This window comes from Myxocyprinus asiaticus, chromosome 2 (assembly GCF_019703515.2).
Source record: "Myxocyprinus asiaticus isolate MX2 ecotype Aquarium Trade chromosome 2, UBuf_Myxa_2, whole genome shotgun sequence".
NCBI lineage: Eukaryota > Metazoa > Chordata > Actinopteri > Cypriniformes > Catostomidae > Myxocyprinus > Myxocyprinus asiaticus.
In genome coordinates, this window is record NC_059345.1 from 13,148,192 (window position 1) to 13,292,370 (window position 144,179).

Sequence of the window (144,179 nt, forward strand, 5' to 3'; positions counted from 1 at the left end):
CACTAGACAGCTATGTCAGCGATGCATGACACACCGCTGCTGTTTTTTTATTTTATTTTTTTATGTGAAATATGTGTTAGTGTTGCAGTTTTCATCTAATGTGCAAGGGGAAGTCCCCTGGAGGTAAAAGGCACTTGATTTTATTTTCTCACAAAACACTTAATATCATCCATGAGGTATAATCACAATGCAGTGTGTAAAAGTTGAGTTCAAGGTAATTGTATCTTATATTTAGTAACTTTTAAAATGTTGCAAATTTATGTACAGAAGATAATGAGAATCCCTGAAATTATCACATTTATTTTCAGACAAAGGGCCCTATTTTAAGGGCAGCACTATGCGATAAGTCAAACGCGCAAAGTCAGTGGGCATGGCCATGAAGTTTTGGTAATTTTGTGCAAGTATGCGCTAAATCTAGGTGCAAGTGGGTTTGATGAAATTGTGCACGCAAAGCACTAATAACCTGGGTCAAGTGCAATTAAATTCTGAGGTTCTTCTCCAGCACCGTCTGTCCATCCCTGTCAAGCACCAGCGATGGAAACAAAGACAGCGCATTCCTAAGAAGTTGGTAAATTTGTAAACTAACTTTATGCAATGAATTAGAAGAATAGAGATATGGACTTACATTCCTTTGTACATTAACTGCTTCCTTATTGAATGTCAGGCATATTTGTATGAAAGTGACACGCTCCCTTTTATATGCATGGAAAATGAGGTGGCTCATCAGGATTTGGATTTATGCTCCGTTAAATTATAGAGAATGTAAGTATTATTAATAATTTTCATCTACTGACACACAAATCATGGCTAGAAGCAGTGGTTGTATCGGAACGCACTTCACTTCTACCAGTCGATTTTGAAAAATTACATTTATTGAAACACAAAAAAATTAATCAAAAATATGTATACATTCAAATTCCACTTCAAACAAAATGAAAATATAATCAAAAAAGTGGTCAAAAAATCCAAACATTTTAGTCTCTCCAACTTCTTCCACCGGCTCTTTTTGCTGTGACTTAAAAATCACTCTATGACTACAGGTGGAAAAATACCAATACAAATTAGATAATTAATACAATTGTAAATATAAACATAAAAATTATAATAATAATTGTAAAATAAGCCATGATCTAAAGATATTTTAACACAAATTATTTGTTTCATAAAATAAGAATAAGGAATAAGGAGTAAAACGGCCAGTGGCGTAACTTAGATCTTGTTGGCTCCAGTGCAAAGAACCTGTCAGGCCCCCTCCTTGGGGGGCCTTGGTCATTTTTCATCACCCTCAAGGCCCACGGTTGTTTTTATGGTTCCTTTTGGATGACCGTCACGTGACCCCTCTCACCCCAGGCCCTAGGGCGCTGCCCAACCTGCCCTCCCTGTAGTTATGTCCCTGAAAATGGCTACAACAGTGATCAACATGAACATAATTTGATGTTCCACTTTATTTTAAGAGTTTGGACATTAACTTTATTACCACCAGCTGGTGGAATCTCCAAACTGCAAATGTAGGAACTGAGTTTGGACCTTGCACTTTTGAAATGGTTTAGCATAATGACCTATTTCTCCGTAAAAAAATCAAATCGCGCTTTGCACCAATTCATTTACATACAAAACACTCACAGTTTGCATGCATACATCCACAAATAGTGCAAACACTCCCTCCCATGGCCACTTGCACTTAGAATCAGAGTTCTCACAAAAATCGGATAAGACGTAGCGCAAGGTCGTAGCACTGCACATTCACAAAAATAGAGCCCAAAATACTCGTTTATCATTTGTAGTTTTTCAAGGTGATTATATAAAACGTTTTTTTCACTAACTGTCCAATAAGTGGGATAGTTTGTGATGTAAAAAGCCCCCATGTGCTGTAAATCAACAGGAAATTGTGCACTCTTATCTGAAATGGTAATTTTGCATAAGTATTATCTTCATTTGATATTTAAAAAAGCATCTTGCTCTCTCAAAATTATTTGCAAGATTTGACAAATTTTGCCCTATAACTATTACGCCTGTGTTTACACTATTTCTCTAGAATGCTGCTTTTTTCCCTACTGTAAAAATATATGGTGACTGAGGCAGACAGTCTCTAGCATTCTGCCTTTTTTGTTTGATGGAAAAAAGAAACTAATACAGGTTTAGAAATGACATGAGAGTGAGCAAGTTACCGAATTTTCATTTTTGCATGAACTATCCTTTTAAGTTCAGCCTTCATCATTCCCCGCTACCTTTCTGTCAATCTCACGTTCCCACCCCCCATCCACCCCCATATTCTCCCTCAACCCATCTATCCTCCACCAACCCCCAAGGTAAAACACTGACAAAAAGAACATCCCATCCACCTCTCACTGTCCTAACAGACTCTGTCAGCGGCAGTCCCCTTGGTCACCTCAGTCACCATGGCCACATGGCTTTCTACTGACATCCCCAGCGCACACTGAGACTTGCCAGCTGCAGCATTCTGAAAGGCCTGTGCTGGCCTCGGGGCATGATGGGTCCCTCCCACCAGAAGACTCACCAAATCCCCACACAGTCTACAGCATTTCCCCTCCACCCATATACCCACAGCCGCCAACTCGTTTGATGCTCATGCTTTTGAACCATCCCTAAAATCGTTTTAATTTTCCGTTTTAATTAATAAAGGCATCTTCAGCACACTCAAGGCAATTAGTGATGTGTTGCATTGGCACTGCGGACCAGATGGTGATTGACAATAAAGGCAAGTTGCTCAATCAGCCGCCATTTGTCTCATGCCATTAATTATCAAGAGGAGTTTATGTTTGGTCCCCAAAGTTGATACTTTGGGGAAGAAGAAAAACATCCCTTCTGTTGCTCATTACTCTTTAAAGCTGAAAATGGCAGCATGAGGATGGAGATGGAGAATGTTCTATTGTTGCGCCTCAATCACAAACAGCTGCCAGAAGGTGCGAGAAAACTCGCACTCTGCTTTTGGTTTGCTCATTATTTGACTTATAGTTTGTTTTTAAACATTCCTTTATTGACTTATTTATACTGACTAACCCAGTGGTACACCGATATTATACTGACTAACCCAGTGGTGCACTGAAATTACACACTTCACCTTTAACTTTAAGGCTAGTAAATAACTATTATGATTCCTGGCCACCCTAAATCAGATTATTATAAACCCCTTGATACTAATGTGGTCCCTTGTCTACCTTTCCCATCATAATGTCTAAACATAATGAAATTGTGAAGTTTTGTGAATATTGAGTTGCTGTTCTCCAACAAGTTTCTCATTACAGCGTGCTAATTTCCAAAGGTGGTGATTGGCTGAATGTCTGGGGACTTGCAGCTCTTGTCCTTCATGAGAAGGTAAATGTGATAGACTTTACCCAGAGACAATGGAATAGTGTGGTGCTTATAAAGCACTCTAAAAATAAACAGAGTGAAGGAGATGGAGCACAAGGCTGGGGATCAGTGTTGATGACGCCTCAGAATAACACACTGGCTACCTCACTGCAATCATAAAATAAAAAATATTCGTTTTACTGATTATCCAAAAAGCACAAGGATAAAGCAACATTTTAAATAAATATATCCAAAATTACAATGAATTTATGAATCTGTGCAGCCAATATTTCTAAAGTGTAAACCTTATGAATGAAAATGCGTACATTGTGATTTCAGATCGGATGGGCACGGTCTCGACTCCGTTTGTGGTCTCTTTAAATTGTGCACGTCTGGATCTAATCATGTGTAACATTAACTTACATATGACATCATATACACTTTCCACTTCTTGAACTGTCTATGTTAATGTATCACACGATTCACATGTGATTCTCATGTATTTATTATAGCCTAAACCTGAGCGCGATGTTAAATTCCTGACCTGAAGTGATGATTTCACGTCGGAGCTCGTCTTTCCATTTCTTAAAGTTTGCCACATTTACAGTTGAATTCAGAAGTTTACATACACCAGTGGCCAAAAGTTTGGAATAATGTACAGATTTTGCACTTATGGAAAGAAAGTGGTACTTTTATTCACCAAAGTGGCATTCAATTGATCACAATGTATAGTCAGGACATTAATAACATGAAAAATTACTATTACAATTTGAAAAAAATGTTCAGAACTTAAACTACTTCAGAGTTCTCATCAAAAAATCATCCACGTGTAGCAATGACAGCTTTGCAGATCCTTGGCATTCTAACTGTCAGTGTGTCCAGATAGTCAGGTGACATTTCACCCCACACTTCCTGTAGCACTTGCCATAGATGTGGCTGTCTTGTCGGGCACTTCTCACCTTACAGTCTAGCTGATCCCACAAAAGCTCAATGGGGTTAAGATCCATAACACTCTTTTCCAATGAAACTGGTGTTGAGCGGGTAGAATTCAATGAATGTACTTATCCTCTTGTTTATATCTGGCCTTCCACGCCTCTTTCTGTCCTTGTTAGAGCCAGTTGTCCTTTGTCTTTGAAGACTGTAGTGTACACCTCTGTATGAAATCTTCAGTTTTTTGGGGGAAATTTCAAGCATTTTATAGCCTTCATTCCTCAAAACAAATATTGACTGATGAGTTTCTAAAGAAAGCTGTTTCTTTTTTTGTTTCTTTTTCTATTTCTGACCTAATATTGACCTTAAGACATGCCAGTCTATTGCATATTGTTGCAACCCAAAAACAAACACAAAGTTAAGCTTCATTTAATGAACCAAATAGCTTTCAGCATTGTTTGATATAATGGCAGGTGATTTTCTAGTACCAAATTAGCAATTTAGCATGATTACTCAAGGATAAGGTGTGAGAGTGATGGCTGCTGGAAATGAGGCCTGTCTAGATTTGATCAAAAATGACTTTTCAAATAGTGATGCTGCTGTTTTTTTACATCAGTAATGTCCTGACTATACTTTGTGATCAGTTGAATACCACTTGGTGAATAACAGTACCAATTTCTTTCCATAAGAGCAAAATCTTTACATTATTCCGAACTTTTGGCCGCTAGTGTACACTTCGGTTTAAGTCATTAAAACTAATTTTTAACCACTCCACAGATTTCATATTAGCAAACTATAGTTTTGGCAAGTCGTTTAGGACATCTACTTTGTGCATGACATGAGTAATTTTTTCAACAATTGTTTACAGACAGATTGTTTCACATTTAATTGACTATATCACAATTCCAGTGGGTCAGAAGTTTTCATACACTAAGTTAACTGTGCCTTTAAGCAGCTTGTAAAATTCCAGAAAATGATGTCAAAACTTTAGACAATTAGCCAATTAGATTCTGACAGGAGGTGTACTGAATTGGAGGTGTACCTGTGGATGTATTTTAAGGCCTACCTTCAAACTCAGTGCCTCTTTGCTTGGCATCATGGGAAAATCAAAAGAAATCAGCCAAGACCTCAGAAAATCAATTGTGGACCTCCACAAGTCTGGTTCATCCTTGGGAGCAATTTACAAATGCCTGAAGGTACCAAGTTCATATGTACAAACAATAGTATGCAAGTATAAACACCATGGGACCATGCAGCCATCATACCCCTCAGGAAGGGACGCATTCTGTCTCCTAGAGATGAATGTAGTTTGGTTGAAAAGTGCAAAGGACCTTGTGAAGATGCTGGAGGAAACAGGTAGAGAAGTATCTATATCCACAGTAAAGCAAGTCCTATATCGACACAACCTGAAAGGCTGCTCTGCAAGGAAGAAGCCACTGCTCCAAAGCTGCCATAAAAAAGCCAGACTATGGTTTGCAGACTACAAGTGCACATGGGGACAAATATCTTACTTTTTGGAGAAATTTGCTCTGGTCTGATGAAACAAAAATGTAACTTTTTGTCGATAATAACCATCGTTATGTTTGGAAGAAAAAGGGTGAGGCTTGCAAGCCTAAGAACACCATCCCAACCATGAAGCATGGGGGTGGCAGCAGCATGTTGTGGGGGTGCTTTGCTGCAGGAGGGACTGGTGCACTTCACAAAATAGATGGCATCATGAGGAAGGAAAATTATGTGGATATATTGAAGCAACATCTCAAGACATCAGCCATGAAGTTAAAGCTTGGTCACAAATGGGTCTTCCAAATGGACAATGACCCCAAACATACTTCCAAAGTTGTGGAAAAATGGCTTAAGGACAACATATTCAAGGTATTGGAGTGGCCATCACAAAGCCCTGACCTCAATCAAAATGTGTGGGCAGAACTGAAAAAGCACGTGCGAGCAAGAAGGCCTACAAACCTGACTCAGTTTTATATATATATATACACATTTATTGATGTATTATATATACACTCCAAAACAAATTCAAACCTAGAAATAAATACGTTTTAGGATTTAAATTTTTTTTTAACAAATTTACATTATGACACATTATAATGAGAGAAATATTTAAGATTTTGCACTATTCATAAATAAAATAAGCACATTTGTAACACTGGCCATGTTAAGTCCTTTTTTGAAATCATCCTTACAAATTTAAATAGGCACCTTTCACTAAGATTACAGCTCTGCACATTCTGGGCATTCTTCCAACAAAATCCATGATGTATCCACCTTGATTTAAAGTTTTTGCCTTGTAACGCAACTCATATGTAAGCACAAGCACATTTTGATATTTGATATTCTAATAATCTAATTTCAATCATTTAAGCATAAGACTTTAGATCTAAAGGTTTGTATGATGAATGCAGTCCAGTGTGATCAAACTTTTCACACACATACACTACCGGTCAGAAGTTTAGGGTCACATACTCATTCTTTATTATTATCATTATTATTATTATTAAGGCACAAACACTGAAAGGTTGGAGGTGTGAAAGTGTGCTCTGGAATATGAAATACTCCTCCTAGGGGGTTCATGTTACAGGTACCAAATGTGGGCGACATCATGCCAAGACATTGACAATGCTAAATTGCGAACTGATTTTTGATATATCGAACGGTGTTGCCATGGTGAAGCAATAAAGTAATGTCAAAAAATGGGACACAGGAAGTGTCTCATATCTTCTGTGTGCATTGTGTGATTTATTAGGGCCCAAGCACTGAAAGTGTGGAGACCCTATTGTTCTTCTAAGAATTCTTCTTGTTTTCAAGGTTTTCGGAACTTTTGGGGTACTTAACGTGTGAAAACTCTTGAAAGTTTGCACACACATCAGAGTCGTCGACCATTAGGGCTGGGCTAACTGCATATTCTGTTATTATGCACTAAAATATTTGCATGTAACTGCTTTTACAATGTAATTAACACAATTACAGAGGTATATAATGATGATTTGTGAGTTTTCACTGCAAAACAACCCCACAAAATGCAAAAATTGTTTTTAGAAAAGACACAGAAAATTCAGTTATTTTGCAATCCCAGCTAGCCAAATTATGTGACTATTTCCTAACTGCATCGTAATTTGATGACCAAACTTTCGTCATGGCAATGTAACTGATTACGTTGTGACAACCGGAAAAGTGAGATTCCTGGATTCGTTGCCACAACGTAACTTTGGAACAGTTCCAGTCCATCATGACGACATTGACAATCAATAGTTGTTTGTTGGTAACCAGTTGGTAATTTTTGCTTTTAATAATTATTATATGGGCGGACATGCAGTATTCTAACCTAATTTATGTCCTCATTTGCCCAACATTAATTTAGAGGCTATTTAAACAGTTGTGCATATGAATAACAAATGCAGACTCAAAGTTAATGTACTTCATTTATTTTGACAGTGAACAGAGAAAAAATGCAACAATAAAAGAAATGTAAACCTATTGCCACAGAATTGCAACGAAATTACAAGCCTAAATGACTTCTGTGTTCATATTAAAATCTACTTAGACTATCTTGACACCTAATGCCTTGAATTACATTTGTTAATTTAATTTAAAGCCATTTTAAGGATAAATAAAAATGGTAAATGACTTCATTACAATATAATTGTTAGATCTATATTTTTTATATAATTTTTGATAGACAGACAGACAGACAGACAGACAGATCCTCTGAATTCTCAACTTTTAAATACTCCTCCTAGGTGATTCATGAGACCGTCACCACATTTAGACAACATTATGCCAAGACATCGAAGATGCTAAATTGCGAAAAGATTTTTAAATATCGAACGGTGTTGCCATGGTGATGCACTAAATTAATGGCAAAAATAGGGAAACAGGAAGTGTCTCATCTTCTGCGTGCATTGTGTGATTTAGATCAAAGTTGAGGTGTATCATTTTTATTGGGGGCTAATCACATGGATGTGGCTATTGTGGGTCACGGTCATAGTGCCACCAACTGGCAGCAGGAAGTGTGGCACTTACAACAGACTTTGAAATATTCCTCTAACATTTACCCAAATCGCTTTAAAATTGTTTGGACACTGCTGATGGAAAATTTTGAAGGGATTCTTGATAGCTTTAATAGTGTTGTCATGGCAACGGATTAAATTACATGAAATTGTAGTCAAACTGGAATGGTGGCATATAACTATTACACATTGTATGATTAGGGTCAAAGTTTGCATTAATGTTGAGTTGTTGCTGTGTCCATCATGAATTGTTTTCCAAAAGCCACCAAGTGTAAATGGACCCATGGTGCCCAGGTTTTTGAGCTACAGTCACCAAACGTTGTACATATATAGATCTCATTAAGCCAGACAACTTTCGTGTTAACAGTCATAAGCTCTGCCCAACAGGAAGTCGGCCATTTTGAATTGTTGAAAAATTGAATTGTTGAAAAATTGATGCTCTGGATTTTGAAATACTGCTCCTAGGGAATTCATGTTACAGGTACCAAATGTGGCCAACATCATGCCAAGACACTGACAATGCTAAATTGCAAATTGATTTTTTATTTATCGAACGGTGTTGCCATGGTGACACGATAACTTAATGTCAAAAAATGGGAAACAGGAAGTGTATATATCTTCTGAGTGCTTTGCATCAAAATTGAGCAGTTTGTTTGGCCTTGTGGGCTGATCACATTGATGTGGATATTGTGTATTGTATTGTCATAGCGCCACCAACTGGCGGAAGGAAGTGTGGCACTTTTAAAAGACTTATAATCCCTTACTATCGCTCTTATGTGTACCTGAATTGCTTTAAAAAAAAAAAAGAATAATGTCAATATAGTGAAGATTTAAAATTCTGAAGGGATTCTTGATATCTTAAATAGTGTTGCCATGGCAACACATTAAATGTCATTATTCCTTTTTATGTACATTCACATGTATTTGAGGTACTTGGCATGCTTGAATTTTCTTGATAATTTGCACACACATGAACATATGGGTGTGGCTGGGGAGCTCTGAAGTGCCACCTTTTGACAAAAGTGGTGGGGTCAGCTTCTTCTATGGTCACCAAACTTGCTACATATATTGTTCTCATCAAGCCGGACAACTTTCAAAATGACAGTCATTAGCTCCACCCAACAGGAAGTTGGCCATTTTGGATTGTTGAAAAATGCATGCTCTGGAAATTGAAATACAAATTTGGAATAAAAATTTTGGAATTTTGGAATACAAATGTGGCCGACATCATGCCAAGACATTGACAATGCTAACTTGTGAACAGATTTTTTATATATCGAACAGTGTTGCCATGGTGGCGCGATAAATTAAAATAAAAAAATGGGAAACAGGAAATGTACATATCTTCTGTGTAGATCATGTGATTTACATCAAAATTGAGCATTATGTGGCTATTGTGGGTCACAGTCGTAGTGCCACCAACTGGCGGAAGGAAGTGTGGCACTTTTAACAGACTTTGAAATATCCCTCTTATGTTTACCTGAATTGCTTCACTTTTTTTATAATGTCAAGACAGTGCAGATTTAAAATTCTGAAGGGATTCTAGGTATCTTAAATAATGTTGCCATGGCAATGCATTCAATGTCATTATTCCTTTTTATGTATACTGGCATGCTTGAATTTCATGATATTTTGCACACACATCAGAGTTGTCGGCCATTAGGCCTGGGAAAAGGTCCATACATGGGCATGTAGAGGGGGCCCTGTAGCATCACCTAGAAGATGGGCATGTTCAGGGGGCACTGTAGCACATCCCTGTTAAGCTACAGTCACCAAGCCTTGTACATATATAGATCTCATCAAGCCGGACTACTTTCGCGTTGACAGTCATAAGCTCCACCCAACAGGATGTAGGATTATCCATGAACAAAGCCATCAAATGAACACAACACCACATTACACAGATCAGAGAGATCCCCCACAAGCCATTAGAGAGTCATAAAAACGAAGCCATGGCGCCTAAATTGCTGAAGGAGATTGTCTCTCCCATGCCTGCTTAATCTCAAACTAGGTTTTGTAATGACAGAGCTGACCAATAAAGAAAACCCTTCTTTGTTCCACAAACCAAGTAACACCTTGTGACCTTAATGCATAAATCCACGGCCATATCAGGAAACGGAGACTCGTGAAGACAGTCCCAAGGCCCGAAATCAACATAGACCTAAACAGTGACATTTCGTTTCTCCCCCGGGACACCTCCTCTCCCCATCTGCACATTCCAAAGACATTCTCTCTTAGCTCAGCAGGGACCGCATGGACCCACAATGTATACAAAACCTAGCCTTGCTAGATTATCCTGAAAATGACTTTATGACCTGAGATCACTTTTATAACTGACAAATTAATGATTATAGCCTAATGTACCTTTTAAAATATGTGTAGTGATTTGTAATCACTTATAACTGACAAATCGATGATTATAATCTTTAATCTTGTATGATTCATCTCATTCTACTAAGGATGGTAACTATTCAAGACTTAACTTGATAATATACCCCAACAATCAGGTTTCTCATAACGTGTAATGTATTATCCATGTTGTAAAACCAATAAATTAACCAGTATGATTTGTAACCAGGGATTTTAATGTTTTGTTACTTACACGAGTAATATTCATGAAAGCATGTCACATTTAGTATGCAAATGCTTGATTGTTTACGTAGAGAATGTTGATGACAACGAATGTCATGTCTCTTTCACTGTTTTCAAGATATAAATGTTCATAAGTAAACATGCACTATTTTTGAGCGGGAGTAGAAAGGATCCTTCACTCAAATTGTAAATCAACTTTGAAAAGGACAGACCAGTCGACCATGTGACTCTGAAAAGTCACTTCTAATTGGCAAAGGACACCTTTGGGGTGCGGCCAATTTCAGTTCAAACTTCCCTACCACGGAAAAACTTTTCTTCTCTCCTAGAACTCTCTCTTGGAACTCCCTCTTGGTCCTGTTTCTTGGTCTCCTCTCCTCTTTGGCTCTCTTGCTTCTTCCAGATACTCCTTGCCATGTAGAGTCCAAGGAAAACTTGGGACTCGAAGTCCCGAGGAAGCCTCTCACTCTCTGCTCTACGGTTCACACACCCAATGGGAGTCATGAGTCCTCCTTGCAGAAGGCCTCGCTTCAAAGCCCATCCATCCAGACAATAACTATCCGCGATCATAACAGAGTCTAAGACATCGACAAAACGAACTTTCTTCAAATGCCAAAGAACCAAGCAACACAAGGAAACGCAATGCAAGGAAACGCAACGACACGCAAGTACATCTCCAGACTTTTGCTCAAAGTGCTGGTGTATTAGTTGAATACTTTGGGTAGTCCGATTGCAAATCAATTTAGACTCAAAGAAGGATAAATGTTTCTTAAGGCATTGTCAACAGACTCTGTAAAGTTCATTTTCTCTGTATTGATCATTTATTTCACATTCTGTCACTTTACTCACCAACCTATTTCATGTTGTATGTATTAGATTAGTTTTATGTTTAGAAAAGCAATAAAGTTTGTCTGTATTCTAAGATAATTTGACTGTGGTATATTTTGATAAATAATCTCATCCCTGTTTTTAAAAGATTCCGCTTCAAATCTATACCTAAAATATGTGTGATATTATTTTCAATAAGCCATGAGAATAATCAGAATCAGAATCAGCTTTATTGCCAAGTATGCTTACACATACAAAGAATTTGTCTTGGTGACAGGAGCTTCCAGTAATATTACTCCAATAAGTGAGTTAATCATAATTCCCTTATTAAAGCTAATTCCTTACAATATAAATTGTGAGCGGATACAACGAGACGTTGTATTACGATTTTAATGGTGGAGAATTTTATTCAGACAAATAATCTAGTCCAGGGACATCGAAGCACTTACCTGGCTCCTGCTGCCTACCATGCAATTCAGGTACACATAAGAGCGATAGTAAGGGATTATAAGTCTGTTAAAAGTGCCACACTTCCTTCCGCCATTTTTGGGTACCACAGTCTCTTGGACTTGCGGCAAAATTAAATGAAAATGAAACAAAAGATTCTCCTCCCGGCCCTCCATCGGGGGCTGGAGTGGCCTGCTCACCAGCTCCAGAGAAGCGGGTCTTCTTGCCCCTGGGTCGCCCATCTCAGGGGCTCTTCGAAGCCTTCCTCGGGTTCTTTGCGGCCGGCCGTGAGACAGGTAGCATCTGCTTCCTGCACTGGGCTCAACGCCGGGGCCGGGCCATGGGGGCGGGCTGCGGCGGAGCCGGTGTTGAAGTTGCAGGAGGACACCCTTGGTGACACGCAGACGGGGTGCGGGGTCTTGAGCCGTGCTGGGGCAGGATGTGCTGTATGCCCTCCGTCTGCTGCTTCACCGCCGAGAACTGCTGGGCAAAGTCCTCGACGGTGTTGCCGAATAGGCCAACTTGGGAGATGGGGGCGTCAAGGAACTGTGCCTTGTCAGCCTCTCGCATCTCAACCAAGTTGAGCCAAAGGTTGCGCTCCTGGACCACCAGGGTGGACATCGCCTGCCCGAGAGAGACCTTCATCGCCCGGAGAGCGAGGTCGGTCGCCAAGCACAGTTCCTGCATCAATCCCGGGTTAGAACTACCCTCGTGCAGTTCTTTTAGTGCCTTGGCTTGGTGTACTTGCAGGAGAGCCATGGCGTGCAGGGCAGAGGTGGCTTGTCCAGCGGCACCGTAGACCTTAGCCGTCAGGGACGACGTAAACCTACAGGCCCTGGACAGGAGTTTCAGGCGCCCACGCCAGGTGGCGGCGCTCTGCAGACACAAGTGCACCACGAGCGCCTAATCCACCTTGGGGATCACCGAATACCCCCTGGCCGCTCCGCCATCGAGGGTAGCGAGAGCGGGGGAGCTGAAAGTCTGTGACCGGGCAGTAAAAGGTGCTTCCCACGATCTTGCCAGCTTCTCATGCACATTTCGGGAAGAAAGGAACGGGGGCCCAGGAACCAATCGTCGAGCCGTGAGGGTTCAGGGGAGAGTGGAGGGTTCCACTCTAGCCCGACGCTCGCGGCCACCCAGGAAAGCATGTCCGTCATTTCCTTGTCAGCCTGGGACTGGGCGACCATTCCCAAAGGAGGAAGCCCAGTCGAAGCCTCTGTGTCCGACTGGATGAGCCCACTCTCCGATGCTGCGCTCGATAACTCGTCTTCTTCCCGGGCTCCGAACTAGAGGTCGAACTCGCCCTGAGACGAGCCGGCGATCTCGTCCAAGCGCCTGACCGGGGCAAGCGAGCTTGCTGGGGAATGGGAGGTCCGTGGGAGAATACCCAGCGGAGGTGGTCCCATTGAGGTCCCCAAATCGCCCACAGTGCTAACCGGCATGGCCTCAAACCCATAGATAGAAGGACCGAGGCGGGGAGCCGCTGGGGTGGCTTGCTTTATTACGAATGCAAGCCGTGACCACAACGTTGCCATGGTCATGTTCTCGCAATGAGGAAAAGACCCATCCACGAAAGATGTCTCCACGTGGGCAGCGCCCAGACACGTAAGACAGCGATCGTGGCCATCAGAAGCAGAGAGATAACGACCGCAACCAGGAATAACACACAAACGGAAAGGCATCTTTAAAAAGATGTTCCGTGTGTGCCGCTCTTTTAGAAAGAAAATATACTCTTTTTAGAATATACTCTTTTAGTTGTTTCTGCCGAAGCACCCAGACATGTAAGACAGCGATCGTGGCCATCAGAAGCAGAGAGATAACGACCGCAACCAGGAATAACACACAAACGGAAAGGCATCTTTAAAAAGATGTTCCGTGTGTGCCGCTCTTTTAGAAAGAAAATATACTCTTTTTAGAATATACTCTTTTAGTTGTTTCTGCCGAAGCGCCCAGGGGCGTTCTCTGCACTCCACGGGTGCAGAGGGGGAGAAGCTGCTGAAATGTGCCATAGAATCCAGCAGATGAGGTGAATGAACTTCGCGGATGAATTCAGCTTCAATGAATAGAACCGCTCGGCTCCGAAGAGAAAATCTGAATGAGTGGTTGCATACCAGCTCCTTTTATACCCGTATGTCCGGGGAGTGACATGCAAATTCCATTCGCCAATTCTCACTACGTCGAGTGAGTGACAGATAGGGAAAGCCACTTTTGAAACAGAAAACAAAAAGAAAAGGTTAGAGTGGGCAAAGAAATAGATTTTGGACAACAGATAATTGGAAAAGAGTGTTATGGATCTTAACCCCATTGAGCTTTTGTGGGATCAGCTAGACTGTAAGGTGCGTGAGAAGTGCCCGATAAGACACATCTATGGCAAGTGTTACAGAAGCGTGTGGTGAAATGTCACCTGAGTATCTGGACAAACTGACAGAGAGAATGCCAAGGATCTGCAAAGCTGTCATTGTTGCATGTGGATGATTTTTTGATGAGAACTCTTTGAAGTAGTTTAAGAAGTTCTGAACATTTTTTTTCAAATTGTAATAGTAATTTTTCTATTTTCTATACACATTGGCTAGCTAACTGCAATCATGGAGTGTCAGCTCACCACTGTTCCTTTTAATGTTGTGGCTGATCGGTGTGTATATATATATATATATATATATATATATATATATATATATATATATATATATATATATATATATATATATATATATATATATATATATATATACAGTATACAGTATATACAAAAATGACCAATCTCTTGTGAAGCATGTATCAGACTGTGGGACATTGTTATTAGACAAATTAGAATGTGAAAAAATGGTTTTAATTAGACTTTACATTCTAGAAGTTCAAAGTGCTTAAAGTGGCCAAATATATGTATGTGTTTGTATTTTGAACTAAGTATAGTCTTGTTTTTATGTTTTTTTTAAAGATGTAATTATGGTTGGGGAACACCAAAAGGGGAGCCATGTTTTCACCAATGTCTTTGTGAAATGAAAGATATGGATTGCCAGAGTAAGTAAGTGTCACACACACACACACACACACACACACACACACACACACACATACACACACACAAACAGAGGTAGAGTGAAGCTCTCCAGCTTCATTGTTTGGAAAAGGGCACATTCTAAGAGACCTCCTGCCTGCATGATTGTGAAGGTGAAATAAAAGAAGTTTCTCTTTTCTCTGTGGCTAAACTGCAGCATTAATGAAAAATATAAATACATGAATAAATAAATCCACAATTGGATCCTCTTCTTTTAAAATTTAATGTCCACTCCTGCCACATCTTTCAAAGAAGAGAAGAGGTTATTCACCTCCTCTATGTTCTTCTCACACGAGCTGAATAGTAATGATACAGTATTACATTTCAGCTGGACAGATGTGCCATCAAATGCAGTACACTTTGGCTAGAATATTCTCAGTTCTTTTAAAAGGCACAGTTTTGCTGTAATGCGTATGCAAAAGCTGTCAAAAAGAGTTTATGGGCATTAAGAAACAAGCTCCACAGGATTATCATCAGTCATTTTCTAAGTTCGTGCAGAGCTGCCGAAAACATGAGCATCCAGCAAAAATTACTGACTCCGCAAGTGAGTCATCCAAAACAATGTGCTCTCTCTACAGCTTACTGTGATTATATGCAGAATACAACATCACCCGGCAGGGTTTAATATGCCTGGTTTAGCCTAGTGATCCTCGGTTTTGCTTGAGGACCCAGATTTTAAATTGGACATCAAGTGGCGACCTAACACAGTACCACAGTTGAATATCGTATGTCCTTAACCCTTAAAAGGGCAAGAACATAAAAATAGCTCAGAAAATTATTTTATTAGGGCCCAAATAATTCACACTGGTTTATTTATTTGTTTTTCAAAATATTGTGGTAACACATTAGGTTGTATTTGTTCATATGAGTTAATTACATTAGTTAGCATGAACTAGCAAGGAACAATTATTTCACAGTGGTTATTAATCTTGGTTAATATTCATTTCAACCTATACTAACACATTTTTAAAATTAAAAGGTGTATTGACCTGTTTCATGTGGCATCACTGCATGACCGTGCTTCCATATTTGTGACCAAAACCCTGTACCTTCAGTGTGCTGTGCTGCAGGATGCGGCAAGAGTCTGCAAAATGTGTGTTTCTATTTATAAATCTTGAAAAAGTGATATTGCTGTTAACTTAACAAAGACAAAGTGTTATTTTTCTTTCAGAAATGTTGTATATTTAAAGTGACTTGGCTTCATTTCACCAAAGTCAAGCACTGCATGATGAAGGGGGAAAGTAGGGATAAAACACTTGTTGGTTTTTGCTCATTTATTCATGCATGCCAGTTATCTGTACAGGTGTCAATTATGTTTATAATCAAGTGGGATACAATTAAACTGGAAATGCACTTTCTGTAGGATGATGTTAAATTCATAACACACAGACTGTACAAACAGAGGTGGAAAGTAATGAATTACAACTACTCCCGTTACAGTATTTAAGTACATGTTTCACATTGTTCTACTTTTATGAGTATAAACAAATCATAGTACTTTAACTTGAGTTGATTAAAAATGAAGTATTTAACTTTGCTACATTTATTTTTCACCACAATTTCAAAGTACAAAAAGGGCACAGCAGCATGATCCAGAGTTAGGATAGCGCAAATCTCTTGCTTGAGTCCTCCAGGCTTCACTCACACAGCACAGAACACAAAACTTATGCGATACATTTGAGTTCTACAGAGAATGCTGTGCTCTAAAGTGCTTTGGAAGAAGTCAAACATCTGAAACAACTAGACAACCTCAATATTATGAACAGCGCTGATGAAGAAAAGAAGAGACAACAAGAACTGTACTTTGCATCAACATAAAATACAAGGCTTTTCAAACTACACATCTTCACCCTTACTAAAATGCATCACGTTATTTCTGTATTAATCTGTTCTCAAAGTGGGCCAGTACTCACCGGAATGCCAGATCGACAATTACATGCAATGCTTTTCACATTATTGGGAATTATTCTTGCACAGGCTACCAACAGCTCTCCTAAACTGATGTTGGTACTCAATCTTCTCTCCCTTCACAAGCCCTGTCAACTAGACAAAACTGTAATACTGTAATATTCTGCATTTTTGATCACTCTTTACTTATTTTAAAAGTATGTTTTAACTGTATTAACCATGTTAACATAGTTTGACAAACATGCAGGGGTATTATGTTTACACCGATGATCCAAAACATTATGACCAGGTGAAGCAAATAACACTGATCATCTCCTAACAAGACCACATGTCAAGGCCTGGGTAGATTAGATGGTAAGCGAACAATCAGGTCTCGTAGTCAATGTGTTGTATGCAGGAGAAATGGGCAGGAGTAAAGACCTGAGCGACTTTGACAAGGACCAAATTGTTATGGCCAGATGACTGGGTCAGAGCATCTCTGAAACAATAAGACTTGTGGGGTCAGCAGTGGTGAGTACCTACCGACAAACCACAAACCGGCGACAGGGTGTTGGGTGCCCAATACTCATCAATGCATGAGGGCAATGAAGGCTATCCCGTCTGGTCCGAACCAACAGTAGGTCTACTGATGCACAAGTCACAGAAATTTGTAATGATGGTTATGGGAGGAATGTGTCACAACACATCGTACCCTGCTGCGTATGGGGCTGCATAGCCACAGACCGGTCAGAGTGCCCATGATGATCCCTGTCCTCCGCCGAAAACGCATGTGAGTGTCGAACTGGACCTTGGAGCAGTGGAAGAAGGTTGCCTGGTCCGATGAGTCATGTTTTCTTTTACATCATGTGGACGGCCATGTACATGTGCACCGTTTACCTGGGGAAGTGGTAGCACCCTGATGCACTGAGGGAAGACAACAAGCCGGTGGAGGGAGTGTGATACTCTGGGCAATGTTCTGCTGGGAAACCCTAGGTCTGACCATTCATGTGGATGCCAATCTGACCTACAGTACCTTAACATCGTTGCAGACCAGGTACACCCCTTCATTGCAATGGTATTCCCTGATGGCAGTTGCCTCTCAGCAGGATAATGTGCTCTGCCACACCGTACACATTGTTCGGAAATGGTTTGAGGAACATGATGAAGAGTTCAAGGTGTTGCCCTGGTCTCCAAATTGGTATCTTGGTACCAGATACCACAGGACATCAAAGATGAATTTGTTTGATAGTTTGATTGGACACTCTGCCTTTTACATCCCCAACAAAAGCTAAGGGAAGCATTTATTCCTTCCTTTTGATAAGCCTATTTATTTTGCCATCCTAACTATACACAATTATATAGTTAGTTGCAATATATTATTTCCACTCAACATTATATTTTCCCTGCTGTCCGCAACCCTATGAGAACAGATCTACGACCCATTTGTTGGGTCATGACACACCAGTTAAGAACCATTGGTTTAGTCAATATGGACTACACAAATCTTAAGAGTTACTACAGTACTTTTAATTGTTTTCAGGTTTAAATGTGCACAATTCACAAAAAGGAGGAAAGATAGAAATTAGATACATTTCCCTTTATTGGCATGGTGAGGCTGATGAAAACTACACATAAAAAAAAAAAAAAAAAAAACATTCACAACAAAGATTGTACATTAACGTACAACTACAAAGGCATTGTTTAGGACTCAGCAGAAGGCAACAGATATAGGAGACAACTAGAAGATAACAGCCGAACACAGTCCCCTTGACCCAAAATACACACACATTCTATCAAATTCACACACAAAACCACACACAGCCTTAATATATCCTGTTCTTCATGAACAAAAAAAATAAAATAAAAAATAATAATAATAATAATAATAATAATAAAAATAAAAAAAAAATGTCCAAAAGCAGTGATAAATACTTCAGTAATTTTCACTGTGGTAAAAAGTCTGCCACTCCAAAAGATACACCCAGTCAGGTGTTGTAACATATTGCTACTCCAGCAATTTACAAAGCAGATTTGCAACATATATGTTGCAATGATTAAAGCCTCATACTGTAATTCAAACGGGACATGACTTCATACCCAAGCTCTGTGCAGAGAGAAAAAAAGTAGAAAAAGTTTCTGACCCCCTTTGTATTGCTTAAATTAGACAGTCTCATATACCGTAACTGCTTTTGAAAGTTGCTCTGACTTTTTTAGTTTAATATAAACTAAAATACATCAGGGTCTTTAAAGGTAAGCTCTTTCATTCAAAAACAATTTAGCACAACAACAAAAACTGATATTACTTGACAAGAACTGCAAGGTTACCTTAAGTGTCAGTGACTAGGTACTGTTGTGTTTTGGCTATTTTAATTATTAATAGTTACACTAAGGTATCTTCAAATTACACTACAGATAAGACAAAGGTACGTTAAACTAAGACAAAGGTAGCTCTTGCTTTATAAACAGACTTTATTTTGTGGTTTTGATTAACTAGAAATCATAGGCTATGTTCACACAGGTAGAAAAAAATCGGATTTTTTTGACGCAGTCACTCAAATCCATTTAGGTTTTTGTAGTCTGAACAGGACAAAAACACATTAAATTCGATTTTTACAAGCCTCATCCAAACCACATTCGTAGGTGGTTTGGAATCCGATTAAAATCGTATTTTTCTTAATGCATCTCAGTCTGAATGGTCAGAACGGATTTCATGTGTTTTTTTTGTCAGTTGTTGTGCGCGACAGTCGTTATAGGTTTTGCGACGAGAAAACATTCTGTGCTTCGAACGGCATAATTAATGCCTTTACAGGGCACTTTGAATTTAATACAATAATGATGGCCATGCAGTAGGATCGTTACAAACAGAATTTTCAATAAAAATGACTTCAAATGTGAGTTCAGCCTGTTTTTTTGTTTTTGTTTTTTTTTTACATTTCAGCCCTACAAATCTCTCACAGTGGAAGGTAAACAGGGCATAGAGATCATCACTTCTGAATGAAACACACCCATATGCCATTTATATGTTACAGGGCATACAAAGCACTGCAAACCTCTTATAATAACACAGACATTGGCTTAATTTACCCAAAGATATGCACTAAGGTGCAGTAATCCATACCGGTTGTGAGAAACAACAACGCGATAAAGTATTGAATGTCATGCGAATATGGGGCACTTGAGCATTTTATCATAGGACGCGGGTCCTCGTCTCACCGTCCAAACTTTTTATGATTTAATACGAGACACAAAGCCTGCAATACGGGATGTTTCACTCTCCGCTAAAATATAGGACCTCAAGATAAAAAGGCGTCCCTAATGAGATGTTGTAATTTCGGCCAAAATACAGGACGGACGGAAGCTAAAACGGGCAGCAACAACACTAGCAGCAACAAACATTGCATATGCCACCTCTCACCTTTTTAATCCGTTGTCTGTGAAGAATGTTCACATTTGTATACTGCCCTCATGAAAAGCATAATCAATGGTAAAACAACCAGTGTTAAAATCTCATGCAAGTTTTCTGTGTTACCATGACAACTAATGTGGACGTGATAGAAAAATTGACAGTAGTCTGAACAGAAAAAATATTTTGCAGTGTGAACAAAGCCATAGAGAGCTGTTTTTGCAGAAGCAAATGGTCTTACTTTTAGCAAACCTTTGTTGATATGCAGTTTTTGGAGTTTTAACCCTACAACTCATTGTTTATATTGCATTTCTTTAATGCAGACCCCCTCACACACACACACACACACACACACACACACACACACACACACACACACACACACTCAGACACATGTATGCATTCATAGCTGGCACACAGAGGGGAAGATGATTTCTCTTTCCATGTTCTGATCCCCTATTTTTGAACAGAGTCTGGGTAATTTGACATGTCTAAAACCATACAACAACATAAGCTAACATACAGCTTTGAAAAATAATAATTATTTTTTTATTCACATTTTCATATTCCATTATAACGCTTCATTATTTTGAATTATTTTGAGTAATGAATGACAAGATTAGTATAATCATATATATTATTTTTACATCAAATACATATTTTTCTTTTTGAAAAATTCAGGAAAAAAATGTAAACTTCAGTTTGGCATTCACATAATCAGAAGTGTGGAGCAAAGACAGATTATCTGTGGTACAACAAAATACCTGCAAAATTATTTTATTGCTTCATGTAATAAAAAAAGAGATGAAAAAGGGGGATGGAAGTGTTTTAGAGCTGGAAAACAAGTGGACAAATAAATCACTTGAGTTTGGAGCAGCAAAGTTCATAATAAGCCTAGAATAGTAATCATACAATGTTTTTTTTTTTTTTTTCTATCTCTGAAGGTATATAAAAACAATATTTTCTTAGAACATTTAATTTACATAATTTCCAGTGATTGCTGAATTACAAATTATATAAATAGCAAAAATTTGTAAGGCGCATCACGTGAGATGGCAGCCATAAATATTTAGATTAGAATACTGAGATAAATACATAAGCATGAGTTATTTTGTGTTAATCAACTCTTTGTGTATTATCAAACAGGAACAATAACAATGATTTGAGTGCACAGAGAAATTAAATATAAGCTATTGATTCCCTCATACATAAAAGATAGAAAAATATCTTGGGGCTTATCTTTTTTTTTTTTTTTTTTTTTTTACAATTGTGAACATAAACCCATGACAATCTATCTTACACTGCATGTATAAGCAAAACACTCATTAACTTCATTTATATTGGATGAAACTGCACATGGAGTTTTTTAATAAAATAAATCTTAAAAAACAAAATAAAATAAAAGGAAAATAGAGACTAAAATCTGTTTCATGCTCCCCTAAAAAGAGCAATAAATCTCCATACATGTTTTTACAATCAAATCATGTCATCTAAACGCCATGTATGTTATACATCATTGTAATGACTGCAGATCAACATTCTCAATTAAGAAAATTTCATATTAAAAAAGGCTGCATTTTACAGTGCATAGCTGTAACAAACAAAGAACGTTGATATGCACGTGAAATAAAAATATAAATTTTAATTATATTTGTAAATAGGTGACTACCTTTTTTCCCTCAATAAATGTAAAGAACGTTACCTTGAACATCCAAGATATTTTCCCAAACCCATATCGATAATTTAACACCACATCCAAACACCAGATTAAAAAAAAAAAAAAAAAACAGAAAAATAAACTCCAAACAATAAAAACAGACTGAACAAGCTGCACATTTTTCCCCCTCTCAAAAGCGCTGAGGGTGATGTGGTGTGTGGAGAAACTCTGATGAAGAAGTGTCTCTCTTTCAGAGCCTCACATAGCAGTACAGCACACACACACATACACACACACACACACACACACACACACACACAGATCGGTGTAGTCCACAAAAGTGTCCACTGCACTACTTCACTGGCTATTCCCAAAGGTAATGTCTCTCCTCAGCTTTGCAGCAGCTAGGTTCATGTAAACTTTGCTTGCAGGTATACATATTTACTGTACGTATATTTTTTTCTTTATTCTTTCCATTTTCATAAAGTGTAAAACTTCTGGTAGTCTTGTATTCAAAGAACAGAAACAACAGTGAGGTATTGAAAATTCCTCTCTTTGTAGCCAGCCGGTGCAGTGGTGCTCATTACCTTCTCAGGCTGTACTGGGCCTCTCGCAGCAAGCTGTCAAAATCCATGGAGTCATACTTGCTTTTAGTTGAGGCTGGATCAAAGTCATCAGAATGGGAATCTGAAAGAGGTAGGAGACATTTACAGATTTTAACATCTATGTTAATCAGGGATATTGGCCTCCAATTTCAATATGTCATTTTCAAAAGTTGTAATTTAATCTCAGTGTTACTCAATTTTTAACAACTGTTTACAGTTTGGGATGTCTTGATAATATCAAAATACCATGACAGCCAAGGGTTAAATTGGGATTTAGGAAGTACATATCAGCAAGTACATATTTCCAAACCTGCTCCAAACCACCATTCACTTTTATTGTATTGATCTCCTTTTTTTGTGCCACAGATAAAAGGAAGTCAAACTGGTTTGGAACAAACAGTACAGTAAGGGTGGGTTAATGATGACAGAATGTTTGGGTGAACTATCCATATCACATGCATTTGAATCATCTTTGAAATGCCATACTTGACATTATATGCTAAAACACTATCTAAAATGCAAGCATGTTCTGGACAGTTTCAGCCTCAGACAGCATGCCACAGTTCATGCTCTATGTCTGATGCACATAGCACACAAAACTGGAAAAGACTTTCTCAAACCACTCTGCACAAATCTGATTGGCTGGTTGGATGGAACTTTTGCAAGTAGAAGCAAACAGGACTTTTTATCAGTCTGCCTGGAAGCCAAGTTGTGTTCACAAGGTTCCACACTGATACTATGAGCATTTTTGAGGATGAAATAATCACAGAATTTGCTCAAGTTTGCCAGGTTAGTGACATCAAATATTTTAAAGATATTCAGAGTTTCGGTCGAGGGATGTAGCAGAAAGTAAAGCGGATATCCATAAGCAGAGCTGCATTTTTCGCTTAGTTTACTTGGTCATGTCAGGAAAATTTGCTGTAATGAGGTTTTCAGTGCACTGCTTAGACTCTCTACACATTTTCCCAGCGTGTTTCTGTGCAATCCCTCGCAAAGATTTGTGCACCATTATATAAATGATTTCCTTGCCCATGACGGTCTTTTATTATGGTATGATACAGTACATCTCTAATTACCCTGCCCCTAAACACAACGTAACGTCAAAACCGACTGCGATTTGTCACTTAAAATGTCAGTTAGATGGCTTTTCCTGTCTAAATGGGTGGTTCTTGGCCAACTGAAGCTGTAGATCCCAGACATTTGCTGTAGTCATAGGTCTGGCAACGTGAGACTAGGGTCTGGAGTACTTGTCTAAGACACAACAAATCATCCTTCTATGCCTCAGACTTTGTTGCTATCTAACCAATCGCTCATTTAATATGCTTTTCAACTGGCTTAAATAGCCTACTTGAATAATTAAACAAAGTCAGGAGCCCAAGATGAAAACCGGACTGCCATTAGACATACAGTTTGATTCGTGGCCAGGCTATCAAACATGGCTCATCTCTGGTGGCAGACAGCTTCACAAATGGTGCCCTCACTTGCACAGCGGCACAGTCAGAGAGCATGAGAAATGGGAATGACCATGGCAGGCAGGAGATGCCAGTTGTGATCTAATACTATGGCTAAGGGGAGGATTGTGTCATGACGCACACCTTGAAAGATGAAAAATGCCCCTGCACTCTACTTAGAACTAATGGACAGTGTCTCGGAAAACAAGGGGCAAAACAGAAGAGAAAGGCAGAAGATTGAGGGGAAGGTTTTGAGGCTGCCGTGGTGTGGCATTATTCTAGTCACTTGCCTCTGTCCCCTTATTTCCTCTTTATCTAAAACTGTCTGCTTCAGTACAGCCTACACTCACCATAAAACCCTCACTCTGGTGAAAGGCCCAGCGAAATGAAGGTCACCCCATCCATTTGTCCTGAGGTGGGGGTAGATTCCTAAATACAATGGCTCTGTTATATGGCCCTTAACAAACGCTCACCTTTGGAGGACGTATTATGTCCACAATCTGAATACCTTTGGCCTTACCCTGAGCCTTCAAAATACACAGTAATGTCCTCATTATTCGAAGGAAAGTGCTCTTGTTCCCTTCCATTGACCTGCAGCACCATCAATGGTACTGAGACGAATTGTCCCATTGTCCCAAGCATTGCACTTCCCTGACCTCACATTTTGTGGAAAATAAATGTGGAGTGGAGCATCAACTAAATATTGAAGTGCACATCACCATCGTCCCATTCCTCTTATTATAATCAGGGTTGTGCACCATTCAGAATTTAATTGAGGATGCCTTTTGAATTCCAATTCAAATCCAGAATTTGAGTTGAGGTATCAAACCGTAAAATTAAAATGGAATTCAATTTAAAGAAATTCAAATTGGTATTATTATCAAAGTCTCTTTAAGGCAAGTCAGGTCACCTGGCAGTTATGTTTGTAATACCTCCAGGCAGCCTGCAGGATGCTATTTTCTATAGATACAAGTACAGGTACTACTTGAATAGGGAAAGACCACTATCTCCAACACGGTTGGTCAAGATTATGAGCAAATAACATATTTCAAATCAGCAATAACATCTTAAAACAATGGTATCATAAATTGTGCATCTTTAGCTCAGATCAAGCAAAAAAAAAAAAAAAAACGCTGTCTCTATCAAAACAATTATTGGTTCTTTAACTGAAAGGCAGGACTTCCATTCCTAGAGCCTCTATAGTCAGCATTATAAGTATACCTGTGACCCATCTCATTCTATACAGTTTTTGATAATACATTTCATTTTTCAGCATGAACTACCCATAAACATCCTACACATAACATAAAGGGTATTTAAAAAAACATTAGATAATATTAATAATCAATGTTTGAAATGCTACTTGTAGAAATTTGCATTATATTAAAGGGATAGTTCATCCACTATACTTTTATTCAGCCTCCAAACTGGAGCCAAAAAACATGAAGCAAAAGATACTAACCTTACACAGAACACCTAATAAGTTAAAAGTTGTGTTGGAATAACAAAATTCCTGAATTGCAATGAAGTAAATTCCACTTTAAATTCCAATTCAACATCCTATGGGTTGTGATCAATTTAATTCAACTTATGAATTGAAAGGGGTCCAATTCTTAAATTCTAAATTTTGCTCAACCCTGATTATGCACGGAGCAACATTCCCTCTTTTACCAACATGGAAAGAATCTGCCATAGGAATCAATTCCTTTGCTTGCTATTTCTTCCCTGCCCCCTCAAAAGACACTTTTCCCCTTCGGGGGGGGGGGGGGATCATGATTGCTATTACCACCACAACCCCATCATAGGCATCGTGAGTAGAAAAAAAGCCCCATAACATTTTACAGAGGAATTTGTCTCTCATAGATCCATCAATGTGATACTGTCTAGATCAGGGGTGTCAAGCTGATTTTAGGTCGAGGGCCAGATTGGATCACTGGATAAGGGCTGCACTATTAATATATATATATATATATATATATATATATATATATATATATATATATATATATATATATATATATATATATATCATGTATTAAAACTATATAACTATTTAACTAATAACTTGTGAGTTGGCTATTTGTTTGGAGAAATTCATTGAAAGTACCAGCTCATAAGATTCATTCATTGGTTTTGAATGCAGCAAATAGAAAGGCATGCTGTTTAGCACAGCCTTATTCGAACTGCAAAATCAAAACTTGGGTAAAATATAATTTCTTTAGTTGTGATGCTGGAGATGCAGCGGCGGGGAAAATCGGATCAGCGGATCAGGAAACACCGTAAATCCAGTAGAAACTATATGCTGCTGTAATTACTATTGGGGTATTATATAAGGGAGAACATGGAATTTATTCATTTCATTAACCCGAGGTTACATCAATTAGCAGTAGATAATCAAGCAACATTACTGACAAAAAAAAAGAGAACCGCTCACTGCTCTGGACTGGATAGCTTTAGTAAATAGTCCAAAATCGAACATTAATGCAAAGAAACTGTTTGCACTTTAAATTACAAACCCACTTAGTAAAAACTATAATTCTGGAAATAACAGAAATGTTATTACCTCTAATATTTATACTAAACGGGTCCATGTTGTCATTATTGCCACGAGAGACTTGCAAAAACGTCACAGTGGTATGGGTTACCATGGCACTGTTGTGAAGACATGCGGAGCATTCACTGATAGGCGTGAATCCGCGAGCGCTGAATGTCGTGTGTGATTAAAGGAAATTCCAGCAAAGATGCAAGTTATACCATCCATGTAACACCGTAAATTAACATGTTTTTCTGCCTTGCTGTAGCTGAAAACAAATCATCATATTGATGTAATAGGCTAAATCAACGTGAATGTTTTTAAGTATTTTGTCCCCCCTCAAATCATTCCATGGGCCACATTGGAGTCCTTTGCGGTCCCCATGTGGCCTGTGGGCTGCACGTTTGACACCCATGGTCTACATCATCTCCTTGGTAATCCTGGACAGAGGGCATAGTGCATATGAAAAGAAGGGATGCTCTTGTGACAATGGTGCAAAATATGGGTCGGCACAAAAAAAACTGCACGGGTGTCTAAAAGCCTTTGGGTATGTGTGAGAAAGATGGTGATGGGGTAAGATTGAAAGGAAATAAATGCATGGGGATGAATGCATTCTGTTTATGAATCAGTCACTCCCTGACAGAGCTCTTAATTTCTGTTGTTTCTCCCATATTCTCTTGCTCTTTATGTAGTCGGCTCACTCAGTGTCATGGTGAGGTCTTGCTGCTATTCAACAGCCCAACAGAAGGCAGATGGAAGCCCACTTAGGAAGAGGAAGTTGATGGGACCTGACATTGCTCGCCTACCCTTCCTTACTGTTTCACTTCTCACCCTTTTCCAAACATTCAGGAGGCCAAGTGTAGAGCCGAGGAGGGCGGGGCCGGGTTGGAATGACGCACGCCCGGTCCCCAATCAGCCTGATGGGGCGCGCAAGGGATAAAGGAGGCCGGGGACAACAGTTTGAGAGAGAGAGAGAATTACAGACAGCTGTACTGTGTGTTTATAGTTGTGTGTTTTGTTTAAGTTGTTTATTAAATTATTATTTATATTCTTAAGCCGGTTCTCGCCTCCTCCTTTCCACCGAACCCCCTTACACCAATATATAAAACATGCAGTATACATGGGTAGAGCAGGATATTCTGCACAGAATGTCTACTATATGGATAAAGAGGCAAAAAGGTGCATGCATTGTAAATCTTTTGCAATTTTGAAACAGAAAATGTCTTGCATGATGTCTTTTGATATTTTCTTTCTGTATTAAGAAGGCTTTTGTGTCATGTTGTAACTGTAGTCACTTGTGTATGGATGCAGCCAAGCTGTTCCACTTACCTAAGTCTGTGTAGTTCGATTTACTGAACTGCTTTTGTCCACCAAGGCAGAGCTCAAAGTGAGGCTCATTCAACTTGCGCAAGGTGTGTCCATTCTCAAGGGCAGCGAGAGCATCACAAGTGTAGCGGTAGGTGATGAAGCCAAAATTGTCCCTGGGTTGAGAAATAGAAAATGAAGTGTCAGGCGGCCGGGGGTACAGGAACTAGGTCTGCCTCTTTCATTCCCCATTCATACCATATAAATGCAAAATTGGAATCAATAAATTGGTGACTTCTCACTTTTCTGCTGACAATGTTACAGCATAATTCTATTTGTAATCAAACACGCCTGTCCTGTGCTGAGGTGAAAGCCAACCTTGCTGAAAGAAACTGACATAGCTGGTCTCTCAGCCTGGTAAGGTGGGTCTGTTTGCTGGTTTGAGAAGGGTTTTGGGCACTTGTCAGCTGGTCAGGCTGGGATACCAGCTGGCCAACCAGCTAATCTAGCTGAGCACTAACTTGGCAAGGCTGGGAAACCAGCTAGAACAGCTGAAGATCCGATAAGACCAGCAAACTAGCTTAAGCTAAGCCTGCTCTCCTAATTACTTTCCACTAGGCTAATGTACATAATTAAGTAGATTTTGAAGATTCCTCTAATTCTCAAGAAAGATATTGACTCCTTTTACCATCTTACAGATACAATCCTGAAACAAACACAGACTGACAAAAGCCCACGGTCTTACCCATCATGTCTCAAGTTGACTGTGCACTCCTCAATCTCACCAAAGACTTCAAAGCGGCGCTTGAACTCGGTGCGTGTGATGTCGGCATGAAGACGTCCCACATACACCACTCGCCTCTCCTCCTGATCATAAAGGGAACGAGAGAGGAGAGATTAGTCTAATATAGAGCATTTGCCTTCCTCTTTCCTCTCTCCTCGACTTCTCTCAACCTCACCCCATGACTGTAATTAACATCCAGTACTGTGGGAAAGCCAAGAACAGTCTGGAGAAAATGGCTGGAGGACTCTCTTTTGTCTTTTTCACTCTGTTTAATATATGTGTGTGTGTGTGTTCAAACAAGCAGTACAGTACAGTGACACTCTCTCTGGCTATGTTCGGAATGGAATACTGACACAGTTTAAAATAGTAAATGAAAAAGTAGGCATTATTCCAAGTTTCTTTCCACACATTTTAATCCAATTATTTGTAAATATGTCTTTAAGGGATAATTCACCCAAAAATGAAAATTTTGTCACCACATATGTATGACTTACTTTCTTATTTGGAACATAAAAGGAGATATTTGGCAGAACGACAACCTCAGTCACCATTAACTTTCATAGAAAATAAAAATTAATAAAAAAAAAAAAAAGATGAAAAAAGATGAAAAAATACAAGAATGGTGATTGAGGCTGTCATTCTGCCTTACACCTCCTTTAAAGAAAGTCATACATTTTTGGAACAACATGAGGATGAGTAAATTATGACAGAATTTTTTTTTTATTATTTATTTTTTTTGGGTGAAATTTGCCTTTAACTTCTGGCAGTCTGATCAAAGAAAGAGTCAAGAAAAAACTAAAGTTAAACATGGCTGATATTACTTCCATTTCATTCATCAAACTGGAAATGGAAGGTCAAGTCAATATTTTGTGGGATACAGTATCCCACAAGATCTGAATACTGTACATTTTGGCAAATGTAGTAGGTCATCCAGATACTTTATGTATACAGAAATTTTACATAATTTGTAATAGTATTCATACTATATACTGCAGCAATTGTAAGAGTAGGATGTTAGTATGCTTTTCTGAGCATAGCCTTTCTCTCTCTTAACTGATGTGTGGGTTAGGCGGTGGAACAGCTTTGAGCGCCTCTCCCGTACTGAATGTTCCATCTTATTACTGCTATGGACTATCCACAGGATTATGAAAACAAGATAAGGGCATCATATTATACAGCTATTTCCCCTTTAAACTAATAATGGAACAGCTATAGTGTCTGGTGATTTTTATAGTGGATTTTTATAAACTACTAAATGCTGGTTTTGTTTAGAGCTTTATAGATGCTGGAAACGTGATTTAGGTTAAGAAGGTACACTGTGTGCATCTGGCAAAATCTCTTAGACTTGCAGGTTGAAGACTTTTATCAGTCCTTTACTGTCTACAGTACACAGAAAAGGGCTGGGTGATATAGCTAAAAAAAAGAATAACTTGATACCTTTAATATATAATATTAAAATGTATGTATTGTCATCTCAATATTTATGTATTTGCTCTGAAAAGCAATTTTTTTTTTTTTTTAGAGAAACCACAATTTCTATTCTATTTGCAAAAAATATGTTTAAGAGTCTAAAATGTATATTTCCTATTGACACACTAAAGTTGAAGATGTAAATAACCATCTTAAGACAAATGTTTTTTTTAAAACATCTTAAAGGGGTTATGAAATTGAGAATCAAATTTTCCTTGATAATTAGACATATAAGAGTTAACTGTACTATAAAAACATACCATAAATTTCAGAACTCAAAACCTCCTCCCCAGTCTAAAAAGAGCATTTATAGTTGCCACCCTGCTGAAACGTCTCATTTTGAAATATTTCTGTTCATGACGTCACAACACATTGCTCATTTGTATTTGCACATCACACAACATGCATCATCGCACCCATGGCCCCGCCCACTGGCGCGCAGTTCAAGTCAAGAGAGCAGGCCTTCTGTGGCTAACTATTCCTAACATAACACCTAAGGGGACCCATCTGGACTATTTTGAATTAATTTTTATATAAACATGAACTACACAGACTCTTTGACTGCTGCCATGTATCTCGCCACTTTTAAAAGATGAGGTGTCAAGTTACAACTCTGAAAGGAAGAAGCAATTATCTTTCATTCAGCTGCTGCCTCTTGTTGTTTTGAGCTCAAACACGTCATGGACGCGTTCTTTTGCCCATCTGTGCTATTTTTCATTGTTGGTGTATGTAAACATAGGACATCTTTGACGATGGACGTCTTTGACCATTTCGGTGTGTTTCCGGCGAAGTGCACCTCAGTGCACCTGCAGTATTTGTGTGCATCATTTCACCATTCTTTGGACTATGATGTGTTATTATTTATTTATTTTTTCGGCTCATGTCAGCATTAATTGCTTGTGAGCAGTCATACTACAATTTAATGTATGCAAAGGAACTGTTATTGAAGGATGGGGCAGTTAAAAACACTTCAAAAACTTAAGTAAACCATTTCATTCATGAATATTTCAAATGTCATGACTGTTTGATAGTTTATGGTGCTGAGTGTTAACAGTTGTGCTTGAGATGAACAGTTTAATATATTCAGATGCAATGTGTTGTATGTACTAGCAGCCATATCACCCTGTAGCTCTAAACTGGTTGCCCACTGAAGCTAAGCAGGGTTGAGCCTTGTCAGTACCTGGATGGGAGACCTCCTGGGGAAAACTAAGTTTGCTGCTGGAAGAGGAGTTAGTGAGGCCAGGAGAGGGTGTTCACCCTGTGGTCTGTGTGGGTCCTAATGCCCCAGTATAGTGACAGGGAAACTATACTGTAAAAAGGCACTGTCCTTTGGATGAGATGTTAAACTGTCCTGACTCTCTATGGTCATTAAAAATCCCAGGACACTTCTCATAAAGAGTAGGGGTGTAACCCTGGTGTCCTGTTATTAGGTGAAGGTGTTATTAGGAGCCCATGGGCCCTTATCAATCATGGCCTCCTAATAATCCCCTTCCATGAATTAGCTCTATCACTCTACCTATCCTCTCCACCAATAGCTGGTGAGTGTACTGGTGCACTATGGCTGCTGTTGCATCATCCAGGTGGATGCTGCACACTGGTGGTGGTTGAGGATAGTCCCCCATACTACATAAAGCACTTTGAATGTCTAGAAAAGTGCTATATAAATGTAATGTTCATTGTTATGTGTAAGCCCTGAAATTTTGTTTTATAATGTCAAGGTTCATTCTCTTCTGATTCTCGCTCTCGGTGGGGCACGTGGTGAGCTGCACGGATTGACGGTCTCAGATGCGGAAGCAACTGAAATTCGTCCTCCGCCACCCGGGTTGAGGCGAGACACTATGCCACCATGAGGACCTAGAGAGCATTGGGAATTGGGCATTCCAAATTGGGGAGAAAAAACAAAAACAAAAAAACAACATTTTAATACATGAAAAATTCCTCATAGAGACTTCCGTGAACATTTCTGTATGATGACACCAATTAAAGGCTGAACTGGAGTTTCGAAATGATTGACTGGAAAGAACAGTTTCTGATTCACATAAATCAATCGAACTCAACATTTTCATCAAAGATGCTATTAAAACATCTATCTTAATGCTCTCAAACTTGTTATTCACAGGACAAGGGAGGGTCGCAAAAATATTCTAATGACATAAACTAACTTAATATCCAAATATAAAGTGCGTTATGAGATAATACTGATATGAGACTATCATTTAGCCACAGTCACCACTGTGAGGTACAAACCAATCCACATACACAATACAACTATACTAGTCCATTGTTCTATGAACCAAAAAAAACAAGGTCACCACATAGACTGGGAAAACTTAAAGACCCCACCAGGCAGAAAATATAAAAAGGAGTCATTTAATTATTTTTGCTAATCTTGAGACAAAGCACAAGACTCAGGCCTTTTTGCTTGGCATCATTTATATATATATTTTCATGTACCTGTCATTTTGTCTGACATAAAATGATGATACATATCTATTACCCCACAATAGAGTTATAACTCACTTCTGAACATGATGTCACCGTGTCACAACAAGAACAGTGACAACAAAAATATAGAAATAAAAAAATAAAAAAATACAAATTAACCAGAACACCTGGGAAGGGTTTCTTTTTTGCATTTTCTCTGCCGTTACCCTCATGCTCCTATCACGTACAATAGGAGACAAAAGTGTTTGCTGAATTGCTGGTTTTGTTGCTGACAGCTGATAAATGTGGTGAGGTTTTAAAGATGACACCCTGAGACTTGCGCTTCATATGAAGCCTTCACATCCTTTGCCCCCCTCCCAAAACTGCTTCTGACAGCTCTGCCGCTGCAGCTAGTAATTGTCTCGCTGCCGCGGCACACGAAGAAAAGACAGAAAAAAACGAAAAAAAAAACCCCAAAAAAACGCCAGGGCTGAGTCATGCATGCATCATTTGACATGTGCATTTATCAGTGAACTGAGTTGGAAACCCGTCTCATTTCACAGTCTGGTCAGGCACAGCGAGAGAGAACAAAACTGATATTTCATCTCACAGAACTGCATTTCAAATATGTAACTGTTCGAATTAAAATGCTAGTTTTGGAATGACATGTTAACATAGCTTTGATTTGAGGTATTTTAAAGGGATATAAATTATGTCATCATTTACACACCTTTATGTTGTTCCAAACTCCTTTCACTTTAAATCTTCTGTTGAATAAATGGAGATGTTAGGCAAAATGTAAACCTCAGTAACCATGCACTTCCATTTTATCTTTTTTTCCATACAATGAAAGTGATTAGTGACTGAGGCTAAATCTGCCAAACATCTCTTTTGTGTTCCATGAAAGAAAGTCAACTGGTTTGGCACAAAACATGGGCAAGTAAATAATTTTTGGGGTAATTTGGGATCATTTGGTTGAACCATCCTTTAAACTTTTTACTTTGGTTGTCTGGTTGGTAGCATTTAGCCCATGGTGTGATAAATACAATCCGGCAGTGTTCTGAAATGCTGCGGAGATGTTAAAAATACACAAGTGGGAGATAAAGAGGAAATGCGTGTAGCCTGAATGATTCAGAATTCTGGCTTTGCATTAGATCACTTTCTGAGAGAAATGAGAGAGCACGATGGGATAGCTTTGTGCTTCGAGCTTTCTGTAGGCATACACAGTGATGGGAGGGAGAGAAAGCCTGAGAGACGAATAACGTCTGTGCTAATGTATGATTCCTGCCAGTAAGACAGACACCAGAACAGGAAAACACCTCCAAACATAATAACTGAATAAAATAAAATGGTGTGTTTACTCACTATTGCTTTTTGCCGTTGTCTCTCCCTCTGTTCAGTCCTCTCGCACTCACGCTTTTCATAGTCGCGTCGATACTCTTCCCGCTTCAGGCGCTCATGCTGATATTCCTCATAGCTACCATACCTACATTTGAAAAGGAGGAGAAAGCATTCTGGGAAAACATGTCATATGCCTTATTTGAACATTTAACCACTGGGGGAAAAAAACGCAAATGAGATCTCTTTAGCATCTTAATTGCTTCTTCAAAACAGCAATGAGATTAAATGAAGAGCAAACTGAGATGTTTTTTAAGTCTCCTGATTTGATTTTTCTCTTGGGAAAAACAACCTAGTAATCTAACATGTACCTTGAGTTACAAAAGAGATCTAAACAATGTAACAAACTGTGCTTAGATCAGCCAAAATACCATAGTCTGCCATTAAAATTCAGATGTAATGTAAACTCAACATTTCTCATTAAAGGTGAAGGTGTAATTTCTGCACCACAAGTGTTAACAAACGGAATTGCAACAATAATGTTTTCAAACAGTTGTCCCAAACACTCTTCTGATCTGCTATTGGTCAGAAAAAAACAAATCGTCATTGCCATTGGTTGCCCTAAAGGATGCTCAAACAACAATTTTTAAAAAATTGCTTACACATTTTGGGAAATCAACCTAAGAATATATTGATGTAGAAATGTATATAAACATGGTATAGGAGAAAGTATTTTAACATCAAAACAATCTTACATCTTTAAAAGCCGAAAAGACCCTAACCCTAACCTAACCATAATCCTTACTCCTAAGAAATTTTAGGAGAAACTCCAGAGACAACACTGATATTTGAATGACACATAACTGAAAACTCCATTAAATCTCCGGAACTATGAAAGAGCAACCTTTTTGCAAATAAACATTTGCTCTGAGTAAATAGATTTATTGTTGTTTTGATCAAGTGGCCTTGGGAATCAGCTAGCTCTGAGCAGAGCACTTTCCATTCTTCTTAGCATGGAAGACAAACAAACACATTAATAAGATGTCTCATTACATCGCAAAAGGTTACAGCTCCCAATGGCAGGACTCTTAAGGGAATATGGCAGAAATCTGGCAGCTGTGTCTGTCAGCACAACTTCACATGCCATTACTTTTTGCTTAGTTTGAACTTTGCGTACAAAAAGTGCAAGTTTTTCTTCAACCATTTGCAACATTGGCAACATCATGGTGAACAAGCACAATAAGAGCAGACTAAAGCACCATCAGGGTGAAGGTATATCAGAGAGGTAGTGGGTCCCTAATGCAAGCTGCTCTTGCCAACGAAAGCTTTATTATAAAAGTTTGAAAAGTTCAAGCCTTAATATGATGTATCATCATAACTCATCATCAATTAGACAGAGTCAGCAAGCTACTTGATTCCTTTGCATAAGGACAGACTTTGAAATGATTGCAGACACAGTAGATTATCTATCACCTTATAAACAGGTCTATAATATCCACATTTATATTCTCTAGCATAATATTAGGTGTCATAATACATTGTATATACAGTATATTGAAGAGTGATAAACACAAGAATATTTCACAAGTGTAGACACTCACCTGGGCCTCCGACCAAAAATGGAATGGGACTGGGATTGAGGGCTTCTATAAATTCTGGGAATAAAAGTGCTATTGTCCATATTGTCAGGAGACCTGAGTGATAAGCAGAAAGAAAACACAATTCTTAGTAAATCCAACTCAAAGTATACCTTTAAAGTCTTACAGTGTATGCCTTCTTTACTCCAAAGGATCACGGCAAAGAAATTATGTATATATAACTTATATAAACAGCTAAATAAACAGCAGACACATGCACACATACAGCACTTGAGTGGCATGGAACGTTGACTTGAACATCAGCAGGTGAAATTTTATAAGCCTCGATAACATTATTGAGACAAAATTCTGATGTATACATTCTAATTTCCTATTGTTCAGTATAGCCCATAAGATGTTTTGATAGCAAAGAAAACTGTATTTTAAAGTGTATTCTATCACAAATGTTCAAGAATGGTCAACTGATTCATCAATTTCCAGTATCTTTTAGAAACATGGTTTGGATGCTTCTTTGTTTAAACATGGTAACATGGAGTTGATATTGCCTTTTAATGTTAAAATACATCAAATGAAAACTGCCATGCCATGGACACATAAAATATCACTAAGTAGCTAGGTATTAAGAGTAGTATAAAATCAGAATCTGCTTAAATAGCACTGTCTCTTTATCTTTAAAAAAAAAAAAAAAAAAAAAAAATCAAAGTAGGCACTGTAAACATTGTCTTGCTGGCATGCTATCTGGATGTATCCCACATTAAAGTGTCCAGGGCTTCGCTGATTGGGCCTTTCTTTCATCTCACAGGAAAGGAGTGGGCAATGCTGTAGAGCAAAACAACAGCTGCAACTAAAAACAACAGTGTGCCATCAAAGAGTACTGGAGATAAATTCATCTAAAATGCAAGCTAAGGGGACGAAGGTCCATTGAGGAAATCATATGAGACTATTCCATAAGTCTCTCGAGCTCCTCAAGTGACACAAGCTTGTTTGCTCAAGAAATGACTTTTCATCGCCATTGTTTGTGTATAATAGAGAAGGAAAAAGTTATATGCTAAAGGCTTATGCAATTTATAAAAATTCAGTACATTTCTATAATGGGGAGACAATGTATGAACTCAGGTTTTGAAAGGCTCATTTGGTGTAACAGCGAGAATGCTGCAAGTGTGGAGATTAACTATTTATCCTATGTACACCCATTGAGTATATCCTCTAAGACATTTATAAGCTCATTTTATCTTATGTCTCTCAAAGGCAAGGCTTATTGTCTACTGTATGTAATCTTTCTCTGGTTGTGCAAAATCAGCTGCAACAACTCTAGTGGCCAGCTGCGAGACTTAGATTTGCATTCTATCACAATGACAGCCACAGCCACTTCCTTTAATCCCATCCCCCCTGCTGAGACATGTTAATTTGTGTCAAAAAAGATTGCTAGGTAAATGTGATTCAAAAACAGAAGGTAGACTCCACAGTTACCTAGTGGGAGAACGGCTGTCGGGAGACTCAGAGTGGGAGTATGGAGACCTGGAGAGGGATCTGCTTCTGTGGTGAGATGAAGAACGGGAGCGGGTGCGTGGCCAGCATGGGGACAACTTAGTGGATGGAGGTGAGACAGAGCTCCATGACAAGGAACTGCAGGAAGGGGAGCTACAGGGTGACCCTTCGAGGAGCAGTTCAAGTGGAAAACCTTCCCCCAAGCGGAGCAGGCGCTCCCGGCCTACCTCCAGATCCTCTAAGTATGGCACACCTTGGTGAATGTAGTGTCCGAGAAGGCCAGAGTACTCATCCCCAGTGTCGCTGTCCTCTAGCAGCTGGGTGCCTCTCTGCTCTCCCTCTTCCACGCTAATGAAGGCTTGCTGAGGGTTTCCAAAGTGCTTGTTGAGCTCCTCTCGGATCTCCTGGTCTCTAAGCAGTTTCCTGCCAGCAGAAGTGCAATCTACTGAACTTTTGGAGCCAGAAGTGGAGTTGGGGTCCTGTCCGAGACAAGCCTCCTGAGCTGGGGGTGAAAGGCCCTGAAGCTGCCTGGCCAGAGAGGAAGACGAAGGGGAGGCGGAAGACAAAGATGATGTAGTAATAGAGGAGGTTAGCATTTTTGAGTCTTTACATTCTACATGCCATTCCTCCATTGGCTCAGAAACCGCTGCAGCCGTGGTATTAGTGCTGTATCGTTTTGTGCTTGTAGACTGGCAATAGTCATGATCGCCAAAGACACGGGGCATGGGCTGCTTGCCCCGATGCTCCTCTGAGCCCCCTAGGGGCATTGTGGAGGATGCTTTGCTCAGCTGCGCATAGAGCTCAGTCTGCTCTGGGCCCTTCCGAATAGAGCTGCTGGTTGGCTGTGGGCAAGAGCCCCCGTTGCTCAGCCTGGGCCTTTTGCTTGACAGGGCCGAGGAAGAGCATGAAGACAGCTTGTTTTTGAGTGATACTTTGAAAAGGTTCTCTTGACTGGCTTTGTGAGGAGGTGTGGTAGGTGGTGTCAAACCTGGAGGGAAGAAAAGAGAGAAAAATGACCAAACAGGATCACTCTCTTTTCTTAAAAGAATAGTTCACTCCAAAATGAAAAATGATCTCATCATTTATTCACCCTAATGCCATCCCAGATGTGTATGACTTTCTTTCTTCTGCAGAATACAAACAAAGATTTTACAGTGCAAGTGAATGGTTCAAAGAATTGGTCACCATTTACTTGCATTGAATGGACCCACAGAGCTGAGATATTCTTTGTGTTCGGTAAAAAACACAAAGAAAGTCATAAATTATCTAGGATGGCATGAGAGCGAGTAAAAGATGAGAGAATTTTTCATTTTTGGGTGAACTATTCCTTTAACAGTACTTGGTATATACTTGGCTTGATTAAAATATTCCCTTTCACTTAGCCCTAAATTTGATCCGCGCTTTAATGCAACCTTGACAGATCAATGTAACCTCAGATTGCCTTGATACGGACAGAGTTAATCAGTTTAACTTCCCACAGACTGTAAACAATCCTAATTCATTAGAAATTAAATATTCAGACCATATAATAACACTGGTCTTTTTGGCAATATGTGAAAAATTAAAACTTATTAAAAATTGTAAATTGTATTTATACATCATAGTAGTACTGCCTTTCATATTTGCTGATTTACATTTCAAAATTATTGTACAACAGCATCTTTTTTTACTGAAATATACTGTGTTATGGTAATGAGAATCTTCATTGAAAACAATAGCAATAGTAAACATAAAACATCCTGAGGCATTACGTTAATGTGAATCGGGGGCAAAATGTGCTTGTGTCCTGAAAATAATGGCATAATGCAAAAAAAAAAAAAAAAAAAAATCTTAATGGTCCTAGGCTTCATTTTCTTTATGCAAAATATAATTTAAAAAAATATATTTTTGTATTGATTTGAGGTTAATAGGAACAGGACATTTTCTTCACAGGTTTCGTCAGAATCACCTATATGGTCATCCATATAATCAGGAATACTGATCCTGCATTTCTGCTGGCATACAAGGATGCAGATGTAAGTATGCCATGCTTTTGTGTCCCCAGTGAAAGCACAATGACTGGGAGAATCATTATCATTCTCCTCATCTTTGCCACCTTCTCTCCTCATGAGCCCCAGCGATCCTGACAGAATTATGTGGCAACAGATGGCAGTTATATGGGAAGTCCTGAGATGCACTGCTTTACGGAATGGTTAATGCACTTGCACAAACAACCGAAGATAGTTCCTCTTTCTCTTTGTTTAAAAATCTCTCTGATTTCTATTATTGTGATTCATTTGCACATTAAGTCTGTTCATTTTCAATAAACTGTTTTATTTAATTTTTTTTATATTTATTTTATTTTTTTATTAAAAACAGCTTTCAGTGTATTGCATCAACCAAGACCCACTAGCTAGCTGATTTTCAAAACATTTTCAGGGACTGTTGCATACTTTTAAGACTATATCCTCAAACTGTTATTTCAAAGGATAGTTCCAAAATAAATTCTGCATTCTAACGTTCTGCCTAACATCTCCTTTTTTGTTCCATGGAGGAAATAAACTCATACGGTTTTGGAACAACATGAGGGTGAGTGATGACATAATTTTCATTTTTTGGTGAACTGTCCCTTTCAGACATAAAGGATCTATTATTAAAAGGAATGTCTTCCAAACTCTTCCCTGCCTCCAGCATACGCCATCTCTCTTTTTGTCAATCTCTCTATAAATTAGATAGATACACTACTGCAGCCTGATGTGGTATATAAAAAAACAGTGGCTTTGACTAAATTTATCATTATGCCAATGCAATGATCTATGAAAAGCAAGTAGGCACTGCCAAGGGAACTTCTGCTGCACCAATCAAACACCATCTGGGCAAAACAATGCACACAGGGTCATAAACCAAGGACCATTATCGCCTTTACATTACATTACATAAATTACATAGCATTACATAAATATGTGCTGTTCAGTAAGGCAGCCATGATAAATGCACACAGACACAAACACTAATCATTCACTGGTGGGTTTTTCTCATCTGTTTCTAGCTGGGTGTGAATTACGGAGCAAATTACTCTGAACAAATTATTACTTTAAGCTTACAGAACTGATCCCCATGGAAATCTGAAAATGCTATGCAAGGAGCGGAGCACAGAGTGACCTGGGTGTCGTATGATAGCATAATTAAAGGAACCCCTGCTCAAGTTAATATATTAGAGGGGTGGGGATTAGGGAATGGTATTAAATCTGGTGCTCATAGCATTGGCTATTTCACAGGCATTGAGGTGTTTTTCTGTGCAGTGCAAACACCCGGGCATTTCCAAATTCTAAAATTCCGTAAAAATGACTTCTCATTTGTACTGTAATATATTCTAATATATAAAGGTCTCATCTGGATTTGCACTCATTTGTAATCAGTTAATCTGATATTATCTGCAGTACAGACATTGACTGAGTATGAAGGGCTTAAGGTTGTCTATGGACAGCAGCTACAATATACAGTAGAAAGACAGTAAACTAATCCTTATAAGGAAAGTTCAGTATCAAAAACTTCCCATGCACAGCCATGCACTGTTTTAAACTAATGTTTAATCCCCAATCTGAACTGGCTAAAAATGTGTGTAGCCTTCAACAGTTTTGCAAATAAATTGCAGTAGATTTTGCCACTGGTTCATTTACATAACCTCACACATTAAATACAGGGAAAAATTAACCCTTTAAGTCATGCACACTGCGCATGTCTCTTTTGATCACTTGTGTTTGGATTTCGAGGGGAAAGTCTCTGATTTCATGACGCAGAAGGCATACATCAATCATTACGTCAGTGTATTACTGCTAAAAACAAACAAACAAAAAAACACTGTAAACCAGATTCAAGTTTCTCTTAATTATACTTGCATTTAATATATGCACAAAACGATGTTTAGAGCAGAATTCTTATTTTAGAGTTATTTTAGTGGAATACCTTTGTTAACTGTCAGATGTGTGTTCTTCTCATCTGTGTCAATCCATGTTGATATCAGGCATACTGAAGAAGATTGGTGAAGTTGTACATGTTTATATGTATTCCCTTTTTTTAAATTTTTCGATCAGATGGTTATTTATTTTTAAATATGCATATAACCGGCAACAGATCAAACCAAATGGCCCATTCATTGTGACACAGGGAAAGGGCAGCCATTTTGTTTTTATTGACCTGCAATTATTAATCTCTGCACAGGAAATAATTATCTGCTTGATTTATGCTGAGAGAAAGAAAGTGAGAATGAATAGAACTGCTGAAGATTTGTGTTTTAACCCCAGCTAACATACACTTAGTCTGGGATTCATTCTCTGTAGCTTTCACCAAAATAAATAAATAAATAAATAAAAGTGTATACTACTACTACTACTACTACTAAAACTAATAATAATAATAATAACAATAATAATAATATATATATATATATATATATATATATATATATATATATATATATATATATATATATATATATATATATATTATACAGTACTGTGCAAAAGTTTTGGGCACTTGTGAAAAATGTTGCATAGTGAGGATGTCTTCAAAAATAATACCATAAATAGTTTTCATTTATCAATTAACATCATACAAATCCAGTAAACATAAAAAAAAGCTAAATCAATATTTGGTGTGGCCACCTTTGCCTTTAACACAGACCCAATTCTCCTATGTACACCTGGACACAGTTTTTTCTTTGTTGTTGGCAGAAAGGATGTTTCAAGCTTCTTGGAGAATTCACCACAGTCCTTCTATCTATTTAGGTCTCAACTGCTTCTGTCTCTTCATGTAATCCCAGACTGACTCGATGTTCAGTGGGGGGCTCTGGGGGGGCAATGCCATCTCTTGCAGAGCGCCCTGTTCTTCTATTCTAATCTTTTCTATTTGCAAAAGTAATGTTTGGGAGTCTAAAATGTATTTTTCCTATTGACACACTAAAGCTGAAGATATAAATAACCATCTTAAGACAAATGTTTTTCTTAAGTGCCTAAAACTTTTGCACAGTACTGTATATATATATATATATATATATATATATATATATATATATATATATATATATATATATACTATATTGCCAAAAGTATTCGCTCACTCATCCAAATAATTGAATTCAGGTGTTCCAATCACTTCCATGGCCACAGGTGTATAAAATGAAGCACCTAGGCATGCAGACTGCTTCTACAAACATTTGTGAAAGAATGGGCCACTCTCAGGAGCTCAGTGAATTCCAGCGTGGTACTGTGATAGGATGCCACCTGTGCAACAAGTCCAGTCGTGAAATTTCCTCGCTACTAAATATTCCACAGTCAACTGTCAGTGGTATTATAACAAAGTGGAAGCGATTGGGAATGACAGCAACTCAGCCACGAAGTGGTAGGCCACGTAAAATGACAGAGCGGGGTCAGCGGATGCTGAGGCGCATAGTGCGCAGAGGTCGCCAACTTTCTGCAGAGTCAATCGCTACAGACCTCCAAAGTTCATGTGGCCTTCAGATTAGCTCAAGAACAGTGCGTAGAGAGCTTCATGGAATGGGTTTCCATGGCCGAGCAGCTGCATCCAAGCCATACATCACCAAGTGCAATGCAAAGCGTTGGATGCAGTGGTGTAAAGCACACCGCCACTGGACTCTAGAGCAGTGGAGACGCGTTCTCTGGAGTGACGAATCACGCTTCTCCATTTGGCAATCTGATGGACGAGTCTGCGTTTGGCGGTTGCAAAGAGAACGGTACTTGTCTGACTGCATTGTGCCAACTGTGAAGTTTGGTGGAGGGGAGATTATGGTGTGGGGTTGTTTTTCAGGAGCTGGGCTTGGCCCCTTAGTTCCAGTGAAAGGAACTCTGAATGCTTCAGCATACCAAGAGATTTTGGACAATTCCATGCTTCCAACTTTGTGGGAACAGTTTGGAGATGGCCCCTTCCTGTTCCAACATGACTGCACACCAGTGCACAAAGCAAGGTCCATAAAGACATGGATGAGCGAGTTTGGTGTGGAAGAACTTGACTGGCCTGCACAGAGTCCTGACCTCAACCCGATAGAGCACCTTTGGGATGAATTAGAGCGAAGACTGCGAGCCAGGCCTTCTCGTCCAACATCAGTGTCTGACCTCACAAATGTGCTTCTGGAAGAATGGTCAAAAATTCCCATAAACACACTCCTAAACCTTGTGGAAAGCCTTCCCAGAAGAGTTGAAGCTGTTATAGCTGCAAAGGGTGGGCCGACGTCATATTAAACCCTATGGATTAAGAATGGGATGTCACTTAAGTTCATATGCGTCTAAAGGCAGATGAGCGAATACTTTTGGCAATACAGTGTATATATATACACACACAGTTGTGCTCAAAAGTTTGCATACACTGGCAGAAATTGTGAAATTTTGGCATTGATTTTGAAAATATGACTGATCATGCATCCTTTATTTAAGGATAGTGATCACATGAAGCCATTTATTATCACATAGTTGTTTGGCTCCTTTTTAAATCATAATGGTAACAGAAATCACCCAAATGGCCCTGATCAAAAGTTTACATACCCTTGAATGTTTGGCCTTGTTACGGACCCACAAGGTGACACACACATGTTTAAATGGCAATTAAAGGTTAATTTCCCACACCTGTGGCTTTTTAAATTGAAATTAGTGTCTGTGTATAAATAGTCAATGAGTTTGTTAGCTCTCACGTGGATGCACTGAGCAGGTTAGATACTGAGCCATGGGGAGCAGAAAAGAACTGTCAAAAGACCTACATAACAAGGTAATGGAACTTTATAAAGATGGAAAAGGATATAAAAAGATATCCAAAGCCTTGAAAATGCCAGTCAGTACTGTTCAATCACTCATTAAGAAGTGGAACATTTGGGGATCTCTTGATACCAAGCCAAGGTCAGGTAGACCAAGAAAGATTTCAGCCACAACTGCCAGAAAAATTGTTCAGGATACAAAGAAATACCCACAGGTAACCTCAGGAGAAATACAGGCTGCTCTGGAAAAAGATGGTGTGGTTGTTTCAAGGAGCACAATACGACGATACTTGAACAAAAATGAGCTGCATGGTCGAGTTGCCAGAAAGAAGCCAATGCCACAAAAAAGCCCGGTTACAATATGCCCGACAACACCTTGACACGCCTCACAGCTTCTGGCACACTGTAATTTGGAGTGACAAGACCAAAATAGAGCTTTATGTTCACAACCATAAGCACTATGTTTGGAGAGGGGTCAACAAGTAATGTATATATATATATATATATATATATATATATATATATATATATATATATATATATATATATTTTAAATGGCATATGGGTCCTTCTTATAAATATTGGAATTAACATAGTAAATTACCTTAATGACCCTAATTAAATTGCCAGACAGTCTACAGAAAGATACAGATAATACTGACAAAACCAAATTGCATGGCAAAACCAATTAAAACAATAATAATGCCATATCGTTTTGTCTGTGATGCATTGAAGAAGCGAGCTGCCCAGTCAAAGAGCATTAGTGTCTACATCAAAGAGAGAGAAAATGAACTCTTCAAAAGGCAAGACTAAAACTTTCCAATAAATCACCTTAAGAATGGAAACAGTAATCAATGGAGGACTGTGTAAAATTCTGACCATGTCCCATGAGTTCACCTTCAACCTGAGGCTTTAATTAAACTATTAAACTAGGCTTGTGGGAGAACTTGCCCTTTTCATGAAATCCAAGACAAGAAAGCTTATCTTTACTCTAGAATGATAAAAATGGTAAGATTCAGATCAGGTAAGTATTTCAGATCAACAAAAATTTCAAAGGAAGTAAGAGGGTGCTTGCTATTTGATTCATCTGTCTGTTTAAAGCAGCTTGGATTTTGTACAATTTTCATTTTCGTTGCTTGGTTATTAGTAAAGATTAATGTTTGTTTACCTGGGGTACCAGAGATCTCCACACTCAATGTGTGTTCAATGGTTTTGTTCTCAAACGGAGATCCCTTGTGGTCACTGCAAACACACAGTAAAACAAGGTATGAGAACATAGACAGACCTGACTGCTGAAAGTGTTTGTGTGAGCTAACAAATGGAAATGAAATTAACAAAATGCCTCATCTTTTTCAGATTTTAGTTTGAGATTTTTTTCTGCTCTACAAAAGTTGTGTAAAAACTCTCTCACTTACTTTGGAGACTCTGGGGTCAAAGGAAGTGGCAAGATGGTTGGTTTGGCTGCAGAACACAAAGGAGCATGGGTAATTAATTTACTAATTCACATCTACAACTAAATTTTAGACTCAATCAGTGACAGCAATGATGTTGCAAAACCAACCCTATACTGAAAGGCTAGATTACTCTCCAGCCATATATTTTGGGCAAAACCTATAGTTGGACTAACTTGACCCCATTGTTGGTTTGTATTTTTGTTTTATCTGACTGCATACTTTGTGAGGCAGGATGGAGTGATGGCATGTGTAAAGATTCCCAGCCCATCATAAAAATCTTCCCCACATTTGAACAGTCAGAAAACATTAAAAAAAAAAAAAAAAAAAAAAAAAATTGTATGAAAATGAAAAAGAATGACAAAAATGTTACGTACGGCTAAAACTTCAACAAGATGATATTTTGCATGCAAATTGAAACCAAAGCAGAGGAAGAAAGAAGAGTCAAGTAAGCATGTGCAGTTGCCTGAGGCAGCGACCGTCTTCAACTGCAGCTAGGGAGTATCTCTCTGTTAAACATCTATATTATGGCAGCCTGAGAAAGAAGCTTTTCAGCACATATCTGAGTTTGAAATTGAATGACTCCATGGTGCAAAGTTGTGCAGGCTTTCCCCCACTCCAATTTATAATGAATCTACAGACAAATGTTTGTGCCAATTCAGAGGTTTACTCTTCAATGTGAATGGTGTGGCCGGCTGCGTTTGTTTATTCTCCCAAGTAAATGTTAGGTATGTATTAGCGCTGAGGTTAGTGTGTGGTCAAACTGGGAAAGTGGTTAAAGGAGGAGAGGCAAAGGAGAGAGGGCAGGGATGCAGCAATGATTACCTAACATTGGTGAGACTTGGTCATCGAGGTGCCTGCAGAGTGCCTGTTTATGTGGGCGCTGCCCTTGTGAGTCGGAGGGGGTGTGCTCTGGAACTAAAGAGTCTGGGAACAATGGGCTTGGCAGGCCCTGTGAGAATGACATGGGGCTGCCTATGACATCATTCAAAACATCTTCCCCCCCAGCTTGGCTCACAAGATCACACAAACTTTCTCTTTCTGTTTTGCTTAAACAGCTCTCTAAGTCTAGATTAAGCTCTGTTGAACACTCTAGATCACTCTGGTCAGCCAGGCTAAATGTTTGATCGTGTGAAATGGGTGTCTTGCTATCATGCTCATGAATAGCTTGCTCTGAGTGTCCATCACTCTCTTGGACTCTATGAGCCTCGTCAGGTAGGTATTGCCTTATATTATGGGGGACATTGGGCAACTGGAGGTGGGCCCGGTAACGGGCTGGCCTGGGTCTGGAGGTGAGCAGCTGACTGAGCATGGGGTGCTTTAGCTCTTGCCTCTGTTTCCTAATGGTCACCGTGAAATGCCTACTAGCACGGCCAGCATAAGCCCTGCCGCCCACCTCAAGGCAATGACCACAGCTGCCTGCATGACCCATCTCTCTAGGCTGGAGAGAGTAAGAGTGCATGTACCTAATAAAGCGGGCGGCGGCCAAGCTGCCTGGGTCAGCACCCTCTTCACCGGAGCAAGCATGGCCACATGGCGCAACGGGGGCCGATTGCTCCCTGTGAGTACACCGCCGCCACTTCCCTGCCCCCTCACCAGCCACACTATACGCGCCGTCTGCCTGGCTCTCACCTCGCTGGGCCTGCACTGCCAGCTGCTGCTGTTGCTGCTGCTGTGATGACAGGGAGGCAGAGGATGTCTTCTTTTTGGAGGCAGTGGAGGAGGAGCAGGATGACAGAGAGGAGAAAGAGGAGGACGATGAGGATGATGGAGAGGAGGACGATGAGCAGGAGGAGGTGCAAGCCCCTCTCCTATCCTTGCTGCAGCCAGCCCAGGTGCTCTTGGCTTCACTGGCTTTGGTCTGGAAGGCCTCTTCGCTAGAGGTGAGGTACTTGAGCAGCTCAGTACAAGGGCGTCTTATGGAGCGGTTGGGACAGGACCCTTGAGGTTTGCTGTTCCAGGGGTTTTCTGTCTAAAGATTAGAAGACACAGAGAGAGGGGGAAAAAAAGTTCAGAAACATACTTTAAGGAAGTAAGCACACATAGATGCGAGTGCTTGGCCACCACATTGCCAAAGTGAGATTGCCAGTTGAACACGCTTAATGTGCATTCTTACACTACTGTGTCGGTAGCAAACCTCAGTACTCAGCGTGGTGATAGAGTTGCCTTCAAAAGTCTGTGCCATTAAACTGGAAGTGTTTTTGTTCAGGTAAGTTTCTCTAAATGTATTGACTTTAACTTACTTGACTTGTGGCAATGTTGATAATGCAGCATGCACTTGCGTTGTGTTATGAATTGCTGTCTGACAAAATATGGAACGCAACAACGCATGAAATTGATCTTGCATATTTAGAAGCGTCTGCATTCATATAGCATAGGGTATGTTCTAGCCTGAATCATGGGATGAAAAAGGGACAGTGGTAACAGAGGGAGATTAGAACAGGGGGTTAGCACAGAGGTGGTTTTGTCTCCCAAAAGGCAACGTGATTGTGCTTTGCCCATCATCTTAATTACGAGGTCTTGGGATTGTTCCAGGAAGATCTGCATGAAGGCAGCCAGAGGAGGCAGCTGTGTTCTATGGGACTCTGCCATGTGCAGAGCTCCAGAAACAGAGTTAAGTCATTATAGAAAATTAACTCCTAAAAAAGAATTGCGTGCATGTGTACGAAAGTGTTTTTGTGAGAGAGAGAATTATGCATGATGTTCACCTTAAATAAATACTAATTTTGCTGCTTGTACACAACAAGATGGGGCCTGTGGTAATAAATCATAATTTTTATGTCAACATTGCTAATTCTATCAAGACGACTTAACGTTTTCTATTTTTCACGGAAATGAGATGGTGCAACTCAGAGGTCCTAAACATTGTTAAGGGCAATGCAATTTTAGATGAAATAGCCACAACACCTCCATCTCAGACACAATTTAATCAAGCTTAAGTGAGTGAGTGAATGAACTGAGTGAAATTATTTGTATAATTTATCAGAAAGGAAAAATTACATGGAACCAGCAAATGAGCTAACACACACCAGGCCTTTGATTTCGAGAAGAGCAGCGAGCAGCTACCTTGGCAACAGCAGGTACTGGTCTGATACGTTTGTTGCTGGCTGCATGGTTCTGAGCCTTGCCACCTGGGTATTGATTATAGCTGAGTTGGGAGTTAGCAGGCGCCAGAAGGAGCTTCTTCAGCTACAAACAGAGCAGAGAAACAGATCATGGGGATTAGAACTATTAATTTAAAACACAATGCAACAATCTCCAAATTAACTAAAATAATTTAGAGAAGAAAGAAGAAAGAAAATATTAGTTTGACTGACTTGTGAATCTTCAGTCAGTTGCAAAAAACACTTAAGTTGAGAAAACCCTTAGTGACAATAGCCGTACAATTATAACTAAGGGTTTTCTATAACTAAGGGGTTTCCTGCAACTGGGCTCTGGTCTTATGCAAGAAGTCCCGGGTTAAAATCCCGGATGAGCCCCTGCCATGACAAATCAGTTGCCAGGTGGATTTATTCCGAAACTTTTGCAAGTTGCTACAGGGAGTTACTACAAACAATAAAGATGATAGATAACTTAATTTAATTATTTTATCTTGTATATTGGTCCAGCTGACAATGTTGTGTGTGTTCCTTTTGCAGTAATAAACAATGCAATTAACACTTTAGGAACACTGATCTACTTTGATTTGCTCTTTTAACAGAGCAGTGTGGCTGTGTTTTGTGCACACACATCAACAGAAGGCTGCCAGAGCTACTGCCATTTTTGGTCACAGGCCTGCAGCATCTCCTTATCTGGTGCAAGTGAGGACCAGACAGAGAGAGTCGGGGAAGTGAAACACTGTGGGACTGAGAAAGAGTAAGGCAAAGACAGAACGAGAGGGCTATGCTTCATGGTGAAATAGGACTGGGCACAGGGGAAGCAAGGGAGAGAGCTTCTCTTACCAAGGAAGGCTCCTCTGGCTCTGGGGTGCGTGGCGAGCAGTCAGGGGTGGAAGGACAGCTCTGATCACTGGCATTGGTCACGTCCCCATCTGCCAGAGCCTCGAATGAAGGCAGCCCGTCCTCGTCCACTGGGATACTATCCAGGGTCTCTGTGAGCACTGCCAACAAGTTGGCCTCATTTTCCTCATCTATCTTCTTAGGGGGCAAAAAGAAACAGGGAAAGAAAAAGAACAGTGAGAGAAAATAGGACAGTTTAGTTTGGAGAAGTCGATTCTGTCTGTCTTTATGCTTTGGAGGATGGTGGGTACTACGTAATTGTTAATAGAGGATGGAGGGTTTCCTTTTTTTGCAGCATAAATTTACAAAAATCTCTTTCAACAACAAACTGCCTAAGCCACATAAGTCAGCACTGTCATTCATATATTAAACATGCAGCTTACTGAACCAAAACAATATCTCCCCTACCTGAGCTGACACACAGCAACTACCCAAGGAAGTACAGAGAAAGAGGGAAGAAACAATAGGAGAAAAGTTAAGTTCCTACAATCCCCAATTCAGCTGTCATAAATTGGGAAATGGGTGTCGCATCAACCAAACTTTGCTCATAATCCATAGATACAGAAGTCTTATGGTAAACTAGGGCTGGGCAATATATTATAATGATTTTGCTGGTGATATAAAATTAATTGTAAAAAATGCGATGATTTGAATGTGCTTTTTATTTGGCAAATCATTTGAAATGATTACCATGAATTGATTCAAAACTCTGATTCAACGATTTGTTGACATCATCACTTAATTTTGTGGAAGTCTCAGCATGGCATTTCTTATATATTAAAATGTTTTAGTACAAATATATGTAGGTAAATATTGCTGCTGCTATGTATTTATGCATTAATTTACTACAAAATAATGTGATCTTTGCTTTTCTTATTTTGATTTTTGATTTTTACAGAGCAATACATAAATATTGACATACTGAATATCATTAAAAGGCTGAAAAATATTTCAGGGCTATATTGCCTAGCCCTATTGTCAACTAGTGCTAAATATGCACTTACTTAGCACTTTATTAGGAACATCTGTACACCTACTTATTCATGCGATTATATAATCAGCCAATCACGTGGCAGCAGTGCAATGCATAAAAGTATTCAGATGCCGGTCAGGAGCTTCAGTTAATTTTCACATCAACCATCAATCAGAATGTGGAAAAAATTTGATCTCAGTGATTTTGACCATGGAATAATTGTTGGTGCCAGACGGGCTGGTTTGAGTATTTCTGTAACTCCTGATCTCCTGGAATTTTCACACACAACAGTCTCTAGAGTTTACTCAAAATGGTGCCAAAAAACAACTTCCACTGAGCAGCACTTATACGGATGGAAACGTCTTGTTGATGAGAGAGGTCACAGAGAATGGCCAGACTGGTTCGAACTGACAGAAAGGCTACGGTAACTCAGATAACCACTCTGTACAATGGTAGTGAGCAGAATAGCATCTCAGAATGCACAACACGTTGAACCTTGAGGCAGATGGGCTACAACAGCAGAAGACCACGTCAGGCACTTAAGTGACTATATGTGATATATTTATATTTAAGATTCTATGGTGTAGGATAACACAACCACAAGCTAATGTCAAAAACCAAATGCTGCATCTAGTCTTTGATGTGGTAAATCTCTGTTTCTGGGGCTGTTTCTTTTTTAGATGGTAAAGCAGGAGGGGCAGCAGTATCTGTGGAGTGATGGCTGTGGAAAAGTAGAAGGCACTGAAGTTCCAGCACCAAAACCCACAGGACTTAGCAATTGCAGAAGATAAACAAAAATTGATGAGGGATGTGGCGTAAGCAGGCCATCAAGAACAAATCATTTTATGTACACCACAGAATTAGTATCGCTGGCTGCAGGCAGACTGTTCTCTTTAGATAGAAGTGTTGCACTGCTTAACCTCCAGTCCCATGTGCAATGATCACCCTGTTTGATCCTTTTTTTCTATTAATATTTTCCCACGATTACACCCAGGCATGTCCCTATACCCATGGAAACTGATTTTGATACATCAAAACAAGGCCATTTTCTCCCTCTATTTAAAAGATTTCCACACTGATAGTTATAGCGTTCGATTAGCCACTGACAGGGAAAATGCTAAGCCCAGTTTCATAAAGCCCTCCTTGGGACATGTTTCCTAATTCTTTATTGGAACTGATAACAGCACATATTTCAAAAGATAACCAAACATTCACTGGGGCACACCTGAGTGTTGACATTAAAATAGCAAGAAAGAAATCACAGCCTGTGACATAGCCTGCTGTTTAATGGTTGGCTAATGATGTCCTTTTAATGTGCTGTGCTTTCGATGGCTCCGTGCTATTTGTCTTTCGAAACTTTATAAATTACCAGTCAGCCACTGACAAATAGGGCAATAACAATCAATAGACTCAAAAGCCTTTGCCTAACATTTTAAAGCATTTCCTCCAAGCTAACTAAATCATCGTTATTTAGGGTCACTTCACATGTCGCTTTAAAGGCTGCTTATCTTTTGAATTACGCAAGTTCAAGACAGGTTTTTATCGGGTTGAGTCAGAAAAATAGGTGTAGTTTTCACCATGGCATGCACTCAAATACACTGCAAAAAATCATTCTAAATCAGAATTTGTGTCTTGTTTCCCAGTAAAAATAACAAAACATCCTTCAAATAAGATACATTTACTTGAGAAGCCAAAATTAAATAAGATACTCAGTCTGGTAATAATAAAATAGTGGTTGATAATTTTTCATGTTTTATGTGTAAACCTCACAAAATCTTGTTAGATTTCTCTGAAAACAAGACTTAATATCATATGCCATTTTGTTTCTTAAGTAAATGTATCTTGTTTTAAGGATGTTTAGATATTTTTACTGGAAAACAACACAAAAATACTGTCATGTGTATTTTGTTGATTCATGTCTTTTATTTTGAAATGTTTAGTTCAAATCGGGAATCGTCCCCTGGAGGAGTACATGGAGGACTTTTGCGCTCTGGCCAGCCAGGTGGATTTTAATGTGGTCACCCTCAAGGACATTTTTAGGGTGGGGTTAAGTGAGCCGATCTCCTCCTTGATGCCTGGTGGTCGCAGTTCCCTCAGCCTGGCTCAATATATCGACCTTGCCCTACAGATCATTGGTTCCATGTTCATTGTGGGGGAGGCAGATGCCGAGCCAGAGTTCCACGACATGGCCGCCGCCGAGCCATAGTTCCACGTCATGGTCGCTGAGCTAGCGCCATCTTTTGTTCCATGCCACGTCACAGCAACGCCTCCGCCTGCTCCATGCCATGTCACAGCCACACCTGAGCAGTTGGACCTGGAGATGGTACCCACCCTTAGTTCTCCTGAGCAGGTAAGGGGAACTTTCGGCCCTCCGACCCCGCCTGGACCCTCCGAGCCCTGGACTTCGCCTTGGCCTGTCGGTCCCTCGACATTGCCTCAGCTCTGCGTTCCCTCGGCTCCACTGTGGTCCTTCAGCCTGTCGGCTTTGCCGAGGTCCCTCGTCCCTCTGGCTCCTCCTTGGTCTGTCGGTCACCTGGCTCTGCTTTGGCTCTCCGATCCTCTGGCTGCACCTCGTCCCTCCGATCTGTCAGCTCCACCGTGGACCTCCTTCCCTACGGCTCCACCTTGGTCCTCAGTCCCACCGGCTCCACCTCAGTCTTCCGATCCCCCAGCTCCGCCTTGCTCCTCCGAGCCTCCAGCACCGCCTTGGTCCTCCCTGCCATCAGCTCCACCCTGGCCCTTCGAGTCTTCGTTTACTCTCTGGGCACCAAGTTCCATGGCTCCGCCCCTCGAGCCTCTCACGGCTCCGCCTTCCATGGCTCTGCCCCTCAAGCCTCTCATGGCTCCACCCCACACGGACTCTGCCCTGGTCCCTTGCCCCTCGTCCTTTCTCGCCACGCCCCATGCCTCAAGACCCCCCCACCCCCCCAGCTCCCTACAGAACTTTGAATTTATGTCATGTTTAAATGTTTTGTTTATGTGTTGGGGCGTCAGGAGCCGCCCATTAGTGACGGGGATATGTCATGTGTATTTTGTTGATTCATGTCTTTTATTTTGAAATGTTTAGTTCCTGTTTCCATTATCATGTGATTCCTGTTTTCCCTCCATGTTCATGTGTCAAGTTTTCATTGGTTGGTTGATTGTTTAATTAGCTTATCAGTTCTGTTTGTTCATTGGTTTATGTTCCCCCATGTCCATGTATTTAAGCCTATGTTTGTCAAGTTCATAGTCAAGTTTATGTTTCACATTTGTAGTTAGGTTTATTGGTTATCACATTTGTAAATTAACTGCACTTGGGTTCTTCATCTTCATGTCTTCGTCATTGCCAGTGCCAGCATCGTTACAAATACTAAGTAAAAAAATTATTTTGCAGTGTATGGGCTAGTACCTAGTGGTTTTCTAAAACTACTACTAAAGTGTCAAATCTCAGTCAGACAGTATCTAAGATGACAGCGGGTGCTCAAGGATTTACTCCACAATCAAAAGTATGAAGTTCTGCCAAAATCTCCGGCACTCTTGTTACAAAATCTGTTATCTCTCTGTATTCTATGAAACGCACTCTATAACCTTTGCCTGCCATCCAGACACATAATTCAAAGTGCAACCAGCACTTGAAAAAGTACATCCAGCCCTGTGTCAGAGTTATCAGATTTGCCAGTATCGTCTGGCAACCTTTTGGTGGCAATGTCTGCAGCCATTGACTGACTGTAGAAGCCTTAAAGAGGACTGGCCTGAAGAAGGAGGGAAGAAAAATAGATAGGGCTTTTTCCCATTCCACTTAATGGACCCCACTGAATTAAATAGATCTTAACAATCGTAGGCTAATTATGGGATCACAATATATTAACCTGATTTAATTCTAAAGGGTGCCATTCATGGCTGTTTTACTCCAAACGCTTCAATTAGCCATAAAACACACTGGCAAGCACTCGGTAGTCACACTCCATCTACCTCCCCTCCCTTTCCCAATGCTTTAGAGGCACACCAGTGCTCACCAGTCATTCATTATCAGGTGAACCCTTTTGTTATCAGACAGGCTGTCTTTGAAATTGTCCTTGCTTTAACTCTTTTATTGAGTTCCACCCAAGCCATTGTATTCCTGAGATATACCTTATGCACTGATAACAAGTAGCTTGGTCCCTTTCTTTTAACCCCTAATTTCATTTCTAAAGCAAGCAATACAAAATTTTTCTGATATCATTTGATGGTTTGGGTGAATATCCTTCACTGCCAAGTAATGACAAAACATAAAAAGAAAGTCAAGATTCTGAGTGTCTGCGGCCTCGCATCTCAACAGTGACAGAGAAAGAAAACTTTGCAGGTCATAAAACCTGGAAAGTCAATTACTCAGAGTGAGTTTTACAACCGAAACCTTGCACCATCAAAAGGAAGTGATTAAATGACATAAAATGTGTAGAAACTGTTTAAAAAGAAGATCTATGTATTTCAAATGTGGTTTCTTTTTTTTCTTCTTTGCTGACACAGATACACCAAATAAAAATACTCATAAAAATAATAATAATATATTAATGGAACTAACATAAACTAGCAATTAACAATGATAATTTCATAAATTAACATGAACCGAGATTCATAATACTGTATTAATAATGACATATTTTATTATTGTACATAATTTAATAACAATAATAATAATAATAACTATTCTTATTATTATATTACAATTATGATAATATAAATGTCATGATACTGAATGCATTAAGTAATGTTAACAAACAGAACCTTATTGTAAAGTGTTACCAAACAATGAATTTATCACAGCTCTGAAAATTGTTTTGGTCTGTTTGTTTTTTGTCTATACAAGGCCTTTTGCTACGATATGACCCAATCTGCAATTACAACTTGTGGGCAAACTTCCAAATGATAGATAAGAGAGATTGCCCACAAGTATGTAATGGCATTCCATTGCTTAGAGCCCATTAAGTCGTCAGTTTTATTTGTATAGCGCTTTTCACAACACACATCCTTTCAAAGCAGCTTTACAGGAAATCATGCATTTAAAAAATAAAAAAAAATTTAACTGTAATATCTATAATGTCTAACAGTGATCATTGTGTATTTTGATTAAATATGATTGTAAAATGTGTATATAAATTAAATAATTAAATAATAATTGTATTTAGAACACCATGTGAGCAAGCTGAAGGTGACTTTGGCAAGGAACACAAAATTCCATACGATGTTGTTTAATAGCGAAAAATAACCTTGGGAGAAACCAGGCTCACTGTGGGGGCCAGTTCCCCTCTGGCTAAACAACTTGAATATAATGCCAATATTAGTTATTTGTGTGCAGTTCAAGTCATGGTTTTAAATTTGTAAATTAAGTAAGCGTTAAGGTCCAGTGTTTTAAAAATAAAAATAAAATATTTTTTTATTAACTTTAAGATTAATGGCTAATGTCTTTGAAGTCCATCCTGGATTAACTGCAGAAGTTCACACAGTCCTTCGCATTGTCCTTTGTTAGTTGGCTGATGAAGGCTTTTGTTGGCAATTAAATGGAATTCTATGTATTCCATTTCAGGAGTGTAGTCCATCAATATACAAATGTAATGCAGGCAGAGATAAATGATGAGGTGCATCGCAGTTCAACCTGCAGATCATTTCGGTGAGGTTCGTGGGGTCCATCCTAAATCCAAGGTTCAGGCAGTGGCATATGAATTATCCGATGTGTTACAGTTGGAGTTGGCATCAGTTCATCCTCTGAAGTCCAAAAAATGAAGTGATGTCTGGCTAGCACCGGCTGTAGTTTGTCGTCATCTCTTAGCGACACGTAGCAGTGGAGTCCGACACCAAGCAGGAATGGAGCTGGATCTGTCAGGCTCTGGTAACTTCGGGATATGAATCCCGAGGTTGAGACATGGAAACAAATAGAATAATATTAGCGTAGATGCCATTCAATTTTATGCAGAATTTTAGATCATGATGGATGTTTCTGGTTCCGGCAGACCTAACTAAATCAGCCTAATTGTGAGTTGATGGATAAATTAGGTTCATGCCTGAGTCTTTAGTCTAGACTTAAACTGTGTGTGTCTGGATCTCGAACAGTGTTAGGGAGACTATTCCATAGTTTAATAGCCAAATATGAAATGTATCTACCTCCTTTTGTGGATTTTGATATTATTGGAATTATTAACAAGCCACAGTTTTGTGATCATAATGAACGTGATGGAATATAGCATGTCAGAAGGGATAATATGATCATATTTCTTGGTTCTAGTCAGCTAGTTAATTTTTCGGCATCAGTAACAAAGAGCATGTGTTGTAATTTAGCAATATTTCTCAGGTGGAAGAATGCTGTTCTAGAAAAATTGTTTTTTGCAGAAGACGACGACGTAACAGTACATCCATCGAGAGTCAAATTATATTTTAGCAGCTTATTTTTAGAAGTTTTTGGTCCAATCATTAGTACCTCTGTTTTGTCGGAATTGAGTAGAACGATATTTCTGGCCATCCTATCTTTGATTTCATTGATACACACTGCTAATTTGGAGAATTGTGAATTTTTGATGGGATTAGAAGAAATATAAAATATAAAGGGTATCGTCAGTATAACAATAGAAACTTATTCCATGATTCCTGATAATATCTCCCAGAGGAAACATAAGGAGAAAAGCAGAGGTCCTAAAAATTATCCATGTGGCAATCCATACTTAACTTTTGTTTGATTTGACAATTCCTCATTTACACATACAAAGTGGTAGCGGTCTGATAAATAGGACCTAAACCATGCTAATGCAAGTCCACTAATGCCAACATAATTCTCCAGCCTATTCAAGAGAATGTCGTGACCTATTGTGTCGAAGGCAGCACTAAGATCTAAAAGCACTAGAAGAGAAATGCAGCCATGATCAGATGAAAAGACCAAGTCATTTGTAACTGATAAGTGCAGTCTCTGTACTGTGATGGGGCCTAAATCCTGACTGAAATTGTTCATATATACTATTTCTCTGTAGAAATTAACATAGTTGGGAGGACACTACACTTTCTAGTATTTTCGACATAAATTGTAGATTTGAAATCAGTCTGTAATTAGCCAAATTTCTAGGATCAAGCTGTGGCTTCTAAATAAGCGCTTTGATAACTGCCATTTTAAAGTTTCTTGGGACATGTCCTAAGGATAGCGAGGAGTTAATAATATTAGAAGAGGTTCTGAGATTACTGGGAATACCTCACTTAAGAGCTTGGTATTGGATCTAAAATACATGTTGTGGCTTTTGATTTTTTGATAAGTTTTGTTAGCTCTTTATGAACTATGACAGCGAAAGATTGAAGTTGCTCATGAGCAAAATTATGAGACACTGTTTTCTGAGGTGCTGTGAGAGTTGATTGCTTAGTTCCAATTTTATTTCTGATTATTTCAATTCTATCACTAAAGAAAGTCATTACTATTGTGCTGTGACAGAATATCTGGTTCAGTCGATGCTTTATTCCTAACCAATTTAGCCACGGTACTGAATAAAAACCTAGGACTGTTGTGGTTATTTTCTATGAGTTTGCTAAAATATGCTGACATCTTTTAGTGCCTGTCTGTTGTTACAGACACTATCCTTCCATGCACTGCAAAATACCTCTAATTTTGTATTCTTCCACTTGTGCTCCATTTTCCAAGCTGCTCTCTTGAGAGCATGAGTGTGATCACTGTACCATGGTGCGAGGCTTTTTTCTTTAATTTTCTTTAATCGAAGGGGGGCGACACTATCAAGAGTGCTAGAGAAGACTGTATTCATAGTTTCTGTTATTACATCAAGTTCTTCTAGACCTTTTGGCTTACTGAGTATGTGAGACAATTCTGGAAGATTATTAGTGAAGCTATCTCTAGTGGTTGAAAGGATAGTTCTACCTGAACGATAGCGTGGTGTAGATTGAGTGACATTAGCTGATCACAACAAACAAGAGACAAGGTAATGATCTGAGATGTCATCACTCTGCGGTAGAATTTCTATAGTATCAACATCACCTCCATATGACAGAATTAAATCTAATGTATGATTATGGCAATGAGTTGGTCCTGTCACATTTTGTCTGACTCCAAGAGAGTTGAGAATATCAATAAATGCTAATCCCAATGTGTCATTTTCATTATCTATGTGAATGTTGAAGTCACCAACAATTAAAGCTCTATCTACATTAACCACAAGATCAGATAGAAAATTAGCAAATTCACCAAGGAAACCAGAGTAAGGCCGGGTGATCTATACACTGTAGTAAGGGCAAAAGATGACAGAGATTTTTTATTCATATCTGACAGTCATATTAAGCATTATTAGTTCAAAAGACTTAAACTTATATCCTGTCCAATGAGTAACACCAAAAACTTCACTGTAAATTGTAGCAACACCTCCTCGACCCTTCAGACGAGGCTCATATTTATAACAATAACATGAGGGATTCATTTAAACCAATATATTCATCTGGTTTAAGCCAGGTTTCAGTCAAACAGAGCGTATCCAAACTATGATCTATATGATCTATGATCAGTTCATTTACAATTAGTGCTTTGGTAAAAAGAGATCTTATGTTTATGTGTTGTAGTTTATGTGATCTGTGTGATATCTCAAGGCAGCTAGGAGATGTTTGGATTAACCAGTTTGTCTGCTTCCTGACCTGGGCCCCAGTTAGTCAAATACTATCATTATTAAGACTATGAGCCAAATTACTAGAGAGGAGATTGGCACCTTCCCTGGAGGGATGGAGTTCATCTCTCTTTAGCAGGTCAGGTCTACCCCAAAAACTCTTCCAATTGTCTATAAATCCTATGCTATTCTCTGGACACCACTCAGACATCCAGCCATTCAGTGACACTAATCTACTATAAACTTCGTCACCACGATGAGCAGGGAGGGGGCTAGAGCATATTACAGTGTCTGACATTGTTTTTGCAAGTTCACACACCTCTTTAACATTATCTCAATTGATCTCCGACTGGTGAAGCCAGACATCGTTAGTGCCGACATGAATAACAATTTTAGAAAATCTACGTTTAGCATTAGCCAGCACTTGTACATTTGATCTGATGTCAGATGCTCTGGCACCCGAAATGCATTTAACAATAATGGCAGGAGTCTCTATTTCCACGTTCCTTACAATAGAATCACCAATTATTATGGCTCTTTCAACATGATTCTCAGTGGGTGCATCACTGAGTGGGGAGAATTGATTTGAAACCCAAACAGGAATGGGAGAGTGGTGTTGCTTTGCTGAGCGAGTATGCCACTGAGACGTCACCCAAATGCCCTGCTGCAGGGGCTCTAGAGTTGGAACCAAAGTGCGTGTGTTGCTCGCTGTACTACCCGCATCCAAAACAGTATCTACCAGCTTCTCTTTCTCACTGACCTCTACTAGTGTTTGGATGCGTGCCTCTAGCTCATTAATCTTTTCCCATCAGCCTGACTAATTCCTTACATTTATCACATGTGAATCCCTCACTGCTGACAGAAGAAGCTATAGTAAACATGTGGCATGTAATGCAGGAAGCAATAACATGAGCAGATGCCATGATTTACCACAATTGTTTGTTGTTGTTGTTATGGTTGTTCTTGAGCAGTGAGGGTTTGAGATCGATGTGGTTCCTAATCAGCAGATGTTTGAGATTCCGTGTAAAACACAGTGGAGAAAACGAATGCACGCAGTCGAGACGCGAGATGTAGACAATTGGAAAAAAGCGGAAAAAAGAAAAAGAAAAAAAACAGAGAGAAACGGTTGCGCAAGGTAAAATACACACAGATGAAACAGTAGAAAAGCGGAAAAACCCAAAGCATGCAGTAAAATGGCAAAGGATAAAACAATGAATGTATAAGAATAAGAATAAGCAATGATAAGCAGGCTAGAAAACTACAAATACTCATGCAGTGTGCCGTCAGCCACAGGAACAGGAAGTGACATCACATTATATTAGATAAACAAAGAATGTCATTGAGTATTACTAGTCTACCTCTGATATTAAAGCTAATAAATTGGAGTAACATGCTGTTACTGTATATGTGAGGTGTGCATGTTCATAGCACTATGGGTAGGAAAAGAGAGAAAATCGTGTGAAAAGGCTAAAGAAAACTGATTATAGATGTGTAAATTAAAATTTAATTGTTTAGTTTTTTATCCAAATACAGAGATTCAATACAAAAATGCCTATGGATATATACATATATAAACACCATCTCATACCAATTGCAAGTCTCAACTCATGTCACTGTATACATAAATGGCATGGCAGTCATATGTCATACTCAAAAATAGGAATCTGCCAGTGGAATCACCAGCATTATTTCAAACCTTATTTCCCCTGCAAATGATCCTGCAAGCTGGGCAGCACTCAGTAGTGCCATGCCTGCTCCAGAGGCAATGATCACAGAGAAACAGGGTCCGGTAAAGATGAACTTTTCATAACCATCAAAAACATTACCAACCCTCTGGCTCTGTCTGTACACCATGACCAAACTCGTTTGATGGAGAGAACTGACTCGGGTTGTGCAGATACTAATAAAACTCAACAATAAGCATGAATGGTTTTTCTGCTGACCCCCCCCCCCCCCCATAAACCAGCCTAAACTGGTTTGCTGGTTTAGACTTCCACTCTGGTCTCTTGGTTGGTTTTTAAATGAGTTTAGGGCACTTTTCAGCTGGTCAGTCTCAGATGAGCCAGGCTGGGAGATGAGCTAGACCAGCTGAAGACCTGCTTAGTCATGCTGGGAGACCAATTTAAGCCAGCTAAGATCAGTTTATACCAGCTAAGACAGGCTTAAACCAGCTAAGACCAGAAACCAGTTTATTGAAAATGTAAATAATCAGAATAATGCATATTGAACAGTCTTCAGTGTCAGGTTAATGTGTATTATGGCTAATGTGTGCATTTGCATGCACTTACTGTATATGTGTTTGCATGTTCCTGTAGCTTCAAGAATTGATCACCAAAACAACTTCTCTTAAAAGATAATCACTCTTAAAGATGGAATGAAACAGAGTAAAAGAGCTGAAACTGAAAAAAGAAAGGGTTGTAACAAACTGACATAATCTAAATAGATGGAGAGAAAAAAAGAAGGGGTTTACAAACTGTTTCTTAGCCGTGGTGCAACAGATGGTCCAGAGCCCTGCTTCTAATGTGATTAGAATAAACTTAGTTTTTGGTACTCAGACATATTGATGCTCTATTTATTTTAGAACCTCGCCCAATAATACTTACACTTTCAGTGCGGGTGCTCAGACTCCTAAAGAGCTGGAACCAAAACATTTTAATGCAGCAAGAACAGAAAAACACATCTTTATTCCTTTTCAAAACTGCATGCACAGACCTTCACTTCAGTCAGAGGTATGCAATCTTTTGTGAGAATAAACATATACAGATTGGCAATCATGTTAGATCTGATAGATAGCAGAAGAAAAAGACAAGCAAGGAGGAAGGGGAGGATGAAAGGATAAATAATAAGAGTCCTGTACACTTCATCCATTTAAAAAGTCAATGTTGCATTTCACGGCAATGCAGCAAGGGAGAGGAACTGCTATAGTCAGCCTTGCATGTGGAAATGGACATATAGAGGAAAGCTTGTGTTTACTCCAGTGTGTGCTTATTGAGATGACTGGAGAAATGTGCATGTACCAGAATGAGACACAGGCACACACTGCAAAGTTGTGGGAGTGACAACCGCATTTAAATGCAGGAGTGAACATTCAGTACATGTTAGCTCAATTGACAGCATTTGTGGCATTATTTTGATTACCACAAAAGTTATTTCTCCTTTTCTTTTAAAAAAGCGATGGAAGTGAACGAGGACAATCTGTAAATGTTAAAATACTTGCTGTTTTAAAAGTGTAGCCACATGAAGTAAACAGTATGCTTTTACAATTGTACCCTAGCACTTTTTTGTGTAAAGTTATATCCAATATATACTTCATTGCCATGACGTCGTAACACTATAAACTCGTAAACGACCATAAAAACGACGATTTAAACAACTTCACAACTCAAATAATTCACTAGTTCCCTATCTGTCACTCACTCGACGTTGGTGTCGATGTGAAAATTGGCGAGTGGTATTTGCATGCCACTCCCCCGGACATACGGGTATAAAAGGAGCTGGTATGCAACCACTCATTCAGATTTTCTCTTCGGAGCCGAACGGTCATGCTCATTGAGCTGAATATCACTGTTCATTCACCTCTGCTGGATCTGACGGCGCATTTCAGCGGCTTCTCCCTCCTCTGCACTGGTGCACTGCAGAGAACGCCCCTGGGCGCTTCGGCAGAAAAACTAGAGAGTATATTTTCTGAAAGAGCATTTTTCCCCTCTAAAAGAGTATATTTCTCTAAAAGAGCGCACACACGGAACGTCTTTTTAAAGACGCGTCTTTCTAAAGATGCCTTTCCGATTGTGTGTTATTCCTGGTTGCGGTCGTTATCTCTCAACTTCGGATGGTCACGCTGTCTATCATGTCTGGGCGCGACCCAAACGGAAGCAGCATTTGTGAATGGTTCATGTTCTCACTGCGAGAACATGACCATGGCAACGTTGCGGTCGCGGCTTGCTTTCGTAAGCTTGCTCCCCGCCTCGGTCCTTCTACCTACGGGTATGAGGCCAGCGCGGCTAGCACTGGGGGCGATTTGGGGACCCCAATGGGATCGTCTCCGCTGGGTATCCCCCCGCGGACCTCCCATTCCCCAGCACACTCGTCTGCCCCAATCGGCCTTCCGGATGAGTTCGCCGGCTCGTCGCACGGCGAGTCTGGCTTCTTGTTCGGAGCTCGCGAAGATGATGAGCTCTCGAGCGCAGCATCGGAGAGCGGGCTTGTTCAGTCGGACGCAGAAGCCTCAGCTGGGCTTCCCCCTTCGGGGACGATCGCCCAGTCACAGGCCGATGCCGAAATGACAGACATGCTTTCCCGGGTGGCCGCGAGCGTCGGGCTAGAGTGGAACCCTCCACTCTCCGCTGAACCCTCACGGCTTGATGATTGGTTTCTGGGCTCGCGGCGCCGCTCAAAGCAGCCGCGCCCCGCTCCAGTGCCATTCTTCCCGGAAGTGCATGAGGAGCTGACGAAGTCGTGGGAGGCACCTTTCACTGCCCGGCCCCGACTCCGCAGTTCCCCCGCTCTCACTACCCTTGATGGCGGGGCGGCCAAGGGCTATATGGCGATTCCCCCGGTGGATAAGGTGCTCACAGTGCACTTATGCCCACAGAGCGCCGCCACCTGCCGTGGACGCCCTAAGCTCCCGTCCAAGCCCTGTTGGCTCATGACGTCCCTGACGGCTAAAGCCTACAGTGCTGCTGGACAAGCCGCCTCTGCCCTGCATGCCATGGCTCTCCTGCAGGTCCACCAAGCCAAGGCACTGAAAGAACTGCACGAGGGTAGTTCCGCCCCAGATTTGATGCAGGAACTGCGCTTGGCGACTGACCTCGCCCTCTGGGCGACAAAGGTCACGCCGCAGTCTCTCGGGCGGACGATGGCCACACTAGTGGTCCAGGAGTGCCACCTTTGGGTCAACCAGGTCGAGATGGACGAGGCCAACAAGACCTGGTTCCTTGCTGCCCCCATTTCCCAGGCGGGCCTATTCGGCGACACCGTTGAGAACTTTGCCCAGCAGTTCTTGACGGTGAAGCAGCAGACGGAGGCAATCCGGCACGTCCTGCCCCAGCGCGGCTCAAGATCCTGCACCCTGTCTGCTCGCCGCCAAGGGCGTCCCCCTGCAGTGACTGCACCGGCTCCGCCGCAGCCCGCCCCTTCGGCCCGGCCCCGACGTGGAGCCCACCGCAGGAAGCCGACGCCACTTGTCTCACAGCCGGCACTGAAGAACCCACGGAGGTCCTCGAAGCGCCCCTGAGACGGGCAACCCAGGGACGAGGGAACCCACTCACGTGGAGCAGGTAGGAAGACCACTCCATCCCCTGGTGGAGGGCTGGGTGGAAAATCTTTTGTTGCCTTTTTGTTTGATTTCACCGCACACCCAAGTGGCTGTGGTACCCAACAGTTCAGCAAAAGAGCGGCTTCCTTCCTCCCTGGGTCACATACCCGGTGTGTACGGTTGTCACCACGACTACGTGTCCACGGGCTTTTTCTTGCAGGATTGGCGCTCCAGCGGTGCCCTTTCCGCCCCTGAGCGCCCAGCTGTGGCACACAGCCGCCCCCGATGTGGCAGCCTCCACGGTTATGAGGATAGGCCTCCTCCTCCCCCGTCCCAGGCTGTTCCGGGGGTGGTCATAAGGAGCCAGGTAAGTGCTTTGATGTCCCTAGACTCAGCACAGCCACGACGTGCTGTGGCACCTCACGCTCCGCACCGCCGCGAGGCCCCACCTGCCGGTACGTCTGACGACGTTGTCCCCTTGGTCCCCCTCGTGCGGAATTTGGACGCGTGGCTTGCGCTTTCCAATCCGTCGCGGTGGCTGATCCGGACCGTCCGACTTGGCTACGCGATTCAGTTCGCCAGGGGCCTGCCCAGGTTAAGCGGTATTCACTTCACCTTGGTCAAGGGCGAAAACGCTGCCACACTGCGCGCGGAGATCGCTACCCTCCTACGGAAGGACGTGATAGAACCTGTCCCTCCAGCCGAGATGAAGAAAGGATTTTACAGCCCCTACTTCATCTTACCAAAAAAAGGCGGTGGGTTGCGGCCAATCTTGGACCTGTGAGTACTGAACCGGGCTTTACACACACTCCCGTTCAAGATGCTGACGCAAAGACGCATTCTGGTGAGCGTCCGGCATCAAGATTTGTTTGCGGCGGTAGACCTGAAGGATGCGTACTTACACGTCTCGATCCTTCCTCGACACAGACCCTTCCTGCAGTTCGCGTTTGAGGGTCAGGCGTATCAGTACAAAGTCCTCCCTTTCGGCCTGTCCCTGTCTCCTTGCGTCTTTACGAAGATCGCAGAGGCTGCCCTTGCCCTGTTAAGGGAGGTGGGCATTCGCATACTGGCTAATCCTAGCTCACTCTCGAGACGTGTTATGCGCACACAGGGACCTGGTGCTCTCACACCTCAGCCGACTAGGGCTTCAGGTCAACTGGGAAAAGAGCAAGCTCCTCTCGGTTCAAAGCATCTCTTTTCTCGGTTTGGAGTTGGACTCAGTCTCCTTGATGGTGCACCTTACGAACGAGCGTGCCCAGTTGGTGCTGGCCTGTTTGAAGGCGTTCAATCAGGGAACAGCGGTTCCACTGAAACTTTTTCAGAGGCTCCTGGGGCCTCCTTGACGGTGGCCACCCCGCTCGGGTTGATGCATATGAGGCCGCTTCAGCACTGGCTCCAGACTCGAGTCCCGAGACGGGCATGGCACCACGGGACACACCGCGTGGCCATTACGTCGGTCTGTCACCGTCTTTTCAGCCCTTGGACCGACCTCTCATTTCTACGAGCAGGTGTTCCTCTTGAACTGGTCTCCAGGCACGTCGTGGTCACGACAGACGCCTCCAAGATGGGCTGGGGTGCTGTTTGCAACGGGCACGCAGCCGCCGGCTTCTGGACAGGTCCGCGACTGCATTGGCACATCAACTGCCTCGAGTTACTGGCAATTCTGCTCGCCCTGCAGAGGTTCCGGCCGTTGATCAAGGGCAAGTAGCATATGTCAACCGCCAAGGCGGTCTGCGCTCTCGCTGTATGTCACAACTCACCTGCCGTCTCCTCCTCCGGAGTCAGCAGCACTTCAAGTCGCTGCGAGCCACTCACATCCCGGGCAACCTCAACACTACAGTGGACGCGCTGTCACGGCAGGTTTCCCTTAAGGGAGAGTGGAGACTCCACCCTCAGGTGGTCCAGCTGATTTGGAGTCGATTCGGACGGGCACAGGTGGACCTGTTCGCCTCCCAAGAATCCTCCCACTGCCCGCTCTGGTACACCCTCACCGAGGCTCCCCTCGGCATAGACTCGCTGGCACACAGCTGGCACCCTGGCCTACGCAAATATGCATTTCCCCCAGTGAGCCCACTTACACAGACCCTGTGCAAGGTCAGGGAGGACGAGGAGCAGGTCATCCAGGTAGCACCCTACTGGCCCACCCAGATGTGGTTCTCGGACCTCACGCTCCTCATGACAGCTCCCCCCTGGCGAATTCCCCTGAAGAAGGATCTTCTTTCTCAGGGACGGGGCACCCTCTGGCACCCCCACCCAGACCTCTGGAATCTCCATGTCTGGTCCCTGGACGGGACGCGGAAGACCTAAGCGGTCTACCACCCGCGGTGGTAGACACGATCACTCAGGCTAGGGCCCCCTCTACGAGGCGCCTGTATGCCTTTAAGAACACCACTATTCGCTAAGTGGTGTTCTTCCTGACGCAAAGGCCCCCAGAGATGCGCAGTTGGATCAGTGCTTTCCTTCCTGCAGGAGAGGCTGGAAGGGAGGCTGTCCCCCTCCACCTTGAAGGTGTACATTGCCGCCATAGCAGCACACCACGACGCAGTTGACGGTAAGTCCTTAGGGAAGCACGACCTGATCATCAGGTTCCTAAGAGGCGCCAGGAGGCTGAATCCCTCCAGACCGCACCTCGTTCCCTCATGGGATCTCTCCGTAGTTCTTCAGGGTCTACAGAGAGCCCCCTTTGAGCCTTTACAGTCAGCCGAGCTTAAGGCACTCTCCTTGAAGACTGCCCTCCTGACTGCGCTCACTTCCATCAAGAGGGTAGGTGACCTGCAAGCGTTCTCTGTCAGCGAAACATGCCTGGATTTCGGTCCAGGTTACTCACGTGATACTGAGACCCTGACCGGGCTATGTGCTCAAGGTTCCCCTCCACCCCTTTTAGGGACCAGGTGGTGAACCTGCAAGCGCTGCCCCAGGAGGAGGCAGACCCAGCCCTGTCGTTGCTGTGTCTGGTGCGCGCTTTACGCATCTATTTGGATTGCACGCAGAGCTTTAGAGTCTCTGAGCAGCTCTTTGTCTGCTTTAGTGCACAGCGGAAAGGAAGCGCTGTCTCCAAGCAGAGGATCGCCCACTGGCTCGTTGACGCCATAACTATGGCATGTCTCGCCCAAAACATGCCGCCCCCGGTAGGGCTACGAGCCCATTCTACCCATGGTGTAGCAGCTTCTTGGGCCCTGGCCAGAGGTGCCTCTCTAACAGACATTTGCAGAGCAGCAGGCTGGGCAACACCCAACACCTTTGCAAGGTTCTACAACCTCCGAGTGGAACCGGTTTGAGCTGAAGACATGCGCCGTTAATTCCCAGTAGTGTTCACAAACTTTGTTCCCTGGTTGACTTCCTCCGAGCCCTGTGGCAGTCAAGTTTTCGGAGAGACTCACTGCCGGCCCAGTACACGCGCTAACTAAGAGCCCTGTTCTGGGGTAGGTGCTCCGCATGTGGTGGTTCCCTGTAAGGCTAACCCCATGCGATCTATATCCTCCGCTAGTTCGTTTACCTGCTGGCAAACTGCATCTTCCTTGGGCAGAGCCCCTCTGCCCCAGTCTCCATGTTTGTAGTAACTCCGCTACCTTGAAGGCTCTCCACATGGTTGGAAAGACCTTGTGACATATTCTTCCACTTAAATATCCCCCCCTCTCTTTGGGCGAGGTGTGGTCTCCGCGGTGTCTTCCCCTTGGGAGGGACACCCCCCGACTAGACCTGGCGGCCAGTCAGATAATCCCCCTTCTTTTTTAGGGAGTGGAAAAAGAGAAGGGGAAAAGAGGCCACGACAGGGTTAAGCCTGTTTCTATCTTTGGGTAGTCGACTTGTCCCCAAAAAGGGCCGTTCGACACTCATAACTGTGTTGGGGGAGGTTACGTGTCGACCTGATGTGCTGGCTATGAGGCACACAGCAAGTCTGCCCACCACACACCGCCAGTTCACGTAACACAGTTCAGCCTTGTGGCGTTTTGAATAGGGACCCCTAGTGTCACTACATCGACACCAACGTCGAGTGAGTGACAGATAGGGAACGTCATGGTTACTGGTGTAACCTCCATTCCCTGATGGAGGGAACGAGACATTGTGTCCCTCCTGCCACAACGCTAAACTACCTGCTGAAATGGCCGGACCTTATATCGGCTCCTCAGCATAAAACCTGAATGAGTGATTGCATACCAGCTCCTTTTATACCCGTATGTCCGGGGGAGTGGCATGCAAATACCACTCGCCAATTTTCATTGGCCTTTTATCAAAGACCAGAGGTGTCTCAGGCTCCCAAGAGTGACCCCTAGTGTCACTACATCGACATTCCCTCCAACAGGGAATGGAGGTTACACCAGTAACCATGACGTTTTTACAGAAGAATTAAAGCAAGTGCTTTTATAAAATTAGAAGCTTCACATTTCTGCCTTCCAACCCTCCAAAATTTGTCCCCATTCAATTCCATTGTAAGTGTCTTCCTGTAACCTCGATTTTCACTTTTTTTTTTTCTTTTTTTTAAGAAAAGGAGGGACGAGTTGAAATCATAATTTTTTTTTTTTTTTTGGTAATTAACATTATGTCAAAACATGATGTGAATTGTGTTTAAGTTGTTTTGAACCCAGAATATTCCTTTAAATTATCATCAGAATGCTTGTGTGTAGAGGCTTTCCAAAGCCAAGGAGGGCTTGTTTAAAGTGCTATGTTTCCCCCTCTGACCTTTTGGCTGTTGGTAGGCTCGTGAGCAGCACCATGGCTGTACGGCCCATAATTTGTCACCCTGATATCAGCAGTGGGGCACATCATCACCAACACTGCACCAGGCATGCAAAGGTGCATTCAACATTCACAAAACTCAACAAAGGAGAAGGATCCTCTATAGTAGTCTTTTCTATAACAAAGCACATTTGTTAAAAAGGATTAAGGGTTGATTGATGAATGAATCTGTGTGAAACTAGGGCAAAAAAAGCACTTAGAGATTGCATGAATGCATGTGTGCGTGTTTTATCATGAACACCTGCTCTTGTGCAACTATGAAGAAGGAGTGGGTTTGCAGACTCCAATATCAAAAAATATATGGTAATTGAAACCACCAAATCTGTGTGGGAATGTAGTAAATTTGATTCAGCAGCAAAAGGTCACGCTATTCAATTTACACTCAATGCTGAGTACAGTAGCCAGCAAAACACCTGAAAGCAAATGATCATAACAGAACCCACTGCAGTGCTCTCATCCCAGTGGATAAAAGCTATTTGCTGATTACTAAATAAATGCATTATCTTTTACCTTGATTTCCATTTCGTGCCCTCTCTTTCTCTCCTGGTCAGGCCTGAGGTGTTGGTGAGGGAAGCTCTACGAGACCTTGACTTTGCGAGAGGATTATTCTCATTATCTTTCAAACATGTTTTTTCTTTTTTTTTTCTTTGTGTTTCTTTATTCATCATTCTAAACCTTTAAAGGGCCTGGTTTCCAGCTGGTGACCAGCATATAGATGCTAACTAGGTTAGCAAATAATACCAAAGTCCCTTCAAGGCAAGTCACGTCATTTGGCAGCCATATTCAAAAGGCTTCCAGGCAGCTATTTTCTATGGATACAAGTACAGCTAAACTTGAATGGGGAAAGACAGAAATCTCCAAAACAGCTGGTCAAGATTACAATAAAATAACATATTTCAAATGAGATGTAAAAATTGACAACAACTTTTACATAAATTGTGCTTCTTTAGCTCAAACCACTTTAAAAGAAACACTATTATTCTGGCTGCTCCAGCTAATTGGCATGCGCATTCTCAAGTAAACTGACATGTGATTTCTCTATCAAAAAGGTGATTGGTTATTTTAACTGTAAGGTTAGACTTCCATTCCTAGAGCCGCTATTTTCAGCGTTCCTTAGTCTGTTCTTCCTTAGTCAGCCAGCATCACAAGAAAAAACATGTTTTGCTGGTCCACCAGCTAGACCAGGGGACTAGACTAGGCAGGGCTTCTAAACTGGTCTTTTCTGCAGAGTTGGCCTGGTGCACAAATTACAGGCACCAAACTATAATAGAATCGATAGTCACAGAATATATTCATAAGATATCTTTGCAATGCATGTCTTCACTTATAAGCAGAGTATAACAACTAAAAAAGAGAAAGAGTTATAAAAAATATATTTTGTAGACATGCACGACCATCTCTTTTAAGCACCAATGGATATCAAATAGAGACAAGGATACATTACTGAACCACTCACAACAGGTATGTTCACATGAGGGCACAATCTATTATTGATGAGAAACAAGGGCAAGCTTTGGATCTATAAGGTTTTAACAGGTCACCACTATCTGGATGTGGGAAATTAATACTTGATCAAAACTTGTGGAATGTTGGTTATTACAGTCATTCTCATTTCTGTTCATTTTACCTGGCTGATAAAGCTATTAAAAGTGCTGGTGCAAGCTTGATCATCCATTGAATTTATCTTTTGCAATAAACCCAATCAGCTTCCTTGTTGCAGAATTATTGCATTTTGTTTTGCTTCTAATTTTCCCCTTTCATAAAACTGTTTGGAGTGATGCCATTAAGCCATGTCCAGACACTCTGTCCCCTGCACTGCATAAAAGGACCTAAAAGGACCAGCTTTCCTGGAATCCAGAGATTCAGACTGCCCCTCCCTGTGATGCTGGAGTATTAAATAATCCAGGAAATGCCTGTACCGGGGCTCACTTTCTCTCCCAGCTGAAAGTCGAGCCTGACGCCTGGGGCTTTTTGGCTTAGCGTTTCCGGCCAGGTTAGAAAGAGACAGGCCCTGAAAGACTCTTAGAAGAGATTACCGTACTGGACTAAAAATAGCCCACAATGGCTATCCCACACATACAACTGTTGACACATTACATGCTTACTCTAAAATGTGAATATTACTGTACGGGGGCAACCGATACCCTTGAGACATTGTGTATATTGGTTTGTTTGGACATATGCATGTGTAGACACTGCATATCAATTCTGTAAACAATGTACTGTATACCGTGCATCTAGTACGAACATGAAATGTGATTAAATAATTATCAAGATAATGGAAGCCAAAGTTAAACCCTTGGCTTGTACTTGCTGTACTGTTGATGTAGTATACTCAGCACAACCAAGATGAAATTTGGCAGCAGATCAGTGTGAAATAGCAACTTCCACCAAGAGCTGTCTAAGCCAGACTCATAAAATGGGATTTAAAGGGCTGACCACTATGTCCAAGGGAAAACCCCATTTGTAACTTGCCTACAGACATGGAAAAATGGTCTCATGTGTGACACCACCTGTGGTGCTTCAGTTCTGGGTACTGACTGTCAGCTGACACTTATGCCACAGAACTGGCAGAACACAGTGTGTCCTCCAGGAAGTAAAACTGCCAGATGAACATCTCAGGCACGCTCAAACACACACAGGAGGAATGTGTTAAGATCAAAGCTTAAGGTAATGCATACCGGTGGCTTTAGGAATTAGATAAGATTTGTAAGAAGATATTAAGTGCTAATATAGAATTATCAAGAACATGGCAATGCAAACCAAAGAAATATTGCAGCTGGATCATAGTAAAATTATGGTATAAGATGGTAATACCATGGTACTTCAATATATACACTCACCAACCACTTTATGAGGTATACCTGTACACCTACTTATTCATGCAATTATCCAATCAGTCAATCATGTGGCAGCAGTGGAATGCATAAAATCATGCAGATATGGGTCAGGACCTTCAGTTAATGTTCACATCAACCATCAGAATGGGGAAAAAAATGTGCTCTAATGATTTCAAACCGTGGAGTGATTTCTGGTGCCAGACGGGCTGGTTTGAGTATTTCTGTAAATGCTGATCTCCAAGGATTTTCACGTACATTCTCCGTTGACCTCTCTCATAAACAAGGTGTTTCCGTTCGCAGAACTGCCGCTCACTGGATGTTTTTTGTTGACCTCTCTCATCAACAAGGCATTTCCGTTCGCAGAACTGCCGCTCACTGGATGTTTTTGTTTTTGACACCATTCTGAGAAAGGTCTAGATACTGTTGTGTGTGAAAATCCCAGGAGATAAGCAATTACAGAAATACTCAAACTAGCCTGTCTGGCACCAAAAATCATGCCACGGTCGAAATCACTGAGATCACATTTTTCCCCATTCTGATGGTTGATATGAACATATCTCCTGGCCCATATCTGCTTGATTTTATGCATTGCACTGCTGCCACACGATTGGCTGATTAGATAATCGCATGGATAAGTAGGTAAAAATTTTCACAAGTGCCTAAAACTTTTGCACAGTACTGTATAATTATATAATGACTGCTAAACTGTTACAGTGACCAGGGAAAAATCACTATTGTAACCGATTTCCTACATCACTGTGCTACTGTAGTTTAATGTCTCTTGCATTGCTTCGCTGTCTTTTTCTTTTCACAATATTTAAACTCAAATCAATATATTCCATGTTCATTAATGTATTTACTAATTTGGAAATTAGCATTGTAACTAGCAAATAATGTACAGTTATAAATTGACCAGCTGTACTGCACATAATCCTTCATATATAGCATGGTATTTGCATGGTACTCCAAGATATCTCTTGCAGTGAATTCAGCAGGAATGTCATGGTTTTTCCAGTAAAATGCAGGTCCATTTACAGTCATTAGCTGGTCCAAGCTTGTCTACATGGTTGATCAGCTAGCCTATGAGCTGGTATAACACTAAAAAAAAGTGTTGACATATATGCTTCATGTGGTAACATCTAAATTAACTGTTAAATTAATTCATTGTATTAAACATGGCAGAATCAACCTAAACACATTAGGTTAAACCAACCAACTGGTTAAAGGAATCAAGTACAAATAGCTCCTTAAAAAATAACAATTTCAGGTAACCACTTTTTACCATGTACCAAGATAGTTTCTCAGATATTTTGTAAGTGAATATTAATAAATAGATGCAGACTATGCACATAAACATACAGACATCAGTATATTAAATTAGTTATAGAACAATATTCACAAAGATTAAATGTTTTAGGCTAACAATACAGTAACAGACCAATATTCTTCTCCCTGTCACTCTCTCTCTGCCTCATATAACTCCCTAGATTCCCCTCCTCTCTTAGTAACTCTATTTTTTCCCCCTCCAGAGGTGTGTGTGGGGTCTTAAATTGGCTCTAGGATGAGCATCAGGTGGCTAAGAGAGGAGACCAGCTTGAGCTACAGGCCCCTGAAGAAAGACCTAAACTCACAATGCAATCAACCACATAATATTTGAGAGGAAGTGCAGGGAAAGAGATAAACAGACCAGACAGAATAAAAGATATGTAATTGTATAGACAGAGATAGTTGAAATAAGAATAAAAATGAGTATGGAAAAGGAAACAAAGCATAAGAAAGAAAGAGAGAGAGAAAAAGAAAATGCAATGCAAGTAAGCAAAGCAACAAGCAGAAGATGCTAACTTGTGCTTTTCCAAACATGCCCTTCAGGGACTATTTTCCAACTGCAATGTGATGTTACTCTGCCTCTCTTCTTTCCCTCCTCCTCATGCTCCCTTGCTTTTTATCCTCCCTTCATTGCAAAGTGACAATGAATGAATATATTTGCTTGTGCCCACTGAAATTCAGACTTATCTGTTGGCTGAGGCTGTTGGATAAAGCTTCATAGCTAAAAGACTTCAGTGGGGTAGACAGAACAAGGTTCCTGAAACTTATGGAGGAGCTATTACATTAGTGTGATCATATCCATTTAGATGCAGAATCAGACATTATCATTCCAGGAAAGTACTTATTCAACTCTAAATGACCCATACCCGTGGTCTTCAACCTTTCTAAGGTCCTTGATGGACAGAGAGACAGAGTGTGGACCCCCTGTTACTTATTGTATGTAACTGACACCGTAAAAAGTAATCAATGAACCTACTTAAGAAAAGCTAGTAAACATAACTGATTTTGACAAATGTGTTGATTTTACTTGAGTTACAGTACTGTGCAAAAGTTTTAGGCACTGGTGAAAAATGTTGCATAGTAAGGTTGTCTTCAAAAATAATGCCATAAATAGTTTTCATTTATCAATTAATGTCATGCAAAGTCCAGTAAACATAAAAAAAGGTAAATCAATATTTGATGTGACCACCTTTGCCTTCAAAACAGCACCAATTCTCCTAGGTACTCCTGGACACAGTTTTTCTTGGTTGTTGGCAGATAGGATGTTCCAAGCTTCTTGGAGAATTTGCCACAGTTCCCTGTCTGTCACTCACTTGACGTTGTGTCAGTGTAGTGACACTAGGGGTTCGCTCTTGAGAGAACCAATCACCTTTGCTTTATTCAGAAAAGGCCAATGAAAACTGGCGAGTGGAATTTGCATGCCACTCTCCGCCCCGGACATAAGGGTATAAAAGGAGATGGCATGCACCACTCATTCAGACTTGTTCTTCGGAACCGAGTGCATGTGTGTGTTCGTTCCATCACCTTGCTACTGCCGCTGGAATTACGGCGTGTATCAGCGGTCACCCTCGCACGGTCGAGTGTTGTGCTTCCCCTGAGTCCACAGATGTAAAAATATTCAAAAGAGTATATTTTCTCTAAAAGAGCTTACACAAACGATTGGCGTCTTTTTAAAGATGTCCTTTCACCTTTGTGATACTGGGTGTGGCTGTTATCTCTCCCCACCGGATGGTCATGAAATCTGTCTCGAGTGCTTGGGTTGCCAGCATGCTGAGGCAGCTTTTGTGGATGGGTCACGTTTTCACTGTGAGAACTTGCCCATGAGAACGTTGCGGTCGCGGCTCTCTTCCTTCTTCGTGAAGCAGAGAGCCACCGCAGCTGCTTCCCGACCCAGTCCATCCTGTGTTGAAACTCAAGCGGCTGGGTCAGCAAGTGCCGTGGGCAATTTGGATGTGGATATGGGAGCTTCTCCGCCGGCTCAGACCTCATGGACCTCCCATCCCCCAGCACGCTCGTGCTGCCCGGTAGAGTTCACGAGCAAGGCAGGCGGTCCGCCTCAGGGTGGATTTGATGTCTCATTCGGGGCTCATGACGAGGATGAGTTATCGGTCGCAGCATCAGAGGGTGGGCTCTGGTTTTCGGAAGCGGATGAGTCTACTGAGCTCCCGCTTTTGGGCGGTAGAGCTCAGGATGAGGCGGAGTTGGCAGCCGTGCTTGCCCGGGCGGCTGCGAACATTGGGCTTGAGTGAATCCCTCCGCCCCGCCCTGAGCATTCACGGCTGGATAATTGGTTTCTGGGCTCGGAGCATGGCTCACGGCTGTGCCCCGCCCCCGCGAAGTGCATAAGGAGCTCGCAAAGTCATGGAAGGCAGCTTTCTCTGCCCGTACACGCTTAGCGAGCTCATCCACCCTAACTACCCTCGACGGTGTGGCAGCCAAGGGATATGTCGAGCTTTCCCAGGTCGAGTGCGCCGTGGCAGTGCAGCTGTGCCCACAGGGCACAGCCATCTGGAGGAATCAGCCAAGGCTCCCTTCCCAGGCATGTAAGTTTTCTTCGTCGTTAGTGGCGAAGGCTTACAATGCTGCAGGTCAGGCTGCCTCTGCCCTGCATGCCATGGCCATCCTGCAGCTTCACCAGGCCAAGGCACTTAAAGATCTGCACGAGTGTAGGACCGACCCAGGGCTCATGCAGGAACTGCGCACCGCGACCGACCTCGCTCTAAGGGCGACGAAAGTCATGGCATGCGCCCTGGGTCAGACGATGTCCACTTTGGTGGTCCAAGAGTGACACCTGTGGCTCAACCTTGCGGAGATGCGTGACACCGAGAAGGTCTGCTTTCTCGATGCACCCGTCTCCCAAAGGGGGCTCTTTGGCGACACTGTAGAGGAATTCACCCATCAGTTCTCAACGGTGAAGAAGCAGACGGAGGCCATTAAACACATCCTGCCATGGCACGACTCGGCCGCCTACTGGCCTCCGAAGTCCTGCGCCCTGTCTGCCTCTCGCCAAGGCCGTCCTCCTGCGGCGTCTGCCCCGGCTCCCCCACCATCAGTGCCCCTGCGCCGGCCTCTGGGAAGAAGACCCTCCCGCTGGAAAGTGGCACCACCTGCCCGTCAGCCAGCCGCTAAGAACCCTGGATGGGCTTCGAAGCGGCCCTGGGACAGGCGACCCAGGGACTAGGTTGCTGACTCTGACTGGCCTGACCCAGGTAAGCGTGCGGGTTCCACTCCTGCCCCTGGGCCAGCATGAGGTGAGTACCCTCACAACATTACCAGGTGCCTTCTGGGCCCCGGCACCCAGTTTGCCAATAAAAGAGCAGTTTCCTCATTCCTTCCTTTGAGGCCCTGGAGCAGGCCGAGCTCAGCACTTTGTCACTGAAGACAGCCCTCCTGGTGGCACTCACTTCTATCAAGAGGGTTGGGGAACTGCAGGTGCTCTCTGTCACCAGCAAATGCCTGGAGTTTGGGCCAGCACACTCTCACATGATCTTGAGACCCCGGCCCGGTTACATGCCCAAAGTTCCCACCACTCCCTTTTGGGATCAGGTGGTGAACCTGCAAACACTCCCTTCAGAGGAGGAAGACCCGGCCTTGTCTTTGCTGTGTCCAGTTCGAGTCCTGCGCATCTATCTGGACCGCACGCAGAGCTTTAGATGCTCAGAGCAGCTCTTTGTCTGTTTTGGAGGGCAGCAGAAGGGGAAAGCTGTCTCCAAACAGAGGCTGGCCCATTGGATTGTGGATGCCATTTCTCTGGCTTACCATTCGCAAGAACTGCCGTCCCCTTTGGGAATCCAGGCGCACTCCACTAGAGGCATTGCGTCCTCCTGGGCACTGGCGAGGGGTGCCTCTCTAACAGACATATGTAGAGCAGTGGGTTGGGCTACACCCAGTACCTTTGCGAGGTTCTACATCCTGCACATAGAACCGGTTTTGACCCGAGTGTTATGGGGTAACAACGCTTGCATTTGCGCCTTTCCCCTTCAAGGTGATAATGTGCACTATCTTGTCCACAACAGTTCCCCACAACTGGTGAACACTGGACGCCTCTTTAATTTCTTAAGCACTATTCAGTGACGAACTCGGCGGAGGAGTAACCCCACCAGGCCCAGTACTCATGGTATGCCCCTTTGTTGTTCCTCTCGCTCACCACCAGAGGGCTCCATCACCTGGGGATTGACTTTAACTCTCTGGACTCCATTTCCCAAAATCCCCGTACCTGTCAATGATTACCTGTTCACCTGTTTCCAATTCATGCAGCTATTTAAGTCTCACTCTCACTCACTGTCATTGCGAAGTCTTATTTTGCCCAGGCTGACATTTCTGAGCATTTTCTGAGTTTGTTGTATTTCCTGTGTATTATCCTGGACTGTTTACACTGTTTTTGATCCATTGCTGCCTGCCTACTATTACTGTCTTGTTTATCTGGATTTTACCTGTGATTGTCTGCTGCCTGCCCCTACCTCTTGCCTGGTTATTGAATATCCCTTTGGACTGTCTTTGATATTACTGATGCTGATGATTTACCCCTGCCTGTCTGTATTACTACATTTATTGTTATTAAAAGCTGCACATGGATTTCAACTCTGTTGACTCATCTTTACACTATCTGTTTAGGCTGTCTCAATTGCTTCTGTCTCTTCATTTAATCCCAGACTGACTCAATGTTCAGTAGGGGGTCTGTGGGGGCCATGCTATCTGTTGTAGGGCTCCCTGTTCTTCTATTCTAATCTATTCTATTTACAAAAGTAATGTTTGGGAGTCTAAAATTTATATTTCCTATGGACACACTAAAGCTGAAGAAATACATAACTATCTTAAGATAAATGTTTTTTGATGATCTTGAACGTTTTCGCCATGACGCCATCGGACCAGCTTAAATACAGGACAAATCGTGTCTTGTATCGATTCGAATCCGGGAGATGTGTTGGATAGTCAGCCAGTGCGCATGTGCAGTGTTGCTCAGTACACAGGTGTTTGGAGACGAGAGACCTATTTCAGATTGTGTGTGAGCAGTGTGACAATGTATGTTGGTAACATATACATATGAACTATGTACCCAGAGTGCTACACTTGTTTTATCATGTATAAATCCTAAATTTCAATAATTTAATTTGCTCATTGTGAGGGAAAAGGAAATGCTAATTTTATGAGTTTTACTCAAAAGTATTACTGGCTAACAATCAGTTTTAGAGCAGTGACTTGCTAGCTAGGTTACTGACATGGGTTTTTACTGAACATTAGCTTTTATATACAGTTTGCAAGCGATTTTTTTTTTTAGTTATAGGTCCGTGGTTTATTGTTAATGGACATGTAACCGTGAGGCGAGCACTCCGAGAACATTCTAGATCTAAAATGTGTCCTCCATCATGCCGTTCAAATATTAATCTCTTGAACTGTACGTTTGCATTGAGTATAAAGGAATTGATAGACACAGAGCCTGCAGTCAAGGAGACATTGAACAGGTGGCCAGGACTCTTCACAGAGAGTCAGATAAGTAAAAATGAATCTATGTATATCAGGTTCACATGTTATTTCATTATAAACATTTGCTATGCATCATTTGTAAATGTTATTTTCATACTTTCACAGAAAATTATACTAGACTTCACTTCATAATCCACTTTATAGGATTGATGTTTAATTCATACTGGTACATTTCAGTGCCAAAGTGATTGCTTAATTTCGGTTTGTCCTAGTTTTTTTTTTTTCTTTTTTTTTTTTTAAGATTCTGGCAGAGTCGTATATCTGGGAAAAAAACTTCTTTCAAGAACTGGATTGATTCACTCAACGCTTCCTTGATATTTTCAAGGTCAAAGGCAAAGACATTGGCTCTAAATTTAAGAAGATCCTGCAACAATTGGAACTGATGTAATTTTTACAAGACTGTAGCACTAAGTTTTGTAAGTAGTTATGTCTGTGATGTTTATTAAATGTAATGCGAACATTTTTTGAACCAGTGTTGAGATCTGGCAAAAGGAGATCAGGCAAGAAGAGAAGAAAGGAAGGAAAGAAAGAAAGGACACAGGAACAAAGTAAGAAATAAAGGAAAGAGTTAGAAAAAAGAGGAAAGATAGTAGAATAGAAAAAAAATATTAAGAGAAAAGAAGAGAGAAAGAAAAGGAAAGACAGACAGAACACAAAAAAGAAGAGTAAGATAAAAGAAAGAACAAAGTTAGAAAGAAATTAGATCATGGAAATAAATACAAAACAGAAAGGAAGTAATAAAGACATAAATTAAATTAGAAAGTTACACACAAAGGGAGGAATAGATGAAAAGACAGACAACACAAAAAGGAGGAAAGAAGAATAGTCAGGAAGGACAGAAAGACAGACAGAACACAGAGAGGAGGTAAGAAAGATAAAAGAAAGACAGACAGGCAGAAATTAGGTTAGAAAGAAATTAAGAAATTAGATAAGAGAGAGAAGGAGAAAGAAAGCTGTATGCCATTGCATGATTTTTGGTGCCAGATGGGCTGGTTTGAGTATTTCTGTAACTCATCGAACCTTGAGGCGGATGGGCTACAACAGCAGAAGACCACATCGTGTTCCACTTCTGTCGGTCAAGAAAAGAAAGCTGTGGCAGCAGTGGGCCTACTGTCTGTGCACCTCAGCAGAAATCGAGATTCATCAGACCAGGCTATGTTTCCAGTCTTTAACTGTCCAGTTTTGGTGAGCCTGTGCCCACTGCAGCCTCAGCATTCTTGACTGACAGAAGTGGAACCCAACGTGGTCTTCTGCTGTTGTAGCCCATCCACCTCAAGGTTTGACGTATTGTGCATTCTGAGATGCTATTTTTGCTCACTACAATTGTACAGAGTAGTTATCTGAGTTACCGTAGCCTTTCTGTCAGCTCGAACCAGTCTGGCCATTCTCCACTGACCTCTCTCATCAACAAGGTGTTTCCATCCGTAGAACTGCCGCTCACTGGATGTTTTTTGTTTCTGGCACCATTCTGAGTAATTTCTAGAGACTGTTGTCTGTGAAAATCCCAGGAGATCAGCAGTTACAGAAATACTCAAACCAGCCCGTCTGGCACCAACAATCATGCCATGGTCGAAATCACTGAGATCACATTTTTTCCCCATTCTGGTGGTTGATGTGAACATTAACTGAAGCTCCTGATCCATATCTGCATGATTTTATGCATTGCACTACTGCCACATGATTGGCTAATTAGATAATCACATGAATAAGTTGGTGTACAGGTCTTCCTAATAAAGTGGACGGTGAGTTTATAACAAAGAAAAGGGCTCTTAATATATGTGATGTGACTTCTTTTGACTCTTAATTGTTGTCATACACCACTCCTGTTTTTAGAACTGTGATGGCGATGAAGAGATGTCCTGCATTTCCAATGGCATATTGACAGTGACTCCTGAGGACTCTTGCACCTTTCCTTACTCCACATGTACTGCAATCATTTTGGAAGGTATCATCATCGCAGTGGATAACCTGGAAAATCATCAACAAGCCAAGTGCCTGCCCTTTGGCCTGATCTATGCACTGAATTTAGGGTATCCTCAAGTATTGAAGAACACCTTTGGTTTTATTTAAAGGGTGATTTTGGGTTGCCAGCCAAATCTTGAATTACAAAATAGGACAGAAAAAGGACTTTTAACTTTTTTTTTCTTTTTTTTTTCTTTTTTCTTTTAAATTTATTTCCTGAGTGCAGAATATGCATTTTTTTCTTACAGTTTTAATTAAGTTGTTGATTTGACAGCATGCCTTAAAAGTAATAACCTTAACTAACATTGTTCTATGGAACAAATAAATGATCTAGTGTTGTCCAAACAATATGTTGACTGTCTTTGTATTAACAACTAACACTTTTGAGTAAAACTTGCTTGAGAAATTTAAGGCAATCAGTTTCCACATATTTTTCTAGTAATGTGAACAAGTAGACTAGTTAAGAAAACTTTTTTTTTTTTTTTTTTTTTTTAGTACAGTGTACTTGGCTTAACTTAAATCTCTAAGATGGCTGAACTAAGTTCAACTTGTCAAATTGAGTTACCAATACTCTATTGTTCTGGTTACCTTTACAAATACACAAGTTACCTATACAAAGTTGTAGTAAGCTTTATCAACTAATTTTCTTGCTAATTTTGAGGCAATCAATTTCCACAGGTTTTCTAAGTAAACTGAACTTATTACAGTTGACAATATATTGCATTTTATACTTGGCTTATAATAATGTGTATAGACTAGGGATGTGTTCCGAAGCCGAATACCTTATTCAGAAAGGCACAGATAATGACTTCAAAAAGAATAATGGATTCATCCAAATAATATAAAAAATATTTGTATGACTGATTATCCAAAAAGCACAAGGATAAAGTGACATTTTAAATAAACATATCCATAATTACAATGAATTTATGAATCTGTGCAGCCAATATTTCTAAAGTGTAAACCTTATGAATGAAAATGTGCACATTGTAATTTCAGATCGTTTGGCCGCGGTCTCAGCTCTGTTTGCGGTCTCTGTTAATTGTGCGTATCTGGAGCTTATCAAGTGTAACAATAAGATACAACATCAAATACACTTTCCACTTCATGAAATGTCTATGTTAATGTATCACACGATTCACACGTGATTCTCATGTATTTATTATAGCCTAAACCTGAGCGCGATGTTAAATTCCTGACCTGAAGTGATTTAACGTCGGAGTTTGTCTTTCCATCTCTTAAAGTTGACCACATTTATATCCACATCAGCAATTAAGGTTTTTAACTAGTTAAGACTTTATACTGAAAAAAAAAAAAAAAAAAAAAGTTAAAATGCTCCATAAATGTTTAAATGCTCCATAGAGTATTCACCTATTCGGAATATTCCTCCTTATGTAAACGAAGAAACTGAAACATTTTCAGTCTTTTTTCTTCTTCTTCTTCTTTAAATTGTACTAAATTTGAAAATGTTAAGTGTTCTTGAACTCTGGTAAGGCGCTATATAAATTTAACATTATTATTATTATTATTATTATTATTATTATTATTATTATTATTCTTTAACTAAATAATGGTGTCCTATTGTAAAATTTCCTGATAGACTTACGGGGCTTTCACCTGTTTGTAGGCTATATTGATTTTATTTTAATTTATTTTATGTTTGAATTTGTATTTATGTTTCATTACAAAATGTGTGCTTGACATTTCACATTTTGTTTGACACCCCTTGCCTCCAGAATAATATTGTTATACATGCACAGACAGTTTCATGCAGATATTTATATCAGAAATAACAGGTAAAACCACAACATATTCCACAGTTAATGTAGCCTACAAATTCAGCTTCATCTGGGTAGAAAATAAATAAATAAATAAAATAATATTTTATAATTATGTAATAATAATAATAATAATAATAATAATAATAATAATTATTATTATTATTATTAGGCTATTATTATGAAAAGGCACATACAAGGCATATTTTATTAATAGAAACTATTAATATAAATGGGCTTTTCATTTAGTGTTGACGCACTTCCGATTTAAGCCCCGCCCACACCCGGTTCTTTCCGAATACAGAGACAGATACAGATAATTTTGTCTTGTGAACAGATACAGATACAAATACAGATAATGGCTTCGCTGCACACCCCTAGTGTAGACCATATTAATGGATTTACATCCTCTATATAAAAATATACATTTTGCAATTGGTTGATGTTTATGTAATATTGTTTTGTTTTTGTTTTTTCACAAAACATTTGGTATGAATTATACAATAATTGACAGACTGCCATACCACCGCAAACTTCCTGACCACTGACCTTTACCGAAATAAACCTGCAGCTCATGTAAAATACCAGATATAACCAATTAAATGCACTATACCACTTTGATTCACTAAGAAGCAACAGAAATGCTAGGATAAATAATTAATTTTGTGGTGAGGTGACTAAATGGCATAAACAACCATAAAAAACAAACAACAGAAGCAGACTCACAATTTTAGCTGTGCTTTTAAGTGGGCTGACACCAAACTACATGCAAACTGTCTACACTTCAAGAGGCAGGGCAGGAAGACAAGTTAAAGCGCTGAATGTGTATGTGTGTGTGTGTGTGTGTGAGCATTGCATAAGTGTTCATTTGAGGAAATCACATTATACAGCACAATATGATAATATGCTTGGCCCAGCTGAACTGGCGCAGCTAAACTGATGGTGTGTTTTCAAATGTCAGCATTAATTTGCAAATTAAAAATGCAAAGCCATCAGCAGTCACTGTTAACACCATGTGCGAGTGTGTGTATGTCTCTGCGTGGATGTGCTTATGAGAATTTTCTCTTCTGAGATATGCATGTTTGATCCAGGAATGCGACTGGACAATTTATTAATCACTTTTTCCTTGCTGCTGCTCTGGGTTTGTCCAGGCAGGAATGACTGTTTGATCAATTTACAAATTACTAGACTTGCAAGAAGCAAATGGGACCCTGTTTACATGCATGTGTTTACGTGTGAGTGTGTACTTGAGAATGTGTGTGATTTATTTCAGTGATTAATCTGCAGAGACACTCGCACAGCACACTTAGAAATTCAACCCAGACACCTCACACACAAACACACCTTGGCTCTTCGCCAATAGCTGACAAGGAGGTCAATGTCTGGTCAAAGTTTTGGCCCGGTCGTCTGTGACCATGCTCACCTTACAAAGCACAGCCAGTGCTTTTACCCTATGACCAAGTTCTAATTCCATACACTCATTGGCAGTATAGTTTCACGTTTGGATACAAACATCATACAACCAGACCGCAAAGCCCCTATTGGGTGACCTAATACAGCACGTCCCTTTAACAGACAGTTATTTATATTAGGTGTCAAGTGGCCTTAAAATAAAGGCTGTGGCAATCACTTGGAGTCAGGGAGTGTTCCATCGGGTTATGCGAAACAAACTTCTATATTCTGTAAAACAGGTTGCATCGCTTCTGGTTCGGGTCCTCTGTATGTGCTACTTTGAATATGGCGCTGTTTTACTCAAGATGCCTTCATTGAGGTACACAGCAGAAATCACTGTTAGGATTATCCCACTTCTGGTACTTTATTGGTGTTGACAAAGACATTTTCTTCTTATCAGTAACATTCAGATATTAAAATCGAATAAAACACCAACAATAAAAAGCACTAGCTAGGTTAGCTGATTACCTTAAAGTCCATAACTAACGCCGTCAGTTCATACTGCTGTTACCGCCTTCTTCGACAAGTGGATGTGATGAGACCAGTTTTCCGGTTTGGTCATGTGACATTCAACATAAAGCCTATTCCACACATTGTCAATGCAGCACAGAAAACAGCAATAACTCTTTCCAGCACTTAGAGCTAAAGGCCATCCAAAAAGTCAGCATGCTATACTTGAGTCACCTGTTTACCAAAGTACATGTGCAGGCTCAAATGAGACAGGGAATAGTGTTTGATAAGATGGAAGGAAAAGTAAGCATTGAGTCTGAAACTCTGCTTAAAGGAATAGTTCTAGGAATAGTAATGAAAAGTCTTTCATTATTTATTTATCTATCATCATATCGTTCCAAACACAAAAGTAGTTTTATTTGTTTTTGTTTTTTTTCCTGTGGAACACAAAAGGAGGTGTTAGGCACAGTGTTAGCCTCTGTCACCATTCACTTTGACTGCATATTTTTCCATAAAATTAAAGTTAAGAGTGGCTGAGGCTATTAACATATTGCCTAACAAAAAATCTCCTTATGTGTTTCACAAAGACAAAAAGTCAAATGGGTTTGGAATGTCATAGAGGTGAGTAAATACTGAAAGGAACAATTCCCAATATCAGGTGTTGGTCACAGCATTGCATTGAACTAATGACTAAAAAAGTATCAATTCTGGAGCAATTTCACTACACAATTTAAATGGCTTATTCACCTACAAATGAACATTCTCTCATCATTTACTCACTCTCATGCCATCCCAGATGTTTATGACTTTCTTTCTTCTGCTGAACACAACAAAGATTTTAAAAGAATATTTCAGCTCTGTACATACTTTTAATTCAAATGAATGGTGGCCAGACCTTTGAAACTCCAAAAATCACATAAATGCAGAATAAAAGTAATCAATACGACTCCAGTGGTTTAATATATGTATTCTGATTTAATATATGTATTCTGAAGTGATGTAATTACTTGGGTGAGAAACAGATCAATAATTAAATACATTTTTACTATAAATCTCCACTTTCACTTTCAGCATGTGAATGTGAGTGTGAAAGTGGAAATTTATAGTAAAAAAGGACTTAAATATTGATATGTTTCTCACCCACATCTATTATATAGGACCTACAGAGCTTAAATATTTTGCAGAAGATAGACAGACATACACATCTGGGATGGCATGAAGGATGAACCATCCCATTAAATACATTATTATTTTATTTTATGTTTTTACATTTTAAACATGAATATATATATATGTGTGAGTGTAGATTAAAGTTTATCTACTAATTCATATGAATAATATTCATAATGTCATAATTACATCAACTTTTCACTAATGTGGTTGTTAAAATGTACAGTATTTAAACACCATTTCTTAGTTAATCGTTAAGCGAAATCATCATGCTTAGGTGAATTTTTTTAATTCTTCAGATTTTGTTAATTGCTGCTCATTCAAATTTCTGCATTGACAAAAAAATTCCTTTGGTACAGTGGGAATCCCATGTTCTTTTTAAAGTATTTTGTTACCATAGTCACACCATTTCTTGGAGTACTATATACATACATACATACCATGGTAAATTAATATGGTAATCCTTCAGTACCAGGGTGTATATCAACTTACCATAGTATTACCATTTGTTACCATAACTATATTATGGTACCACTGCTCATTAGCTACCATGTTTATCACAGTAGCCTATATGCATGTTCTTGTTATTCGTTTTAGCAATGGAAATGCATTCTTTGAATACTCAGTGAATATCCTAAAGTGCTATCCATGATGAGTTCTGCTTTTGAAATTCATATTCCCAGAAAAGCAAGCAATAGAACTTTCTGTATGAAAACATGTATGCAAAGTAAGTCAAGTCAAGTCATTTTTATTTGTATAGCGCTTTTCACAACTCATCTTCATCGTTTCAAAGCAGCTTTACAGGAAATCATGCATTAACTGCAATATCTATAGAGTCTTAGAGTGATCATTGTGTAGTTTGATTAAATATGATTGTAAATTGTGTATAAAAATTAAATAATTAAACAATAATTGTATTTAGAACCCTGTGAGCAAGCTTACATTTATAAGCTGTATTACTATGCATGAGAAGGAAGTGTTACATTTAGGAAATACAAAGCACACAATACAAATGTAGTATCCCTACATAACCTTCGACTAGTGCCTAAATGAGCAAATCTATTTGACTCAAAGCATGGTTTTACAAGTCTGAGTGCTTCTAACCTCCCCACGGTCCTGCTCCCGGGAGAGGGGCTAGTGGTGACAAGTTGACCGTGCTGTCAGGCACTTTCCCTGGAGCAGAGCAGGCTGCCTGTTCGCTCCCACCTCCAGAGATACATTTTAGCCCCTGAGATGGTTTTGATAACTAGAGCTGATCTGCCTCTAAAAGGCATAAGCTGTCACATCATACAAAATCTCTAAGCTGCATTTCCCTGCCCGCTACTATCGCTTACTCTCATCTGCCTGCCAGCTTGCCCTGCACAGCCCTGCAATAATGGAACATGATGTACAAAATGTCAGGAAAGCTAAGACATGAAATAATGAATCATAATCATGAGAAAAGCTTTGCGTTGCACGTAAACGTGTGTTTAAAGGGATAGCTCACCCAAAATGAAAACTCTGCCATTATTTACTCACCCTCATGTTGTTCCAGATGACTTACTTTCACTTACATACACAAAATATGTTAGGCAGGATGTAAGCTTCAGTCACTATTCACTTTCATTGTATGGAAAAAGGATGCAATGAAAGTGAATAGTGACTGAGGCAATCTGCCTAACATCTGTGTTTCACAACAGAAAGAATGGCATTAGGGTGAGTCCATGATGACAGAATTTTCAGTTTTGGGTGAGCCTATCCCTTTAGCTCTCATGGGATGTATCTTTTGCCCTTATCTCCATATACAGTATAAGTATATTTGATTGAGCTTTGGTGTAATGTCTGTTTAAGTCTCTGTTTGTGGCCCGGTTTAAGTGTGACAGTTTGAGTGTGTGAGAAAATAGAACATGCCAGGCCACCTATTAACTATACTGCAGTCAGACAGGTTAAGAAAAAGTGACCAGTGGTGTAGGGGGAGGAAGAAAACATTTTTTTACGCAAGAGATGGCCATTAATTTACCTGTCTTCACTCTGCTCTCTGGCACTGTACTGACCCACATGGGCCAATATTGGAAATGCATACAAAACACATTCATCAGTATCGGCACTTCATGTCCTATTTAATTTATCTAGGATCTGCTGCCTTTCTACCTTGTGCTTAATCTGAATCAGATGATGAGGGCAGAATTCCAGACAATAAATACACATCGTACAATAAAAGCAAACATATTTTACAAATGACCAGTCAGAAATATGGAAAATAATTTGGTAATTTAATCTATAATGACCTACAATGCCAAAATATAGCTATGCCAATACTTTTCAGTCATCTTGGTTCCAGCAGTATTTTCCCATTCATTTCTTAAATAGGGATTTCATAAAATCCTTCATAAATGAGTTCTAAACCATAACCAAACTAACCAGCTCTGAGGTGAATTGCAACATTAAAATGTTTTATTTGAAGCAAGAAAGTAAAAAAAAAAAAAAGACAAAAAAAGACAAAGGAACAAGGCTGTGTACTTAACATGTTTAATGAGGGAATAAACTACAATCCCATGAATCATTGTGAATGATGGAACTGAATTAAAAATGATGGAAAAAATTTAAAATGTTGATTAAAAGCTGTTGATTATAAGTATACAAACATATATTTATTTTAATTGCAAAATATTCACATATCTGCAAATATACAACTAGTTTGAGTGTAAGGACACCAACTTTATTACGTCATTCACAGTGTATCATGGGAGTGGCAGTTGCTAGTTTAGCATGCTCTATGATCAAGGGTTCATATTAGTCAAAAAAAGGCTAAATAACCATCCCTAATAGCACACGTACATCACCCAGACGTCTATTTGATGTGTGTGTTTACATCTGGAAGATGTATTTTTTCCATTGTTTGATAATCTGCAATTCATAGTATAAGACAAGGCCCGTCACGATTATTAAATAACCATCTGATTGTGGTTTTTTATCTAACCGCGGTTATTTGAGACAACCGCAATTTATTGGGCATTCAAATTCCAATCATATTTGAATGGTCAAATAAGGGAATTTTAAGTGAATATATTGTATAAATGCCATGAACGGCACGTTTGTGTGTCATTCAGTTGAACTCCGAGTCCAAGCGTCACTGAGCTGCACCGCGGAGGTCAACAAGCTCTTGTCCTGAAGAGCGCGTGAAGCACTCTGATGCATGCCCTGTCAGCAGAGGCTCGCGCCAAACTCCCACGAAAATATACACTACCGCTCAAAAGTTTTGAAGCACGTATTCTTTATTATAATTTGTTTTTCTTTCTTCACATTTTAGAATAATAGTAAAGTCATCAAAACTATGGAATAACATAAATGGAACTATGGGAATTATGTTGTGACTAAACAAAATCCAAAATAAATCAAGACTGTGTTATATTTTAGCATCTTCAAAGTAGTCAACCTTTGCCTAGAATTTGCAGACATGTACTCGACATTTTCTCAACCAACTTGGGGTATCACCCTGGGATGCTTTTTAAACAGTATTGAATGAGTTCCCATCCATGTTGGGCACTTATTGGCTGCTTTTCTTTATTATTTGGTCCAAGTCATCAATTTCAAAAACTTTTTTTTTTTTTTTTTATTAAATTTTAGTTTTGTAATTAAATTAATTAATATGGTGGCACAAATATATTTTTGTCTACAAAACTAATTTCAAACATTTAAGCATATGCTTTCAGATCAAAATATTTTTAAGATCATGAGAAACATTTCAGTCAAGTGTTTCAAAACTTTTGACCGGTAGTGTAAACGAACAAGTATGAATGCAAAGTGTTCCAGTTTCACTTTAAACGATCATGTAATGGCAAATGTTCCAGGTTCATACATGCTGTGTTAATGATACGCAGTGACAAAGAGAATGAGACGCACGATTATTCTATTTCTGTGGAGTGATAAAATGATGAAACAAAATCTCAAAGGTTTTACTTCATGACAAATAAGGGCCCGTGTGTTTAATCAGAGCATTAAAATAATGTGTGAAAGTGAAGAAATTAGGAAAGAAATGTTTTACTGTTGCATAATATAATAAAAATATAATATATGTCACAGGTAGTCACCATTATGTTCATAAGGACTCTTATTTTGATACGGTTTTTGTCTTGTGTCATTAGTTTGCCCCAAACTACATTTCCCATGTTGCACTGCCCTCATCACAGCCATCTGTTCTCCATCTTCCTCACCTGTTCCCTATTCCCTCATCAAGCACCAGTTTGTATATATACCCTCTAGTTTTGACCACACTTGGTCAGTTCTTAATTTACCTAGTATGTTACCTTGTATGTTCCTTAGATCATAGTCAATGTGTTTATGATATTGTTTGGTTCTTTGTATAACTCCACGTTGTTTTGTATAACCTTCATCACCTTCATTAAAAGCCTGCGTGTAGATCCATCATCTCCCATCTCATCTCTGCTAAATCGTGACAGAAGAACTGACCCCCACAAATGGATCTAGCAGCTGTCAGGATTATCCTCCTCACACAAGGAGACTGTCCAGTGGAGGATCATGTCCATGAGTTTCTTGAGCTGGCTAATTTAATGCACTTTGATGACTGAATTTCTTCAGAGCCGGCCTAAATAGTGCACTAAGGACACGGATGTCTCTGGCGGATCTTCACTGGACATTGTGTGAATATGTGGATGTGGCTCTGGAACTTTGTGGCTCACATTTTACTGTGGGTAAAGAGGATAAGGACATTGATTCACCTCCCACAGTGAATGCCCGACAGCCTGCCACGGCCCCTTGCGCCACGCCTGCCACGGCCAACGCCCACGCCTGCCACGGCCAATGAGCCAACACCCACGCCTGCCACGGCCAACGAGCCAATGCCCATGCCTGCCACTGCCAACGAGCCAATGCTGAAAGCCTAGTCCGTCCCAGAGCCAGCATTGCAAGCCCCGTCCAGCACGATGGTCCTTCCTCCTCAGCTGGTTCCTTCCAGCACGATGGCCCTTCCTCCTCCACTGGTTCCATCCAGCACGATGGCCCTTCCTCCTCCATTGGTTCCGTCCAGCACGATGGCCCTTCCTCCTCTGCTGATTCCGTCCAGCATGATGGCCCTTTCTCCTCCGCTGGATCCGCCCAGGACATTAGCTCCTCCTCCTCCTCCTGATCAGCCGGTTCCCCGCAAGTCACAGGCTCGACCATCGCCCCCTGTGACATCACAGACAAGGGGAACTTTCAACCCTCTGACTCCACCTAGGACCTCCAAGCCCTGGACTCCGCCTTGGCCCTCCGATCCCTTGACATCACCTCGGCTCTACGTTCCCTCGGCTCCACTGTGGCCCTCCAGCCTATCACCTTCACCGGGGTTCCTCGTCCCTCCGGCTCCGCCTTGGTCTGTCGGTCACCTGGCTCCGCCTTGGCTCTCCGATCCTCTGGCTCCACCAGGGACCTCCATCCCTACGGCTCTGCCTCGGTCCTCAGTCCCACCGGCTCTGCCTCGGTCCTCAGTCCCACCGGCTCTGCCTCGGTCCTCAGTTCCACCGGCTCCGCCTCGGTCCAACGAGCCACCGGCTCCACCCTAGTCTTTCGAGCCTACCTTCGTCATGCCTTCCAGGCCTCCTGATCCTGTCCCTGTCCTGTAGCCATCTCCCAGGCCTCCTGACCCTGTCCCTGCCCTGTGGCCACCCCCAGGCCCCCTGACCCTGTCCCTGCCCTGTGGCCGCCCCCCAGGCGGTTGCCTCCCTGGCCTTCTGATCGTCCGCAGACTCCTCTCTGGCCACCTGATCAACTGCCTATTCCTCCTTGGCCTCATGATAGACCCCTGGACCCTTCCTCGTCATCTGCCTCAACCTGCTCTCATCTGTCTTTGGGCGCCAGGAGTTGTCCTTTGGGGGGGTCTGTCACAGTTAGTTATCTAGTATGTTACTTTGTATGTTGTTTAGATCATAGTCAATGTGTTTATGATATTGTTTGGTTCTTTGTATAACTCCATGTTGTTTTGCATAACCTTCATCACCTTCATTAAAAGCCTGCTTGTAGATCCATCATCTCCCATCTTTGATAAATCGTGACAATATAAATATAATAAAATATATATTAAAATTATTTTATTTATTAAATTATAAAATATATGAGTTTAAAAAACAAGTGTAAATGTAAAACTGACCAAATCTAAAGTTGACCAAAAAGAGACATTTTAAGTAATTAGAAATATTTTGATATTTAAAACATTATTTTTCATGTCATTCATACATTTATAAAGCCTTAAATAATAGTTTATTCCTTTTTTATATTTATTTATATATTTGAAGTTGAATATGTAAAGAAAAAAAAATATATATATATACCTCTTAAGGTGTATGAAGCACACATACAGAAAAAAGCACACCTTAAATATGACAATTTATATGACAATTAATCATGAAAGTCCTTAACGAGACAATTAATCATCACAACCCTAAAACAGACAATTAATCATCATAATCGCAATTATTTGTTTGACAATTAATCGCCAGCCAAATTTCATAATCGTGACAGCCCTATATAAGACAAATGTCAATAGTATATCTGGGATGTTAATAAGACATTCAGCAGATGTCTTTAAGACGTTTACAATTTATAATGTTTGTAAATTTGATCTTTTTAATATGTTTAGCAGATGTTAATTAGATTGTGATGCTTTCTAGATGAAAAGATCTAAAACAGACATCTTGGAGATGTACGTGTGCTATCTGCGATGGATCTTTTAATACATAAAAAGCCTTTATTATAGTGACTATATACAAAGAGTCCCTTATGGAGACTCTCCCTGAGCAAGGCCCATGTGAAATGCGTAGGTTAGTTTTTCAACTTTTTGTATATAGCCATGTGATAATAACTTTTATGTATTAAGAGTATCATGGTTATTTAGCCCCTTTTTTATTTGTTTTGTTTATAAGTTATCATTAAAAATCAATTCACCTACTGTTATTTTTACTTCCGGAAAAGTGTGCTCTATACCCAAACTGAGAAAATTGGCCTTACAGTTTTCTGATTGTTCAGTCAAATGTGGATTATAACAAATTATGAGCATAGTTATATAAAATATATGAGCATAGTTAAGCTAAACCCATCTGTCACAAGACAGATAATAGTCTAAGGGGACTTTCACACTGGCAGTTTAGTTCGAAACAGAGCATGCTTGGCATGAAAATTTTTTATAATGGAAGCTGTTTTGGGGACCGTGGTACCTGTAGGAGGTAGTCTGAGCTCGGTTGCAACGGAACTGTGGCACGGTTCGCATGAGTGAGAAAGAAACCTGTACTGGGGTCTGCACTTGTTCAAGAAGTAAATTAACCTTTGCATGCACTTTTACCGATTTAACCATGGCGACATAATCAGTTGCACAAAAACACACACGCAAACATCCACCATGAGTGGCAGGGGAACATATGCAGCGCTGCAAATGCATTCCTCGCAACTAGCTGTCTCCTCAAAAAAGACCGTTTGTGAACATCAGATATAGTTGCCTTCTCCCGGACATTCATATCTGCTGAATTATGGGATGTGACACACGGAGGCGCATGGGTCGTTCACTCTGGAGTGCATAATGACACTAAATTAATGAAAAACACACAAATATTGACCTGTATCTTGTGAAGTCACTGTATGACCGCACCATGTTTTGTGACCAAAATTCTGTATACCTTCAGTGTGCTGCACTGTGGGATGCGACAAATGTCAGCGAAATTTTTGTTTCTATTTATAAATCTTGAAAAAGTGATATTGCTGTTTACTTACCAGAGCCAAAATTTTTTATCTGTCAAGTGTCACGGCTTCATTTCTCCAAAGTCAAACAACAAGAATGGGGAAAAGCTGGGATAGAACATGTTAGATTTGCTATTTTTTTCAGACATGCCAGTTATCTGTAGACATGTCAATTATATTTATAACAATCAAGTAAGATACAATGAAACTTGAAATGCACATAGGACAATGTTAAATTCATAACACCCAGACTGAATAAAGGCATGTCTTAATTGTAACACATTGAAATAAATATAAAGCATTAAAATATATTTAATGTGTATATTCTAAAGTTAGTCAGTAAACAACACATAAGATTATGAAGCACAGCCTTTATTCATACCACCAGACTACAATGTAAACATATTAGTCATATACCTCGGTTGCTTTGTGTATACTTCATGAGCTAAAAGCAGCTCTTACATTCATACAGACGGAATCATCACAGACATTTTGTAATATTGTGGACAAATCAGACAAGAAAACATCACTAAAACATTTGTAACTTCTGAATGAGAGATGTTTACAGTGATGTACCAATGAACTTGCCATTCACACATCAGACTCACCAGAATACAGAGATGAATTGTGGATAAACTATATTTAAATTTCCGCGAAAGCCCTATTTGGCAGTATTTGTGCTGACCTCAGACATGTATACACTTTTTCCTGGGACAAAGCAATTTTTATTTATTTTTTTGTCATTTCACGGGTGTTTTTCCATTCACCACCATTGCTTCCTTCAGCTGACAGTCACAAATATACTGGCTGCAAGGAAAAAGTGACATCAATGATTGTGTTCTCCATCATGTGCACGTTTGTGATGACGCAACTGATGATAGGTTTGACAGAATCTGAAAAAGTCTGAAAACAGTCCAACGCTGCGGGGGGTGCCGGGAACAATCGCAATCGGATTTGGACTGCAGCAAACACGGCCAGTATAAAAACCACATAAGAGACCCGATTCCATTCATTACTGGGTAGTTACAGTGTTTTGCCTTTGCAGGACAGCATACGATTTTTTGTCACATTTACAAGAGCACTAGGACTGTTAATGTGATGCATGTAAATAATAGCCATGTTAATTCACATACACACACAGTTTGATTTTCATCCAGGCTCTTGGTCGCTTGTTTCTTGTCGGCCCCCATTCAATCATTCTCCAACCCTTAGGAGGTCTAAGCCCCACATGGTCCAGGTAAGTGGTTCACACAACCCAATAGGAACATGTAAGAATTCCACACCCTATCAGACCATGCCACAAAACACCAAAACATGCCCTTGTGACAGATCCTGCACTATATTTCCCAGCACACAGAGCAATGCAGCATTATCTTTTCTCTTCTCTGTCTGTCCCGATAAGACATCATGAACTAGCCCTGGCCTCAGCCGCTTTGTTTTAGCCGACTTACTTATTTTCATATGGACTTTGCTTTCTTTGTCAGTGACAGAGAAGCACAAGTGTAACAGGTTTAAAGTTTTACCTCTTCCATTTTTCAACTCTGAACAGGGACAAGCTGGATAAGATGTTGACCCTTAAGATTAAGGCGAGAATTCATAAAGTAGACTATTGAGATAATCAAAAGAAACCAGTTGATGGTAAATTGCAGGTTAAGTAATTTGTCTGGTTTGTTCATTGGGCGATGGTCAACAACTTATCCATCCTGTGGTCTTCCTCACTGTCAAAACTGCTGTTTACTACCCAGGAACAGATGAGGAGAAACATGCATATAAACAGCCATAAATTTAAGTGCCTGAGGGCTTAAGAAGCAAAAAGTACTACTGAACTTCAGTACTGGACAAAGGTTGGGTGCTTATCATAACACCTCACCCCAATTATCAGACAGCATGGTGTAAGCTCATTTGTGCTTTCGAAATGTGCAAGGCATCATTTATAAACTAATAAACAGCACTGATTGACAACCTCAGCATTTGAAGAATTCCACACTCATGCTGGAATCATATCTTTTTTTTTTTTTTTACAAGAAACAAACATGCACAATCAGATAAGGAAACAGCAAAATGACCCTCCATACCTCAAAGAAGTCTGATGCTTCATTGCCATACTGACTGGAAATTATCTCTGATTGGTCGCTGTACCACTTGAGTCCACCCAGAAAGCTATCTGCATCGAGGTCACTGACATCCAGCTCAGAGAGGTCAAGCTCAGGCAGGTCAGGGCAAAGGGGCTGGTCTTCACCAACCAAGGCAGCACACTGGAAAAGAGTAGTTATTGGTGAGCATTTGTTTGTCAAGATGTTATACATCTTCATTCAGAGTTTATGTAGAAACATGTGTGCTCTCAATTTCCTAAAATGCTAATTACAAGAGGATTATTGTATTCGAGTCCTGCCACTTATTGCATCCCTTTATTTATTTCATGGCCTGATACACACCTCCATTCATTTCAGTTATGCTGTCATCTATAATGTGATCCAAGGGATAGTTTGATAGTAGCCCTGAGAGCTTTTTCTCTATGTTGTTTGAATGAAATTCCACTTGTTTTATTGTTATATTGTCTGTTAACCTTTATTCTATTTACTATCTTGCAGTAACTCTGCACCAGCTGCTGTGTGATTCTCAAACACAAACTATAAACTTGATCAAACTGTTAATGGTGGGATCAACATATATTACATTTTCACTGCTGGTTTGGCTTTGCAACACACTGTTGGCTTAAATGGGCAGTAGTCTCAATGTAAAAATAAACTTCCTAATAGATTTCATTCCATTTTCATTTTTATTTGCAAGAAAAAAAAAAACATTCCAGTAATCTTGACTAATGAAGATATAACAGTCTTTCACATATGAAGATTTGTTTTGGTGCTGCATGCATAGGCAACATGGACATTCATATAATCTCTAAATCTAAGCCAGTTAGATAAATGTTGGAATGTTTTTTTACGAGAGTTCCAGTACCTTAGGTTCGGCCACATTATGCTGATTCACTGACAAGTGCAATCTCCTATCATACATTTTTTAATCGGCTCCTATGCAAGTACTTCCATTGTGGCACAACCAGAAACAATTTGCGTAAGAACACTAAATGGGATTCGTGTTTCGGCACTGCTCTTCTTGAGGATGAATCTCATGATTTAAGCTTTGCCTGTGTGTGATCATGACTGGGAGATATTCAGAGCCGGAGTCATAATGTGCTATTTTCATGTTGATATAATGTTATACGATTAAACATTTAAAATTGAAATGTTACTTGCTTTGGTGAAGATAAACAACACTTGCATTCACATATTTTGAATGAATGAATTTTACACTTATAGCGCTTTTCTGACACTGCACTCAGAGCACTTTTACAAAGAGAACAGGGGACTCAATCACTACCAGTATATGTTATTATCATTTTCAAGTGTTTTATCTACTATTAATGTTTGTATTGTAATACACATCAATTTAAGAGGTGATACTCATGATATGGCTGATACGAGTTCAATGGAAGACTTTATTATTTTATATTATATTGTACATCCTCAGTTGATACTACAAGTGAACCGTAATACTACAATAGTATGTCTATGAGTGCACACAATAACACAGTAAACTAAAAACATAAAACTATGATTCAGTAATGATGGGGATAAAATATATTTCATTAAACAAGAAAATAATATGCTTAAAATTGCAATATAACAGTTAAGTCAATTTCAGGAGTCACATATATTAGTAAACATGTCACAGTAATTCCCCTGACAACGTAGATACATCGTGATCAGTTAACACACAAGTAATGGTTGATTCATAAAGCATGACAAGCAATATTAGCTTCAACAACCCCACCAGACAACATATCCAAGCATTATAGCAGGTGAACACCTTCTCCAAACGGATAACAGATAAACATCCATCCAGATTGTTGCGATGCTGTCCGGAACAGTGTGAGTGTGACTGACTGAACTGTATGTAGTTTCTTTCTTCTTTTAACGGCTACTCTCAAACTAAAACAGTGCATTACTGGCATCTACTGTTTGCATGGGAATTAGACAGCCGGCTCTTCTTTCCTAAGTTCACGGACATGAAGTAATGACGCAAGGATGTGTGTCATAAGCCAGCGATTTCACGCCAAATCGTAACCGACAGCTCAAAATACAAATACGTTTTTATAAGCTTATCTTAGTGAATCGGGGTAAGGTAAGAACATTGTTTTGAACACTGGTTGTTTATGTACTCAATCAATAATGGCAATTTGTTAATTTTTGAACCAAAAAATCTTACATAGTGCAGCATTAAGCACACATTACCACATAAACAAATAAGATTCAACAGGTAGCGAGGTTAAGATAGTTTTGTTTTTGATATTCCAGACACATTCAGCGATAAACGGCGATAACTCCTAAACGGCTTAGCAGATACTTTCAAAAAATAGTATTACTGTCAAACGTGGAAAGCTAATAATATTCCACAAGCTTGTTTTCATTGTTTTCACTCGATATTATTAGCACTGGCCAGCAAAAGCCATCACAATGTGAGCTACCCCAGGAAGAGTTCCTCTTAAGGTAAGTAAGGGACCGTGGAGAAAGTGCAATTTTCCTTTGTTTTTTTAGCTTTTTTGTTGAAGGACATAGAGACACGAAACCAATGTCATTCAATAGAAGAGGACAGTGGGCACCTTTCACAACCTTTCATTTTAACCCTACTGGTTGAATAGGGAACTGCATGTCCAAAATTACAAGAGCACAGTTAATTTTGGACATGCAGTTCCCTATTCAACCACTAGGGGTGAAATAAAAGGTTGTGAAAGTTCCGCACTGTCCCTAATGGTTGAATAGGGAGCTGCATGTCAAAAATTAACCTTTTTGCTATCCACCTTATTCATGGGGGTCTTACTGGGGAAATGGGTGTGGGATGAACTTCTGCCGGAAGTCATCCTGTAGCATTCGCTAATGTAGGCAGTGGTCATTTAGACCCCGTTTACAACTGGTATTAGGATGTGCTTCGGATGATCCGATGACAAGTGATCAGCACTATATACAGGTGTTAATGTGGTGCAAAACCTTTTGTGATCAAATCACATATGGAGGTAATCAAAAATGCATTTGAAACGCTGTAAACACCATCTGGGATGCAGAAAAGCACCACTTCTTATCTGTCAATCAACCGCTGCACTAAATCAAGAGTTTAAACTGTTCATGACTCTGGTGACATGTGGCTTTAAAAGGAAATAATTGTGCCATCGTGAAAAATTGAAAAGGAGCTTACATATGTACGAGATCTTCACAGATCTTCTTCAGTGTGTCTTCGTGTGCACTTATAGTAGCTTAAATTTCAGCTGAACCTAGTGCGCCATTTTTCCAAGCTTCTTTGTCTTTTGTGACATTTTTCCGGTTTATTAATTTACGATGTAGTGATGCTATATGTCACAAGTGCTCACAGGAGATGCATTTGTGCGACTAACAGCGATGTGTCTCGCCTGACCACATGTGATCGGATCACCCGAGATACATCTTAATACTGTGATGATGTGCATTAATTACAATACCTGTTGTTCTTCAAGGATCCAGTAGATGGCATTGTTTTACAGAAAATGTTACAAATGATTTGAGAAACAGACGTACAAGACCAACATGTAATGTGCAATCAGTCAATAAACAGAGACATGTTGAGATGTGAGTCAAGAAGGGAGTCATTTTATTTTGAATAACTGAACAAAACAAATACCATCTACAAAAAAGTTCTTAGTGAATAGTATTGTATTATATTTTGCTCAAGTGGTTTCAGCTAGAACATGTTACGAGGTCCTTACAGAGCTCAGGGACAACATGTGCAGTTCATGGCTCTACATACATCCTGAGGCCACTTCTTTAAATTGTCCTCCCAAACCTCTATTAAAAATGGAACGGCTATCCATATATTGTCCTTATTAACCTCCGTCAGACTGTGCTCACACATCTAGAAGTATGAATGAATGATCAACACCACAACGAAAAAATTTATGAATGTATGATGCAACTACAACTGTGTTTACTTCTTAACGGAAGTACCTCCCACATTTCGCGCAAAGTATCACGGGGCATAGGAATAAGGTGGATAGCTTTTTTGTTGAAGGACATATGCCTTGTTCAGACTGCCACTAAAAATCCAGATGAGTTTTGATAGTCTGGACAGCAAAAAAACACATGAAATTGGATTTTTCTGAATCTGATTCAAACCACATCGGGAGGTGGTTTCAAATGCGATTGAAATCTGATTTTTTCAGATGCGTCTCAGTCTGGATGCTCTGGCTGCTCTAATCGGATTTCAAATGGTCTTCCGCGTCACTCTTAACGCGACACACAATGATGACGTCAAAAATTGGTGACTGCAGCACGGAACATCACAATATTTACCAGTCTCCTCCGTCGCTGAATTTTTCTTGAGCAACGGAGGAGTTCTGCACCGCGACTGGACAGGGCACTTATTTGGAGAGTGAGATGATGCACCTCCATTTTCCCCGCATCTGTTTTGAAAGCATCGTCACGTGGGTAGGCCTATGTCGTTACCAAAGCAACCCATGCAGATAGGTTGGTTATGTTTCAATGCGCAAATCTGATTTGATCACTTGCAATTAATAGTGCGGACAGTCTGCCTGAAAAGATCTAATTTGATAAAAAGTGGTTGAATAGGGAACTGCATGTCCAAAATTAACATTCTTTTTGTAATAGCTTTTTTTTTTGAAGGACATAGAGACAGGAAACCAGAGGCAACTTTCACAACCTTTCATTTTACCCCTAGTGGTTGAATAGGGAACTGCATATCCAAAATTAACCTTGTTCTTGTTATTTTGCACATGCAGTTCCCTATTCAACCAGTAGGGTTAAAATGAAAGGTTGTGAAAGTTGCCCACTGTCCTCTTCTATTGAATGACACTGGTTTCGTGTCTCTGTGTCCTTCAACAAAAAAGCTATTACAAAAATAATGTTTATATTGGACATGCAGTTCACATGTAGAAAAAAAAAAAAAAAAGAAGGAAAATTGCACTTTCTCCATGGTCCCTTACTTGCACTAAGAGGAACTCTTCCCCGGGGTAGCTTACATTGTGATGGCTTTTGCTGGCCAGTGCTAATAATATCGAGTGAAAATTATGAAAACAAGCTTGTGGAATATTATTAGCTTTCCACGTTTGACAGTAATACTATTTTGGAAAGTATTTGCTAAGCCGTTTAGGAGTTATCGCCGTTTATCGCTGAATGTGTCTGGAATATCAAAAACAAAACTACCTTATCCTCGCTATGTGGTGCACATGTCACACTTGATTATCGCTATCTGATTCAGTATACTTATTTATATTTAGGATACAAATCCTAACCGTCCTCTGCAGAAGATTTATAAACGCCGGGCAAGCTGAAGGAAAACGGTAATATCCCAAATAAATCATGAAGCACATCTGATAAAATTAAATGCATCAAGGGCTGTGTTCGGTCTCGGCATCTTTGAGTGTTGAAAGTCTTGCTCTCCCTTCCTCTAGAAAATACGGACAAGCTTAATCACGAGCACATGCAGAGAGAGAGAGAGAGAGAGAGAGAGAGAGAGAGAGAGAGAGAGAGAGAGAGAGAGAGAGGGAGAGGGAGAGGGAGAGGGAGGGAGAGGGAGAGAGAGGGGGGGGGGGGGGCAATTCGCTGATTTTGTATAGATGGATTTATGCTCCAACTGAGACAGTTAACTAACCTTTTAAAATTGTTACAACCATGGCGCAAGTGCTTAGCGTGCAACCCAGACAGTTGCCTCGAGCGCAGCGATATTTTGAATATATTTTGAGGATAAAAGTTTTTACGGACAGGAATAGACGTGAATGCGTTGCTTTAATGAATAACTAAAACGACTAAGACTCCGTCTGTGCCATAAATTTCCCAAGCGAGTCAATGTAGGCTACTATTAGATAGATAGACAGACAGACAGACAGACAGACAGACAGACAGATAGATCGATAGACAGACAGACAGACAGACAGATAGATAGATAGATAGATAGATAGATCGATAGACAGACAATATTAAACTCTTACACTGCGCTAAAAGATTACATTTCACATGAAAGAGCGGCGCTGTTCTCACGAGCGCAATCTCACATTTCAATCAACGCCGACTGAACACCTAACATGTTTTAAATTAACTTTTAGATGAGGCAGCACATTCAAAACGATTAATGTCATAGGCAACTTTAGAAAAAATAAATAAAACCATCGCGTAACACTTGCGTTGCCTACCGGAGCAACGCGTAACCTGTTTCCCGGCGAGGAAAACAAGCTATTTGCGGTCTTGCTAAATAAAAATAAACAAGGTTTTTACATGAACCTTTTTTGCGAAAACCAAGGTATCTATTTTCTACTGCTATGTGACGCTGCACAAGTGCACATGTCCTCATTTTGTCCATTAAATCCAACACGCGCTCCGCATGCATACCATGCGCACGTAGCCCTCTTCTAGACTGTGTCTAATAGAAACAAAAGTTTCAATGTACAATACCTGACGCGAGTACATATGAGTAATTCCAGCACATCAGTAGTGGCACTAGGCTCTCACTGGAGCGGATACCTGTCACATCATCACCTGCGTTACAGCGAGCGAGCGCACTTCATCCACTGGCATGTCAACACAATTTCCCACGACAAGACATCCTAAGTAGACTGTCACTGTTAAACTCCGACACAGCTTGGGAAAACGGCACACGCTATCATCAGAGCATTCAATGCACACACAATTTCTGCCAAAATATTAGACTTTTTCACAACCCGTTATATTCCCGTGCATTCAGAGCACCCGTACGTTCCGCGCAGGTTATGGGATCGGTCGACTTCAACGGAAACTACTGTACAAATGAAGCCAGACTTGGAGGTTTTGTGCGCTCCGTTTTCTCCAGAAAAACATTTGCTCTCCAGCCCTGGAAAATAAGTTGCACATCAGTTCTCACCTCTATTTCTCTCCACACCGAATCCAGATTACACCTGTCCCACGCCATTCAGCCCCTGAATGACGGTCCGAAAAAATAAAAAATAAATCAACGGTAAAATGAGAAAATCCACTCGCTCCAGACCGCGCTCATACAGGGAAGCGCCCCTCAGTGACAATGAACCATGGGCACCTGTCTTACAACTGCTTTCCATCACATGACAAAGCTATTAAAAGTAGGCAGGGGAGTGACTCCCCTTCTCTGTTACTCGCCAATGACGTACCGTAAAGAGGGCGTGGTCTGGCACGCGCATAGTAAATCTTCCCCTACTATAAATCCGCTCGCTCCTCACGACATGTCACTATACCATAGTAACGACTGTTTGACAGAATGCATAGCGCAGCTTGGGCAACAGATAACAAGACGGCGTTTAAAAGAGCAATGTGCTGAATTAGTGAAGAGTAAATGCAAAAAAAAAAAAAAAAAAAAAAAAAACCCTTTAGAGGCTAACTGTAACATATCGTGTAGTAATAGTAGGGAATAATTTACGACTCTTTTGGGACTTTTTACCCTTCAGCGCATCTATCAGATATCTAGTTTTTTTTTTAAACAAATCTGCGACGGTATCAAACATTGCGAATAGGAAAACAATGCAAATACTGTAAATTAATATACAACATCTGAGAACACGGTCGATATTTTGCGAAGACTGTGGTGGTTCACAGAACACTTTAAATGTATAGCTCCGAGGCATTTTTCTTTTCTCAAATGCTCACATTTCACAGTAAAGAGTGTGTGTGTGGGAGGTGTTGTGTGCAGAAATGCTAAAAATAATATGCACGCTAAACTAACTCATGACTGGCATTGGCTTCATTGGATGTCGTTTCACATTTATCATTTCTGTCCGCTTCTCCCTTCGCACAATTTACGCGTTTACAGTCACGCTTCTATACATCGAGGCATCACAAATTGAGCTGCATTATCGACTTGGCTGCTCCGAGGAGTCATAACAGCTAGAGATAATGTGTAATACGCTCACGACGGATTTTGTTCCTCACTCAAACGCCAGGAAGCAGCAGGTGACGAGGTGTGCCGTGTCAACAGTTAATGTATACGCAACACAGATAGAGAGAACACAAACATTAGGTTTGTAGATAGTCATAACAAACCGCAGCTCGACCACTGGTGAACGCGCACTTTTGAGAGTTGAAATCTCACTCCTTGTCAGCTGTTTTATCAGTATTCACGACCAAAACACTAAAGAAAATAAGAATAGTGGAATTTAGTGAGATGTGTAAAGGATGTCATCCTAATTGTAAAGGTGTTGTGGTATTTTAATAATGCACAAAAACCAAACAGTTCCTGAAGCAAATAGCCAATGCAAATATAGGCCCATATTTAGCAGAATTTTACATGTTATGTATATACACGGTACATATTTCAGAGGAAGATGATCCCATATCAGAGTGCTGAAGGCATGTGCTATATTCACAGGCGACCACCTTTATTTCAGATGGTTCTTACATGGTAGCATAAACACAATGCCAATGGAACATATAGACAACACACTGATGCCATATTGTGATCAAGACTGGAGGTGGAGGGATTTAAATAGTTGGTTGCTTATTGTATGGTAGTAATGGCATGTGATTCTCGCTCTGTTTTTCTTGCTTTTTGCTCTCTCTCTCTCTCTCTCTCTCTCTCTCTCTCTCTCTCTCTCTCTCTCTCTCTCTCTCTTACTCACACGGACATGCTGCAAGCCTTAACTGATTGTTCTCTTTATGGCAATTAAGAAATAGCGAGCTAAAAATATGTCTTTGTTGTGATTTCCTTTCAAATGGGTTTTGACTTGCTGGCAGCTGAATATTTCCAAGAGGAGGACATGTTCGTATCCAGATAGAACTAGTCTAAAGACCAGTGACAAATATGTAGTTCATGGTGGCATTCAATATGCAGAAAAACAGTGAGGACTGAATGTAAATTTGACAATGAACTGTCAAACTGAATGTCAAACAGCACATAAAAAAAATAAATAAATAAATAATAAAAAAAGGTAATACACTCAAAAGGCATTGAGTGTATTCTCTATACTTTTTTTGTTTCTTGTAAATGTATAGTTTCTTGTATATGAAGTTATAATCTCTCTTTTATACTTTTTAAGCATATTTGAAAAAGACAAGGCGTTGGTCTGTAAAGATAAGTTTAACGTGTGCATGGGAATGCACATTAAAGCTATGTTGGATAAGGGCTTAGACACACCAGCACTGTAAAACATTTATTAACATGGACTCAGAGGCAGTTTTGGGGCAAAGCCTGGGGAGCTTACCTTGCAGTTTGTAGGCATCTGTGCTTACATATATTTGCAAAGCCATTTCATGGCATACACTCTACCATTTGTTTGAAGATGGAGAAACATGAAACAAAACAAATATGTGCATCTATATATTTATATTCTTCATATCTGATATTACTGCTGGCAACATTTTGTTTCACAGTGGTACTGTTGATTTATAATACAGCGTTCATATCTGCTAGTGAAATTAGCCACGGATATTGGAAATAGAATGATTAGTGGAAAGAAATTAGCCATCTTTTAACAGCATTAGGATAAATTAGTAAAGGCAGAGGTGGCATCAAAACCAAAGAGTGCAGTGAATTAATGGGTTTAAGAAAAGATTCAAAGATTTATTTTTGTTCGTATCTGCCTGTGAAATTACCTACTGATGAATATTGGGTCAGAATGCATTATGCATTGTGTTACAATACAGAATGTGTAACGGAAATCAGAAACTATTATTAACAGATGACCCGACTGATCTAACTGTGAATACAGAAACAGTAGTTAGATTTTTTTTTTTAGCTAAACTTGGTCTGTGCTTACCAAAATTCAGAGCACTGCCCCCAGAGGCCGAAGCAAGAAGTGTTTTTGAATGTAAGGTCATGTGTGAGCTTCAGTTTCTGGGCGAAATGCCCACAGAGGGGCACCAAAAGCGAGTTGTAAAGTGCATTATTTTTAGCTCTACAGGCTGTCATACAGTGAAGAGGAATGCATATTTTATAAACTGTACCCCCCCAACCCAAACCCCAAATCTAAACCTAACAGTTAGTGGAGTAAAAATGTAATCTTAGATGGGAAATGCAACCTCTAAATAGCACTCATCGCTGATTAAGCTAATGCAATTACTTCCTAGTTTCAACACGGGACGAGAACCCGGGTGTCCCCTGCTGATGATGCAACCCACTTATAGTCAGCCATGAGAAGGATATAGCTGCAGGCAGTGCTCCAAAAAGGGGCAGGAGCTCCAAACCTCCAGTAAAGATATAGGGAGCCCCTTATCTATCCCTTTTCCCTAACCTTAACCTTTTGGAGTTGGTGCAACCCCTTTGTGGAGAAACCACGCCCCTTCTGGAGTAACCACGCTTTTGGAGATTCCACTCCCATTTGGAGGTCTCCGGCCTGCAGCTATACCTACTTGCTTGCCACAGGAGATGCCAGTTGTCAGTATAATGGGGCCGATTTCAGGGTACTGGAAGATTTGGAATCAGCATCCCAACCTCCTAGTTGTTTTTAAGCTTCACTCCGTTAAGTTACTTGACTTATCATTGGATAGCCTTTGAAAACCAGATGAAAGCAACTTGAAAGAAAACAATAAGAGTGTCCCCAAAATATACGTACTGTTATTTAAAATGCATCCCCTCACCACATAACGTAATACGTCTACAATAAAATAGTAGCGGCAAATGGACAACAGTTCTACTGAAAGGAAATCATCTTGAGAAAGGAATCAAAGAAAGCTATTCAGCCAAGTGTATCAGAACAAAAGCTTTATTGACGAATCCTGCCATTTCACAGGAGGTTTGGAGTGTGGCTGATTGCTACCTTGGAGGGCCCAGTGTGTATTATTGTAGTAAATGGCATAGCGGGGCTAGGACGTGCTAGCCAGGGCTCAGCTATGAAATTGGAAATAACAATGGTGGGACAAAACAGCATATTCACATGAAGGACATAGGAGAGAAGTTTAGGCTCAGTGGGAAAGCCCAGTGATATATTTTTTGGAGAGAATGCTTGGCACACTGAAGCCTTGCTCTCCTGCGGACAAAAACATCATGGGCACACAAAAAACCTCTGGTTCCTTGTCAGAGTGGCACATGGGATAAAAAGCTCCATATGAGGCTGTTATTAAGGCAAGTTAGAATCACTAGGCAGTCATTAAAGATGCATGGCGAAAAACATGAGTCTGGCAAGAAGATGAGCACTAGCGGGGATGTGTTTACAAGCTCAGAATGACATGAATTCGCATGGAAGCTGAGATTATTTTAAGTCTTTCTTGTGATTTCTCAGAAAATGAAGGACAGTTCTCGGTTCATCCAAAATGAGCGTAATTAAATTGAGTCAAGCCGCAACATAAACACAGCTTGTTATTGCCGTTAAAATGGGGGAGTTGAAAAAGGCATTAAAAACAAGTGTTCATATGAAGTCCTGGTATGATTAGAACTAGAAGTCCCTTTGTGTGAGAAGATGAGTTTGCCTGTCTTGCTCTCTCAGCAGTGTCGGCATGCTTGGGAAGAATTAGGTCACTATTTGAGCAGTGTGCCTGCAAAAAACTCTCATGTTAAAATCGTAGCATGAAATGGTGAAATATGGGGGTGGGGAGAGAGGTGGTGCACAGGTAGAACGTTTGAGAAATGTTATCAAAAAGAGGTGCACTGCTCATGACCGGCCTAATTACTCTTAGAAAACTTGAGGAGAAAGGGAAAATTATGTGAGCTGTTGGCTTGCACATGGCGTGGAACCAAGGCAAAAACCCTTACGGCATCATAAAAAAGAGTGTATCATCACCTTTTTTATTCTTTTTTTTTTTTTTTTACAGAGGGAAATTATCCTTTATGCCACCCCCACTTACCAAATTGATATAGCATACCTGGATTGTAAGGCACAAATATCTGTAAAGACAAAACTTGTTTCATTTCAAAATGCAATGTAGATAGGCTCATTTTTGTTTATAGATAGATTATAAAAGACAGACACAGACCGGATTTACACGTGGTATTAACATCCATTTTAGGTGATCTGTTTACAAGTGGACAGCACTAAATGCAGGAGTAAACGGGATCTAAAATGCTGTGTGAGGTAGTCGAAAATGGCAACATCACATTTTTAGTGTAAACACTAATGCGTCCTTATGTGTACCGAACAACAGTGAAGGATTACATACTCACCTGTCAATCAACCATTGCACTAAAACTTTTCTGAAACTTTGTTATGGATTAGGTTAAAACAGCTGCTCCATTAAAATAACAATGAGCATTCTGCTCGAAATGTCACTTTTAAGATGCAAGTTTTTACAGTAATGTGTTTCAGCTGACCACTTGTGATTGGATTACCCACGACAGATGTTAATACCAGGTGTAAACAGGGCCAAAGTGTGTGAGAGAGAAGTCGTATATGTTCAAGTAGCATAACACAAGGATTGATATAGTGATAGAATTAAGGAGGATAAAAGATTCAAAACCGGAAAAGTGACAGACATTTGTGTAGCCAAATTAAATGTTACCTCTGAAATAAGGATTCATCCAGATTCATCAACAATCCGCTCTCTAATGTCTTCATCATACTAGCTGAACTCCAGGCAGTAAACTGAAGACCATCCTAAGCTAATCACTCATCCATGTCACCAAACTAAATACATGGGGCTGTGAAAATGCAGAATATTGTATGAGAATATTTCTTCCTGATATTCACATAAATTATACTGCTGTGAAGAGATTTGATTCAACTGATTTTTTTTACCACAAATAGTGGGCTTTCAAGTAACAGTGTGGGAACCATGTGTATGTGTGTATGACTTAGCCTACTATCTGGGCCTGTGGTTCATGTTCGTTAAATTGTTCCTTGAGTGGTGTACCACAAAAAAACATTTTCAGGGGGTTTCTTAAACTCTAGTATCTACACAGCAGTTCTCGAGTTAACAAATATCTCTCTGGCAAGCTACTAATGTTGTGACACTTAAAGTCTATAGAGGATAGTTTGGGACATTAAAGTAGAAGAGGAGAGAGTATTGGCCCAGTTGGCTTTGAAAGCAGTCAAGCAGTAAAGTGCCAGCTCCACAATTCATGTGTAATTAAGGGAGATGGTTGGGTGATTCAGTGGTAGTTTTCGTGAAATTCTTGAGTTGACAGAATGGAGGGCACTTAAATGAATGGTTAAAACCAAGAAATGTACACACTTGTGGAAAAATGCATTCAATCTAATTAAAGTGGCAAACATTTGCCTGTTGGTTAATATAATACTTCTGAGATCAAAAAACAATGTCAAAACACTCTTTGGCTATGTTCACACAGTCAGTGTTTGGGACTGACAACTGTTTTTAGAGGTAGGCTATAACTCTTAAATTGCATCATACATACATACTGTGCAACAGCAGACAGGAGCGAAATGAATATTGAATAAATAGATAAATGGACGCGATTACCTCAATTACACATACTGTATAGAGACAGATAATAATTGTAAATCTCAAGACTTTGCATGGTCTTCAATTACATAATATTATGTCTAAATTACATTTCGGGCAACTCCAGCTGCTTTCATCCTCTCACATGCAGTTTATGGTTTTCTCGCTCTCCAAACACCCAGTACCCATATTTTCTGCTCTTAACCTGAGGGAGGTTGACAGCCCTACTGTATAACATTTGTGATTTACAGAAAATAACAACCAAAGATCAACTGAACTTGCTCTCAAAATTCAGTTGTATCTCCTGCTAATTTACTGTAGTCACTTTGGTTATAGAATAGGGTTTTCAATCTCTTTCATAACCAAACGGTACTGTATTTAGCACTCAAAACAGAACTGATAACCATATTCTGCTGCTGTGTGAACATTGCCTTTGATACCCAAATCAGCTCCAAGATCTGCACCTCAACTCATAGTATCTAAGAGCTGCAAGGTGTTTAGGATTAGATTCCTTTACAAGATGGAAACAATCAGTATGTTTACATCCTGATTTTGGTCACAAAAGGATCCGCGCTCTGAAATACAGAGATATTTCAACACAAACCAGACAATATGGAACTATGCTGCTTTGACCAGTACTGCCTTCTTACTTTAGGTATTATCTCTGTATTTCAGCTAAAGTTGCTTGCAAATGAACTGTGAATTAACAGAAATTGTTTACCCAAACCTTAACTTAATACCTAACTTAGTTAGTAATTGTTCAGTCACAGTCAATGGTACCGTAGGGGCTATACTGAGCAACAGTCCCTGCTCTATCTCCCATTCTCTCCGCCCTCTTTGTGGAGGTCCATCCTTTCACCCCTCGCTCTAGAGACAGTCTGCGACCACTGGGAGGCTTGTCAGTATGGTAAACAGGATTTATCATCCAGATGAAGCATGTAATTAGAGAGTAATTGGCACATCATTTGGACATGAGGAAAGATGATACACATTTAGCTGAGATATGCAAGAACAGCTATAACCAGCAGCAAACAGGGAAATATTTTCAAATTACGGATCAAAAATGCTGTGAACATTTGTGGAGATGTTTCTCCATTTAATTAGTGCTGAATGATACGACTATTCTGTAGTAATTTGTGTGCATACAGATGCATGAATCCATTAAAGAACAGTAATCACAAAGCTTGGAATATTTGTTCATATAGGCCCACATTTTTGTTTAATCTGTCACTGCAGGGTACCCTGTCTTTTACAGGGTACTATGTTCCTGGTTGTTGACCCCATCAGAGCTCCTGAATCACCAACCTAGACACTCTTTTCTTCCAATCCCAGAGTTGAAGGAGTTTTGAGTGTTGTTAGCTAACGAAAATATTTTTATTGCATAATTATCGTTAGGGATTTAAACAAACCTCTTACCTTAGGTATCAACTTCGCCCATTGTCCTGCACATTTGTGCTACAGACATTAATAACAATGTGGCTTATTGAGGAGAGGAGTGCTTTTACTTTTCTATATGTGATGGACAATACAACGGGCGAAAATGATCCACTGACTTAAGTTGAAAGAGAAACCTGAGCCATATTTAGGGACCAAAATATCATAGAGATATGTAGGTGGGCTCTTTTGACTTGGGCCAGTAAGCAAACACCTAGCAACGCTCTAGTAACCACCCACAAAACCCTAGCAACTGCATAGCAACATGCTAAAAATAGTTTTGAACAGGCAAGCACCATTCACATTTTCTTCAGAAAATTTATAAATCTATTTTGTTTGCTGTTTCACTTTATGCAGTTCAAAGCTGATGGGAGTTCTATGGTGGTCGAACTAATCGGTAAGCCCTCACTGCTTTGAAATGCAGAAAGTACTTCATCTTATAACTCATTCACTCACTCATTACTCATTCACTTACTAGTTCACTTGCCCTCTCAATCTCTCCCTTCCTCTCTCCCTGGCTATATTCCTTTGCTTTAGTTTAAGTCATACACTTATTCATTTATTTGCATACTAAGCTATTTATTTACTCCCCCCTCTGCACTTGTGGCCCCATTTACATACAAATTCACTTACATAACATTTTTATTCATTTATCTCTTCATCTATTTCCATTCTAATTCACTTATGCTCCTGGTCACTTACTTATGTTCTAATTTGCATACTAAATGACACTCTTCCTCGCAGTAACTCATTGGGTATTCTTAATTGCCAGCTTAGTTATTTACCCATTTATTTAGTCATTTCCCCTCGTGCCTCATCATGGCTTACACAGCTCTTTAAACAATAGTTCATTAGACAAAACCTCAGATGGCCTCCAGTTGAGGGCAAGGGATGCAACAGCGAATTTGCATCAAAGAGTGGAGCCACAAGGGGTTCAAACAATCTGTGAACATGGTGTGAAAATAGTATTGCTGAGCCAAGACTGACCATAGGGAAAAGGTTTTATATATAGCCAAACAGATATACACTGGCCCCAGAAAAGTATTTGGACACTCAGGCTACGTCCACGTTATTCCGGATTCAATTGAAAACTCTGTTTTTGTTTTCAAAATGCTCTCCGTCCACACTGCTGTTTTGAAGTGTTTTCCAAAAGTTGCTCGTCCACACTAAAATGCATGAAAACTCTTCAATCCCCTTACTGAGCATTTGAAGGAATGCAATGTGAAGTTTGTACAAAGTAGCATTTATTTTTAATAACGCTCTCAAAGTGGATAGCAGGCACAACAACACCGCTACAATATGGCTGCCATTTTGATTGTTTTGGATTGAATGGATCACAGGACAATGTCACATGACAACAAATACGTCATCGTTTTCAGATATCTAAATTTTGCCTGTCCACACTACAACATGAAGCCAGCGTTTTCAAATGTATCCTTGGGAGAGCATTTTCGGAAAGTTTAGATTTCGCTGTCCAAATCGCCATCTCAGTGTGGATGGAAGGCCAAAACGCAGAACTTTTTAAATGTGGCTTAACTTGCTAAGTACTATAAACTATAACAGTGGAATCGTTATTGACATTTGTGTATCAGATGGTTATATTTGTATATTTGCAATAGCATATAATATTATGTTTATGTTTTGACTGAGAATCTCAACGGTTTACTGAACAGATAGCCGCGATCTTCCTAACTTACTGAGTAGCTGGTCAAAAATCAATTTACTGAACAAAACAATGCACAAAATTAATGAGAAGAGTGTAAGGAAAGCTAACAAAGTTGGCAAGTCTAATAACTTACTAAGAGTACACCAAACATGTACTTCTTTCTGTATTTCCTCATAGACTCTTTTTTCTTCTTCTTTTCTATCTCTCTATTTATCTCGGATCTCCGTAGAAGATCATTGTGCTCATTTCATCCGCGCTTCCTCAACGTCTTTGATATCTGACATTTTTGTGGGTTTTTTATTGTTGTTGTTATGTAATGAAGAAGTACTGCAGATGGCTGCTTCTGTTGTTGTTTTGAAACTTCACCTGGTGACGAAACATTATTCCACCCCCTGACGTACTCGGTCCCGCCCCCTGACGTAATCGGTTTGTGCGTAGAGACCAGCAAGCTTTTGGGGCTGGTGTGGAACCAGATTTTCCACCCCATAACGGCCTTTTCTGCAGCAGAAACGCATGGAAACACATTTTGTATGGAAAGTATGCGTGTGCAATAGTTCTTTAAAATAAATTCCAGTTGGTTTGATTTTTTTGCTATATAATGCCAAGAGATTCATACATTTTCTAAGTGTGGCTTAAGTGTCCAAATAATGTTTGGGGTCACTATATAGTTTTGTAGATATTTGAGTGTAGAGACGGTACATGAAATATGTCACTGCTTTGAGTGCCTTATTTATTGAATTTTAAAGCATCTAATGACATTTAGATTGAATGCCATCATGAACATATAACATTTACTAGGATGACTGAATTTGCTGTAGGTGTAAACAACTATGGCTTATTCCCTTTCAAGAAAGCTATGGATCAAACAGGATGAGATTAGTGCTTCTATTCCAAGTCAAAGTAGCAAAGCTTGGACAACAGAAATCTGGGAGCTGAGGGCCGACTTTTAGGGCAGGGGGTCATCATTGTGAGGTGCTGATAACCTACAATAGCAGAGAAGTAATTTGTGCTGAGTTCCCTATCAAAACGGAGGTCCAGGGACATGCTGGGGCTCAGGCCACATAGCCATGATGGTGCGGAAAACGGTTCATAGAGATAGCCCTGCTGTTTAGCAATGAAGACAGGTGGGGAGAGGACCGGAAACCAGGGGTTTGGGGGATTAGAAGAAAAAGAATACATAGTTTCAGGACCGCTTTCTCAACCTCACAGTGTGGATGAGATAGTTGGGTGGGAGACTGAGAAGAGAGAAGATGATGGGAGACAGGGGGATGGGAAAAGAAGGAATAATTCTTCAGTCAGAGCCCATCAGTGGTTCAGTTTATGTGCGTGAGGGGGAAAGAGATAGTGAGTCACTGCGAGAGAGATCTAGAAAAAAAGTGTGTATGCATATGTGCTGTGCTGGTGAGTAACTAACTAGGTCAGGGCTTCTTGATATTTACTGGAAGCATTGCATTGAAAAACATCCAATTTCACTTGTCTTTTATATTTCTGCATATTTATTTTGCATTAGTATGTTAAACTACCACGATAAACAAATTCTGCCCTATTACTGATTCCGGGCGAGGAACCTTAATTTAAAGGTGAAGTGAAAAAGAGCGTGTGAATTCTCTGGAGGGACATTATATCTCTTTGTCTGTGCATACGGAAACAGTGTCGTCATACCTTGACAGCGTGGAAAAATAAATACCTTACGTGAGGGCATTTTTCCTTGCTATTTTTAACAGCCAGATGCTTTATATCTTTTGGATAATCTGGCATGCCATGTTCCTCTTCAATGGCATCAGAGTCTCCTGTGACACCCTCAACTTTTGGCAGCCCGCCTTCACCCCTGCCTGGGTCCACAATTTCTGTGAGACATTTTGGGTCAGCATAGGGTCAGTAATAAAGCAATATAACAAAAGCAAGAGTGTTGGATCGCTTATTAGCATGGCTGTGATTCCATGTCAGCTGTGCTAATATTCAGTATTTCCATGGTACTGCTTTTATACAATAGTTCAGTAAACGTATATAATATCTAGAGGCTAATATCAAGTAACTACAAATCACTGCTATTTTCTGATAATCAAATGCCAACCACTAATAATTTCTAGGAGAGGAAAGCAGAAAACATTTGTTATTGTTTTTTTTTTTCTTGAGTATAATCACTTTTCCCAACTTCAAAACAAAATATTTTTCCAAATTGACTATTATAAGTAATTCGAAAGATGATTCCCCCCAAAAGTGTAAACACTTTGGCTCTATGCAATATCAAAACAATGCAATTCAATGTGGTAATGCTAGTGGCACAGAAATTGCACACTTTACCTACATTAAAAGCTGGCTGCCACAGCACTTCCAACAATATGTTATAGACTATATCCCAACATCAGACTCATCCCATACAAAGATTTATCACAAAGGCCCCCCTAAGTATTGTACTCAAAAGTGGTGTGCTAAAAAAGAATGATGGCACATTTTTAATAAGCCCACATGTGGGAGGGCACTACTGTGTTTGTTTATTAAGTCCTGCTGATTCCTATATTAACAATGTTAGGTTAATGACACAGATATTTTACTTAATTTGATTTTTATTACACTCTATAAGTATATGTCCATAAGTTAGCATAAGAAAATTAAGCTTCCCTCTATAATAGTCCACTGTCACAGGACACCATCAATGATTATTTAAATAATTCATATTGCAAGATATTTATGGGATTTTTATTTTATTTTTTATTATTAGCTACAAAGGATACTGTTATAATCAGTGGATGTACCATCTATATGTGCACTTCTTTTGATGTTGAGGGATAAAAATAGAAATAAAAAAAAAATAAAAAATTTCTTGTGAAAAGTTCAAGTAGAAAATGTACACATTAAAAAGTGCTTCAACTGGTCATAATTAATTGAATAAAGATAAAGTGAGAGAAAACACTGATAGAAAGTCATTGCTATTCAAGAAATACTATCAAATAATAGTCTGAAGACATATGAAGGCCTGTCATGTTGAAACTTGAATCTTAAATTAATCTCCTATTCAAGAGACAAGTCATTTTGATATGAATGGTAAATGCGAAGCCAGCAAATCTTTCCAGACCATAGTTTTGATTCACTGGATGGTGATAAGACAAAAAAGGTGAACAAAAGAGCAATTTACAGATTTTGACCATCATGGGGCCATTTTCTTTACTAAACTCTTTTATATGCTAACATTGGTGCATACATCCAGACATAAGCGGAGTCCATACATTTTCTAAGTTAGCAGTGACTTTGTTTTTGCTTGTCAGTCAGCGGATTTTTCAGGGCAAGACCTCAATCTGTATGAGTTTGGCTTTTGACTACAATATGAATATCATACATGTTCATGAGGGGCTGAAGTCGTCCATAACATCACGATTACAAGAAGGGTTGTCCTTTAGAAAAGTAATGCAAAGTGTGTGCGAGTGCAGTACACTGCATATTGCAAATCAAGATGGACAGATTCTTTCCATCTAAATGTTGCAGTGCATATGCGAAGGCATGGTGGGGTGGGGGTGCACTGCATTGCACGGCCAGCAGAGCATTACTGGGCATGCCAGAATACTTGGCATCACGTGGGAACCAGCTGGCATCTCATTCTGTGCCAGTCTCTAAAAACTGGGGGGAACAGAACCTTAACCTATATGAGAGTTACCTGGCAGCTTCGAAACCATTATAAAAATTCCAGTGCCTTGAGTGGCTGTTCTATTTAGTGATCTTTGCCTTGCACCATATCTATAAACCGAGGCCATGAAAATAGGTACATTAAGCCCCTCTGGGCAGGACACAGTGTTATGCATATACAACAACTGGCAATTAAAACATGAGAACATGTGATGAAATAGATTGCCATTTTAATACTTGAAATGCCTTTACAAAGACTTTACAAAATAACCCCAATACAACACTGTGTAGCATGTTTCCCCTCTTTTATTTCTGTGCAAAGCATTGATAACACTATTGGATTGAAAACTCAAACTGAACTCTCTGTTCCATATCTGAACTTATTCAGATACCCAGGACATTGAAATAATTGACAAAGCAAACATCATTGCCATTCGTTATGCTTGCCTTCCAACATATCAACTACACAGTGTATTGGGGTTATTTTGTAAAGGCTTGCAAAGGCACAAGTGGTGAACTTTATGATTGCAATATCTAATGAACTTTCAGGCATTTCAAGAATTAAAATGACAATATATTTCATCACATGTTCTCATGTTTTAATTTGTTATATATGCATAACACCGTGTCCAGCCCAGAAGGGCTTAATGTACCTATTTTCATGGCCTTGGTTTGTATATATACTGTATATACACACACACACACACACACACACACACACACACACACACACACTGGTGGCCAAAAGTTTGGAATAATGTACAGATTTTGCTCTTATAGAAAGAAATTGGTAATTTTATTCAACAAAGTGGCATTCAACTGATTACAAAGAATAGTCAGGACATTACTGATGTTAAAAAACAGCACCATCACTATTTGAAAAAAGTCATTTTTGATCAAATCAAGACAGGCCCCATTTCCAGCAGCCATCACTCCAACACCTTATCCTTGAGTAATCATGCTAAATTGCTAATTTGGTACTAGAAAATCACTTGCCATTATATCAAACACAGCTGAAAGCTATTTGGTTCGTTAAATGAAGCTTAACATTGTCTTTGTGTTTGTTTTTGAGTTGCCACAGTATGCAATAGACTGGCACGTCTTTAGGTCAATATTAGGTCAAAAATGGCAAAAAAGAAACAGCTTTCTCTTGAAACTCATCAGTCAGTCATTGTTTTGAGGAATGAAGGCTATACAATGCTTGAAATTGCCAAAAAACTGAAGATTTCATACAAAGGTGTACACTACAGTCTTCAAAGACAAAGGACAACTGGCTCTAACAAGGACAGAAAGAGATGTGGAAGGCCAGATATACAACTAAACAAGAGGATAAGTACATCAGAGTCTCTAGTTTGAGAAATAGATGCCTCACATATCCTCAGCTGACAGCTTCATTGAATTCTACCCACTCAACACCAGTTTCATGTACAATAGTAAAGAGAAGACTCAGGGGTGCAGGCCTTATGGGAAGAATTGCAAAGAAAAAGCTACTTTTAGAACAGAAAATCAAAAAGAAAATGTTAGAGTGGGCAAAGAAACAGACATTGTTCAACAGATAATTGGAAAAGAGTGTTATGGTTCTTAAACCCATTGAGCTTTTGTGGGATCAGCTAGACTAAGGTGTGTGTGAGAAGTGCCCGACAAGACAGCCACATCTCTGGCAAGTGCTACAGGAAGCGTGGGGTGAAATGTCACCTGAGTATCTGGACAAACTGACAGCTAGAATGCCAAGGATCTGTAAAGCTGTCATTGTGGAGATTTTTTTGATGAGAACCCTTTGAAGTAGTTTAAGAGGTTCTGAAAAAAATAAATAAATCAAATTGTAATAGTAATTGTTTACGCTATTAATGTCCTGACTGTACATTGTGATCAGTTGAATGCCACTTTGGTGAATAAAAGTACTAATTTATAATAACGTGAAAAATTACTATTACAATTTGAAATGAGCAAATTAGCATGAGCAATTAGCATGATTATTTAAGGATAAGGTGTTGGAGTGATGGCTGCTGGAAATGGGGCCTGTCTAGATTTGCTCAAAAATTACTTTTTCAAATAGTGATGGTGCTGTTTTTGTTTACATCAGTAAGGTCCTGACTATACTTTGTGATCAGTTGAATGGCACTTTGGTGAATTAAAATACCAATTTCCTTCTGAAACAGCAACATCTGTACATTATTCCAAACTTTTGGGTGCCAATGTGTGTGTATATATATATATTTGTTTTTATTTTTTATCTTGTAAACATGTAGAGGGATACAACTGACAAATTTGTATCAATATTTGTGACTGCCTTCTATTTTAAAAATATTTGCAAGGGCTTTATATTGTAAAAAAGTTGTAAATATGTTCTGAATACAACTTTAGTTCAAAATTAACTCTTAGTCAGCCCATTAAAGGGATCGTTCACCCCAAAATGAAAATTCTCTCATAATTTACTCACCCTCATGCCATCCCAAATGTGTATGACTTTCTTTATTCTGCTGAACACAAATTAATATCTTAGCTTTGTAGGTCCACACAATGCAAGTGAATGGTGACCAGAACTTCGAAGCTCCAAAAAGCACATAAATGCAGCATAAAAGTAATCAGATAAATATAAGACCATTTTTACTATCAATTCTCCTCCCTGCCCAGTAGGTGGCAATATGCACAAAGAATTTGAATCACCAAAAACAAAAGAAGAATTTGCAAGTGAAAGTGAAAGTAGAGATTTATTTTTTAAAAAAAGGACTTAAATATTGATGTATTTCTCACCCACACCTATAATATCGCTTCTGAACATATGGATTTAACCACTTGAGTTGTATGGATTACTTTATGTTAAAAACTTTAAGTAACTGTAGAATGCAAAATTGGGCAAAAGATGTGAAAGACAATATTTACTAGAAAAAGAAAAGCTATAATATGAGAAAAGGATTTTTTTTTCAACAGCATGTGTTTGTGTATGTAAGCAGCTCTTTAAAGCTTAAAGGGATAGTTCACCCAAAAATTTTAATTCTCTCATTTACTCAGCCTCATGAAATCCCAGATGTGTATGACTTACTTTCTTCTGCTGAACACAAACAAAGATTTTTAGAAGAATATCTCAGCTCTGTAGGTCCAAACAATGCAAGTACATGGTTGACAGAACTTTGAAGGTCCAAAAAGCACATTTACTCCAATTACTTACATTTTTTTTTTTTTTTCCAATCCATTAAAATGTGTGCTTTTTAGTGTGCTTATTCAGGCTTTTAGTCTTACACGGTACTATATCTACAACAACTTTTCCACATTTTAATTTTGCAAGGCAATGAATATCCAATAAAATACAAAAAATCCTTGTAACTCTTGCTAATTCCGGGATATTTTCTAATATTGTATAAACTAAGTCATCTTTACTGTGACTGTTTATTGGCAGCTCAGCTATTTCTGGTTTGGGGAAAGAGTACAGTGTCTACATATGACTCATAAGTCAATGAACAACAACCCCCCCCCCCCCCACTAAACTATGAAATGATTAATCATTCTAATTTCTGAGGTAGGTGGAGGATATTACTGTATTATCATGGTATCATATTAGCATGCTGTTTCACAGTCATTTTGAATGGGGCATGCAAACATAATTAGTTAGGAAAGACTCTGACAAGACTGAGAAGGGAAAAACAGTAGCAGCAAGTCGCCCGATGAAGTCAAATTATTCCCTTTTCCTCTGTGACAAAAGAAGAATTCTCATTCCCTCCCTTTTTTTCAAAACAGTGCTGTTTCCATTTACATTGACCTATTTATGGGGCTATGTGAGAGGAGGACAATGGTTGGTTGGTATATCTGACAATTTTCAAGGCCACACTCTGTCACAAGGTTGCCTTAGTTGAAAGGCAACATTCCATCCTTTACCCTTTTGCTAAGCCCACCTGTTGGTGCCATAAGTGGGTGTCGGGAGAGTAGGTTGAGCGGCCCCCAGCATTTAGCATGAAAGTGAGAATGTCACAATGAGCCCACAAGCGGTTTTTGTTTTATGGCCATTGTGAGTCACGCTAAATAATAGTTTTGGCAAGATGAATATGTAATAATGACAGTCCTGAGGTTTTAATGGGATGAGGGCTTGAAAGAGGTAATTAAGGTATCAACCAAGGAAAAGCTGAAAGACATTTAAGAGTCTAAGGAGAATAAGAAAGGGACATAATCTAAAGCTTTGGGCAGCAAGGAAGCATTTGTGTGACTGGTATAGAGTATTTTTGTGCTGATAGGTTTGCTATCCCTGCTGAAAAAAACAAAACAAAAAAAAAAAACAGCTTAAACCAGTCTATGAGGATTTTGGCACTTGTCAGCTGCTAAGACTGGGAGACCAGCTGTCTGAACCAGATAAACCAGCTAAGCACCAACGTGGCTATCTGGGAGACCAACTATACCAGCTTAAACCAGCTACAACCAATAAACCAGCTCAACTAAACTCAACTCAGTTGTGAAACAGCATTTGCGGCTCAGGCTCTATCTCTCCACGGTGTGCATTTTTAAGGCCAATTCACACTGCCCCAACAAACTCCAACAAACTCTAACAAACACCAACATTCTAAGGTTGGCTGTTGGATTTAGAATGTTGAGAAGCATAACTGTCATTGTCAAACTGCCCCAACAAACACCAACAGAGTGAACACACTGACCCAACAAGCGTGTTTGTTGGTGTTTGTTGGGGCAGTGTGAATTGGCCTTAGAGCTCCTTGACTACATGCATCTGAGCCCAGTGCTGCAACAGAGACTGTTCACACAGGACTAGTCGAAGTGCAACAGAATAGAACAGAACGCAGGAATACTGAGATGTGCTTTCTGAAATTGATCTCCTTTAAACTTGACACAGTGTTTTAAAAATCATTGCTTATGGCCAAAGACCTCCATGTGACGCATGTGTACATAGACGACAATTAATATACATCACAGATGGAATATAAGAATAAATCGTATTCCTTCAGTTTTCTGTGAAAAGGTTTAATCAGACCCAGTTGCAATGCTGTGAAAGTGAATAAATGAAGACATCATTTATATGTATTTTAATACATAAAAATAGTACATATATATATATATTTTTTATATAATTTTTACTATAACCACAATAATAATAATAATAGTGACTGTAACAGTTAAAGTATGGGCAAGGAGGAGGCGGGAACCGACTGAACAGTCAACATAAAGATTAATGTAAAACAAACATAAACAAACACACACACGCAGCGGTTGCTCCGGCTCTCGGTGGCCTGCAGTGACCCCTCCGTCCCCAGGCAGATGGCCGCGACTGCTCCTCTGGCGTACGGCAGCGGCGAGGACTCTGTGAGAGCACATCCCTCCTCCTTCCCGGGTTTCGGCACCACTGTAACAGTTAAAGGATGGGCAAGGAGGAGGCGGGAACCCGGTTTACAACCAAAAGACTTTTAATTCAACTCAACATAAAACTGCTTTTCAGCATAACAAAACCATAATGCACACACAGCTCCGTGTGCTCTCTCATTCTGCTGACTTTTCAGTCCAACAGGCAGAATGCACACATTTTGCGGCTGTGTGCACCTCCCTCTCTCTCGAACTGGCGTCTCTGGCTCCCCTTTATCTCGCTCTCTCGCTGATCAGCTGATTCAGCGCCAGCCATGCACCCTCACAGCCAGGCCATGCGCTCCTCCTCATCACAGTGACAATCCTATGCATCTTTTTGTTAGGTCTCTTACACATATGCGTTTGTGTTTGATTGTGTATCCTGCTCTGATGTAAGTACCCAGCAAACAAAGAACATGTTCCTATCGTTAGCATATGGTTTCTACTTGGTTACTTTTTTATAAACATTTTCTAACATTTTAAGGACATTCTTTTTAGGTTTAATTTTTTATAACGATAAACTAACATTCCCAGAACATTCTGGAAATGAAACATTGTAAGCCAGGTAGGATGTGTTTAGATGGCAGCATACAACATGTAGTGAATCCATCCCTTTATTCATGCCCATATTTTTTACCACAGTGTGCCCTCAGTTAAACTGTCAACAAAGAGGTGTAACTGCCAGTGGGTCAACAAAGTGTGATGCCACATCAGGAGACCATGACGCACGCCATTAAAAATAACCCTTGATGTATAAAAAGTACAAGAGTAGATTCCAGATTGCTGCCCATTGTGAGATCAGTCTTGCCCACAGTCAGGTCACTATGGCGATGTTCACAGTCAATGTTTGTGATTGACAACCATTTTTACAAAACTGTGTGAATCTCAAATTGTCCTGTTTAACAGCATGCTTACGAAAGCAGATTAAATACTGTCTGTGTGAACAAATAATCAAAGTCAAGCCCCTTTTCTAGTTTACTTCTGTTACTGCCACTATGGTTGCAGGCTTAAGTTTCGAATATCAAAGATGGTGACTTTGATATCACCAAAAATTCTCTAACATTGCGTTTTTTAATAAACAAGTCCAATCGAGGCACAAGTTCACCTGTCAACCCTTAATTAACCGGCAGCGGCTTCAAAAGCTTTTTTGAAAACTGTAGAGCGCAGCATTTGTGTTGCTCCCAGACGACAAATCTGTATTTAGCACTTTAAAACAGAACTGACATCCATATTCTGCTGCTATGTGAATGTAGTGTAACTCTCAAAGCATTGCAACGGAACCCATTTATATCAGAGAAAATTATGAGGGATGCTGAATCATGGAAAATATGAGCATCAGTTGACATATGACCCAATCAATGTAATAGCAATGCATATGAATCTGTCTGTTCCATATAAATCTGAAGGACTAAAATTCCTGGAAGATGTTCTTTGGTTCAAATGTATGCATAATATCATAACATTTAATAGAGTTATGGTTAACTCTATTATTTATCAAGGTAAGGCTTCATAGAAAGACAGAGCATTCTTCTTACTTAATCACAAGAATGTTTTCTTGGCAAGGGCTTATTAATAGTAGCTCCATCTTTGATTTTTGGTAGGAATGAAAATGAGGCTGTGAAAAAAAGCTATCAAAAATCTCCTAGTTCTCATTCAATTGAAGAAAAAACAAAAACTCATGTTGTCTGGAGTTTGTCTACTGAAATTTCTTGAAAAGATACATTTTCAATGTTATGTCAGCTAAATGATCCAAAAACACTTTAAACAACTGTACAACCCATTAAAGAGACTGTACATCTATCCCTCACAGTCTCTTCGTGATTCCCATCAAAAATCAAAGATGGCGCTGCTGTGAATAAGGTCTATTAGCTTGACAACAACATTTCCTGAACAGCCATGTGACGAGGAGGTGGGTGTGGTCGGGCCGTGATGGAGCACGGCCAGCGCTGAATCAGCTGATCAGTGGGAGAGCGAGATAAAGGGCAGCTGGAGACGCCGGTTCGAGAGAGAGAGAGAGATGCATGCGGCTGTGTTGCATATGTGTCTGTGTTTGTTTACGTTTGTTTTAAGTTGAGTTTCTCATTAAAACTTTACGTTTACTGTTCAGCTGGTTCCCGCCTCCTCCTTGCCCATCCATGAACTGTTACAAGCTATTCAGCTGAAAGACAGCTAGTTTGTATTTAGCTATTTCTTTGGTTGGCTGAAGGCTCTAAACTATTGCAACACTTGACTGTCTTTGATATATTATTTTTGTTGCAATAAGCTAATAAAGAGTCATCTCTTTTTAAAATGTGACTACTAGGGGTGTGCAGAGAAGCCATTATCTGTATTTGTATCTGTATCTGTTCATATGACAAAATTATCTGTATTTGTCTCTGTATTCGGAAAGAACCGGGTGTGGGCGGGGCTTAAACCGGAAGTGCGTCAAAGCTAAATGAAACGCCCATTTTTAAGAGTTACTCTTACATTTATAGTTTCTATTAATAAAATATGCCTTGTGTATGCCTTTTCATAATAATAGCCTAATAATAATAATTATAATAATAATAATAATTATTATTATAATTATAATTATAATTATTATTATTATTATACAATTTTTATTTAAAAAATATTATTTTATTCTTTTTTTTTCTTACCAGATGAAGCGGAGTTTGTAGGCTACATTAACTGTGGAATATGTTGTGGTTTCTCCTGGTATTTAAGATATTAATATCTGCATGAAACAGAATTTTCGTTTGTCTGTGCATGTATAACAACATTATTCTGGAGGCAAGGGGTTCAAAGAAAATGTTAAATGTCAAGCACACATTTTGCAGTGAATAATAAATACAAATAAAAACATTAAAAGAAATGTAATGGGCCGGGGACAGAAGGCATTTAAACCTTTATGGAGCATTTGAACTTTTTTAAAGAATAAAGTCTTAACAAGATAATTAATTTAATCGCTGATCTGGATATAAATGTGGTCAGCTTTAAGAGACGGAAAGATGAGCTCTGACGTGAAATCATCAATTCAGGTCAGGAATTTAACATTGCGCTCAGGTTTAGGCTATAAATAAATACATGGGAATCACGTGTGAATCGTGTGAGACATTAACATAGACATTTAAAGAAGTGCAAAGTGTATATGTTGTATCTTAGTTAATGTTACACTTAACAAGATCCAGATGTGCACTATTAACAGAGACCGCAAACGGAGTCAAGATCATCCAATCTGAAATCACAACGTGCGCATTTTCATTCATAAGGTTTAAACTTTAGAAATATTAGCTGCACAGATTCATAAATTAGTTGTAATTTTGGATGTTTATTTAAAATGTTGCTTTATCCTTGTGCTTTTTGGATAATCAGTCATACAAATATTTTTTATATTATTCAGATGAATCCGTTATTCGTTTTGAAGTCATTATTCGTGCCTTTCCGAATAAGGTTTTCGGCTTTAGGCACATCCCTAGTGACTACAGTACAAACATTTTTCATAGAATGTAGAAAATAAGATAGATCACTAAAATATTTTGGGACAAAAGGGAAGACAAAAAAATAAGGCCATGTCTCCAGTCTGGCACCAAGCAAAGGGAGGCAATTTGTGTGCAGGTAGGCACATTCTTCTACATTGCCTATGCAATGAGCTTCAAGATTCATATCTTTTCTCTTTTCCACTTCAATGGTCTTTGACTCCTTTGTTAAGCCTTTGGAAAACAAGTCAGACCACTTGCAGTCATTTATCTGCCAAGGTGTTTGACTGCCATCATTATAAGGGATCCCAGCAGCTCGCAAAAGGCTTAGCATGAGCTGGAAGTGAATTAACACTGTACAAAACCCACAATTCAGCAGAAGCTAAAGAAAGAAGTTTTAAATAAAAAATGTGAGAGAGAAAGAATGCAAAAAGAGACACCCACAGTCAGATGAATCTAGACCCTTTTCCCCACTCTCTCTCTCTCCTTCTTTGCTATCATATGGCCAGACTTTTACTGTGCTATAGCTGGAATTGCAAGTGTGGTGCTTCCAATACCTTTTTTGTAGCGAGGTTAATTACTGGCGAGGCTTGAGAAAATTACATTCTCAAAATAAAGTATTATGATTGGCTCTCCACTGGCTATTTTAAGTCATGCATGCTTTTTCATGCAAGATTGCTAGGAAACCAGATTTGCAGACTTGTCCAATATCAAGTAACCTCATTTACAGTCCCTATTAAGCGCATCATTCTGACATGCAAATTGCCTTACTTCCTATCCCCAAAACACCATTTAATGCCATGAAGATTAAGTTACTCCAGCAAATACAGTGTTTAACATGCTTATTTAACAAAAATGAGTTGAGGCTTTGTGCCTTGCTTTTTTCACTCACAAAGTGACTCATAGTGTGTTACTTTCATACAAATTAATCTAGAAACTTGCATTTTAAGGTGAAAAGGGACTTCTTTTATTAGCCTTAAGCAGCAACATTAATTGGCTATGTCACAATATGGCTTTCTTGAACTTGTATACCAGAAGTTGAGCTTAAGTGAATACTTCAGCTGGCCTCATACTCCCTTAGCCAGAGATATTTTCTCCAAGGAGGCAGTGGAAGCAGTGCCTCCTAACAAAATTTGCGGATAGAACTTCTGTAGGAAACATCGTCTCACTGAGGACCTAGAGCGTGGCATGAATGTGAGGGGTTAACAGCGAGATACAGTGCAAAAGTCATGAGAATCTGCTTAAATGGGTCAAATCGGTGGAAATAGTCAGACGGATTACAAAGTGAACAACTCACCCACTCAGAAATCACTACTTTCGGTCACGTCTCTTAAAGGTGCACCTCTGCCTCCATCATCATTATTATTATTATTATTGTTTGTTGCTACTTATACGTTACATTTGAACTTACATTTTTGACTTTTTGGATAAAATCTCACATGTACAATATGGACATATTGACAGCATCTAAGATTTAAAATATTGTAAGTATTTACATCTTTAGAAATTTTAAAATATTTATGAATCTTTTGTTATAAATATAAATGCATAGTTACATTTTTATTATTTTATAGATATTTAAGAGCCCTTGCCCCCAAACTTACCCACTTTTAAAAAAATATAAAAAACGTAACAGGTAGATAAATGTACAACAATAATTTTAGTTACATTTAGTCTTGGTTAAAGTGATATATTCCTTCAAATGAGTGAGTTTTAAGGAATAACTGATGACAGAATGTTGAATTATTGAAAAATAATGCACACCCCGAAGTGGTAATGTGGTCATGACGCGAAATGGCTCTCGTCAGCATAAACATCGCTTCAAATCGCCAAGATGTAAGTTTAAGTATACTTCTCAGTTTTGCCATTCTTGTATATAGTTTTACCGTTGCTACACAACTGTTTTATTAAGTTGCGTGGGCCCGCTGCATCGCTATGTGTCTGGGTCATGAGTATATGTATGTGTGTGGAAAGGTGTGAGGGTGCTTTCCAATGAGGCTGATTAGGGCGAATTACAATGAAACACTTGCACATTTTAAAAGTTATTTCGGATAATTTAGAAAGTGTTGTACTGATCAAGTCACAGGGTTGCAGCTCTGTTTGTTGGTCACGACTCAAGTCTCTATGTGTGTGCGTGTGTATGGTCGGGTTTGGGTGGTTTACGAGGACATTCGTTTTAGGTTACAAACTGGTAATTACAAGAGTATTATGCTATAAATGTGGTTTATAAGGACATTTCTAGTGTCTCCATAATTCAAATTGCTTAAAAAAACATACTAAACAATGTTTTTTTGAAAATGTAAAAATGCAGAAAGTTTTTTGTGAGGGTTAGGTTTAGGGGTAGGGGATAGAATCTATAGTTCGTACAGTGCAAAAATCATTATGTCTATGGAGAGTCCACATAAGGATATCCGCACCAACATTCTTCCAAAGTTGAAATAAATGTAGGATATTATAGACATTGTTTGTCATTTTTATCTGATGTACTTAACCATAGTCTTTGTTTTAACTGGTTATATTGCTGTGGTAGCCTAAGGTAAATGATGGAATTTTGTCTAAGGTAAATGATGGAAACGGTGTAAACATAAAATGGAACTGGAACATGAATTTACAATAGACTGAAAAAAAGGACTTTGCCTCCTCGTGTTTGAAGTCCAACAAACAGCAATGCCCTTTGCAGTAGTCAACTAGAAAATAAATATTGTCAAAAAAAGTTATCTAAGTTTATGTCAAAACAGTTTAAGCTGTCTCACTTTCTGTCTCTATCTGATGCACAAACACATTCAGAATTTCCACATATGCAGCAAGTGTCTGATGTTGTATGTTGCACTTCAATTCCAATAGCCAAATACAATGAGAACATTTACACACACACACAAACACACACACACACACACACACACACACACACAGAAACACACACACATGCACACACACACTATCCTTGTGGGGACATTTGGTCCCCACAATGTTGTATAAACGTACACACAAACACACACACACACACACACACACACACACACACACGCACAAACAAACAATCATCGTCATTAGGGTAAACATGATGCATCAGGGGATGAATTTTGTAGGTATAATGTCCTGAGCTAACACACGCACATACCATATATCTCACAGTCCCTAATAAATATGCAGTACAACACAACACATTTTATAAACACAGCAGATTTAACATGCTTGAACTGAGAGCCTTTTACATGAAACACACATACAATGGATGAGGCAGTACCATATATGCACAACATCCCCTCCCCCCAGCAAGGAAGAAAATGTCACATGTACATATTTTACATGGGTAATGATCTAGCACTTGGAAGAGCTATTTGTACAATTTTTGCCTGTGCATTGACCTGAAACTGTGGCCTGTGCCATGCTATCAGATTTGGATTCGATAAAATTGCATTTGGGAACATCCTTAATACATTTTTATTTTTATTTTTATTTTATTTTTTTTTGTCAGATGAACTTGCACACCAAAAGGTTCAACTGTTGCTTGGTGTAGATGCTTGCCAGATACCAAACAACTAATCTGGACCTCCATCAGCTACCAGCCAGGTGAAGACCACACGTGGGTGGTTTTACAAGAGCCAGTTGAAATTAGTTAATATGCAAAAAATAATGAATCTGAGCGTTATTTCACCTGAAGTATGGCTCCTTTCCTAAAATACACAGTCCCCATGAAAGCACCATTGCAATTTTACCAGCAGATCACTCATTCAAGAACAAGCCCACATTGGCTGTGAATAGTGATAGATAGAAGGCAAAATAGCTATGAAATGAGATACTTGATTCTTAAGATCTACTATCATTTCAGACCAGAGAGGGAAATTAATAAGTGGACTTTGTGTTAAATTGTGCTATACCACTTCTAATAAAATGGATAGTTCCGGTCCAGGGTCCTGACTGGAAAATACAGCACTCCAGCCATTTTGAAAAACACAGTATAGTAACAGCTATGGCACAAATTCAACCTAGTCTCATAGAATGAACTTTTCTATAGATAAATGTTTTAAAACTGAGTTCAACGTGCCACTTTCTATGCTTTGTTGCATTTGCCTGGTGAAATTAACACTAGAGGCGCTACAACAACTGTGCGTTTTATTCACTTTCACACAAATCATGGGTACTATGGCTGTTTATGAGTTTATATACACTTATTTTTCCCTCTATTGCTCACACCCTGCCATGTTATGATATCAAAACACTTTTACTCTCACACATAATTTGAAAAACAATCAATTTTAACACTTGTATTATAGACCCACCTACATTTACGCACATATTCTAACATTATTAGCTTCCGCTCTAGCTCACCTAATAGAGTTTTGGACTTTGGACTTGGAGACCAAGCCTCAAGCCCAGCCAAGGATGCTTGGATTTAAAGTGAAGTGAAAGTGCCATAGAAGCGACACGAAATGACGTGGTTGCTTCAGTATATGTGCTTTTCATTTCAAATTTGCTTTTAAAACACTATCACTTTATAGTGTTTTAGGCATTAGTTAAATATAAGAATGTTTTGTTCACCTCTCATTTTTCTTTTTGAACACTATCAGTTAGGTTTAGGTGTTGGTTTAGTGTAAGGATGTCTGTTTTGTTCACCTTTCACATATATTTTAGAACATTATTGGTTAGGTTTAGGCTACAGCTAGGTTGGGGAGGTACATTTTCCTCATTAAAACCTTCATCTAATATTCAGCCTTGTGTGAAGTGATAAGGCTGGGTACGTACTAACAACTTTAAGATATGTAGCACACATTTTAACTGTGGTAAGCGAACAGTATTTTTGGCAACTGACTGTAAGTTTGACAGGTAGAGCCTAGCTGGCTATTTAAGTCAGAGTATTTTTTACGGCCTTTAAAAGTGACCTTATATATTGCCTTCATTATAATGAATGAAGCTGTGCAAGTCACACGCTTGCAGTGTTAAAGGCTTTCTTGATTATAATGGGAGTGACCAAATATTCCCAAACTTAATGCTAAGGAAATAACTGTAAGCATCTAAATTACTATAAGCTTTTACATTTCTCATATAGGCGCACTCAGTGTCAACAAGATAATAACAATTTGGATAAGTCACTTCAGGTTTTTACAGTAAAAATTCTGCTACCAAAAATGTGTCCGGAACCAGTAGCATTTTAATACCTTTGCTATTGTTACATCATTGAAAAGGTCTGTAGGGCACCCGGTAGCTGTGCTATATTGTGAATATAGCCCTGAGTCAAGACTGAAGGGGTGCCTAACAATGCTCTTTAACTGTGAATACACTGAAAATATAGCACAGCCTTTCATTTCTTAATGCTTAATCAAAGATTTGAGATTTCTTTATTGAAGCCATGTGACATTAGCTGTTGATGAGAAATAAGAAACGGCTATGAGTAAGGTTAAGGTAGGAGGAGGAAGAGAAAAGATCTGAGAGGCCCATTTGCTTAAGACCACACTGACTGACATCCTCATTAGCTACTGTTTAACACTAAAGATGACACCCCGTCTTCAGTACCTCCTGGAGGGTGTCATGACCAACCCAGACATTCTTATTAATGGCCTCTGATGCTTCAGTTCCTGGACTTTTAAACAAGCTCTTTCCTTTCACTCTAGTGATAAAGGGCGACTGATTGGTGAGAAAAGTAACACCATGTTGAGACACCAACTTACATCTGTCTGGATCGCAAGAACTAAGTTGCTGCTCCTTAAATATTTTAACCCCTCTTAATTACTCAACAAAGCTGTTTATTGGATCATTAAGACTTAACTTGAAGTTAATCATTAGATTTTGTTATAACACCCTTTTTACGACGATGATGAAACAGTGTCGATTCTTTTGTAAACTTGCCTGTTAAAAATAGTGAAAACTATATAACAGTATTTTTATCAACTGCACACATCTCAATCAAAGTTATGCATTAACTTTTCCAATCAGGAATTCGCTCCACACGTTTTCAAACCTTGGCTACCAAGAATCAAACCAGCTTTCCATAAAGATAGTTCTGGGAAATGTTGTCCATTTCAGTAGCTTTTGCTTGAAATCTTGAAAAATTCTAGTAAGTCATTTGGATCAGTGGTATTTCTTTGTACTTTAGCCTGTGGCATATGAATGACCTCTCAGAGTTCGTCTGAAATAAAAGGAAACTTGTGCAGTGGGTAAGCCAAGTGAGTATAGGATCTGACCTGCAACAATAAAAGTTTGGGATTCAACCTCAGGTAAGTGTGGCCAGAGTACAGGAGAATTCTCTAGTATCACCATCCTGCTCTATCGCCATTATTTCCTTCTGCAAGAGACTTAAACGAAGGTTGCTTCAGAGGCATTGTCCTACCATTAATGTGTGCTACTGTGTGCCAAATGCTAACTGGAAGGGACAGAAAAAGCCTGTATTGATTGTCAAAGCATCTTCAGATCCTCACTGGCTATCGCTGCTCAACACAAGGGCAGTTAATTAACTAAATCTGCTACAAGTTCACCCTCAGAGAACACTTGTAAAAGAAAGGACAGCAGAGGAGGAAGTGTGCCTCTGTGGTGGGAGAAGGTCAGCAATCTGTTTAGTAATCCAGTGTGGCTACTCTTGATTGGCATGTGAATGGACTATCCTCTCATTGATAAAGTGGCAATAAGTGAACACAATGGTGAAGCGAGAGGCAATACACACAACAAATGTCACACAGAGACAACTCAGCAAGTCAGATAATCAGAAGGTGCCACTTAGAAAAGAATAGATTAGAATTGGGCAACGTGCACTTGCCTTTAAATATAATACCAAAATGACTCTGATTTACTTATGCGACTGTTAACTGATTTGATTTACATCAAATGTTAACATTAAAATAGTTTAATTTTTTAACTAGATTTCCATTATTATAATATATACATATAAGTATAATGGACAATATTTTTTTTTATTTTTTATAGTTATACTTTACTAGTTATAAACTTGTAAACTGACAAACTTATGTACTCTGTACTGTTACATTACTCTATTTTCCTTTATTACTCTTTGTAGCTGTGTTTATTTTTTTGGAGTGGTGATTCCTACTGAAAAAAAAAGAAAAGTTGCAGATTCAAACACACAAATAATTGGCCCACAGTGAACACATATGGGTCATATAGGACCCACATTTGCATTCAAGGTGAAGAATAAAAAAATAAAAATTATAATAATGTTTTAACTAAGTTATTTAACTATGTTAAAAAAGTCAGTTCATGTTATATATGTTAGATATATATATATATATATATATATATATATATATATATATATATATATATATATATATATATATACAGGGTTGGGGAGTAACGGAATACATATAACGGGATTACGTATTTAAAATACAAAATATAAGTAACTGTATTCCACTACAGTTACAATCTGAATCATTGGTAATTAGAATACAGTTACATTCAAAATGTATTTTGATTACTGAAGAGATTACTTTGCATTTGCTATTGTCATTTGTTTCATTTAATATTTAGTCCTTTCAGATGGAAAACATTTATACATATAAATGATGCGATCCAAAGTGCATTTGAACAGCGGTGAAACACATGATGTGTTACATTCCTACGAGCAGACAGAGAAGAAAGTTTGAAGTTTGGAGCAGAAGAAAAATAAATAAACCTTGTGTAAACTGTCAGCTTTACGCTAAGCTAAAATGCTATTTCTAGCCATTTTACATGCACATGTTCCATTTACAATCATATTTTTTTTTATCAAGAAAATTCATGTTGGATCATAATTTCTTTTTTTCTAGTAAGACCTTTGATATTAGGGCAAAAATCATATTCTTGATAATAATTTTTGTATTGTTTTCCTGTAAAAATATCTAAAAATCCTTAAAACAAGATCAGTTTGATTTATCTTGTTTTAGAAACAACACTGCATAAGATATTTAGGTTTTTCAGAGAATGTATTTTTAACGTGTATTTTGTTTTATTGTACTGGCAGAGTTTTTATAGTCAAAACAAGTGACAAAATCTACCAGTGCTGAAGAAGTAATCCAAAGTATTTGAAATACATTACTGACCTTGAGTAATCTAACGGAATACGTTACAAATTACATTTTACAGCATGTATTCTGTAATCTGTAATGGAATTCATTTCAAAATTAACCCTCCCAACCCTGTATATATATATATATATATATATATATATATATATATATATATATATATATATATATATATACACGCCTTTTATTGCCAGGTGCATCAGCGTGCATTTGGAACTTGTTTTGATATCAGATATGCCGGTAGCCTTCGAATCATTGTGGACATAAAAATAGAAATCAGGATTTTGCAGTTAAAGAGATTATGCACCATAAAGCCATGTAAGACAATAAACATACATGTGACAAATTTGTCCTTCTCTCCATGCTCCTCAAAGTGCCCCAAAATGCCCCCAGCTTCTCCACAACAAGCTTTGACAAAGCCCCAGTATAATTTCATATCCACTCCGTTCCAGTGCCACAGCAGCAGTCAAAAGCCTGTAGCTCTTCCAGTTCCATCAGCCTTTTTCAGAGCAGCATTGCCAAATGTTTCACAAACATTGGACACTAACAACTTGCCACAGTGGAGAAGGTCTGTCCTGAAGACTTGGTTTTTACAGTGTTTTGAACACCTTTAATGTGTTGACAGAACTGCAGGACTCCAACAGCCAAAAAGCCGCCCAGAAATAAAAAAAAGCACCTGAGCTGGTGCTTTTTTTTTATTTCTGGGCAGATTTTTGGCTGTTGGAGTCCTGCAGTGCTATCAACATATTAAAGGTGTTTTCGCTATGCAAAATAGGTTTATCTAAGACTGAAAGATGGATATTTGGTGTTCTTAGATATTTATCCCATAAGTGCTTTAGATGTTTACAACACAATATTACAGTAAAACACAGTAAAGTCCCATAGGCTTGAGGTTCCACTCGGCTCAGCTCTTATAAAGGAGCGAGTAGGTGTGAATAACTAATTATACACAGTGTAAAGTATTTTGATGGAAGCCCTGCTCACTCACATTCAATCACTCACATACATGTCTAACAGTTAAAAGATCAGAGTCTATTGACTTGTGACACATTCCATGACCCCCATGTTTTGCGCTGATCTGTTCAGCTGTTCTGTCATAAAGATGCAGTTCTTGTTTTAGCTGCCATGTTGTTGTTTTTATCACTAACATGTAGCAGTGTAGGATAATGTTTCAAGGCCACTTTGAGTTTTAAGCTGCCCCCAAATCCACTTATACTCGACTAATAATTGCATGGATTTGATGAAGGGTGTACAATTTGTCCATTGCTAACAGTGTACATACAGTGTATAGACTTGCAGATAAAAATAATCAACACTAATGAACAGAGATTTTGCTATACTATTTATTCTGTGGTAGTATTGTATATTTGCACATTTATAAGTGGGCAGGACTACTTTACATTATTTATATGCGAGAGCAATGAAAAAATACAGAGTGGGGCATGCCCAAAATATGTAAAGACGAGGTATATACTGGTCAATTCATAAATAACAATTTTAATTTTACCTTATGGTCTGTAAAATTGAAGATTTGAAGCTGAAGTGTGTAATTTCTAAAAGTAATTACTAAATGTAGTTTGTTATGTAATGCAGATGTTAAAATGTATCGCCTTACAAGTCATGCGATAATGACAACATTTACATGTTCTTAAGAAAATGGTTTATTCCAGGGTTTTAGCAGAAAGCGGCATTCTGAAATTTAATGTAAACGAGAATGCCGATTTCCTTACGCCGTTTAAGGGATTAAGAGAAAGCGATTTAACATACTATGGTTTCTCCCAGATGTGGTCATGTAAATGCATAAGCGACATTCAGATGGATGTTTGAAGAGTGCACATGGGCCTGAACAGACCAGATAACAAACATCATAGGATGGAGCCCAAAAACAAGTCAATACAGCGGAAAGAATTCAACATTTCTGGGAGTACAGTGGGAAATGCACATACACTATAAACTATACCCATTTATATATACCAATGTAAAATATCGACTGTCCATCCTGTCACGTATATGTGCTGGTATAGAGTTTTGATGTCATGGGATAGTATTGTGTGATGAAGAGGGCAAAAATTAAGTGTTAATGAACAGATAATCTGCCATTTTACTTGTGATTTGTGTGAAAAAGGAATAAAAAAAGGCATGGTTGTTGTAGTGCTTCTAGTATTAATTTTATCAGGAAACCTGGTAAAATGCCATAGTATGTACAGCAAGCCATGTGAAAATCATTTTCCAAAAATGTAGGTATAGTAACATGATTCTATGAGACACAGGATATATATATATATATATATATATATATATATATATATATATATATATATATACAGTTGAAGCCAGAAGTTTACATACACCTTAGCCAAATACATTTAAACTCAGTTTTTTACAATTCCTGACATTTAATCGTAGAAAACATTCCCTGTCTGTGGTCAGTTAGGATCACTACTTTATTTTAAGAATGTGAAATGTCAGAATAATAGTAGAGAGAATGATTTATTTCAGCTTTTATTTTATACATATTCCCAGTGGGTCAGAAGTTTACATACACTTTGTTAGTATTTGGTAGCATTGCCTTTAAATTGTTTAATTTGTGTCAAACGTTTTGGGTAGCCTTCCACAAGCTTCTCACAATAAGTTGCTGGAATTTTGGCCCACTCCTCCAGACAGAACTGGTGTAACTGATTCAGGTTTGTAGGCCTCCTTGCTCGCACATGCTTTTTCAGTTCTGCCCACAAATTTTCAGACTGAGGTCAGGGCATTGTGATGGTCACTCCAATACCTTGACTTTGTTGTCCTTAAGCCATTTTGCCACAACTTTGGAGGTATGCTTGGGGTCATTGTCCATTTGGAAGACCCATTTGCAACCGATATATCCACATAATTTTCCTTCCGCATGATGCCATCTATTTTGTGAAGTGCACCAGTCCCTCCTGCAGCAAAGCACCCCCACAACATGATGCTGCCACCCCCATGCTTCATGGTTGGGATGGTGTTCTTCGGCATTCAAGCCTCACCCTTTTTCCTCCAAACATAACGATGGTCATTATGGCCAAACAATTCACTTTCTGTTTCATTAGACCTGAGGACATTTCTCCAAAAAGTAAGATCTTTGTCCCCATGTGCACTTGCAAACTGTAGTCTGGCTTTTTTATGGCGGTTTTGGAGCAGTGGCTTCTTTCTTGCTGAGTCGATATAGAACTCGTTTTACTGTAGATATAGATACCTGTCTAGCTGTTTCCTCAAGCATCTTCACAAGGTCCTTTGCTTTTGTTCTGGGATTGATTTGCACTTTTCACACCACACTATGTTCATCTCTAGGAGACAGAATGCATCTCCTTCCTGAGCAGTATGATGGCTGCGTGGTCCCATGGTGTTTATACTTGCGTACTATTGTTTGTATAGATGAACGTGGTACCTCCAGGCATTTTGAAATTGCTCCCAAAGATGAACCAGACTTGTGGAGATCCACAATTTTGTCTGATTTCTTTTGATTTTCCCATGATGTCAAACAAAGAGTAAAATACATCCACAGGTACACCTCCAATTCAGTACACCTCCTATCAGAAGCTATTTGGCTAATTGCCTAAAAACTTGACATAATTTTCTGGAATTAAAGGCACAGTTAACTTAGTGTATGTAAACTTCTGACCCACTGGAATTGTGATATAGTCAATTAAAAGTGAAACAATTTGTCTGTAAACAATTTTTGGAAACATTACTCGTGTCATGCACAAAGTAGATGTCCTAAACAACTTGCCAAAACTATAGTTTGCTAATATGAAATCTGTGGAGTGGTTAAAAAATGAGTTTTAATGACTTCAGCCTAAGTGTATGTAAACTTATGACTTCAACTGTATATATATATTAATATCAAATCAAATCAAATCAAATCACTTTATTGTCACACAGCCATATACACAAGTGCAATGGTGTGTGAAATTCTTGGGTGAAGTTCCGATCAACATAGCAGTCGTGACAGTGATGAGACATATACCAATTACAATAACATCAAATTAACACAACACAATTTAAACATCTGTTATACACATAATTACACTCAACAATATACAAATAATAACATACACTGTACAGTATACAATACGCACTATATAGATACACATTATTCAATAAAAAATGAAAAATAAAAATATATAAAGAAGTATATATATATAGAATGTACAGTATTGTACTGTATTGACATTCAGGCTGTCGGTTGATAGTCAGTTGTTAAGTAACAACTTAACAGTATATACAGTACTGTGCAAAAGTCTATTTCTTCTGCTCCAAACTTACTTCAAACTTATCTGTCTGCTCGTATGAATGTAACACATCATAAGACTGTGTTTCACTGCAGTTCAAATGCACTTTGGATCGCATCATTTATAAATGTTTTCCATCTGAAAGGACTAAATATTAAATGAAACAAATGACAATAAAATGCAAAGTAATCTCTTCAGTAATCAAAATACTTTTTGAATGTAACTGTATTCTAATTACCAACGATTTAAATTGTAACTGTAGTGGAATACAGTTACTTATATTTTGTATTTTAAATATGTAATCCTGTTACATGTATTCCGTTACTCCCCAACCCTATCTATCTATCTATCTATCTATCTATCTATCTATCTATATATATATATATATATATATATATATATATATATATATATATCATTAATATTATTAATTTTTTTCACTTACAAAAGATATAAACATATTCCATATTGGCCTGTCTGTGAAGCATTGCCGAAAACAAAGGCTGATCCTTAAAAGATGAGACTATTGTTGTACTTATTTGATGCCATTTTTGTTGCACTAAGCACCCCAAATCTTTACAAAAGCACTTAAGATCTTTGTGTCTATACTTTCTTTGGTAAATGTTGCAAAAATTTGCTAATATGTTTTGACTTTATTTATGTATACATCTGTCACAAGGGAGTATTGTGCTTGAAAGTGTTTACAAGCAAGACCTCCCAAACCTCAGACATACAGACAAAACACAGGCACGATGGAAAAAAAAAAAAAAAATGCAGGCACAAACAACTACACTCCATCTGGGAGCAAGGAGAGCACTGGAAAGAGGCTAAATCTGTGAAGGAAAAAAACTAGCTAATCCCCAGTTTGCTGAAACTTCGGAAATCCTAGAAATAGATTAGGAGCCGTGGCAGCCAGCTTTAATAAGGCGGCGAATTTTTCTCCAAAAGTCATGAACAAGCACTTGCGTAATGTGCAAAGCCACCAGCTCTTGTAATTATCATTTCCCATATAGAACGATGATTCAATAATCGCTAATTTGGTTTGTTGTTGACATAACCGACAGCGGGGCCAATGAAAAGATGAGGGCTCTATATAAAAGGGCACGCATCACAGACGAATAACACCCCCATTACTGTGCTGATAATCAAATGAGTCTTGATGATATTGACAGCTTTATATAAAGTAACAGTTTAATGTTCTGAAGGCACAGGACAACACAGAATCATTTAATGTGATGAGGATTGAAAACCTAACCAAGTAAAGGTTTCTTCCTGGATCTTTTGTTGTTCCTGAAACAACATGTTAAAATGCATTAGTATATGTACAAATTAACATTTACCAAGATTAGAAAATGCTATAAAGGTATTGTTCATTGTTAGTTCATGTTAACTATTGCATAAACTAATGTTAACACATACAGCCTTATTGTGTTCCCAAATGTTTTGCTTGTCAGTTTAAGCCTGGTCAGGCACACAATCTCTATTAATGAAGTCAGTAACTCGAACTTTAGGATAAGCCCTTGATTTCTCAGACAAATCCATGTCTTTCTTTGACAAGAGGTTCCTCTTTAAGGATTTACATCTTCATCTTAATTGAAGAGGATAATGGTTTCACTGATAACAGCATCAGCGGCGCCACCTCTGCTTATCAGTTCAATCCGTGGATTTGTGTCACCTTATAAATATCCTGAGCAAATTAATTATGCTGATCTGTTCTAGTAAAAAGGTTGCTAAAGTGGACAAGTCCTTCTGCTATAATTGTTGTGTCAGAATGACTAATACTGCACTACTAGATCCAACCTGTACCAAAAGCCCTGATGTTAACTGTAAAAGTCAACATGGAATGGCATGTGTGAACCATTTTACTTCCATAATGTGATTTATTAATGTGAGAAAAAAAAAAAAGGAATGTAGGGCAGGACTTGATTTTATCCAATGGAAATTGATTGGATTGTGAAAAGTGGGCCAGAAGGGAGCCAAGTGGTTAAAGGGGAGGTGTAAAAAAGTAAGAGGGCTTGGTGACATCAGCTAAAAAGAAACGTTTTTAAAGGTGGAGCAAGTAAATACATTTTGATTTAAGATTACGAAGACCAACAATTATATTCTTGGAAATAATATGCACTGATGATTTCTTCAAAATAAGACCAGGAAGGTGCATTTGGAAAATAATTAATTTCGCTTTATTTTTAATCTATTATTTTTTTTTATGATTTTGTTTGTTAACACTGTACAATAAGGTGCTGTTCATTAACATTAGTTCATTTATTCCTCTATATTTATTCTGCATTTTCACATTGAGAATAAATGTATTCATGAACAATGTGGCTTTCAGGGGCTTTTTTATGGAGTAAGGATGGAAATAAGGTGCATTTCAAACAAATCTGAGACCAGTACAGACAGACAGCACACTGGAGGTTACTGTAAGTCATTCACTAAATAGGGAGCGAGGGTGCATCCTATAGCTTTCCTATGCAGCTAAGTGCATTCACTCCTAAAATCCAACTAAAATTTCAGTTTCAGGCTGCAGATGATGTTTGAACAACTCAACATGTTTGGCAGACAATGATAATCAGTAAATAGATTCAGAATTGTATCATTAAATTTTTTATTTTAACATGATTGGCAGTGATTTGATGATGTTGTATTTATTTTGAATCAGAATTATGTATTCATCTTTTTAGAAAATCAGTTGCAATGTCTATAACGTCTCAAAAACATGAATAACCAACACTCCTGGACACATAATAAACTATTTGGTAAAAAAAAAAGTCTGACTTTCTATAGCTTGGTATTTCTTAAAAATTCACAACTTAGTCCCGCAGTCCACATATGAGGACATCAGTTTTTAGGAAAACTGTTTGCTCTAGATTTTATTTAATTTTGTTGCTAGTTTATTAGGTGTTACTGGTAACAAATAAAAAATAAATAAATGGAAAATGCACACAGAAGTCACGCAGGGGTCTCAGGAGGCTATGATATGTTTAAGGATGCTGGTGACTGTTTGTAACCACCATTTGCAACTTATCATATGTCTTTGCATGTCTATAGTATTTATATAATTTAGTATCATTTATTCTGTGTTTGTTTATTGTAGTTTTACAAGAGTAATTACATGTTGTGCTCTACAGCACAAGTTCTATACAGGAAAAGCTGATAAAATCTGAGAACTGAATAAGTAAACAATCCCATCCCCCTCTCTGTTCTTTTCTGTCATTATTGGTTTCCTTAAGAGAGGCTAACATGCTTTGAAAGGTATCTGTGCTTTTGCACGCAGGCTCATAGAGACGCTGAGGCCAGCTGTCCTTATCATGGCACCATACCTTCTGCCCATCTCTTGCAAAAGAGAGAGATTGCTGGCCAGCTGGAGGCTTGCCTAAAAATGTTTTTTGACACCAAAATGGGCAGGGGTTTAAATGGGCAAAATGGGCAGGGGTTACACGTCACGTGTAAATTAACTTCACACAAAGTCTCACATCTCCTCTGTATGCAGGGGTAATGCCAAAACTGACTTCCACAAATGTCTCACAGACTCTGACAGGGACAGAATCAACCTCACATGTACAGTATATTTGGGCATGTGCATTGGTGGTTTAGAATCATGTAAAACCCTTTTTAAAATGGTTAAAGACCTCATGAAATTGTTTGGCGAGCACCCCGTCAAACTGATTCAAAACAAGAACTTGTGAGCTGCTGAATCACTGTTTTAAAAGTACTGGCTCATAAATGTCATTTAGTCATGAATTGGACTAAACCAGTCACCATGTTTGTTGTTGATTACAGCCAGCTAACACAACGGCATAGAAAGGCACACTGTTCTGGTGTTATTTCACGGTGCGCACTTTTTTTATGTCACCACATTTAATTCAGAATGCAATCTCATAACTTGGGTAAAATATAATTTTTTTCAGTGATGCTGGTAGTTCAGCGGTGGAGCAAAGGAAGACAGGAGCAGGAAAATAAATGTGTGAAAATATGAAAATAAAATGCTGTTTTCATAGCTAACATTGGGGTAAAAAGATACAAAATAAACTTTTTTGCACACCAGCCATGCTGTGAATGCCCAATTTCGCCAGCCACTTTTATTTTTTACCAGCTCCTTTTGATTATTCATAAAGGTATATACAACACCACTTCTGAAGCTGTAGTTAATTATGATTACACACATGACAATTCATTAATGTCACTGCATGTCATTTACTTTGTATGGTTATATATTCAGCCACAAATGTTTGGAATTAAGCAATGATGCATTCACAATGCATGTAAACGCAAACTGCTCTGTGGAAATCAAACAAACTAAATTTAGAGCACCTCCTGAGATGGTCTGAGATCATTTGCAGCGTTCTCATGGACAACACTGTTCTTGCAGTTGCAAACTATTTTCAGATGACTAAAACAGCAGAAACAGTGAGCACTCTGCATGCACGTGTTCCATGAGAAGTGCTGCGCTTATGGGCGGCAGAGCGCCTCTGAATGCACAGCGAATCAGACACGCATCAATGGCTTTATTCTTTCATCTGTTCTTAAAAATATAATCAAGTGTGTTTCTTCAAATGCATGTCTTTGTGTCTGACAGCATTTCTTGTCACATGTCACTCCAAGACTTACAATAAGTCACCTGCAGAAATTACCCACCACTGCACATAGAATATCCACATTTGGCGGTTTGGTAAGTGCTAATTTTACACTGAACAAAAGGAAAAACACAGAATTTACACATTTCATTAACCAGAGGTTACATCACAAATACACAAAAAATGCAAGGAATTGGAGGGAATCAAGCAATAATATTTAACAAGAAAAAGAGAGAACGGAATAAGTAGCTCTTTGGCTGGAGCTTCAGCCTCAATAAACCTAACTAAAACCAAACATAAATGCCAAGAAACTGAAACCTGCTTAAAATTAATAATAGTTCAATGGGATGGAAACAATGCAACAGTTATTACATCTAATATTTATCCTTGGACCTGTCCATGTTGTCATTATTTCTGTGAGAGAAACTTCACTGTGGGAACGTGTGTCACCCTCAGACATGTGTGGCGTTCACTGATACGTGTGACTCGGCGAGCGCAGAATATCTTGCGTCATTAAAAGAAATTCCACCGATGATGCAAGCTATAACATACATGCAACACCACGAATACATCTTAACCAAGTTATAGGCTAAATCAATGTGAATGTTTTCAAACATTAGCCTAGTTATTTATTTTTTCCGCCAATCATCCCGTGGGCCGGAGATGACTCCTTGGGCCGTATGTTTGACACCCCTGCTCTAGAGGGACATGTGTTGTTGCATGAGCAAAAATGTCTGATAGCACTTATCAGTAATTCAGCTGAATGGGTTTGATTTTGGGATCATGTAGGTTGACATATTTCATAATTGAAACAGGAAGTTGGTGGGGAGCTATCAAAGGGCTTGAGGTCATAGTTGTGAACCATTTATTTCCTACTTGCTATTGGTAGTCAGAAGTAGGTGATATTAGAGTAAGGGAAATTCTCATTCTAGAGAGAAATTGATTAGACAACACGAGTTAAGTGCAAGATGAGTTGAGTGCAAGATGAGGAAACTAATTAGCGATTCGTTTTTCACACAAATGTATCGATTTACTTCAGAGGACATTACTTGGTCAGCGGGAGTCATGTGGATTACTTTGATGCTGACTAAGTGTGCTTTCTGGGCAGTCAAAAATTGGTGTCCGTTCACTTGCATTGGATGAAGCTAAAGACCTGGGATACTTTCCTAAAAATCTTAAATCCTGTTCTGATGAAGAAAGAAGTTCATACACATCTTGGATGGCCTGAAGGTGAGTAAATGATCAGCATATTTGCATTTTTGGGGGAACTATTCCTTTAAAGGTGCAGTATGTAAGATTCAGAAACCCTTGTTATTAATGACATGTGGCCGTTAAGTGAACTGCAGCCAGCTACCTGTTTCTCGCGCTTGTGCACACACTCTTTAGGGACACGAGCGAGCGAGCATTGACCAAAACAATGACGTAACGTACAAAGAGACAACGCGATTCACCGACATCATGATGACAAATGAGGTATCATAATTAAAATTACACAGTTATGATTGTTTCACTACAAACTTTGAGACTGTATATTATATTTGACTCTCCAGTGCTGGAACAGGGCTAAAACAAAGTGTGGATATAGGTCTGACTATGCGAGACTGTAGTTTGAAGTAATCACTTTTCTTTGCATGATACATTGACTGAATTTATACGATAGCCTATGTCGGCGTTAGCTAGCTAGCCAGCTTTATCAATAGCTGTTAGTTAAATTTGGTGGATGATGACAGTAGCTGTTTATAAAATAGACTGTACATTATAAATATGTTGACACAATTCAGTATTGATGTGATTCCATCACAACAGACATTTTGATATATCGACGCACTATTGTTTTATAATAATAAAATGTATATATTTTCTGTATAACCAAGTTATGTTACACTAATGAATGGGTCTTTTTGCATTATCTTGAGCATTGTCTAGCATTCATTTCATGAGTTATTGTAGTTTAGCTAAAATTACACAGATCAATCCTCATGGCAATATATTTCACATGCTTTGCAGTTATGTAAGCTTACCTGTCCAATAAGAAGAACGCCAATTCAGGGTCGGTTTTGATCCCCAAAACAGAACGATGGTCCCTCCAGGAATCAAATGCCCTGCCAATGTTCACTCTAGTTTTCACTCGACCACGATCACGTTTCCGCTTAGCCAGACGGGATTCAGTAGATAAATGTTTTTTTTTTTTTTTTTGGCTTACTCGGAGTTTGTGTAGCTGTCGGTGTTGTGCTGGGAGCCGGACGTTTGTTGGATTCCATCTCTAAGATAACGTTACCTAGTGTTGCAGTTTGTTGTCGCTGTTGAATAGCGGAAGGAGCGATTACTGAGGCAAGGCTCTCGGGAGCGCGCATACACGTCACATCCTTTGGATTTTCCCGGCAAAATCGACCCGCTCCCTTCGCATGAAAATCAGTCTACAGGCTTTAATATGCAACCTAGGAAGTCTGGGAAAGTCTAATTTTTTAAGTTGCGTTACAAGCTGTTCACACATTGACAAAAAAAAAAAAAAAAAAAAGGCGAATATTACATGAAAATTTGTACATATTGCACCTTTAAGTTTTTTACTATGTTGGGTCGTCACATGATGTCCAATGTAAAATCTGTGTCCCAAAGCAAAACCAGTTGAAAACCACTGTACTAGCATATACAAAACAGATAGCTATCAGACAAACTAAAAGTCACAAAACTCCAGTTTTCATGTCCTGAGGTCTTTAAACTCATTATAACCAGTCCAAAATTTTGCCACATTTAGATTTTATATTCAAGTACTATAATGCTTAGGTATTGCACTACTGTTGTTTCCCCCTTCAAACTTGCTATCAAACTCATGTGCTATAATGACAGAATGGTGTACTTTTCCACTGCACAGTGTGATTTTCCATTGACAGGTTTTATATTGAGTGTCCTCCCAGTGAGGAAAGGACTACAGGACTGCCTAGACACAGAAGTGAGGGAGGGTGACCAAACCGAGTGAAAAAGTGAGAGAATGAACACAGCAGAGAGAGTAAAAATATGATAGAGTGAAAGAACACACTTAAGGTCCTTTTCCACCATTGGGCTAAATGGTCAAGTCCAGTTCTATGAGGGTGCTTGAGGGTGCTAAGCACCCACTAATGAACGTTAGAGCACCCTCTATTGAATATATAAGCTATAATAATACTGTATATTGGCAAAGCAGAATTCCTTCCCGGCAAACACACACACCCACACCCAGACACACACACAAAATCCCTGCATCAAAACTAATAAACGTGTATGATCTTGCAAATCAATGTGTCATAATTTGCAGATGCTGCACTCTGCTTTCATGCCTCCAATGTACACATGAGGATTAGATTGGTTAAGACCTCTGCTTACACATAGATAATTTGTAGCTGAATTATCATACTCAACCCTCAAA

At 39.5% G+C, this 144,179-nt stretch overlaps 1 protein-coding gene across 3 annotated transcripts; it reads right to left on the minus strand.

The window, feature by feature from the left end:
* Positions 1 to 18,606: 18,606 nt before the first annotated feature.
* LOC127450748 (peroxisome proliferator-activated receptor gamma coactivator 1-alpha-like) lies at positions 18,607 to 102,134 on the minus strand. 3 transcript variants are annotated; one of them, XM_051715097.1, is made up of 13 exons: positions 101,979 to 102,134; positions 95,117 to 95,296; positions 49,261 to 49,455; positions 48,386 to 48,508; positions 46,952 to 47,291; positions 45,284 to 45,329; positions 45,037 to 45,110; positions 37,109 to 38,114; positions 35,642 to 35,734; positions 34,068 to 34,188; positions 28,770 to 28,891; positions 28,049 to 28,200; positions 18,607 to 22,817 (listed from the first exon to the last, which is right to left on the minus strand). In XM_051715097.1, the coding sequence occupies exons 1-13, from the start codon at positions 102,024 to 102,026 to the stop codon at positions 22,714 to 22,716; spliced, it is 2,604 nt and encodes an 867-aa protein (XP_051571057.1). In that variant the 5' UTR covers positions 102,027 to 102,134; the 3' UTR covers positions 18,607 to 22,713. The 3 variants fall into 3 exon arrangements, with proteins under 3 accessions (XP_051571057.1, XP_051571038.1, XP_051571047.1); XM_051715078.1 differs by having other exon boundaries at positions 46,145 to 47,291; XM_051715087.1 differs by lacking the exon at positions 45,284 to 45,329 and having other exon boundaries at positions 46,786 to 47,291; positions 49,261 to 49,452.
* Positions 102,135 to 144,179: the final 42,045 nt, after the last annotated feature.

Coding starts and splice junctions, on each gene's coding strand:
- LOC127450748 (XM_051715078.1), bottom strand. CDS start 102,026: ATGGCGTGGGACAGGTGTAATCTGGATTCGGTGTGGAGAGAAATAGAG. Junction 45,330..46,144: donor CCAAGTCTCACCAATGTTAG/GTAATCATTGCT, acceptor TGTGTTCTGCAG/CCAAACCAACCATCTTGCCA. Junction 35,735..37,108: donor GACAGCCGTTCTCCCACTAG/GTAACTGTGGAG, acceptor CTTATCACTCAG/GTCTCCTGACAATATGGACA.